This window comes from Canis lupus, chromosome 24 (assembly GCF_011100685.1).
Source record: "Canis lupus familiaris isolate Mischka breed German Shepherd chromosome 24, alternate assembly UU_Cfam_GSD_1.0, whole genome shotgun sequence".
Taxonomy (NCBI): Eukaryota; Metazoa; Chordata; class Mammalia; order Carnivora; family Canidae; genus Canis; species Canis lupus.
In genome coordinates this window covers 48,396,277-48,536,235 of record NC_049245.1, presented here as the reverse complement: position 1 = coordinate 48,536,235, position 139,959 = coordinate 48,396,277, and the positions used below count along the sequence as shown (strand labels likewise).

Here is a 139,959-nt window from a genome sequence, read left to right as displayed (position 1 = left end):
GTGGGGGCCTGGGGCCTTCTCAGCCTTCTTCATCCCGGGTTTCCCGAAGCTCCTCAGGTTCCAGGCTCATCACGAGCGCATCCTCCAAAGAGTTCTCCCCGACCTGAGGAAGCAAATGGCGAGTGGGAGCTCCTGAGGCTCCGTCCCCGGGGCCCGGGGCAGGGGGTGGGGGGCACGGCCCTCCGAGCTGCCCAGAGTTGGGGTCACGTTCCTCCCCCTGGGGCCCGGGGGCGCCCTCGGGGCTGGGCTGGGCCGTGGGGAGCGCGTCCACCCGGCTCCAGGGGCTGCGGCGTGGGGCCTGAGCACCTCCTGTCCTCCCGCCAGGACGAGGAGCAGATGTCCACCGGCATCTATACCCCAAAGTGGTTCCTGCAGTGCTTCCTTGGCCAGGTGAGGCCCCCCCGGGATCCCCGCTCCCGGACCTGCCCCCTGCCCCTGGGGAGGGCCCAGCTCAGCCCCACCCCCCAGACGAGCCAGGCCCGACCCCGGGGCCCTGAGGCTGAGGCTCGCAGCCCAGCCCATCCTGCAGAAGCCCAGAGGGTCCCTGGACGAGGTGCCGGGGCGCGGGCTGTCTCTGCCTCAGCTCCCCCAGGGGAGGCCGGGTCAGCCCGGGGTGTGGACGGGCCCTCGGCCCATCGGGCGGCCAGCCTGGGGTCCTCTTGAGGCGTGGTGTCGTCAAGTGCGGGCAGAGTCTGTGCCCCCAGGGGTGCGGGAGGTGGAACCCGGAGCGGCCAGGAGCCCTGATCTCCCTGGGAGGAGGGCACGCACGGGGCGGGGCTATGGGGCCTCATCGGAGGCAGCCTGGGGGCAGATGGCAGGCCTAGCCTAGCCCCAGCCGAGCCCCCCAGGGGCCCTGCTCAGGCCGCTCCTCCCACCCCGCTGTCCCCTAGACCCCCTTCTCGCTCACCCTGAAGCTGTGGGATGCCTACGTACTCGATGGGGAGAGGGTGCTCACGGCCATGGCCTACACCATCCTCAAGGTGCACAGGAGTAAGTGAGCCCCTGGGAGCCCAGGTGTACGGGCGGGGGGGAGGGGGCAGGGGCAGTGACCCTGTGCTCTGAGCAGCACCCAGACCTGGGGCGGGGGGACGGCGGGGCAGGCAGGTGCAGCGGGGCTCCCTGAGAGGAGCAGCGGGCAGGGGCCAGCCCGGCCAGCGCACTGCCCACGGCACTCCTGGGCATAGCGGGACCCCAGCCACTGGCCCAGGGTCACTGGGGGCCCCAGGGCCGGGCCCTCTGGGTCTGACTCTCGCCCAACGCCCAGAGCGCCTCCTGAAGCTGCCCCTGGAAGGGCTCCGGGAGTTCCTCCAGGACTCTCTGGCCCAGCCCTGGGCCCTGGAGGACGAGGCGGTGCTCAGACACCTTCGGGCCTCCATGACTCAGCTCCGGAGGATGCGGTGCGACCTGCCCCCCCCCAGGTGGGCTCAGGGCCCTGGTCCCTCCCGACTCGGCCTGCTGGGGCCACCCACAGGGGACAGAGCCCCCGGGGCCCCCGTCCTCATCTCTGGGGCTCTCCTCTTCTGCTCCAGCCTCGGGGACCCCAGGCCAGGGCTGGGCGCGCGGGCACCCACTGCAGGGCCCGGGCACCAGTGTGGGGGGCTGAGCACAGGGTCAGGCCGGGGGGCCACGCGGGAGCCATGAGGACCCCCAGGGCCCCCAGCGGGGGACACACAGCCTGCTGGAGACGCTGACCCCGTCGGCCTCTTTCCAGCGGGACCTGAGGAGTTCCCCACGAGGCCCCTGGGCCTGGAGCAAGAGTCCCGGGCCTCTCCTCCCTTCTCTGGCCTCTGAGACACGGCCCAGGGTGGAGGAGCAGGCCTCCCCGGGCCCAGCCACCCAGCCTGAACCACCTGGACCCCCTCCCAGCCAGGCCATCGTCCAACTTCCCCCCCAGCGCTGCAACTCCCTCCCCACCCTCCCAGTGCAACAAGACGGTGCAGGCAGGCGGCCCCCGGACATGGTGGGCTTCAAAACAAAAAACAGGGTCCCCTTCCATTCGGCACCTGCCTGGGCCACCCCAGAGGCCCCGCAACGGACCAGGCCCTGGAGCACCCCCGGGACTCCCATCACGGAGTTCCCCCAGCCCCCTAGGGACGACGCTATCGGGCCCAGGACACCCTTCCTGCCCCGCGGCCACTGCAGCTCGTGCCCCTCGCTGGGCAGTGACGGGCACAGCCAGGGCAGAGCCAGGGCGGAGCTGAGCCCGCTGCCCCGAGGCCCCGCACAGGCCCGGGACCCTCGCCCTCCGCGTCCACGGGGCAGCTCGATGCTCGCGGGCCTTGGGGGCAGAGCGTGGCGGTGAGGGCGGGGGCCTGGAGGCTCTGGCCCGCCGTCACCATGCCCTGCTTCGTCTTGCTGTCCCTCCCGGAGGGCGGCACCCCCCGCACAGGACACCAGCCCCTGACCCGGAGGGACCTGGGCTGGCCTGGCCCCGGGCTCTGTGGGGGCAGGGGCGACTTGAGCCCCCCCAGGCCCAGCACTAATGGGATCCAGCGCCCCGGGGCCCTGGCCAGGCCTGCGTTCTGGCCCCGGGCTGAGCGAGCCCTCTCACAGCTGGATGTGGCCAGTCCTGGGCCCTGGGTGTGCCCCACAGATCCAGGTCGCTGACCTAGGGCAGCCTTGGGGATCCCGGGACACCCCAGGGCAGGGCAGCAGGGGCAGGCCCATGGGCCCCACCCGCACCCACACCAGGAGGCAGGCTCCTCCACGTGCTGGGGCTCCAGCAGTCAGTCCCCCGGCCCCAGGGGGCCCGAGGCCGGGGTCCAGCTGCCTTGCGGGGACCCAGCGCAGGAGCCCATGGGCCGCAGGACAGCCCTGCTGTCCTCAGAACCGCCTCTCAATGCCCCAACCTCAGGACACGTGCCCCCACCCGGAGTCGAGTCCGCACAGGCTCCCAGGTGGGGGACTCCAGCACCCGCACCCCTGTGGGATTCCCGCTTTCCTCTAAGGACAGGAAAGGGAAGGCACGCACCCTTGGCTCTGAGCCCGTTTGCTGTTGCAAGTTCAATAAAGTGTTGTTGTGTGAAAATGCACAGGCGGCTCGTTTCTGTGTCTCCTGGAGCTCTGTGCATGGGGTGCGGAGACACCCCCAGAGAGGAGGAGGGGGCACCGCCCAGGCCCCGACCAGCCCCTGCAGGGGCGCCACCAGGCACACACAGCTGACGTCCCCACGTGCCTTCCAGGGGCGGCCAGACGCCAGGGTCAGGACCCCCAGACTCTACTGCGACTCAGCTTGTGCCCGCGGCCAGGACGGGCCTGGGACAGAGTGACAGCTGGGGAGCCTCAGGTCACCAGGGTATGTGCTAAGCGCCCTGGGAGGTCTGTGCCCCCTCTGTCCAGGGGGCCTGGGCTGCCCGGGCTCCGGGGTGCTTCCTCCCCTCCCTGGGGCACAGAGGGCCCGCGAGGCGGTCAGCATGGCCCCGGAGGGGACATCAGGACAGCAGGCCCTTGCAGCTCACACACCTGGGCCACCCTCACCGGGTGGGCTCAGCGTGCACACCTGGTGCTGCTGGATCTCTCGCACCAGAGTGTGGAGGGCACCCTGCATGCCCTAGAGAGTAGGGGCTGGGTGAGCGTGGGGCTCGGCCTGGGGGCAGGCAGCGCAGGGGACTGAGGGACCCCAGCCCCGTCCCCACCCCGACTCCCACACACAGGCAGCCCCAGGGCTTCCCCCATGGGCAGCTGGCTCCTCAGGAGCTCCCCCGCAGGGTGGCCCTGAGGTCTGGCTCCCCGCTGGAGAGGCATCAGGGAGAAGAGAAGCAGCCGGCGCTCGGTGGGGACCCACTGCCACCCACGGGAATGTGGCCGAGCCGGACCTTCCAGCTCAGGTGACCCTCCGGTGGGACAGCATGGCACGAGGGAGCCCGGGTCGGCCAGGAGAACCCAGCTAGCCGCCCAGCGCCAGCACCAGAAATGATGGTGTTTCAACCGTTTCGGCGTCAGGACGACGCGGCCCGAGGATCAGATCGCGGCACGGCGACAGACACACACACACCCCAAACCCAACAAACGTCAGAATCCCCCGATCATTGTCAGACAGAGGCCGGACGGTTACAGACATGACGCTGGGGTTCCCAGTAGGACACAAGGAGGACGCTCCAGACCACGGCTGCAGAGGCGCTAGAGGCCCGGGGATGTGCCTACGGGTGCCGACGGGGAGCGCGGGGCGGCAGGAAGCACCCTACAGAGGGGGGCCCCTCCTGGGAAAGGACGCCGGGTCCCTGCGAAGGCTCCGGATGCTGACATCTGTCCTCCTCTCCTTCAGCTTCTGGTTTCTCCCCTATTTTGTTCTTCCTGATTCTCCTTCGGCCTCCACCCTGCATCCGAGCCACTGACCACACAGGCTTCTTTATGACGTCGGGTCCCAAAAGGAGGCCGAGCTCTGGCTCCCGGGATCGGGAAGGATCATCGCTGAGGTTTATGCTGATCCCCGAGCTCGTGCCTTCACGGCTCTTCTGTCCTGCAGAACGAGGGGAGGCACGGGCCTTACAGGGAAGGAAACCCACTCCCACTCGGGCAGGACCGTCCCTCGTGGAGGACGTCATCTGGGCCAAGGAGTGCAAGCGGGGCGATAAGAACAGGTCGCAGGTTAGACACAGTCCGCTTTGAGGTTTGTCCTGAAGCGAGCACTCACCTTCGATGTCATGCTTTGTTAGTTCATTTATTTTTATGTCCTCTCTACACCCAACATGGAGTTCAAACTCACAGTCCTGAGACCAAGGTCCCCCAACCAGGTCGGCAGGCACTCCGACCAGGCCGGCAGGCACCCCAGGGCCATGTTTCTCATCTCTTTGCTGGCTCGCCTATCTCTGCACCCAACTGGGACATCGAGTCCATGACGGGGGAGCTTTAGCTACCTCCGAACCTAGAACATTCTTTCTGTATCCCCATCCTAGAACAACCTTCGCCATTGAATAGCAATTTAAATAAATCGGCAGCCAAATGACTCCTGGTCAAGGAAATGGCCAACTTGTCACGTGTGTGGGCCCCGCTCCCTGGGCTCCCGGGGAGGCTCTGCTTTCTTTAACATCGATCAAGGTCCCAATGACTCCACCGCACCTCGACGCGGGGGCTCAGTTTCTGCCCTGACACAGGCAGCACGTCGGCTTCAATTACTACCTATCAATCAATCAAAGGGAGGCTGGCCGCTCGGTGTGGTTCGTAAGAACACGCGACTCTTGTTCTTGGGGCGGAGAGTTCAAGCCCCATGTGAGTGTAGAGATGACAGAAAAATAAAATCTTAAAAAGAAAATCAATCAGTCGGTCTGGGGGAGACACAGCCCGGGATCCCACAGGGGCAGGGAGCCAGCTGACGGGTCTACGCACAGTATTAGAAGCAGCAGAGCACAAAGTCAGAACTTCCAGAAGTCTGCTAGGGAGCCAGCTGACGGGTCTACGCACAGTATTAGAAGCAGCAGAGCACAAAGTCAGAACTTCCAGAAGTCTGCTAGAGTGGGGGACACGCCGGCCTTGACGGTGCTCGGGAGGCGAACTGGGGGGCGGCCCCTGGAGCGACAGGGTGGGCTCAGGGTCCCCGGGGTCCCAAGGACGGGGGCGCCAACGGTCCCCAGGCCCAGGAGCGGGGACCCCGGCCGAGAGCCGCGGGACTAGGGCCAGCTGTCTGCCCTGTGTGGCCACAAACTGCAAACCCCTGTGCAGTCACGGGGCCGCGTCCCTGGGCCGGGCCAGCAAAGGCCAGAAGTGGGAGGAGACCCTCCCGGGCGGGAGGAGCATAGGTCTCCCCCAGGGCAGCCCCTAAAACTTGGAGGTTTGAAACTCAGTCACTTGTCCGAGATCAAAAAACAAACAGAAGCTGGGTCGCAGGCAGGGTGAACGCAGGGTCTGCAGAAGCAGCGGAGGCCCGAGGCCCCTGCAGACGAGGGGGGGGGCAGGATGCTCAGCCCCAGTCCCAGGGGACCCGCCGCCCCCGCCCGCATCCCGCCCTCAGCGCCGAGGCTCTGGGGCAGCACAGCGCCGCTCGCGGGAGGTGCATCGCTCCGCTCCGAGGCAGGTGCATCGCCCCCGACGCAGGTGCGCACCTGACGTCAGCGCCGAGGCCCCGCCCCAAGACCCCGTCCCGACCCCTCGCTGCCGCCAGGTGGACGGACCGGACCGCAGGGGCAGCAGAGCTCCAGCTCCGCGGGGAGAGCAGGGTCGAGCTTCCTCTGTACTTTGTGCTTGCTTTATTTTCATTTCTTTTCTTCGATTCTTTTTTATTAATTGCTTGATTTTAATTTTTACGTATATAACTTATATATTACTTATTTTTGTTTACTTTCATTGTACTTTGAGCTGAAAAAGGACAGCAACAAAGCCTAAAGCCTGCAGCAGAAGGGAAATAATAAAGATGAGAGCAGAAATAGACAATACAGAAACAACAAAACAGTAGAATGGAATAGCGAAACTAAGAGCCGGTTCTTCAAAATACTTAATAAAATGGATCAAGCCCTAGCCAGCCTCATCAACAAGAAAAGAGAAGAGATTTATTAAAAGAGATTTATTCTCTAAATAAAATCACAAATGAGAGAGGAGAGATCACAATCAACACCAGAAAAATAAGACAATTATAAGGGAATAGTATGAAAGATTATACTCTAACAAACTGGGAGACCTGGAAGAAATGGACAAATCCCTAGAAATGTGCAAACGAGCAGAACTGAAATAGGAAGAAATAGAAAATGTGAACAGGCCCATAACTAGCAAAGGAATTGAATCAGCAAGGCACCTGGGTGCCTCGGTGGTTGAGCATCTGCTTTGGCTCCAGTCAGGATCCCAGGGTCCTGGGGGATTGAGTCCCACATCAGGCTCCCCGCATGGAGCCTGATTTTCTCTCTGCCTGTGTCTCTGCCTCTCTCTGTGTGTCTTTCATGAATAAATAAATAAAATCTTTTTTAAAAAAAGGAAAGATGAGACAGGACCCAAATAAAATCACCCAAATAAAATAAGAGAAGAGAAATAACAACAAACACCACAGAAATACCAACGATTATAAGAGAACATTATGAAAAATTATATGCCAACAACTTAGAACCTGGAAGAAATAGATCAGTTCCTAGAAATAGATAACATAGCAGAAATGAAAAAGGAAGAAATAAGAAACTGGAACAGACAGATAACCAGCAAAGAAATTGAATCAGCAATCAAAAATCTCCCAACAAACAAAGTCCAGGACCAGATGGCCTTTCCGGGGCAATTCCACCGGACATCTAAAGAAGAGTTAGGGATCCCTGGGTGGCGCAGCGGTTTAGCACCTGCCTTTGGCCCGGGGCGTGATCCTGGAGACCCAGGATCGAATCCCACGTCGGGCTCCCGGTGCATGGAGCCTGCTTCTCCCTCTGCCTGTGTCTCTGCCTCTCTCTCTCTCTTTCTCTGTGTGTGTGACTATCATAAATAAATAAAAAAATTTAAAAAAATAAAAATAAAAAAAAATAAAGAAGAGTTAATATCCATTCTTCTCAAATTATGCTCAAAGCAATCTACACATTTAATGCGATCCCCATCAACATAGCAATGGTATTTTTCACAGAACTGGAACAAATGATCCTAAAATTTGTATAGAACCACGGAAGATGGGCTGCCCAGGGGCTCAGCGGTTTAGCGCCGCCTTCGGCCCAGGGCGTGATCCTGGAGACCCGGGGTCAAGTCCCATGTTGGGCTCCCCGTGTGGAGCCTGCTTCTCCCTCTGCCTGTGTCTCTGCCTCTCTCTCTCTCTCTCCCTTCTCTGTGTATTCTCATGAATAAATAAATAAAATCTTTAACAAAACAACAACAAACCACGGAAGATTGAAAATAGCCAAAGCAGTGTTGAAAAAAAACCAAAGCTGGGGTTTCAGATTTCAAGTTATATTACAGAGCTCTAGTGATCCAAAGAGTATGGTGCGGGCACAAGAAGGAGAGCCTTAGATCAATAGAACAGAACGGAAAACCGGAACAAGACACACACCTGTAACTCTATGATCAATTAATCTTCAACAGGGATCCCTGGGTGGCGCAGCGGTTTAGCGCCTGCCTTTGGCCCAGGGCGTGATCCTGGAGATGCGGGATCGAATCCCATGTCCGGCTCCCGGTGCATGGAGCCTGCTTCTCCCTCTGCCTGTGTCTCTGCCTCTCTCTCTCTCTCACTGTGTGCCTATCATAAATAAATAAAAATAAAAAAAATTAATCTTCAACAAAGCAGGAAAGAATATCCAACGGCAAAAAGACAGTCTCTTCAACAAACGGTGTTGGGAAAACCAGGCAGCCACGTGCAGGAGAATGAAACAGGACCACTTTCTTACACCATGTATGTAAAAAATAAATTCAAAATGGATTAGGGACCTAAATGTGAGACCTAAAACCATAAAAAGAAGAAAAGATAGGCAGCAATGTCTTTGACATTGGCCACTGGATCTTCTTTCTAGATACGCCTCTGAGGCGAGGGAAACAAAAGCAAAAATAAACTATTGGGACTTCATCAAGTTGAAAAGGTTCCGCACAGTGGAGGAAACAACCTAAAAGCAACTACAGCCTAAAAGCTACGTACGTAGCTAAAAGGCAACGTACAAAATGAGAGGAGATAGTTGTAAACGACGCATCCGATAAAGAGTTAGTGTCCAAAACAGATAAAGCAAATATAAATCTCAGCATCCTAAACACAAATTACCAACTGACAATGGGCAGAAAACATGAATGGACATTGTCTCTAACAGGACATCCCGATGGCCACCAGACACACGGAAAGTCACTCAGCATCACCCATCACCAGGGAAATGCAGACCCAAACCACGATGAGATGTCACCTGACAGCCGTCAGAATGGCTAAAATTCACAACACGAGAAACAACAGGTGTTGGTGAGGCTGGGGAAAAGGGGGAGCCCCTTACACTCCTGGTGGGAATGCGACCAGGTATGGCCACTGTGGAGAATGGTGTGGAGGAGCCTCAAGAAGTTAAAAGTAGAGCGACCCTACGATGCCGGAATTGCGCAGCGAGGTACTTGCCCCGAGGATACAGACATACAGATTCGAAGGGGGACGCACATCCCAGTGTCTGTAGCAGCGTCATCAACAGCAGCCGAACGGCAGACCCGGCCCAGGCGTCCACCGACAGATGAGTGGGCACAGACGATGGGGGAAATACAGTCACTGCGATGTCACTCGGTCATCAGAAGGGATGGAATGAAGCCATTGACAACGACGTGGGAGAACCAGAAAGGACTGACGCTAAATGAACTAAGTCAGTCAGAGAAAGACAAATACCATACGATTGTGTTCACGTGTGGATTTTAAGAAACCAATCAAACTGGCAAAGGGACGGTGTGGGGGGGGAGATGAGAGAAGCAAACCAAGAAACACACTCTTAACCATAGAGAATAAAGTAATAAATACCAGAGGAATGGGGGGGGGTGGATAGGGAAATGGGGGATGGGGATGACGGAGGGCACCTGTGACGAGTACCAGGAGTTGTAACCAGTGGTTAAATCACTATGTCGGACACCCGAAACTATATTATACCGTGTTAACAAATGGGAATTCAAGTTAAACTTTATAATAACAATTGTTAGTATTGAGGAAATGGGTGAGCACAAGAGATAAAAACAGAAGGCAAACTGAAAATCCAAATAAAGAGTATTTAGAGCCACAAATGCCCTCCTTATCCCAGCTCAGGAGATGCCTACCAGGTCTATTCTCACCTCAGCAGAGGCCTGGAGTTAGATTCTCTGGAGAGGCCTCTGAATGCCTCTGATGCCAGGCACATACTGTAACCCAAAACCTAAACAAAACATTTAAAACTAACCCACTGAAGATACTGGGAGTCCCAGTGCCAGGCACATGACCAGATCCAATCTCTACCTGTAAACAGATAATCACCCTAACCCTAACTCTAATCCTAATCCTAATCTTAACCTAAGCCTAACACTAGACCTATCACTAGCCAAAAACCAAACACTAAGCCCAAGTCCCTAATCCATAAAAACTAACCCTAAATCCAACCCTAACCCTAACTATAACCAGTAATCCTAAACTCTAACCTGTAACCCTAACCCTAACCCACTGAGCGAAGCCCCACATTCAGCGTCCCACTGAACACGAACCCTGAGCCTGAGCCTCATTCTCACCTTTGCCCTCTACTCAACTATCCGGGCAGATCTCATTTTTTTTAATTATTATTTTTTTATTTATTCATTAATGAGAGATACAGAAAGAGAGGCAGAGGGAGAAGCAGGCTCCATGAGTCTGACGTGGGACTTGATCCCTGGTCTCCAGGATCAGCCCCTGGGCTAAAGGCAGGTGCTAAACCACTAAGCCACCAGGGCTGCCCCTCCAGGCAGATCTCAAAAGCACCCCCACATAGGATCCTTCCAAGCTCCTGGGCCCTAACCCTACCCCTAGGTTGGCTTCTGACAGGACCACTCCCCAGAGCCTGGCTTCGAACACGGGCGACAGCACACAACTCGACCAGCAACGCAGGAGGGAATCGTGCCATGTGGAGTAAAGGAAAACAGCTCAAAGGAGTAAATCCAAAGGATTCCCCGAGCCAAGACCCTCGTTCAGAGTCCCTCTGACACACGGCTGACGGGGCCTATCAGGTTCCTGCGCCCTAACCCTAACCCTGGATTGGGTTCTGACCCGACCCAGACCCAAAGCCTGGCTCTGAACCCTGGGGGATTTGGGGTACCTAAGGACACCAGAAGACTCAGCTAGCAACACAGCAGGAAATCCTCCGGTTTGGAAGGCCGGCAAGTAGCCTCCACCAGGGAAATCCAAAGATTGACCTGAGCCGAGCCCCCGTTCAGCGGCGCCCTGAGCACCAACCCAAGCCTGAGCCTCACCCTCAACTCAGCCCCCTGGGAAGGTCTCCACCCACCCAACAGATACGACCCCCCACGGTCCCGGGCCCCAATCCTAACCGGAGATATTCTTCTGACAAAACCCAGCCCAAAGCCGGGCTCAGAACCCCAAGGGACCAGGGCCGCCAGAGCAGCGCCAAAGCACGGGAGTAACACAGAAGCAACTGGTAACATCTGGAAACCCAGAAAGGAGCTAGAACCAGAGTAATCTGATAGAAAACCTAAGGCCACACACACCTCCAGGGCCCCTCACAGCACAAACCCTGAGCCTGCGCCTCCCTCTGTCACCCAACTGTAACCCTGAACCCTAATCCTAAAGCCTAACCCTCACCTGAATTAGGATACTGGATCCGAATGGTAAAGACGTTTTAGACAGTGGGCAGGTGGACACAGGTGAGAGCTGTGCTCGGGTTACGATGCGTCATCTGTGCCATCTCCTCCCACAGGGCTGTGTGCTGCATCCTGGGGAGGGCGTCCCGGGTTTGGCTGAGACGCTGCCTGTGAAGGGGCAGCCGAGGTGAGGGGACGACGGCCGGGGCATCTAGGGGCAGGGGTGCAGAGTGTCTGTGCTGCGCGGACAGGTTTCCTGCAGGTCTGAAATCTCCGCAGAGTCGGTGACTCCCGCACCCACGTCAGCACCTCGCCAGGAGCAGAGGACGTCCAGCTCCGTGATGGAGGCCAAGTGCCACCTGGGCCCAGCTCAGCCGCAGCGGGAGGCCGCCTGTCACCCAGAGGCCTGCGCGAGGGTCGTCCCGGAGGCCCCTGTGTCTGCAGTGCAGAGGAGGCAGGGGTCTCGGATTTCCAATTCTCCACAGCCCTCCAGCAAAACCTGGTGACAAGTGTGACAGTGAATGAGGGGAACCCACAGTAGGTGCACTGGGGTGTCTAGGCGGGGAGGCTGGAGGGGAGGCTGGAGGGGAGACTGGGGGAGGACTGGAGGGAGGCTGGGGGGGAGGCTGGAGGGGAGCTGGAGGGGGGGCTGGCGGGGAGGCTGGGGGGAGGACTGGAGGGGAGGCTGGAGGGAGGCTGGAGGGGAGGCTGGAGGGGAGGCTGGAGGGGAGGCTGGAGGGGAGCCTGGAGGGAGGCTGCGGGGGAGGCTGGAAGGGAGCTGGAGGGGGGGCTGGGGGGGAGGCTGGGGGGAGGCTGGAGGGAGGCTGGAGGGGAGTTAGAGGGGAGCCTGGAGGGAGGCTGCGGGGGAGGCTGGAAGGGAGCTGGAGGGGGGGCTGGGGGGAGGCTGGGGGGGGAGGCTGGAGGGGAGGCTGGGGGGAGGACTGGAGGGGAGGCTGGGGGGAGGACTGGAGGGGAGGCTGGAGGGAGGCTGGAGGGGAGGCTGGAAGGGAGCTGGAGAGGGGGCTGGGGGGAGGCTGGGGGGAGGCTGGAGGGGAGGCTGGAGGGGAGGCTGGGGGAGGACTGGAGGGAGGCTGGGGGGGGAGCCCGCCCCATGTCCAGGACAGGCCCCAGCAGGAGGACCCCTCAGGAGAGTCGCCGGCGACAGGCCCCAGCAGGGGAAGCCGGGGTCCCCCGGGAGACCCTGACCCTGCAGCCCGGCCCTGAGGAGCCTCCATGACTCAACCTGCTGCTCCCAGGCCGCTCCTCTGACACAGCCGCCCAGCTGCCTCCCTCCGCAGGGAATAATGAACAGGTGACAGGCCTGCTCCCCGACCCGCACCCCCGGGGACACCCAGGGCGACACGCGGCCACGGGGACCCTCCGAGCTCGGGGACCGGAAGACCCGATGCTGTGAAAATACCGCTCCCCGAGGCCGTCTACGGGGTCAGCGCAGTCCTTCGAACCTCCCACCGGCGTGGTCACGCGCACAGAGCCAACAGCCCCGAAGCAGTGTAGACGCGGGAGGACCCTGCAGGCGGAGGCGGCGGTGGCGGGAGCTCCACGACTGCAGACGGCCTGAGGGGGCGCAGGACCCGGATCCGTGTGGCGCATAACAAGGCTGAGCGCAGCTTCCCACGGGATCCCGAGCCCAGAAAGGGGGACACCCTAGCCCCGGCACGGCCCCGCGCGGGACCCCAGGTCACCGCAAACACGGCCCGGAAACCCCGTGTCGGTGCAGCGCGGCATCCTCCGCGGGTCCTGTGAGCGCGGCGTCTCCTCACCTGCTCCGCGGCGGGTCCTGAGGAGGCTCCTGTCAGCGTGGACGCGCCCCCACCTGCTCCGCGGCGGGTCCTGAGGGGCTCCGGTCAGCGTGGACGCGCACCCACCTCCTCCGCGGCGGGTCCTGAGGGGGCTCCTGTCAGCGTGGACGTGCCCCCACCTGCTCCGCGGCGGGTCCTGAGGAGGCTCCTGTCAGCGTGGACGCGCCCCCACCTGCTCCGCGGCGGGACTGAGGAGGCTCGGGTCAGCGTGGACGCGCCCCCACCTGCTCCGCGGCGGGTCCTGAGGAGGCTCCTGTCAGCGTGGACGCGCCCCCACCTGCTCCGCGGCGGGTCCTGAGGAGGCTCCTGTCAGCGTGGACGCGCCCCCACCTGCTCCGCGGCGGGTACTGAGGAGGCTCGGGTCAGCGTGGACGCGCCCCCACCTGCTCCGCGGCGGGACTGAGGAGGCTCGGGTCAGCGTGGACGCGCACCCACCTCCTCCGCGGCGGGTCCTGAGGGGGCCGAGCTCCCTGATGACAAGGAGATGCCCTTACAGATGGCTAAAATGCTAAAGAACTCAGAATGTCCTCAGCAAGTGAATCCATGAGCACACTGTGGTGCACCTCACACTATGCCAAGGATTATTTGGGGCTAATTAATTTTCAGAAACAGCAGATAACGGAGACTCTGAAAACGGAGTGGAAGCTGTCCTGTAGTGAGCGGCCGTCACACTTATAAAGGAAACCTCCCTGTGTGGGAGCAGCCCCCTCCCGGCCCCAGGGGGACAGGAGGACAATCCCCGGGACTTCTCAGGGGTGCCGCAGGCCTGAGCGGAAACCTGCGCAGCGACCTCACCCCTGCGCGCTGTCCTTGGTCCAACAGCCTCCCCGACAGGCCTTCTCCCCACCCAAAGCCTTTGTCTTTAGCTGAAGACAGTATTTAAAGGGATTGTTCGGGGGGATCCCTGGGTGGCTCAGCGGTTTAGCGCTGCCTTTGGCCCAGGGCGCGATCCTGGAGACCCGGGATCGAGTCCCACATCAGGCTCCCGGTGCATGGAGCCTGCACCTCTGCCTGTGTCTGTGCCTCTCTCTCTCTCTCTCTGTGTGACTATCATAAAGAAATAAAAATTAAAAAAAATAATAAAAGGATTATTCGGGCCATTTCAGGGAGCTGAGCAGTCTTCCTGAGCACCTCCCACGTACAAAGGATGTATACATGTTATAAACATGTTTTTCTCCTGTTCATCTTTTATTGCAGAAGCGGTCTCAGCCAAGACCCTAGAAGAGGAAGGGACAAATTCGTTTGAGTCACCGATGCTTGCAATGCAATGCTGTTCAGCAGCAGAGAGGAACGAGCCTTCACCCCCCTTCGGGGACATGGAGGAGTCGTACAGGTATGTTGCTCAGCAACAGAATCCAGTCTGAAGAGGCTACACACTGTATGGCCCCGTATATAAGACAAAACTACAGAGGTGGTAAATGGATCATGGGGTTAGGGTCTGAGGTATTCCGTATGATACTTTAGTGATGGATGTCTACCACTATGCATTAGCCAAAACTCACAGATTTTTTTATAACCTGAAGCATACATCATAATTATTCAAATTAAATTATTTAGGATGTGGGATTGTCACAGGACAGAATACAGCATGTGACAAATAAGCTAACTGTATTAGAAATGTATGGAAAAACTCACTGTAGGTGGTGGGGCACCAGGTGCTGACCTAAGCAACTTCAGAAATCAACAGAATGTGTAGATTGAGGGCACATAAACAGTGGACTCTATTTTATAAGGTTCTTTCCCAAGATGGTAGCCAAGGATGCTGAAGCAGTTATATCTGTCATAGGAAATCCGGCAATGAATTAATTTTATTTTGAGGCTTTTTTTTAAATTTTTATTTATTTATGATAGTCACACACAGAGAGAGAGAGAGAAGCAGAGATACAGGCAGAGGCAGAAGCAGGCTCCATGCACTGGGAGCCCTATGTGGGATTCGATCCCGGGTCTCCAGGATCGCGCCCTGGGCCAAAGGCAGGCGCCAAACCGCTGTGCCACCCAGGGATCCCCGGCAATGAATTAAATAAGTGGCAGGAGCCCAGTTCAGCACTGTTAGAGCGGTGAGTTAGAGATGAGCAAAGGGAGATTACAATATCCATGTGACAATGGATCAGGTTTTAGAGACCCCAGTATTAAACTCCTCTTTAGGGCAGCCCCAGTGGCACAGCGGTTTAGTGCCGCCTGCAGCCCGGGGTTTGATCCTGGGGACCCTGGATCGAGTCCCATGTCGGGCTCCCTGCATGGAGCCTTCTTCTCCCTCTGCCTGTGCCTCTGTCTCTCTCTCTGTGTGTCTCTATGAGTAAATAAATAAAATCTTTTTAAAAAATTAAAAAAAAAACTCCTCTTTAGCTTAATATGGATACAGGTGGTTCCACAGAAAAACTATCAATGTAACAGTAAAATACCAGTCATGTTAGCAGTAAAATAAGTGTATTTGGGAATAGCAGAAGAATTGCAATCTGGGACAAGTGAGCTATGGTGAATCATAGGAACACTCAAAGAGACAAAGTGGAGGTCAGCTTTTACTAGGTTTTAGGAGGACACTGGGGAGGGCTGTTCTGAAGTTCACTGGAGATGCCAGCATGAGCCCTCTCCTAGCTTTGTCCTCACTGCCTCAAATTGTCCCAAAGCTCCAGGTATATCCTGGGCCCACTCGGGTCCTCATGGAGATGTGGGACTGAGTCTGAGGCCGGGGTATGCGTGCTCTCCCTCGGGTCAGAGCCAGGGTCAGGGCACCCTGCTCCCCGCTAGGCTGCAGCACAGGACACACCCCACTCACAGTGTAGCCCCTCAGGGCAAATCCAAGGAGTCTCTGAAATTTAGTGTTCTGCTTATTTAGGGTCAGAATTTGTAAACTCCAACTGAAATAGAGCCCATCATTCCAGTACCTTGATTGGGAAAATACAGCTTTTTTTAAAAGAGTAAAGGTCAATATAAAAGGCCCAGTGCTATGGTCTGAATGTTTGTTCCCCCAAAATTCACATGTTGGAATCCTAATGCCTGATATGATGTTACAACAGGATGCCTTTGGGAGGTGATTAGGAGATGAGGGTAGAGTCCTCATGAATGGGATTTTCCCCCTATTTAAAGAGACCCTAAGCCATTCCCTACATGTGAAGATACAAGGAAATGTGCCTCTACGAAGAGGGCCCTCACTCAACCACGTCAGCACTCTGATCTCAGACTTCCCGCCTCAGCAGCTATGAGAAATGAATTTATACTGTTAATAAACAGTATTTTTTATTTTGCCACCCAAAATAAAAGTTGTTTTAGCAGTCCAAATGGATTAAAACAATCAGCAAGCAGTCTGATCCTCAACACTACCCCTTACTCTGTCCCCAAATCCTGGCTAACACATGGCCCTGGCACCTGGTCCCTGACCCCCTAAATCCAGCCCTAAACCTAAATTCTCACCAGCACCCTAACCCTCATCCCTTGCTACCATGGAAGATATGTTACCATTTACCCAATTATCTTTCAACATTTTTACAAAATAGGAAAATTGTGGCCAAAAGCTAACCACAAACATCCTTGAGACACGTAGTCTCATGGAGTCCAAGCTACCGCTTTTCCATTTTGCCGTTCAAACTAAGCGTTAGTTAAAAAATAATGTCGTCTGGGTGACACAGCTGGTTGAACATCCGACTCTTGATTTCAGCTCAGGTCATGATCTCATGGTCATGGGACAGAGCCCCGCATCGGGCTCCATGCTCAGCACGGAGTCTTCATGGGATTCTTTCCCTCTTCCCTCCGCCCCTCCCCCCATTTGTACATGCCCTCTCTCTCTCAAATAAATAAATAAATCTTTAAAAAAAATAAGTGTCTTCCCTAAGTATATCAGCATGGTACAGAAGGAGGCAATAACACAGTGATAGAAAACACAAGCTTGTAATAAAGAAAAAGTTTATTTTTAAAGATTTTTGGAAAATATGTAGTCAAGAATTTCAATCCCACACAGGAAACACAAGCCATGCCAAGAAGGCTGAAGTGCCGTAACTATGTTTATTGATACCCTTTCTATTTATCCAATGTATATCTGCTCACTGAAATCTTTGTTTGAAATTTCTGGCATTAATTCCCTGAAAAGGCCCAGACTGGCAAAAGCATTTTTACATACACAGCTGATTTTTACGTTACATACTTTGATATTTATACATTTGATATTTCCTTTGCACGTCTATGGCTTTACTACTTTCAAGACAAAAATCACATACAGAAATACATACTTCTCAAAACATAAAAGTCAACAGTTGTCTAGAATGTGGTTTACAATATAGGGGTTACAGACGACACATCTGTCAGGAAACAGATAGTAGTAGTAGTGCATCATACTGGACTCTGGTGAGGGGCCCTTCAGCCCAGGAAAACCCATTTATAATTCTTCTCTACATGTATAAGATAAACACCAAACTATTTCACATATATTATATCTATATAAACTTTTAACCAAATTCTGGTTTAAACATCACAAAATGACAACATGTAAATACAAACACAAATGTTAGGAAAGGTTTGACATATACAGGGAAAAACATGTCTTATGCATTATGAAGAGTTTTTACAGTCTAGCATAAAAGCAAATGTGGTTTAAAAAAAATAAAATCCATATACAGTTAAAAAACTTAGTCAAGCCACCTCACCTGGTGTAACAGATTTCACAAATATCATGTATTTAACATTATGCTCCAAATGTCCACGTATTGCAGAGATTGCTACATATCAATTAGAATGATGTCAGCAAAGATGTGCACACTAGAAGTGACCGCAAGTAAACATAAACCATGCGCTTCTGAGACAAGGATGCTTGACCTTCGATTAAAAGCCAGGTTAAAAACGACCACGAGGTAACTGTCTTTACAAAGGATTACATTTTCAAATCTAGGGCAGCAGACATGTTTTCCCAGCTACGCATGCACACAGTATCCTGTGGAAAAAAATGATTCACTTACTTAAGAAAGAAGAAAAGGTTTAAAAATTTTTTAAATAAATAAATAAACAACCAGAACTCGGTTCAGCTGGTGAAACCAGAGAGACACTCAAGCTCAGCAACATCCAAGAGGCTAAGGGATAAAACTAGTCATGACTGACCCTACATCAGCACTCGGAGTTTGAGTTTCCTGTTAACGTCTTACACCATTCTTTTCTTTGGGTACAAAAAGTGAGTTTGAAAAGAACCAATGTTTTGGAATGACCAATGTAACTTGAAAACATCCTGCCATCTAACTGACAGGCGGCCTCCTCTTCTAACCCAGAACTTGGTCAACACAGACCGTGCTCCACCCGAAGGGCCTGGAGAAGGTAGGCTTCACAAGTCACCGTTATTCTGACGCAATGGAGCTACTAAAATACACATATTTGTTATTAAGAAAAATTAGAAAACACGTCTTTTTCTCCAGAATTATAAAAGATAAAATCTATTAATCAGTACTCTAATGTGATTACAGAAAAATAGCCAACTGAAGTTTAAAAAAAGCACAGGCTGTCTGTAACATTGTCCCCAATGCAGTTCCTGCATTTTTAATGAATACTTTCCACCTGTTTTGAGGAAGGAGCACATAGATGCCTTAGGTGCCCATTAGCATATTCAAGCTTGGGTCAACCAGTCATCCCTACCTACCCTTGGGGTAAAAGTTTATTACACACAACACCTGTTTCATTGTTGAGTCTATTCTAAGGAATTATCTGCCACTCGTTCTTCTAAAGGTAAGAAAAGGTGTCAGGAAAATATTCCTTGGATTATTTCAGAATTCGAGAGAGACATCTGGCAGTTTGATACTTTTATTCCTCCTCCCCATCACAATTTCCTTCTTTTAAAATTACAATCGACAACTCACATTAAGATTTAATCACATTCATTTAAAATAAAGGAGAGCTTTTCAATAATCTTCCCCGCTCCAGAGAACTAAAAGGGTGAGTGGGGCTCAGCGCCAGTAATTATGAGGTTGGTACTATAAAGTTCTAACTTGGACACAGGTGTGTCACACCCAGGAAAGACTTTACACACTTGCAAACTTGTGCTTTCTTTCACATTTTATGAGCAACACAGGTTACTTTCAACTTCACTGCTTCATGAGTAACGCAGACATGTGTGTCTTGGGTGGGAGACAGTCACCAAAGCGGTCTCTGCGCGCAGAGGTCAGAGTTTCACCAGAGCAAAAAGCAAACACCCTTCTCCAGGAGATTCTCTCCCTTTTGAGAAAACATTCTCCTATGCACCTTGTGTTTGTCAGATTATGTTAGCTGAAATGATACCAATGAGTGGGAATTCTAGAGGAAAACCAAGAACAAACTGAAAACAGAAAGGTGGAGAGGACCGCACCTCCTTCCCCACAGCATGTGCCCACGTGGCCCGGCGAGGGCGAGGGGCACAGCCTTCGGTTCTGCCTCCAATCGGTGCCCGCAGACTTACTTCTCTCGGTAGTACAGCAGGTAGTATTTTAGGGGATCGGGCAGGGGGAGGCTCAGGACCTTCTCGCGCAGGAAGTTCACTGGCGGGGCTGGCTTCGTTTCCGGCGGGGCCTTGTCCTCCTCCCGCTGTTCCTCTTCCAAGTCCTCACAGCTGTTGTCATCAGAGGGGCTGGAGATCCGACTGGCAAATACCTCTTTGTCCAAAAAGACGATGGTCTCCATGCAGCGGCGGCGCACTCTCCTGCGCTTGGCCCTGGGAGTGTTCTTCAGTCCGTTCCCGCCGCTGCTCACGGTCTCCTGACGGATGACCTTTTTAATGGTGGCCCGGATGGCGATGCGAGCCAGGTCCTGGAGGCTTCGCACGGCCAGCGGCGCTGTGGAGCAAAGGAGGAGAGTGTCAACCTCATGTGTGAGCGACCCACACAGGACAGGGCCCTGACTCTGGAGAGCCCACCGGTCACTGCCATTCGCGGGGCTATTTACAGCGCGGGCACAGGGGAGCATCTGGCTAATGTCAATCACAGCTCTAACGTGCATGCACGTGGTCCTTCTCAAAAGGGATTTTCAAACAGACTAACCCCAAACTTAAATGAGGAAAGGAAGAAAGGCCGTTTGTCTCATCAGTCAGAAGCAGAAGAAAACCATGGGTTGCAGCACTTTGCTTCCTGGACAGCCAGGTTCATGACTCTGTTTACTGTACTCGATTCTGGGTTCAAGCTCATCCAATGGGAACACAGAGAACGTAGGCCTCCAGAATTCTTTTATCTATCTTTACATTTTCACAGTACTTTACAAATTGAGTATTTGTTCCTTTTTCTTATTAGAGAAAAGCAAATCCAAAACATTTTTAATAAGTACAAAAACTCCAAAGCCTACTAAGGAAAAATAAAATCTGGTGATTAAAGTCCAGCTCAATTTAATGCAGGTGGTACACACATGACAACAAGAGCTTTGTCTTGAATGCGGAGGGATTAGGAGTTGTGTGTTAAATACAGTATACTCAAAGCCACCATCACTTTTTTTCCCTCCAGTACCTAACTTCTCCCCAAAAAGAAGACCATGTACAATACAGGGAGGACTCGTAGGTTGACTGTAACAGTTAATACATATCAGAGAGGCCTACACAGAATCCTGTGCAATGCTCCCTGTTCCACAGGAGCCCTGGGAAGCACCGGGGCCCCGGGCTCTCAGCACCTTCTCCCTGTGTCCACACCAGGCCTCCTCTCCTGCTCAACCATCTCCTCCTTGTTGTCCAAAACAGGCTCCAGCACTTGCCCCATGACGCAACACCACAACCATGACTCTCCGCTCACTACACCCACCTTTCCTTGCTCACCCCTCAGTCTGTTGAACCGACTCCTTCACGGGTGGCCAGACCTCCGGCCACCAAATGCTGGCCTCTCTGGCTCTCCCCCAGGTGCCGCTGGAAGGGAACGGACTTGGCCCAATTCTCTCCTGCCAGCTCTCCCTCCACCTCAGCTATAATGTTCCCTCAGGGGCTGATTCTATTTCCCCTACTGTGTGCCTATCAATCCTTGCTTTGACATCTAGGCTGTGGTTCTAGTAACAGACACTCGGAAGCGGCCCCCAAGGCTCTGATCTAGTCCCTGGGACCCAAATCTACCTAGGTCTACACCCTTCCTCAGAAAGACCCTATGTGCCTGCTCCAAAATCCCTTCCACCGTAGTTGCCACTGCCTCCACGGACACAACTTTGCTACTTTAGAAAACTCTGGCCCAGGAAGACAAAGTTACAAATAACTGGACTGTTCACCTCAGGAACCATAAACAACATCACGATTATTTATCATTCAGCATTTGCTCTACAGTTCTGGCCTCAAAGCTGGCATCTCGGGGTACTACCCTCTGAGCTGTCATAACTCTCACCCAGACCCAATCAAGCGCTCACACCAAGAGGCTTGTCTTCAACCAAACACCCAAGAAGCCTCATGGATGCACCGACTATGGCCTCACCTCCTGACACTCAGGCCGTGTTCTGCAAGGCCACGCCCTGGCTGATTGCGAGCTATGTTAGCTTCTCCTGGGGAGATTCCCAGGGAACACAACAAATTCACCCTCCAATCAGCCACCAGGGTCATCCAGAAGACAGAAGCACCACACATCTGGCGGCTTTCCACAGCCTCCATGATAAACTCAAGTCTAACCTACATAGTGGGCTAGTTTCTCCTGTACACCCCCACCCGGACCACACCATGGAGCGCGCATGTGCAAAGTCCCCATCAGCCTCTGCTCATGCCTTTTCTCCCTTTCTTCTCTCTTCAGAGACTTCATTTTCACCCAAAATGTCCCATCCTCTGTCAAACGCTCCCTGGCCCCACTCAGCCCCTTTCGGTATTCCACTGCTGCTCATTACCACATTTCACAGACCGCATCTATATAGCATGTGACCTCCACTTAGCAGAGACCAAGGCAGAGCATTACTATCTAATAAATGATTCCTCACAAATTAAAAAAAAAAAATACTGGAAGGAATTTGCCAACATGTATTATCTTTGGGTGGTAAGATCGTGGTGATTTTTTTTCCCTTTTCATGCATTTTACAAATTTTCTAAATGATTAGAATGCAGAATCCATGCTGAACAGCTTTACCTTAAATAAAATCATTTGCAATTCTCATTGCCGCGTAAATTTCTATTTAAATTACAAAACAGTATCTGGATAAATGCTGGCCCTGCTCTTCGCTCTTTCTGGGCCCACATCTGGAAGGAGCTGAAGGCACGGCCTAGCCAGGTAAGGCTCCAGGGTAAGCCTCCTACCACATACTGCAGACCCGCTGAAACATGTACCCCACAAGGCAGCCCCAAGGAGAAAAGGGTTCCCATGACTCTGAGTCCTCTGGCTGAGTGGTGCTGGAACCACACTCTCTCTGTGACACCTCCCCACACAGCAGAATTAACTCCCTCTCATGGGAGTCTTCTGCTTTCAATGGCATGACCAGCAATAATTCCTGCAGATTTAAAAGGCAAAAATAACCTAAAACAGGCTGAAAACCCATTACAGCTCCTTATAATTTTTCATTCTCTTCAAATCTAATGCGATTTTTTAAAAGATCTGAAAGATAAGTAAGGGTCTTTGTACTTACGTAACTGGACAAGTCTTGATTTTCCAGACTCTGAGTGACAAGGCTGGATTAGAGGAGCAAAAGAAACAGCCAGAATCTTTTTGGTTTCCCAAGCAGAAGGACCGGTTCGTGTTATCTTAGTCAACTGCCCCAGAGAGAAAATGAGAATATTCAAAGATCTGGCTACTGTTACTTTATATTTAATCATTCCTACATACAAACTAAAAAAACACAGATACGCTAATTATGAAATAACCTGACAAAAGTGGCCCCACATGTGATGTGACATGAAGTACACATAACGTATTAATATTATTGCAAGTACATTTTGCCTGAATATGCTCAAAGCCTCCAGACCTAATTTGTTTACAAGAAATGCGTATGTTAAAGAAAAGAAGTCAAAGGATAAGAAGAGACAATCAGAGGAGACAACTTCCCTGGGCTCTCTCAAGAGTCAGTGCCAACAGTAAGGGGCTGGCAGGTGTTCTAAAGTCAAAGTCATTAAAGACATTCACATTCAGGATCACCTGCAAGGACCTCAAGGCTATTGTTTCTGGAGGACAGAAACAAAAAAATCTTCTTGCAACAAGGTGACCACATAGCCAACAGCAGCTACTGCTGCAGTTTCACAGTGACTTCCTTGAGGGTGAGTTTCTATGTGACATCACCACAACACAAAGACTGGCAGTGAAGGTCATCAAAACATTTCTTACAAGTCACAGTATTAGGGGTACCAAAGAACCTAGACAGACAACATGGCCCTCTTATATGTTCTGTGTGATGGTGCCAGCTTCTGAAAGGCCCAAGCAGGTCACGGTGTTATTTTTGCTTGGCTTTGACATGTTAAGATTATACATTCTTGTCTAAAAATACCTAAGCCAGCAAATCCTCTAAAAACTATGATTCTATGTCATGAATCTTAGAACTGAAAGCATTAAAGTAGCCACATACTAGATAAACATCAGTAAGTCACTCACATTCTTGTGTACCAGCAAAACTATTTTTTTAATTCATTTTTTTAAGATTTTATTTATTCATTTCAGAAAAAGAAAGTACAAGCGGGCAGGGGGAGGGAGTGGGGTGGTGGGGGGAGAAGGAGAGGGAGAAGCAGACTCCCCACGGAGCAGAGCTCAAGTCCAGGACTCTGAGATCATGACCTGAAGCCGAAGGCAGATGCTTAACCAACTGAGTCATCCAGGCACCCCCCTCCCAAAAACTTCTTTTTAAAAAACATCTTTTTAAAGCTGAAGTTCTAATTATAATAAACATCAAATATTTAAAAACCATCAATAAATAATGTGTGAACCCTAAAGGAAAACTATAAATCCATATTCCATGTTCCAGACAAGGAGATGGATACTGAAAATATGTCTATGATCCTCAAATTAATGTACACATGACACAATTCCAATAAAGTGTCTGACTTATTTTTCTGATACAACAAAGATTTCTAAAATAAGTTAAGTAAAGGGGCACCTGGGTGGCTCAGTCGGTTAAGTGGCCAACTCTTGACTGCGGATCAGGTCATGATCTCAAGGTGGTGGGATCATGCCCCGCATCTGGCTCCATGCTCTGCGCTCAGTGGGGAGTCTGCTCCGGGACTCTTTCTATATGTATCAAATAAATAAATCTTTTAAAAACTAATAATAACAATTTAAATAAAGACATATTTAAAACAATATTCTGAGAAAGAAGAGCAAACAGGGGGACATCTAGCCTTGCCATCTACAACAATGATAGCAAGAAGCTGTTGGCTGTCAGCAAGGGTATGGATGACTCCTGTCCTGTGCTGCTGAGAGCAAAGCCTCTGGAAAGGCAGTAGGCGAAAGTTAAAATACAGAGTCTAATCAAGCACTTTTGCTTCTGGGACTGCACCTGAAAGAGGTCATGGGTGTAGACAAAGATTAAGAATATCCACAAACATGTCTATGCACAGCCTCTTCAAAGCAGCACTACTTATAAACAGCAAAAGAGTAGAAAGAACCCACATACTCATCAAAAAAATCACATTCTCATATACCAACAAAGAACATTTTTAAATAAATAAAATATAGACATAAAAAAGAATTTCTATTTATGCCAAACATCAAATACTTAAAATGAACAATAAATGACATATAAAACTATCAGTTTTTACTTCGTATGTTTGGATGAATACACGGAATGGGAAAAAACGTGCATATCTTCACTTAAGTTTTTGGGGTTTCTTTTTAAGACTTTATTTATTCACGAAAGACACAGGGAGAGAGAGAGGCAGAGACACACAGGCAGAGGGAGAAGCAGGCTCCATGCAGGGAGCCTGACGTGGGACTGGATCCTGGGTCTCCAGGGTCACGCCCTGGGCTGAAGGCCGCACTAAACCGCTGAGACACCCAGGCAGCCCCACTTAAGTAAAGTTTGAAAAAAAAAAAGTGTGTTTGCTTATATATTATTTGAACAAACAGACAGACCAAAAACAAAGTGGTTACCTACAGGTAAAGTGGAGGGTACATACATCTAAAAATTCTGTGAGTATTCATTATTTAGATTTTGAAATTTTGTAAATATCTCACAAAGTTATAAAACCTAAAATGGAAGTCCCTAAACATTGAAAACAAATAAGCTATAAGTCAGGCTGGCAGTGTAACCTCACAGGGAAGCATTATTTCCAGTGACTTTAAACCATACAAATTTGGGACGCCTGGGTAGCTCAGTGGCTGTGCGTCTGCCTTCGGCCCAGGGTGTGATCCCGGGGTCCCGGGATCAAGTCCCACATCAGGCTCCCTGCAGGGAGCCTGCTTCTCTCTCTGCCTATGTCTCTGCCTCTCTCTCTGTGTCTCTCATGAATAAATAAAATAAAATATTTTAAAAATAAATAAATAAAACATATGAATTTGTACATCCCCAGGAGAATATCCGGGCAATCTGAGGGCAGTGAGAGACCCAGCCTTCCAGTATGGGACAAAAGTGATGCTGTTGTAAGACAGAAGAAGTCAGAAAAACCCTCTGGTCCTGCATCTGAGCTCAAGTACCAACATAAACCCATGGTGTGTTTCATGTCCAAAAACCAAACCAACAAAAACATGTGTGTGTGTGCGTGTATATGGGGGTGGACTTCCCAGCTCCAGAGTTCCACTGAAAAAACTAACCCGACTAACCCAGCCTCAGATTCCCACAAAGGCCCCACTTTTGCCCTCTAAAAACACTATTTCCCACTGAACTTAAAATTAACAAGGATCCTCAAAAATGGTTAATTATAATTTTGTGGTACAAAATACACAAAATGAGTGCGGAACATCTTTTCTTACCAGCAAGTAACAAAACTACTGAGGTTATATCAGAGCCCAAGAGCCCTACTGACCAAGATAGGAAATCTTAAGCTTCATTAAGAATCATACAATGATTAAAATATTAATCTATATCCGTGAATTCACACCGCCAGTAGAAATCAAACAAAATCTTCCTATCCACCACCTTTAACTGATGCTAGAGAACCAGATTATTGAGGAAACTGATAAACAGAGCTTAAGAATCAGAATTTATCCAGCCTCTCCTTATAAAGTATACCTAGGGTAACCAAATAATTGATGCGAGTGTTTCTCTTTACATTAAGTATTCCAGGTACTATATAAAGTGGCAGGATACAAAATCATTGTGCAGAAATCCACTGTATTTCTATACACTAATAATGATGCAGCAGAAACAGAAATTAACAATCCCATTTACAATTGCACCAAAAATAATGAAATATCTAGACATAAACTTAAAAAGGAGGTGAAACACCTCTACTTTGAAAATTATAAAATACTGATGAAAGAAAGGGAAGATGACACAAAGACAAGAAATAGATTAAGGACCTAAACATGATACCTGAAACCATAAAAATCCTAGAAGAGAGTACAGGCAGTAATGTCTCTGACAACAGTTGTATCAACATTTTTCTGGATAGGTCCCCTGAGGCAAGGGAAACAGAAGCAAAAATAAACTATTGAGATCACATCAAAATAGAAAGTGTCTACACAGCAAACAACCAACAAAGCTAAAAGACAACCTACTGAGTGGGGGAAGATATTACAAATGACATATCTTATAAAAGATTAGTATCTAAATTATATGAAGAACTTATACAACTCAACACCCAAAAACTAAACAATCCAATTTAAAAATGGGCAGAAGACATGTATACACATTTCTCCAAAGAAGAATCCAGATGGCCCACACTCACGTGAAAAGATGCTCAATATCACTCATCATCAAAGAAAGGCGAATCAAAAGCACAATGAGGGGTGCCTGGGTGGCTCAGTCGGTTGAGCATCCAACTCTTGGTTTCAACTCAGGTCATAGCCTCAGAGTCATGAGATCGAGCCCTCACTCAGCACGGAGTCTGTGTGAGATTCTCTCTTCCTCTCCTCTGCCCCTCCTTCTCATGCTCTCTCTCTCTAAAATAAATAAATCTTAAACAAAACAGAACAAAAAAACCCACAGAGATATCCACCTCACACCTGTCGGAATGACTAAAATCAACAACACAGGAAAGAAATGTTGGTGAGGGTGCAGAGAAAAAAGAACTCTCCTGCACCATTGGTGGGAATGCAAACTCTGGAAAACAGTGTGGAGGTTCCTCAAAAAGTTAAAAATAGAGCTACCCTGCGACCCAGCAATTACACTAGGTATTTACCCAAAGAATATGAAAACACTAATTCAAAGGGATATGTGTACCCTGATGTTTATCACAGCATTATCTACAGTAGCCATGATATGGAAGCAGCCCAAGTGTCCAAGGATCGACAAATGGATAAAGAAGACGTGTGCGTATGTGTCTGTGTGTGTCTGTGTGGGTATACACACAATGAAATATTATTTGGCCATAAAGAAGAATGAAATCTGGCCACTTGCAACAACATGGACGGAGCTAGAGGGTATAAGGTTAAGCAAAATAAGCCAGTCAGAGAAAAACAAATAGCACTAGTTTCACTCACATGTGGAATTTTAAAAACACAACAAATGAACAAAGGAAAAAAAGAGAGACAGAGACAAACCAAAAAAAATATACCTACAGAGAACAAACCCATAGTCACCAGAGAGGAAGTGAGTGGGGGGGGGGGGGATAGGGAAAGAGGTAAAGGGGGTTCAGAGGACACGGATGTTGATGAGCACTGAGTGACATATCCAAGTGTTAAATCAGCGTATTATACATTTAAAATATAATACTGTACGTTAACTATACTGGAATTAAAATTAAAAGAAAAAATAATTTGAAGTACTAAATGAAGAGAAGTGACGGAATCAGAATGTATTATTCTGCATCCCTTAATGAGATAATGGATCAGGACCACAAGAGCACCGACAGCGTCGGGAAAAGAGAAACAACAGACATGATATGCCTCTTATGGAGGTGTAACACCTGGTAAGTAAGTATTCTTGCACCCCTCCTCCCCCCCAAAATTAAGTCAAACTGGAAACTAAGCAAGTCTTTAGATCCAACTAACAATTTATAGTGAAAATAGGGAACAGAAAGAATATGTAAAACATCACCACAGGGCTGTGTAATCTCCAAATCCAGACTATAGGAAACTCTGTAAGACAAATGACCTGATTTCTTCAACAAGTATATTGTAAGGAAAAAGTGAAGAACAAAAAAAGGAGAAGTTATAAACACTTAAGAGATATATAAGCCAAGGGTTCCTGGCTGGCTCAGTCAGTGAGTGAAGTGTGCAACTGTTGCTCTTCAGGTCATGAGTTCAAGCCCCAGGCTGGGTGCAGAGATTACTTAAAAATAAAATCTTTAGGGCAGCTGGGGGGGCTCAGCGGTTTAGCGCCACCTTCAGCCCAGGGCGTGATCCTTGGAGACCCCGGATAGAGTCCCATGTCGGGCTCCCTGCATGGAGCCTGCTTCTCCCTCTGCCTGTGTCTCTGCCTCTCTTTCTCCCTCTGTGCATCTCTTGTGAATAAATAAATAAAATCTTTAAAAAATAAATAATAATAAAATCTTTTAAAAAAAAAAAAAGAGAAGGACCAATGAATGAAATGCAAGACATCTTGCAATCTTAAATGGAGCCCCATTCAAATAAGTTATTCAAACAAATTTTGAGACAATCAGGAAAATCTGAACACTAGCTAGCCAAGAAATGACTGGTAATTTTTTAGGTTAATAATGGTTTTGGGATATCTAAAAAATAGAGCCCTTATCTTTTATAGATACACACTGAAATATTTATGGATAAAAATATTGCTTTCCTTAGTGATATTCACTACTGCCTGCATGTAACAGTAAGTAACAGAACATGACACATGCAGCCTCACGTGCAATTCCAGGAGCCAGAGGACACACTATGGTCAACAAACCCACAGGATACTATATAAGCACTCAAAATGATGACCTGGAATGTCACATGGCTGAAAATTATCTCATGAATTTAGTAAAACATCATAAGTTCTAAACCTTCTTGGAAAAGGGTACAAACTATAAGAATCATATGCTAATATGGCTTAAGGTGGGGATTGTGAACAATTTTATATGTTCTGGATTTTCTACAATGAATGATTACTTTTTATACAAAATAAATTAAATGGTAACATTTTTAAATTGCAGAAAATCACACAAAAATGTACAGTCTCCTAATTTTTATCACTTCCATTTTTCCCTAGTTCTTTGTGATGGAGACATTATTCCTGATGACCAATTCGGGTCTGATTCATCTTCTTATTGATTACAACGTGTGTTTCTCAAGGAAGCACAATAGCAACAACATACAGAAACATGCATGACCAAACAGACTGAGATGAGATCCCTCCTAAGGAAGGGACTTCTGTGTAACACTCACTGTCACAGAATTTAACAATTAGAATAGAGTTACTCTCATGATTTTTATATGTAATTCTAACAATAGAAGAACCATACTAGAACAGCTGTGGGGGAAGGGAGGGAGGTAGGAGAGAGAGGGGGAGAGATAAGGAGCCAGAAGGGGGGTGAGGGGTAGGTTTTACAACACGGGCTCCAGGGTGCCCTGGCCCAAGTGAGGGTATCTGTGTGACCTGTCCCTGCCCATGTCCTCATCTGTGAGGGGGAGGGATGGTCATGAGGAAAGCAAGGAAAAATGTATGTCAACTTCTTGGCACAGACCTTGGCCAACAGTTAAGCGCGTCAGTTATGACAGGGGTCTGACCTTCTCTTCCAGTGGCATGACAAGGATGCCTCCTACTTTGAGAAGACTCTTCATGTACTCTTCATGCTCTTTCTGCACACCAGCCCCACAGTACACACGATCATACTGAGAACAATCTGGAGAAATCTCTAGGCAATTGCCAGTAACAAAGGAAGGTTCACAGAAGTCAAATCTAAAAGCAAAAAAATATTTTCCATAACTGAATAGATCACCTGTAACAAGTCTATACAGTAAATCTATACTAACCACAGGTTATGTTCTCCTTGAACAATCCAATAGTGATATAACTGACAGAGCCAGACTTCCTATTATGAAAGTGAACATCATAAACATGATCCAGGCTTAAATCATCTACCCTCCAATCATCACTGTCTTTGCTCTCTTTTTATAAATCATTACCTTACTTAAGATCTACCAAAAACAAGTAAAATGAGGGGCACCCGGGTGGCTCAGCCAGTTAAGCACCCAACTCTTTCAGCTCAGGTCATGATCTCAGGGTCATGAGACCGAGCCCAGTGTTGTATCGGGCTCCACACTCAGCAGGAAGTTCCCCTGAGATTCTCTCTCTCCCTCTCCCTCTGTCCCACTCCTGCACTTGTGTGCACGTACACTCTCTCTCTAATAAATACATGAATCTTTAAAAAAATAAAATATAAAAACAAGTAAAATCAAAGAAGACTACACTTGGTATTTCTAAAAAATGTTAAACTCCAAAATAAGAATTTTAATGCCTTAAATAAAAATGGCAAGAGGTAGTTATATATACTGTTTAAAGACAAATCCAACAATTCTGTTTTTGAAACTATTAGGTGATAAAATGTTTCCTGTGTTGGAAACATGAAAATTGAGTAAAATGAACATTCTATTTCCTTCTCTTATTATGTTGGTGAAAAATCACCTTCCCCTGGTATCATAGTTAAAAAGAACCTGAAGCCCTCAAAAGCACAAAATATTTAAAAAATAATTAGAACAGCTATGCATATACCCCTGGTTCTCCTGCCAAAGCTGAATCATGCTTGCTAGTATATGAACACTAATAAATTTATTTCTCCTATCTAATAAAAATTTTAAATTGTAATTCACACAGCAATCCAAGGGTAGTATTTGATCTTACTTGTCAAAGCTGTCGCTGGTTCTAATAAAGAAGTCCAGCTTCTGCCTTGCATATTCTATTACATCTGAATGGAGTTCAACCCCGTGGTTCACACCAAAAGGACCTAAAATGTTTCAGAATAAGAAAACTTTTAGAACTAGGGCAAGAATTTTACTCTTTATTTCTATTTTATCAGCTGCAATGCACCAGATTCAGCATGTATAATTACATGAAGAAATTCGCGAGTTTTTGAGGTCTAACCACGTTATCAGACCTAAATCACTCAAGCTAATCTTTAAATATGCAGGGTACACAATGCTCATCACATTGTAAATACTGGTTTCTTTGAAATTACCAACTCCACAGCTTTCCTAAGCCTGGGTCACTCGGCTCTCAAACTGTTAAAGAATTATTTGAAGACATAAAAAAGCCAAGATCTACAACCAATAATTCAAGATCTTACTAATAAATTGAAGAAGAAAAATGTATTTCCAAATGAAACTGTACTCAGGACTATGTTCCACAAAAGGTCACTAAAACAGTCAAATAGGGACACAATTATTTTGATAATCATTAAAAGAAAACTGTAACTGGGGTTCCTGAGTGGCTCAGTCAACTGAATGTCCGACTCTTGATTTCAGCTCAAGTCATGATCTCAAAGTCGCAGGTTCAAGCCGCATGTCAGGCTCAGACTCAGCTTGGAGTCCGCTGCAGATTCTCTCTCCTGCTCTCCCTCTGCCCCCCTCCCACTCATGCACACACTTTCTCTCTCTTAAATAAATAAGGTCTTCAAAAAAATTTAAACAAAAGAAATAAAATATAGCCAAGTTACAATGAAACATTTTTTATATCTAAGGAAATTTATCAATAATCGGCAATAAATTGGTGAGAAAAGTTACAAGCCCATTTAACAATAAAGGTGTTCCCTCCATATAAAACTGCCTCTGGATGAGATCTACTAACACAGCTTAGATGAGTCACTTTGTTGTGGGAATCCATTTATATGAAGGTCAAAAACAGGCAATGCCTATTTGTGATGATGGAGGACAAAGCAGCGCTCTCCTCCCTGGAGGCAGAAGGGCAGCATGAGAGCTTCTGGGATGCTGATTCTACTCCATACTTCGTTCTGGGTGGTGCTTGTATGAAGGTGAATACTTACAGAACAATTCACCAAGCTCCACACCTCACACTTGTTCATTTACTGCAGATTAACTTACACAGCCATTTTTAAATATCTCCATGTAAAAATCAACAGGGCAAGTAAAACTTATTTACTAGACAGATACACTGAAGTCACAGTGCAGCACCTAACCCTACAGTCCAACAGAAATACTAGAAAATAAGCAACCATCTGTGCTTCTGTATCTTTACATTTTGCCACTTGGGCTTACCTGGTCCCCTGACAGCACAGCAGCCACCCCAGGCCAAGGCTTCCCTCTCCACCACCTGGACAACTCATCTGGGGCTCTCTTCCCTCAACATCTGTCAAAGGCACACCTGCTGCTAAAACATTCTCTGATTAAAACACACCCTACCTGAGAAGTCACATTTTCACTATTTACAACATCAAATCCAAATTATCCAACTTCAAGACCCTCTGTCAAGTCCCTGACTTTCATCCCCACTGCTCTCTAGCTAGCAGCACCTTTACTTTCTCAGTCATCATAGTTTCATTAGCCCCTCACCCTTTATCAACACCTATTAAGCAGTTAATTCTAATAATAGAGAACACAGCTCCTATCCCCAAAAAGCGTTAACACCAAATAGAGCAAAACACATAGCCCCCAACGCACCTCAATAAAAAGAGGACTATGAGGGGAGGGAGCACATGGGAAGAGTCAGAACTGACACAGGAGGCCCATGGCACTGAAGCCATACCACAAGCCCCCGTGCCCCCCCACCCTCCAGGGAGGGCACTCCACTCCCTAATCTCATAGCACTCTCAGGTCAGCCGTGTGCGGCACAAAAGGGATAAAGTTCAGGGCCAGGCAGAAAGGCAGGTGGGTTCAAAAAAGAGTCAGACTCCAGGCCTCACATCAGCTCTGGAGTGACGTGCATGAAGCAATGCTGAAGGCGGAATAAACGGGGGAGGGTGGCCCAGAATATGTGGTATCCAGAGACGCCAGTCCAGCGCGTGCAGCCTCCTCCCTGCAAATGCAAGAAGTCTACCCGGGAAAGGAAACTCCAGTCACCTCCTTAAAATACATCACAGCATTACAGAGTATCCACTGCAACCCCCAAAAAGTTTTCCTTCCTTCCTTTAGATCTCTCCCCATCTCAACAGCTAATTACATTCCCAGCAAACAGGGGACTCAGAGAAGAGAAGCCATTTCTTTCTAATTCCTAGGGAATGTCAAGTGCCAACAGGTCACCTCACATTTACTGTAAGAACTGAGCATCTCAGTTCTTTTCAATAGCATTTCTAACCTAGTCTCCCCAAAACAGCATCTCATCCTTAGCTCCCCCAATTTCTCTGCCCCACTGGAGGGAATCACCCTTCCCTAAGTCCACAATGATACATAACCTGAGCTATTCCCAAAGCAGTCTCAATCCAAGACAAATTAAGTTCAAAAAGTATTTAGCTTTAAAAAAACAAAACACAAATAAACCTATATATTTGAGGATAACAATCTATAGCCTAAAGTCATATGATCAGTCTCAAAACTTCACCAAAGTCTTCAAACTTATAAAGAACCAAAAATTTGATTCCATACTCAAAAAAATCAACTGTTACAGTTAAGATTTTCTCTAACAACCATAAAGAAACGAAGTGGTGGCATCCATGGTGACGACTAAAAACAGGACATCTAGCACCTGCACCTGCGGTCTGGATGCCTACCCTCTCTCACAGATGCTGCAGCAGTCCCAGCCCTGCTTCCTCTTGAGAGAAATCTTTTAAAGCACAGGTGAGCCCTGTTACTCCTCTGGCAAAACCGTTCTACCTCTACTCTAAAAGCAGACACCTAAACCCTCAATTGTCTGGTACTGTTGTTTCAATAACAAAAATGCGAATTTCAAAAAAAAAAAAAAAAAAAAGCCAATTCCCATGTGCAGCCTTACAACTTATTTGGGAAAAGAGGCAAAAACTGTGAAATTCTTTCCATCCCTGGAATTTATTTACACTGCCTGGAAGACCTTTAAGTTCCAGGGAACTTTAAACTTAGTTTACAGAAAGAGTGACAAGGCAGGCTGGGTGATTGTATTAAACAAAAAAATCACTGTAAGGCCCCAATTTACATAATTCTTGAGGTGCTCTGTTGTCCAGAAGGAGGGTGTGCTGCACAGGCAGTGGAGGAATCCCTCCTCCTAAACCTGAAGCCCTCCCTTCACCAGCCCACCGATGACTCCATATAAACGATACCAGACCCAGACCACGGCTCAGAAGGCCAAGGGCAATGAGACAAGGTCCCTACAGAGGAAACACTGCCAGCAGACTCGTCTCTCCCATACTCCCCACAGATTTACCTAGAATGAGCCCCACCATCGAGCTGAGGTAGCCCGTGCCACTGCCCAGGTTTAAGAAGGAGAGCCCCGGCTGCAGGTCGAGGGCTTCCATCACTTCTGAGTAGATGCAAGGGGCCGAGAGGTGGATGTTTCCATGCTTCCACGCCAAGTCTTTATAAGCGTTTTCCTTAAATTCTTCAAGATAATAATCTGCGCGGTCGATAGCTCGGAAAGCTTGCTCTACTAGCTCGGTCCGGATGTACTGTGCTTCCTTCAGATTGTCTATCAGCTCATCGTTGTCTTCACCAGCACTCACAGCACCTCCCATCTTCAAGATCACGCTTAGGCAATACTGTAATTAAAAATGTTTTAAAAAGCTATTTACATCGACGGTAAGAGCACAACAGTTAAAGTTCTAGTAACATGCCAATTTCAAATTCTGAATTCTGAAAATATCACAGATGGGATGTATTTTGTCAGCACCCACCTGCCCAAATTCAGAAGGAAAAAGTTAAATATGAAATTCTATTATTTCCATCCAGAAGTAAGCTTGTAATTTATAATATCAAATGAATTCAAATGAACTTGAGGTAGCTAATGCATATTCGACAACTGAAAACATCATTAAAGTATGAATTCAGTATTTTACTACAAGTTGTCAATCTACAAAGTCAGGTATTTAGAATTAAAATTATCTTGAATATAAATCTGCCTCAACAGGGATATATTCATGTACGGCAAAGTCAGTGGATATAAGCATAAAAAGAATATACATATGGTGTAACTTCTCTTTGAATATTTCAAATGCTACAGATGAGTTTTGATAAATAATCTTTAAAAGAAAAATAATATGAAATAAAGATAAACAACAAACAATAAAATTATTCGCTATTTAATTTTCACATTTACCTGGTGTCCTAAATTTTACCTGACAACTCTATGCCCTCACAGACACATAAATACCAGGTCAAGGAATCCATCCAATCTGTTCACTTGGATATACAAATTTCTGGCAAAAACACCACTAACAAAACTCTTACCCAAAAGGACCAATGGTGACATTTTATTTGTAACAAATACGAAATCTGTTTCCAGGCTATAGCTGCTACAAGAATCCTACGCCCACTTTGGAAGTATACGTCATGCAATCTTTCTGCCTCTTTAACAATAAAAGGTACATTGCTTACCTTCTTCCCAACTGCTTTCAAGAAGAAAAAGCAACAATGTGATGCCCTCTGAGCCACATGCTAACATACAATGTGCCTCCAACTAATTCACAGGGACCTCATCTTCATGAACCATAAAAATATCTTCTCCAATTTTATACATACCCCATGTAACTCTTTCCAAAAGAATGATTTTACTTCACACAAAATGGTAATGTTTTACAAAACACTTGATATAAATTGCTGGGAAAACCAGGAAACACCAGGCTTCACAAAGACAGACACATTTTCGGATTCAGAACTTCCATAATAACGTACTATAATTTATTATTACAAAGTCTATCATTGTGTTCCCCCTCACAATCCTCTGGATTTCAAACAGCAGAACAAGAATCATAAATCCTGGGGGAATAGATTCCATATACATACCCCACACACACTACTGGCAACTGTGATGGGAGAGGTTTTCCCAGGAATAAAAACACATGATAATCTTCAGCTTCTCATAACAAATATGTGAAACGTGGGGCTTAGTATAAATGCTCTTCTGCTTCATGGTTGAACAGTTCATTCTCATCAAGATTTTAGAGATGAGTAATATGCTTTCCAAATCACCAGGATGGTCTAATTACTAGATTTTCACCTCATCAAGTTGTTTCAGAGCCCTTGTTAGGTTATGGTCCACAGCCAGTTAACTTAGCCGATGGGACAAAGTGCTAATGAAGTCAACTTTAATCTTCAATAAGCCACTTAGTTCTGAGGCTACAGTCTACATCCCTAGTCTCCGACAGTCACCTTACATTTAGGTGACCATTTAAAAGTGGAGTTGCGTTCGCTGTCTAAAGGTCTATTTACAAAAAGGCCTGGAAATCACACAGCTTCCACGGTGGATCTCATGTGCATAATGCTCTACCATCCCATCTCAATACCATCATTCCATCTTTGGAAAGCGAACACTAACTATAGATTGGATAAATTTTATTTTCTACTAAGTCATCTATCACTTATTTTCAACTCCACCTCACTTTGAAAGTTTATTCATATCCAAAAGCTAGAACTTTAGTAAAAAGAGCTACAATCTCCCAGTCACAGGAGGTCATGGAGGTAAATTGGGACCAAGCAGTTATTTTGCTCATGATCACACACCTGTGCGAAGGGAAAGCCAGAATTCAAACCCAGGACTGTCTAGCCAAAGGCCTCCATTCTTTACCCCACACCAAATGCAGCTTTTAAAAATTCCCAAAGGAAAAACCTTCTGTAACACGTAACATGTTGGTAATCTTTGCCCCACATGACAGACTAATTAACAACATGGTCACCCTCTCTGTTGCCATTGGTAGGATGTGTCACCATCTACGGGGTCTGAGAATATTAACTTTGCCAGGTCATCTATCACTCCCTCACACTGAACACCATCACTACTTGTTACTGACCCACCCAGGTTCAAAGATATCCTTGCCAAAACAAATCTGGATCTAATCTAGTCAAATCCAATTGTCCCAAGTAATGGGAAATAATTTTTGGATGCTGTACTTGATTATACTTTGTAAACCTCAATGTAATTCACCACTCTGGGTAACTGGCCCACAGGACACCTTACTATCGTACTGCTCCTTCCAAAACCAACTGCCAAGCACAGTGTGGGGGGAGGGGCAGCAGCGGGCATGGGAAGGCCTCATGATTGACAACCCAACCAAGGAGGCTATAGCTGGGCCAGTACAGCCTGAATCCGTAATGGGTGTTTGTGACCCCAGCCTACGCTGGGTTTGTCAGACAAACATGGAGTGCCATGTTCCAAGCTGAGTATCACTTAAGGGAAATATGCACAAGGGAATTTCATGTGGAAAATGAGCTGGGGAATAGGATCTTGTAGCGTAAGCCATGAAAGGTTTCTCTTTTCTGTAACACGAGTGCCTGACTCAAGTTTTGATTGGTGAGGAATAAATACTTTGTGTCCTGCCACTCAACGCCATGAAGAGTCAGGCCACCTCCCTTTGGAGCGTCCTTTGTTTGAGATCAGATCTTAGAGGATTTCCATGAGAGACTTTTTGGGACACTTGTCTTTTCTCTACCCATGCTTTAAATCCCCTCTTCTGCTTTTAAGTCCCCAATAAAGAGCAAGCCTGAGAAGCCCTAGGCTCCCACCCTCAACCCCAATACAAGCAGAACCCCAGGCCTGTGCTCCCCTGAGCGCTCTCTTCACAGCCCTCCACCTCACTGGTGGGCCCACATATGCCGTAAAATTTCCAGGTTCTGTGAATAATAAACAATTATTTATTTGTTTGTTTATTTATTAATTTATTTTTAGTTTCCTGATGGTTGTCGCTGAAAGTTGTCTTTCCACCCTAACAATAGGGGCCGGTCCAACCACACCGGTAACGGATGGAGGCCCGGAGAAAACAGAACCCAAGCCACACCTCCTGCCGGCAGAATAATAGAAGAAACAGACTCATCTTGAAAACCAGAACTCTGCAAGGAACACATGTAGAGGGATTTTTTTTCAAATACTTGAAAGGCAGCCACCTATACATACACCATTCCCGGACCTGATAAAAGCTGGGTCGGTGAGACACGGTAGGTGAGAGTAGTTCTACGTAACACAGAAAAGCTTCCTGACACCTAGAACTCAAGGCCTGAACTGTTCTCAGGCCCGGCCTCGAGCACCCCCGCCCCCGGGACGTCCCAGGCCAGGGACAAGCTGAAGTGGGTCCAGGGGCCTCGGCACCGACCCGCCGCGCAGGTGCCATCCTCCACCTGTAAAGCGGAGTCACAAGCACAGCCACAAGGTCTGAGTTTATAGGAACCTTACTTCACTAATTCTTGAATGACAGTGTACTCGACACCCAAGTGGAGTTGGTTACTTCAGCCACTCTTCTGCCAAAAAGAAAAGAAAACCATTACAGGCCTGTGATGAATAAAGGGGAGGCGGAGACCCCTTCGAGGGCCGACCGAGCACGCACAAACTCGGGAGGCACATCCCACGGGGGAAAAACGGGGGCCCAGCCCAGGCGGCCTCCTCCCGGCTCCGCGAGGTCGGCCCGAGGTCAGGGCCGTGGGCGCCCGAGGTCGGCCCGAGGTCAGCCGCGGCCCCGCCTCCCCAGGCATCCCCGAGGCGTGGAAGGCTTTGTTTTGGTTTCGGGTTGGTTTTTCCTTTTTTTTTTCTTTTCCAGAGATTTAATTTTAAGTAATCTCTACACCCAACACGCGGCAGGACTCACAACTGCAAGATCCAGGGCGGGAGGCCGCGCGCTGAGCCCCCGGGCGCCCCCGGACCCGCACCTTCCTGCTCCGTGAGCTAGGGCCTGGCTGCACGTCCGCAGTCAAGCACGGGATCGGGATCGGATCGGGATCGCGTAAGCCCCGGGCACCAGGACACAGACCCCGGGAGGCCCCGCCGCTGCTGGGCAAACCCCGGGGCGCAGGGGACAACCCCGGGGCGGAGCAGAGGACAGCGACACCTCGAGGCGTTGGGGGGTGCGGGAGGGGGAGGAGGAGGAGGGGAAAGGAGGGGAGGGTTGAGGGAGAGGAGGAGGAGGAGAAGGGGAGAAGGTTAGGGGAGGAGGGGAGAGGAGAGGGAGGGGAAGGGGTGAAGAGGGAAGGGGGAGGGGAGCTCAGGGACGGGAGAGGTCGCCGACCCGGGGGGGAAGGCGCGCGGGGAGCCCGGGGAGGAGGGGAGAGGAGGGGCGACGGCTAAGGGCCGCTGGGGGGAGGGGAGGGGGAGGGGGGAGGAGGGGAGAGAAGGGGCGGGGAGGGGACGAGGGCGCCCGCGGAGGGGCTGCGGGCGCGCGGGGCCGGGGGAGGGGAGGACGCACGGGAGGGAGGGGTCCGGGAGACGCCGCCGCCCCCGCAGGCCGGGCCGAGGCCGGCGGCGGCGGCTCTACCTCCGGGCTGGGCCGCGAGACCGGGCCGCCCGGCCGCGACCTGCAGCTCCTCGGCGCCCCTCGCCCGTCCGCCGCCCCGACCGCCGCCGCCGTAAACATCCGCCGCCCCACTGCGCAGCTGCGCGCAACGGCCCGACTGCGCGTGCGTCCCGGCCTGGCGCTTAAAGGGGCAACGGCCGGTGGGCCCCGGCGCGGTCCTCGCGGGCGGTCCGCGGGGCGGGGTGGAGGGCGGCGCTCCGAGCACCGTTGTCCCCGCAGCACCCGGAGCCCAGGCGGGGAAGGGCCGGAAGGGCCGCGTGATGGACACTGAGTCACGGCAGGGGCTGCCCTGGCGGGCGGCGCGGAGGGGACGTTGGAGCAAAAGTGGACGAGGGGAACCCACCTGCGCCGGAGAGGGCCCTGGGCCGCAGAGCGGGACCTCCTGCCGCGGCCGCACCCGCACCCGCACCCCGCGGCCCGAATCCCTCGGGGCCTCAGCAGGGAAGCGCGGGGTTGGATGAGACTCCGCCAAGCTCGCCCGGAATGCCCGCGACCCCGTGCGCCCCCTGCCCCCCCTGCGCCCCTGCCCCCGTGCGCCCCTGCCCCCCCCCCCGTGCACCCCCGCCTCCATGCACCCCTGCGGTGGAGCCGGCCCACAGTCAGCCCCACCATGTGACAGGTGACACACACCTAGCGTCGTGGATTCACAGGGTTGGGTTCCTAGAGGACGACGGAGCTTGGGCAAGGGGCAGCCTCGTACGACTTCCTTGGGTCCCATGAGGCAAAGAGAACTGTTTCTGCACAATCCGAGTGGGAACAATCGGAAAGGAGCATTATTCAGTTATGAAGTTAGTGAGTCGTGGAAGGAAGGGCCTCCAGAAGAGCGCCCTGGGGTGATGTGCTGGGTGACACGAGGAGCGGCTGCAGACCCCACAGACCTAGGGAGCCAGGGTGTGCGTGCACCCAGGTGTGGGCCACACGGTGCAGAGGAGGGGTGCGTCTCAGGGTCGGTCAGGGTGGTCCCCGTGAGGCCGGCTTGAGCTTCCGGCGGCTCGTCGGACACCACGTAAGAGGCGGAGCCCCGAGGGTAGACGTTTGACCGGATCTCAGAGCGGGGAGTCACCTTCAGCAGCCTCGTGCCTTAGATGTTGTCCAGACACGTGGCCTCTGCCCAGGCTGCCCTCCAGGTAACAAGAGTCTGAAATACCTTTGCTGGACATCCTGCATCTAAGATCGTTCTGCATCCCCAGCATGGCCTCCTGGCTCTGTGTTCAGGTCCACTGGCAGGGCTTTGCTAGATGCTGCCTCCCCTCCCCACCCCTGGCCTCCCTGGGCCCTGCCCTCTTCTGCTGCTCTGATGCCACACATCCCTTCCCAAAATGCTTGCGTAGCCTACCCAGTAAACTCTGTGAAATCCCACCCCACTCTTCCTTTCACTGCAGCCGAACCTCACATGTGGTTTTCCACATGAGCTTTTAGCAACAGAACCTTTTCTTTGAACACAGTTTTGTAAGTCACCCCATCTCTACAACAGTTTACAAGCACTGCTGCTGTTGGGGAGAGGGCTTGCCACCAATCTCATGACCTTGACCCTGACCAACCTCATGATCTTGACCCTGACTCAGAGTCCTGCCTACCTGCATACCTTTGGTCATCTGTGACTGTTTCAAATCAGAGCCTTAAAGCCATCCTTGACCCCCTCCCCACTGTCAGGGGTATGTCCTCCGTATACGCCACCCTGTCTTGTCCCTGTATCCCTCACCTTTAGCTAGGAGAATGTCTTAACTGACCTCCTGCCTACCCTCTCACTACCCCTCCCTGGGCTCTGCCAGTGGTCTTCCTAAAAGCACGGTATGATCACATCTGTCTTCTGTTTAGATCTTCCCTTAAGACCCATCTGCTTGGCTCTCCCAGGGTTCCTTCCCCCACCCCCTCCACATCAGTTCCACCATCCATGTTCCACCATCATTATTAATCTTTGTAGAGTGTCACACTAAGTTCTTTACATGGGTTATTTCCATGAAGTAGATACCAACGTGATCTCTGAGAATGAGAAGAGCTGCCTCTGACATTGGGAGCTGGCCTGCCGCTCACCACAAGGCCATGTATTCCGTTGGACATAAGCAATCTTGCAGAGGCACTCCATTGGGTACAGTGAGACAAAGTGTCCTAAATATGCCCAAGCACAGACCAAAATGAGGTCCCTGAGTCACGCACAGAATCTCAAACGTGCTCTCTCCCAGTCAATAGCAGCAACCCCTGCTCCTTCATCAGTTATAGATGCGCCTCCTTCTGCCCTACCCTCTTAGAGGTTATGGCTTATTGAGAGGCCTTAGCTTCCTGGCAGCATCCAATCCACTCAGAGTTTCCCCATCTGTAAAATGGAGGTGTCGGTGCTCTGCCAAAGGCCACCAGACACACCAATAGTTGGATGTGCTTGTAATTTTTGTCCCAGTGTGTGGGATGCACACCATGGGGAGCTGTGGGGTGTTTCTAAACAGGTGTTGGGAAGATTTACTGAAGGGTATGGGCTTGGGTTGAGTGATCTGTGGGCCACTTATGGTTGACCTATCTGGAGGAGGAGTCTCCAGGCACAGGGAATGCCAGGGGGTACCTGGACACTTGTGGCTGGAGCCACAGGCAGGAGGTTATGCTGTTATCGTCAAAGTACAGTATTAAGGCTTCCTTTGGTTTTAAAGGTAGCCCTTTAAAAAAATGTGGGTTTTTTTTATTGTGGTAATATATAGATAACAAAATTTAGCATTTTAACCATTCTTAAGACATAAAATTTACCATTTTCGCCATTTTTAAGTGTACAGTTCAGTGGCATTTAGTACATTTCTCATTGTTGTGCAACCGTCCCCACGATCCAACTCCTGAATTTTTTCATCATCTCCAACTGAAATGTACCAAGAAACTCTGAAACTCTGACCAAGATGGACTGGACTTGCTGTCATGCCTGAGACAACCAAGAAATGGGCTAATATGTGAAGCAACAGTTCTCAGAACCTGGACATTGTGCAACAAAGCTCAGCGACTCCTGAGAGGTGAGAAACCAATGGGCTGAGCCCTTACAGTTGCCCAACTCACTGCTGCAAGTCTTCAGGCTACAGAGTAGGGAGGGGCATCCCAAGGAGAGCCTGGAGGGCTCCCTGAGTTGAGGAGATAAAATGGAGAATGCAGGGAGACCAAGGTGGCTAGAGGTCCCAGCGCAGAGTCCAGGTGGGGAGAAAGATACGTAGAGCAGCTCCCCTGCAGTGTTCAGTAGAGAACTAAGCAGCACATGTGTGTGCGGAAACTACCGAAGGCCAGGGAAAGAACCGTGTCTGTTAGAGCTAACACTGCCCATGGTTGCACGAGGCAGAAAGTGGCGTGGGTTACCAGCAGCCACACTGGAAAAGCTCTAGGTTCAGGGAACAGCGGGAGGAGTACGCAGGAGGGTCTTGCCTCAGGAGTGAGTGAGTTACAGCCCACCCCAGACTGATCACTGCTCAGACCCTACCTAACCTATCAGAGAAAGATCTAAAAGGATCAGATTGTTTCCTGGCCACTGTGTCCCGGAGCAAAGCTCAAGCCTTGCAAGCATACAAAATATCCGACACTCAACAAGGTAGAGTTCACAATGTCGGGCATCCAATCCAGAATTGTCAGGAATATCAAGAAGGAGGTGTAGCAAGGAGTTAAGTGCAGAAATAGAGCTTATGTAAAGATAACCAAATATAACTTCTAGAAATAAAAATTACGATGTCGGAGTTGAAAAATACAGTGGATGCTCTTAGCAGCAGATTGGATGCTGCTAAAGACAGGGTTGAGGACACAGCAGTAGGAACTACCCCAAATAAAACACGAAGAGAAAATAAAATAAATTAACAGCATCCAAGGCAACCGTGGGACAGCCTCACGTGGCCTTACACACAAGTACACAAGTAGTGACTGTCCCAGAAAGAAGGGACACAGGCTAGGACAGAAGAAAATAGTGGAGAAAATGCTGGAACCTTTCCCAATTTAATGAAAACCCTAAACTTCACTGAGCCCCAAGTGCAGGAACATGAAGAAAAGTGCCAAGGTGCAATACAATCAAATTGCTCAAGACCAATGATAAAGAGAAAGAATCTAAAACACTCAGACAACAAAGACATGTTACAAACAAAGGACTCAGGAGCGGAATGACGGCAGGCCACGGGACGGCGCATTGACCACCAGGCGTCGCCCCTGCATAGCTGTTGGGTGGAGAGGCTCCGGACTCGGTCCTCCAGAAACTGGAGAAATAGTTCTTCCTCGTGGTGGGCCATCAAGGACTAGGCATTCTGTAGCCAGCAATGAAATGAGCCAGTTTTCAGACTGGCCTCGAGCTTCTCTGCTACTCCTGCTATGCAGGTGAGTGCAGTTTGATGTTATCAGAAAGAATCGGTGAACTCCAGTGTATTCATATATGTAAAATGATTGAGAAGGGAGGCGAAAACATAATTTCTCGTGTTAAAACAAACCACTTTAATGAGAAGCTAGTAATGCATGGGCACAGGGAAAAGGTCTGTGATGGTTTATTTTATGTGTCCAATGTGCAAGGCTATGGTGCCCAGATGTTTGGTCAAACACCAGTCTAGATGTTACTCTGAGGGTATTTTTTAGATGTGATTGACATTTAAATCAGCAAACATTGAGTAAAGCAAATTACCCTCCGTAATGGGGTCGGTTTTATCCAAGCACTTGAGGCCCTAAGAGCAAAGACTGACATTCCCCAGGGAAAGAGGAATCCTGCCTCCAGACGGCCTTTGGACACCAGACTGCAACATCAGCTCTTCCTGGGTTCCCCGCCTCCACCTGCTCTGCAGATTTCAGATTTAGCCACCACAATTGAGAGAGCCAATTCCATAAACTAAATCCCCTCTCCACTCCACTTCCTCTGTGTGTGTGTGTGTGTGTGTGTGTGCGCGCAGACTGGCGTCCAGAGACCTGCCTTCCATCTGGGATGGAAGCACCCTGAGGAGCTGCCGTGCACATTCCTTTTTTCTTAGAGATGCAGAGACAGGGGAGGGGCAGAGGGAGAGGGAGAGAGAGCATCTTAAGCAGGCTGGATGCGGGGCTCCATCTCACAACCCTGAGATCATGACCTGAGCCAAGACCAAGAGTCAGATGCTTACTCAACTGGGAGCCCCCACCCCAACATTTATTAAGCTGTGAGTCCTAGGGTTCAAGGGTCCCCTCCCCTTTGCCAGACCCTCAGACTCTCCTCATTAGCTCTTGAGGGGAGAGCATGAGTGGACAGCAGCTTTGGAGAAGGGAAGCCAGTCTGGGAAGACCAGACTCCGGACCAGTTGCTAGCAGAGTTGGTGGCAGCAGACATATTCACTCCTCCAGTGCCACATGAGTGGCACCTAGACTCTTGGGGGTGCAAATAGGGGCCGTGGGTGGTGCCTACAAACCCAGGCCTTACCTGGTGGCTGTGGCCACACATCAGAGGGCTTGGCAACCCACCAGGGACCGATCTTGGGGTCAGGAGTGGTGGCTGGTATAAATGGGGAGATGCAGTGGAGGGGAGGTGAATTCAAGGGTCTCCTCAGAGTGTCAGCAAATGGTGCATGACCTGGGACCTGGGCTAACCCTCTTCCACTTCCTCGTCCCTCCTTCAGTAGCACATGCTGTGGACCCCTTTACAGAGAAGGACACCAAAGCATAGAGGCTGAAAGTGACCTGCCCAAGGTCCCCAGGTGTGAGATGGCTCCTGACTCAGAGCTGCTGCCCATGCTACTGTGTCAGAACGCAGGAGCCCCCAGGAAGGGGACCTGCCCAACACCCCTAACTCGTATCCTAACTCGTAGCCACCTCGTGTAGACACTCTTCCTGTGCTCCCCTACAGAGCACACTCCCTGTACTTGGCTGATTCTCCCCACTTGGTCTCCTAGGCCCTGCACTTGGCTGCTGAGGGAGGTAGCTAGAGACCCGCTGATGGGACACCTGTCTGGAGCTGCCCACAAGTGCTGGGCATCTCCCTTAGGCCACACCACTTCTGACCCTCAAACTTGGCCAGAACAGCACAGGGGCTCTCTGTGGCCTGGCATTTAAAGGGTGTAAGTGCTTGAACAACGTCTAAAGGTCACCAGTACTGACCCGTCGGCCCTCCCTCCGTAGCACCGGCCACACGAGGGCGCCTTGACACTGCTGCAAGCCGCCCCGTGGCACCTCCCCCGTGGTTGACAGGGAGTGAGTGGTGTCTGGGGCAGGGTTCTGTGGGCGTGGAGTGAGCCTAGAGGCCGGAAGCAAACCACCGTCATCACAGCCACTCCCCACGGATGCCTCGGAGGCAGCCCTCCAGGGACCCTGAGCTGCCGGCGAATCGGGGCATCTGGGGGTTCAGCGGTTTCAGAACAACCTGATGCCCACAGTGGTAGTGCGCGTCTCGCTTCTTCGTACTGCCAAGGGAACTGCAGTACAGGGAGGCCACCTCTCAGGGCTAGTCGGGGCAGCCAGTGGTCCCTAGCCTGTGGCCATTATGAGTGTCGTGTTCACAGGACACTTTGGGAAGTCTCCCCCTGCTCAAGAACGTGGAAGGGCTGTGGGTCCAGAAAGATCCTCCTGCCCACCACACGGGCACACATAATTTTCCAGACAATGTCAAGGGGCCCCAAACTCCAGAAAGGTCCCACAGATTCAGCACTACAGGAAGGAAATGTGCCCGAGGGTGTCTCCCAGTGATCCCAGACTGAGCTTGGCAGAAACCAGAGGCCTGGGCTTGTCACACCCTCTGGGAACAGCAGGAGGGTAGGGAGGCCCTCCAGGGGGGTACAAGTGTGTGATGGCCAGGGAGCCATCAGGAACGTTCGGGAGGCCGCAGTCCCAGTACGAGAGCCTCCTAGTCCTTCCTACGGACTAAAATGTGTGCGTGGGAAGAAACCTGCCTTCCGGAGTCTGGGGCGGGGCGGCGGCCAAGCCCCACTGGTGCCCACAGAGGCCAGCTCAGTGACAGCGCCTGAGCCAGGGAGCCCAGCACAGCCGAGGGGGTGAGGAGAGGGCCCTGCAGGGACGTGGTCACAGGCTGTGCCGCCTGGGGTCTCAGATCCTCTGCTCAGGGCCCGGGCAGCAGGGGGGCGGGGGGGCAGAGCAGGGGGGCAGCAGGTGGGACTTAGAGCGCTTCTGCGGGGTCTTCACAGCACAGCAGGTGGGCCTGGGCGGACTCCTTGCCGGCTTTAGTCCTAAACAGCACCAGGTTTCCCCTTTGCTGTTTTGACAACTTCTACAGAGAGACCCACGACAGAATGAAACACGAGGAAAACATTTTTGACAGTGTGTGAAAGACAGGGGCAGACACGTGTCCAATTTGGCAGAAGGTACCCTGTGAGCAGAGATGGGGGGTCCAGTGAGGGGGTGTTGGCTGGCAGGATGCTGGGGAGGAGCTGTACTTGCCTCAGCATCCACTCCCCAGATCCCATGCGGGAAGCAGTGTTGCTCTGTGGGCTTCCCTGCTCCCCTGCCCCTCAGCCCCGCATCCTGGAAGTGGCAGGCTCGGGGATGGCCCCACAGGGCTGAGACTGTACCGGTCCCTCTAATTCTGTGGGGCTCCGGGTGTGCCCCTATGACCTATACTGGCTCAAGGAGCTGCTGGGGCTGTGGCCAACCCTCAGGAGCCAGGACCAGCGGGCAGACCTCTCAGTTGGTGGGAGGAGCTCCTTGGAGTTCAGGAGTCACGGTGTCCACTGTCCCCTACGGAAGGCAGGGCATGGCTGGGGCCATGATACATGCATCCCTGCACAGCTAGACATGAAACCCAAATAACTGCCTGTCTTTCCTCAAGCCATACACCGTCCTCATTAGGACAGTTGCCATGGGTGGCCCCGTCTGGGTGGCAAACGTGACCAGATTGGTGTTCATGGGAACATTCACACCCATGTGACAGCACGAGCACTGTGGCCCCTCTTGGTAGCTTGCGTGTAGCCATGATCTCTTCGGCTGGGTGAGGGTTGGTATCTTGCTGAGCCCAGGGAGGGTTAGGCTGGGAGCAGCCAGTGGGCTATTATGGCCAACTGGGTACATGTCCTATGGCCTGTGGAATATCCAGGTGGAGTCCCGGAAAGTTCTAGAACTGGGAAAAGCAGGCCTGGGAAACAGTGTGGGAGTCCTCTGCACATGGCAGACATGTGCTGTAGGGAAGTTGATTTAGGGAAGGAGAGAGGCCAGGATGTGGACTGGTGCAGCCTGAGGAGCACACAGGGGACAGCACCCACAGGAGCAGGCGCAGGGTGGGGCAGAAACCAGGAAGGGGCTACAGGAGAGGCCAGGTGGCCACAGCCGGATGAGAAGGGGGCCCAGGGCAGCAGGGGAGGAGGGAGCCATAGAAATTGCCAGAAGAGAAGAAGCCAGGCTTTAGAGGTCTGATACTGTAGACACTGAGAGGAAAGAAAGGCAAAGGCGGCGGGCAGCAGGGGTGGGGAGGTGATCTGGGGTGCAGTGAGGGCCCATAGGCCCCTCTCCCAAGGGTCAGCTGCCCTCCAAACACACCAAATGCCCCCAGGAGTCCTGGACCCTGTCTCACTCAGATAGGGTTTGGAAACAAGGATCAGAATTTCTGAGAACTGGGATGCCAGTGGCTCAGCGGTTGGGCATCTGCTTTTGGCTCAGGGTGTGATCCCAGTCCTGGGATCGAGTCCCCCATCAGGCTCCCTGCAGGGGAGCCTGCTTCTCCCTCTGCCTGTGTCTCTCCCTCTCTGGTGTCTCTCATGAATAAATAAATACAATCTTTAAAAAAATAAAAATAAAAAAGAATTTCTAAGAACTTTCCTTTGTCATGTCAGATGGAAGCTCCAGGTTGACCTTAGGGTCAGATTCCCAGGAAGGTCCAAAGGTTGACAGTTCAGGTTGAATGTCCAAAACCTAAGTCTCACCCTGGGAGAGCTAGAGCTCCACCTGACCCTAAAGTGTGAACATAGTGAGGTGCCACTGCAAGGCCAAAACACCAAGCCTGAGAGCTTAAGTCATAAGGAAGGAGGAAGAGGAGGAGGGAGGGAGGGGGAGTTCATTGCCCTGTAGAACTAGGAAGTGCAAGGGTGGACAACCTTTAGGTATGGCTGGATCCAGGAGTTCTGAAGAGATGAAAAGATGAGCGTTCTCTCACCTTCTTCCTTCCACCTCCAACCTTAATCTCTCCAATTCTCAGCTCTGCCTCCTTCCGGAATGTCTAAGCTCTCTCATACTGGAGATGGCTTCCTCCTTGTGGCCAGAAGAGATGGCCTGTGGCAACCCCCATCCCACCCTCAGCCCCACCCCCACCCCCTCCCCTGCCAACAGGAAGACTTCTCTCTGAGCCCAAGAGAAAGTTGTGCATTGCACATGCCCATCATGTGGGCAGGGACAGGGCACTGGGACTTAGACCCCCTAGAACCACACTTCGGGGGAAAGATGTTGGTTCCACATGGGGTATCAAGAAGAGGCCCAGGTAGAAGGGTCCACCCACCCACCACTCCCCCAGAAGGTGACGGGTTGGGGCTCCCAGGGACAGAGACCGTCGCCACAGCACACACGCTCCCGTGCACAGTCAGAGTGGACTTTTATTAGGAAATCACCCTGCAAACACACCGAGAAGTGCTGTGCTGTGGGTTCCACGCGTTTCCTGAGGAAGGGGATCACAGTATCGGAGCTGTCAGAGGAACAGGGAGCCTGTGAGTGGGGACTGCTCGGTGCCGCCTGTGGCTAGCACTCCTTCACAGCAGCGTGACTCAGCCATCAAGAACCAGCACACAGACGCAACACGAGAAACACGCCAGAGCACACACATCTGCGCTACACTTAAATAAATAATAAATACAGAATTCCATTTGCTGTTGTCCGTGCCTGAAACAAAAGGAACCAAAGGGGTAAAGAAAACCAAAAAGTCTTTCTTTCCATTGGACCAAGGGAAAAATATCCCTAAATTATCAAAAGTCCTCAGTTACAAAATACTTTTTTAAAAATTCCATTATTAAAAGAATAAATAACAAAATATATAAAAAATAACTTGGTTGCATCAAAATTATAAGAAGACTTCTACATATAGAAGTCACAGCAAGATTTTTTTTTTTTTTTTTGTGGCCTATCTCATAGTCCAATAGTTAATTTTGCTTTGATTTCATTGATTTACCTCTCATGGTGTCCTGGTGTGGGGTCTAGCTGAAATAGTACAAAATTAATAAATAAAAATGTTAAATAAATAGCAAATGTTAACATAAGAGGTTGTGAATATAAATACTTACATCTTGACAAAATTAAATAATTTACAGAATAATTAAACTAACTACTCTTTTATCTCTTTCAGGAAGTGCAATTTCTCTACGTTTAAATACTAACTTGGAATTGTAGTCACAATCGATTTGGACTCTATTTACATGTTAGGAACATTGTGTTTAACACTTTCTATTAAAATTTCTTTTTTCGTATCTTGAATGGATCTAAAAAGAAGTGAATCTTGGTGGTCTCCGAATTAGGAATTTATCCCCTGACCTTGCTGACACCATCGCCACCTCAGTCAAGCTCGGCCGTGACCCGGGTAATGTGGCAGTAACGGGTCATGGGCAGGGGTGGACGCAGAGAGCCAGAGACCCTGGCCCTGACCCAGACCTGGATCTGACGGCCGCAGCCCCGAAGAGGGGGCGTGACCCCAAGCTGTACAAGTCTCTGCAGGCTTGGGGTGCCAGCTACCCCTAGATGTGTGAGGTGCACTAATGTGGAACTTCCAGGGGCAGCCCAGGTTAGAGTCCTCAAGTTGGCCGTGGGCTTCAGGTCTATTTCTAACCCTCTGGAACGGTGCTTTGCTCCATCCTTAAGACAAAACTGAATTAAATGAAAACAGAAAACACACTTGCCACATTGACCTCACTGAGCAGACGCGCACCCTGGGGCAGGTGCTCCAGGCTGACACTGTCACACGCACCACCCGCCCCGTGCCCACGGCTACCCTCCCAGCCTCGACAGACAAAGGAATACTGTGGTTGCAAACTCCAAAACTTCCCTGAGAACCTTGTCCATGAGCTTCCACTGGAGACTTTGAGCTGCTCTTCAGATTTCTTTCAAAAAACAAAAATAAATCACTTTGTAATACTTCCTGCCTTGCCCTGCGCTCGTGTGGGGAGGTCGAGGCCTCCAGCCTGGCAAGCACAATGGGAAAGACACTGATTTCCAGGCACCCCTTTGGATAAGCCCACCTGAGGCTGCCCTGGGCTGCCAACCAGAAGTCACTGTGAGTCGGGAATCTCCGCTGCGGGGGCAGGGCGAGGGAGGTAAACACTGGAGTCACGTTGGGGTGCCCCAGATGTCCCGGTTGGTGGGGTGGCTTCGGGGGTGACGAGGTCTAGACCTGGATGCCCCTCACAGCCCGTTTGATGCTCTCCAGGAGGTCCTTGTTCTCGGGGTTCTGGTAGCACTCCTGGTTGGAGTACATGTCGGTGAGGGTGCTCACGTAGGCATCGAAGTTCTGCTCACATATTGGCTCCTGGAGAACAGAAGCAGGTGAGCAAGGCCCATCCGTGCAATGGGTCCCATGATTTTCAGAAGCCACAGAAATCTACGGATGAACATTAAGCCCATCTCTTCCTGTGCCACCTGACACAAGCCCACACCCACCAGGGGCAACGCTGGCATCGCTGGGCCAAAAAACCATGAGTGCCGTGCTGTGGACTCCTAAGCTGTTCAGGGGAGCCAGAACCACCACGGCCAACAGCCTGCCAGGCATAGCACCCTCCCCAGAGTCCTAGGGGTCAGCCACCAGCTCTGGGGCTTGCCCGCAGGGCCCCATACTGCTTACCATGTGCGGAAGGCGGATGTTGGCGAGACTTTGGATGAGGGCTTGGCTGAGGCCCGACAGCTCCAGAAACAGGGCTTCATTCTGCTCCTCGATGAGCTTGTTCTCCTCCTCGATATTCTTCAGGCTTTTCTCCATGGAGGAGATCTGCACCAGACCGAGATGGGAAATGCCTCCTCCTCCCATGGACCACATCCCTCATATCCTCCTGGGACACACCCGGCATGCTAACTGTGCCACATCTCATGTTTCTCTGGGATTTCTGTGGCTTCTGTCAGGCAGGGACCCTGGCCCCTGGATGGAGGAGGGTATGCAGTGACAGGGCCAGGGGCTGTGTGGGGCCATGACTGTCCCTGCCGGGTCAGGAAGGCACCCAGACTGAAAGCGCCCGGGGCTCCAATCCTTGCCCACTGCTAGCTGTGTACTTAAGTTTGCCACATTTTATCGTCCTTGTCTGTAGTAGGAACACTGCATCCACTTTGTGGGGTGTCTGGCCACCTTTGGGTTTTCCCTGCACCAGCAAGACCAACAAAGTGCCCTAATAAAATTGTGGAAGGCAAAGCAGAGCCAGCAACTGCCTCTCCCTCTGTAGCTCGTAGCTGAGCGGAGCCGGCCGGTGACTCCCCCAGCACATCCCGACAGCGACAGCGACAGCGACAGCGACAGCAGGGCTGACGGTCACAGGCAGTGCTGCCTGCCCTGAGCGGCTCGGGGCAGCAGGCAGGTGAGTCTCAGGGTCAGAGCAACACTACGCAGAGGTTTGCAGCCAGCATGGGGCAGGTGGGAAGCCTGCCCTGGGGCTTGGTGTGGAGAAGACATGCTTGGGAGGCCCTGCCCCAATCTGACCGCATCTCAGGGGAGGCTGGAGGCAGAGGCAAGTCACACAATGTGCGTGGCACGCTGAACCATGCCCTAGGTGCAGAAAGGTGAGGAGGCGGTGGATGGGAAAGAGTGCTTTCCTCCAACCACGTGGCTGGGAAGCATTGCACTTCTTCACTTGGTAAGAAGTCTTTGGCTTAAAACAGTTTGAGTGGGAGTTAGGGGCTTGCGTACTCTTGCGGAGCCTTTCTGCAGAGCACAGGACCCAAAACTCCCTCTAGAGGAGGGTCTGAGACAGTCCAAGAGGATGCTAGTAAATAAAAAGGTGGAAATCAGGAAAAAAAAAAAATCAGAGGTGTTGCCCCAAGGTTACTTTGGGAAGGGAGAGACAGGGTGGCAGTCACACAGTGATGTGTCTCGGCACCCTGAGGTGCCCAACACTCCTCTGCTTCCACTGCCCGTGAACCTGGGGAAGCTGCTGCGAGGCAGAATGAAAATCCTTCCTGATCCCTACGGGCTGATGCTATTTTTATACCGGCTTCCAGAGCACGGGAGGTCAGCATAAAATCTTCTTGGCCAATGGAGGAAGGAACAGCATAACAAGGCACGTGGGGCTCCCACATGTCACTCTGCAGCCTCTGGGAAGGGGCCTCACCACCTTCCCATCTGTGCTTTCCGCCCTCAGATCCTGCAGGCCTGGTCACCTCCTTTACCCTCTCTGTCCCTCCAGCCCTAAGGGACGCAGCTATGTGTGGTCATTCCTTCTGTGCCCCCAGCTCTGCTCTGGCCCCTAGCTCAGGACAGCGCTTCTTTTCAAAATAAGACCTTCACTGTATTTCTTTTTTTCTGATGACAAATGTTCATTTTGGGGGAAATCAGAGAGATACGACACAAACACTTAAAGTAATTCGTAACCCTATCCCATGGCGAGTGGCTCTTTCTGGGTCACTTTTTCATAGAAATGCATTTATCAGGGACGCCTGGGTGGCTCAGCGGTTGAGCATCTACCTTCAGCCCAGGCCGTGACCCCGGGGTCCCGGGATTGAGTCCCACATTGGGCTCCCCGCAGGGAGCCTGCTTCTCCTTCTCTCTCTGTCTCTCTCTCTCTCTCTCTGTCTCTCATAAATAAATAAATAAAATCTTACAAAAAAAAAAAAAAAGAAATGCATTCATCCTGCAACAATGTCATGGAGTTGCTTCCTATTACCAGCCCCGTTCTAACCAGTGAGGACCTCAAGGTACAGACTGCTCACAGGTTTGCCCGGCCACCAGGCTGCTCTACAGCAGCACTGAGGTTGAATCAGGCTCCGGCCAGGCCCTCAGAACCTGCCCTGTGGGGCTGCTCCTACTGACAGGGCTAGCAGGAAAGCCTGCCAGGGCCCCGGCGTGAGCCCCTCAGGACCCCCACTGCCAGAAGTACTACCCAAGCTGGCAGGTGTGACCTGTTCCGAGCGTCCCCGAGAGCTGCAGCCATCAGCTCAGCCTGACAGCCCCTTGACAAGGAGCTCAGCTCTCCCGCCTCCCAGAAGAGGAGGCTGAGGACGAGGACCCCCGAGGCTGGGGGGGCGGGGCAGGTGAACACCACCACCCACCTGGGACTGCAGCTGCACCATGGCGGCCTCCATCTCAGAGTTGGACTCGTTCAGGTCGCGAATCTCCTGGTTCAGCTGCTTGATCTCCTCATCGTTCTCCAACACTGCTCCAGAGAGAAACCTTGGTTGTGGCTCTTGGCTTTACGCCTAGGCCTGCATGCAGGGGTGCAGGGGAGGCCTGTTTTCTAAATGCAACTAGGGACCCTTTCCAAGCAGAGGCAACTAGCCTCGCATGGTGGGCAGCTCATATCCCACATGTCATGCTGGAAAAGTGAGCCTCAGACACTAGGAGCCATGTGTCTATGTTTGCCTCCTGCCCCCGGGTGATGGGTACAAAGGTATAAATCTCTCTGTCAGGGATTAATCACTAAGGTAAAGATGGAATCTTTCCAGGTGATGCTGCATTTCCTCAGCTTCCCTCTTCCTTGAAACTGAGTTCACAGCCCCACCAACCCCCGAGAATGGCTTCTGATGCTGCCAGCAGGGCTCTCTGACGCCAACACGCACCAATACCCAGGTTAGAGCCAGCGTGGCACGTGAGGGCCAGGAGCCAGACTCCAGGCAACCAGGAGTTTGGAGCTGAGGCTGGGAGACCTGTGGGCTCAGGTCAGGGGTCTGTCTCCACCAGGACTCACTCCAGGAGGGGCTCAGCCTCCCTCACCCCTGCTACCAGGACAGCTCACTCTCCCAGGTCACAGAGATCACTTGGAGGAACTGCAGGAGGGACACCTTACCATCACTTGTCTTGAACTTGGTGCTGAGAACCTCATCCCCTGAGACTTTTCCCTTCTTTCCAGCAAAGGTTGCTCTGGGACAGCCAGATAAGCTGGAAGCAAAGGTCATGCACAAAAAACCAGCTCAAGGTCACACACACAGGGCCAATCCACGATGATACATCGCAGCAAAAGCCAATCCTTGCTGGCCTGCGGCCTGGTAGGATCCTGGTTTGGGACTTTCTCATGCATCTCCTTTTGCCCTCCCACTCGATGGCTCTGGCCCCCAAGCCGTCCACCCCCTTACTCAGCAGCCAGGCCCTTCCAGCTCAGGACACTGCCCTAAAGGCTCGTTCTCAGGCCTTCCTCACTGCTCTCCCCACAGCATCTGCCCCTTTGGCCATGCCAGGTACCTCCCTCACGTGTTTGCTTATAGTCTGTGCCCCAGCCACCAGGCCCAGACCAACTCTCATTCTCTGCTCTGTCTCCTGAGCCTGGTATGTGGCGGCCTTTCAGTAAAAGCTTGTGGAATCACTAGCTCATCAATCTTGTAGGTGGAGACGAGGGCAGAACAAAAGAAAGACAAGGAACGTTTCTGAAGGGCTGTGTTGTGACTCCCTGCACCTCAGGAGGAGAACGGGGGGCCCACGGGCCCCCCGGCCCTGGGCCAAGTATCGGGGGCAAGCAAGCGCCCTGGCGGGAGGGGCAGGGCACGAGGTACGACAAAGCTTTCCGTGAGAAGCCTGCAGCCTGTGTCAAGAACACACTCAGGGCTCCGCTGGCTCTTGCTGCAGGGACTACACTGTGGAGGGGGCCTCACGACAGCAGCCACGTGCAGGGCCACATGTCGCAAACACCGGGACCTGGGACCCACCGTTGTCTGTGGCTTGCCTGGACCGGGCCCCCTCTCCCCCGGAGAACTAGCGGCTGCCGCAGAGCCCTCGCGGCCCTTCCTGACCAGCGCGGCCCCTACCTCCTGTGGGTGAGGAAGCTGCCGTTGGCGTGGCCGGAGCCGTCACAGCCCGGGGTGGGACAGGTGGGCCCCTCATTCTTCAGCGATTTCCAGGAAAAGGGTGAGCCGTTAAGCGAGCCCTCTTTCTGCCTCCGAGCGGCCAGTGGGCAGCCAGATGCGCTTCTGTGTGAGGCGTATTTGCCGCTGATGTGACCGAGCCCCACGCAGCCTGGAACAGGGCACCTGGCGCAGAGGTCAGAGGTGAGCACGGGCACTGAAGCCTGCAGACACCCGCAGCCCCGACGCGGACGTGCCCGCTGTCACAGAGATTCCTGATGCCCCAGGGCAGACCTGCAGCCTTCCCAACCACGAGGGGGGCAGCAGGGATCACGGCGCCTCCCGCCTCAGCCTTGCACCTCCTGCGCCGCAGGAAGGTCAGCAGCTGCCGTCTGTCCCCTCCCCTCGGGAGCCGCTATGTCCCTGGGAGACAGAGCCGGACCTTGCTGCCGCATCACTTCTCCATCACCCCACGACGAGGAGTGAAACCACCCAGGGGCTACTCCCTGGGAGACTGCTCCAAGCACAGTCTCTGGGGGCCCTGGGGTCACAGAAGGTCACAAGGGCACCCGGAGCCAGGCAGTGTGAGGCAGCTGGGACCACTGCTGCTCCCCAGCAGGTGAGGAGACAGGGCCTCCCCGCCCAGAGAGGCCCCCACACCAGCCGCACATCCAGGGTGGCCAATGCAGACTCTTCCCATCCTCCTTGGCCTGGACCCCTCTTATACCCATCCCCTCTCTTCTTCATCCCTCCATGTGGGCCTCAGACTTGTAGGACGGCCACTGAGCCGGCCCAAGGTCATCCTGGCAATCAGTCTGGAGTGGAGACAGGGCGGCAGGTCCTGCAAGGAGCTCGGGGAGGTTCCACTCTCTGTCTGCCCCTCACACCTGGGCACCTCTCAGCTGTGGGTGCCCAGGGAACGCCGGGGCCGGGTACTTGGAAGCACCTCTGAGCACCCAGCATCACAAGATCAAAAGACCAAATGAGAGGCAGCTCTTCGTGGTTAAAACACACAGTTAAATCTGAATTCATTTTACTCGTGTTCTTTGCAAAACCCTAACTCTTCTTCTCATTAGGATTGATTCCTGGGAATTTATTCATACTGGGTATTTCAGACATGTGGACAGTAACACTGCTTCTCTTTCCTTCCATATCCCTCCAGGGTCCGAATCGTCAGAGCTGTCAGGTGACCTCACGTTAAGGTGTGTGTGGGGCGCCAGATCAGGCCGCTTCCGTACAGCCCAGGTAAGCGGGTGGTGGGGCCGGTGACCCCAAGGGCAGAGGCGCGTCTCTTCTGTCGGACTCCGGGGTGGTGGGGACAGCAGTGGGGGTGGGGCACCCTGCACAGGCGATGGGCCTTGAGCAGCTCCTGACCCTCACGCTGGAACATCCATGGATTTTATGGCCAGTTATTCAGTTTTGGCCGAAGGGATTTACCACAATGTGCTGACGTGACTTAATCTCAAACGGCGCGGACACAAGATGTCCTAAAAGGGATCTCTTCTGCCACCAGCCCTCCACATCCCAGCTAGCACGTGCTCACGAAATCCCGTCACGCAACAGGACCTGGTGCACAGATTAAAGCTTCTGCTGCGGTCTGCACTTGTTTCAAGATGACAGGCAATTATCAATACAGTGAAAGTTTATGGGGGCGGAGGAGGCCCTATAAAACGGAGGCACTGAATGCCCCCCGCCTCTCCGCCTGCCCGCCGGCTTGCCGTGGAGCCAGTAGGAACTTCATCCATCCTGTAAATGCTGACCTGCTTCTAAGTCATATTCTCCACTTGGCTGCAAAATCTTATTTTTTAAAAAGCAAAGTTGACAGCACACTAGGAGGAGGAAAACCGTTCTTCCCAGTTAACTTAAAAAGTGCTGATCTTGATTTTAATCATTTGCAAATGCAGCACAATTCACTTATCGTATCCCTGCAGCAGGATCCTTGCTAAATCCATAGCAGCTTGCATTTATACAATCACAGGCAAATTCCTGGCTTCTCAGAAGGATAAATACTCTTCATCTGTCCTCGCATTTATTGGGCTGCATCCATGACACCAACATCCATATATTTTGGGTTTTGATTTAGCACTCATTATAGTTTTATTGTAAAAATTTAATAAATGAGCCACAGCCTTTTTACACCAAACAGCTGGTGGAGCTGGCCCCTTGAAGGATGTGATGCTGGCCCATCAGGCCTCTCTTCTGTGACCAAGCAGATGTTTGCATGCAGCTGGGGTGAGCTCCAAGGAGCTATAGACCCTTGGTCCAGATTGATCCCCTCTGCTGGGTGAGCATCCAGCTATTCTTGACCCACGGCAACCAATCAGAGCAGACCTGCCTTCTGGGGACCTGGCCCTGACCACGCCAGCCTCAAGGCCTGCACCACGACGCAGCCAGAACTGTTCCTTCCAGTCCTCAACTGGCAAGGGGACCTGCTGCTTTGTCCACTGTCAGCTCTGAAAGTCCTGGGAAAGTTGAATGGTGGTTCACTCTGTTTCCCCCTGTGGCCCAGCCTCGCCCCTACGGGCAAGCGGGGGACTCAGGGCACTCCCAGTAGCAAGTGGGGCATTCACAGGGTCAGCATTCACACACAATCCCCCTGATGACACACTAGGCACCCCCGAGAGATGGTTGGGAGTGGGTCTCAAGGACTTAGATCCCGTAAGGCCCCCTCCCCACAGCAGTGTCGAGGTCCCAGTTCAGGGCAACGCTCTGGAGCTCCCTCTTTCCATATCAGCTCCCTGCAGACATATGTGAGTGTGCAGACACACACAATTCAGACTGGCCATCTTTCTAACCATCCTGTGCTCCTCGACTCTGGCACCTGACCTTCCCCGTCAGACCACAGCTGTGCAGGTTTCCCGTGGGGCTGCTCCAGGCCCGAGCCCACACCAGGTGGCCCCCCAGGAGCATGGGCAGCAGGGCTCTTGGCCTCTCCTGGCCCCATCAAACACCACCAGACCTGAGAAGCCCAGACAGAAGCCAGTGCCCAGGCGTGACCTCAATACAACACACACGGCTCACAGCTTCATAGGTGTCCACGTGCACAGCAGGAGAACCTCTGTAAAAATGGGCATTGCCATGGACCAGCTGTATTAACGAAATAGGAGTCTAGGAGCTTTTTAAAAATTATAACATACAGGAAAATCCCAATTCTGCAAACCCCCAAGGGAGTCAGCAAGACATCAACTTACTTCATCAGCTCAGGATCTTCTTTATCATCCTTTGTGGGTGTCACCCTGGCTCCACTTTTCTTGGCACGAGGGCAGCCTGACAAGCTAGTTTTGAAAAAGAAGAAAAGCCACGGCTGTCCCAGAATGACCACTTCTTACCCACTTCTGCCCCAGCCCTCCCTCCAGCTGTGTGATCAGCAGCGCCCAGGGCGTCCCAAGGAGCTTCTGTCGTCGAGCAGAGTGGGGGCAGAGGGGCCTCGGGGGCAGGTGTTGCCATGAGCCCCTGGTTCTGGCTGCAGAAGGCGACCTGATCGGGCATCGGGGACACCAATCAGATTATAGACATGAAAGAGGCTCTAGCTGCCCCAACATCAATGTCTGACTTGGAGCACTGCAGCTTCATCTGCGCAAGAGGCCCGCCCTCCCCCGCCCGGCCGGGCACCTCGGGGTGCCGCAGGCTCACCTTCTGTGGGAGGCGTAGTTCCCCGTTATATGGCCAGAGCCGTCACAGCCGGGCGTGGGGCACCTGTGGAAGACAGTGGAGCTGGAACCAGAGCCAGTGAAGACACTTGACCACAGGAGCCCCTCTGTGCCCAGCCCCCATGCGGGCCCACCGGCCCCCCTAGCACTGATCTCTCAAAGGCGTGCACGTCTGGTCAGCCTGCTTCCATGACACTGGGCCTTCAGAACTCTGCCACCCGGTCTCCCTACAGGGTCCAAGAAGCCAAGACAAGAGCACATCTCCAGTGCAGGAATGATGGGCTCCCATTTTTGGCCTTCTACAAGGTTCTAGACTGGACTAGAAGGTTCCAGAACACATATGGGCCTTTAAACAGCATTCAGAAAGGCAAGCCTAACACCTAAGACGGGTTCATTTTCCCTGACATGACCAGGAGGAAGAGCGCTGTTTCCTGGGAGGGGTCCGTCATCTGAGGGAATGAACAGACGATTACTGAGCGCCTGGGACACACCATCCACAGCGCTGGGCACCTAGAGGTGCAATTCGCACAACCAGAGGCTCCTCAGGGGTGGTGGGCCCTGGCCAAGGGTTATGATGGGAGACACAAAACCCAGAAGCCCGCTTGATGCGTCCAAAATGTTTGACAAACATCATGTAGAAGGTAAAAACTACACTTTGATATACAAGTATGGGTTTTCTTAAATTACTCTTCCTGAACGTCCGTGGTGGAAGAGAGAGTGAGTTCCTGCTGGTGTCAGAGTGGGGAGGTGTGCGTGAATGTGCAGGTGGGTCCCTGTGCAACCCGGCAGGACCTTGGGGCTCACATCTGGAATCTCACAGAATATTTATCTGCCATTTCTGGTTTCATCCTCTCACAGAGAAGAAACCGTGGAAGCTGAGGCTGTTTCTCAATAGAAAAGTGGCCCCGGGAAGGTCAAGGGGACTCACATCAGCTACAACAGGACACAATCAACAGAGTTCTCTGTGCCCAAGGCCCTTCCTCAGCATCCTCGTCCCCTGGCAAATGCAGCCTCTGGCGTTTGGAGCAAGGCTGAGGAAGCTGGCGCAGCCAAAGGACTCCCCACATCTTTCGGGCCGCCCCCCAGAGCTCAGCAGGCCAACACTGCCTGTTTCTCATCCAAGGAAGCATAAAGCTGGCCTGGCAACCTGGAGGCGTCAACGCCCATCCCTCCAGCTCCTTCTCCAGTCCCGTGGTCTTTCTCGACCACCTTCTTGATCCCCATCCTGTGAGCCACACATGGGGATGCCTCCTGGGTCTGCCGGCAGGCCCACCGGGCAATTCACCCTCCCGTTGGATTTGGGGGTAACTCATACCCTACGAGGTTATGACGGCTCCTGCTCTGGGAATGTGTGGTCACATTTCAACCCACATACATTCAGGGCAAGGAGGTTTTTGCATTTTACCTCCACCCGGTAGAAACCACACACCGCCTCCATCTACATGGGCTTCACCCTTTCAAACAAACCCAACCAGGGCAAGGCTCCTGCCAGGACACTTCGTGTCTCTGCATCATCCAAGGCCCCAGGGGCAAGCCTGCTGCAGACACCGGGTCCCGCAGGCAGGAGGGGCATGCCTGCCCCCCAGCTCCAAGTGCCCTGCAGGCACTCTCACGGCCCATCCCCGCAGCAGCCCCTTCATGCTCTCTTGGGAGGCCAAGTGCAAAGAGTAAGGGTAGTGCTTCTCCTTCCAGGGTTTGCAGCTGCTCGGGGTGGCTGCCTGTGGCTCCACTCCTTCTCAGCTTTGGGCAAATGTGCCAGAACCCAGGCCCACCACTGTAGGTGGTGGTCAGGGCAGTATGGCACCACAGTGGCCTCGGGCCTCGATGCCCACGAGCGCAAGTTGGAGTCTGGTGCAACCCCAGTGGCACCTGTGAATAAGGCTGGCAGGGAGTGCATGCACACGGGGATGGTCCTGCCAGGCCCCAGCACAAGTGGGACTGGCATCCCCACGGGGCCCGCTGAGGCACAGCTTCTCCAGGCAGGTGGGGCCACCTGCACTCCTTGCCAAGGCCCAATCAATGGCTTTTCCTAAAAGTCGTATCCCATAGAGGATGATGTTCATGTGGCTGGAGAAGCAGGTGTTCATGCTGGGCGCTGGCACTGGCCACCACTCTCGTGCCCCTGAGCACCCACAGGTCAGTGGCAGGAACCCTCCCACCATCTGCTTCTGAGTGCATTGTCTGGGCAAGAGGGGGAATCTTGTGTCTGAGGGACACACGACAGCTTGAGGGCACGCACCAGGTCTCACCTCCAAGCCCCATCCCGCCATCCCTGTCCCGTGGTGGGGAGGCATCTCCAACCCTGTCGAGCCCCCATCACAGCCTTGCAGGGTGTGTGGCTGCACCTCAACTCCCCACACACAGAGTGGGCTGAGCGGCCCAAGGCAGCTGCGTCACCAGCCCAACCACACTGGACACTTGGCAGGGAAGAGCAGATGTCCTTGGGATTCAATTAAAACACAGAAAGCACATCATCTGAGACTGTCACTGCAGCCAGGTGTTGGTAGGGAGGCCACCGGAAGAGTCTCATTTGCAAAGCAGTGATGTAGGTGCCTTTTCCTCTCTGGGGACAGGTCACCTATTGCTGCCACAGGTGGGTTGGGAGCAGCCTGTACGAGAGGCCCACTGGACAGGAGGAGAGAAAGGAGAGCGAAGCATCCACACACCAGGAACCTGGTGGAGCCCGGCCCGCATCCAGCACAAGCCCACGCTGTGCCCGAGAGAACCAGGAGCTGACTCCCACAAAAAGACCTCTGGGGCCAGAGGGGAGCCTGGGAGCAGCCGGGGCACCTTCCCAGGTCTGGCTGAAGCTGATGAGTGACTGGTTTTCACACAGGAAGGCTTTCTGTTGCTATTTCTAAACAAGCTTGGGTTAAAGTTCCTCACAGGTTCTTAGTCCTAGACGAGCACTAACCCTCCCGACAGCCGCGTTTCCAGGCCCAGGCCAGGCCCACGGCGTCGTTCCAACAGGGCCCGAGCACCTGCTCTGCAGGAAGAAAGGCCCACTGCACGCATCTGGTCACTCACGCAGCTCCAAAATCATTCAGTCCCTCAAACTGGAAAACCATGAAAACTAAGCATAGTGAAAACGCAAGTGGAACTGGAAAAGGAAATAGGGAAAAGGAACATGGGAAAGACATTAAGAGAAGAGAGGAAGGAGAGGGAGAGGAGGTGCGGGGAGGGGTCCTGAGCCTGCAGGACGGATGGTCCCAACTAGATTTCTGCAGCTGGACACAGCGAGGGGATGAGTCAACGTGCGCATCGCCGTGGTCAGCTGAGCCACAGAAAATGCCAAGTCTTAGAAAGACATTTCTGGCGGTGAAGCCGCCCAGACGGAAGGCCCCCTTGGTGACAACAGGCAATGACATGCCTCTGGCTGCCGGGACCAAAGCAGCCTCCCCAGAGTGACAAGGAGGACGCTGGCAGGATGGGGGGACTCCAGGCATCTAGAGCTTTCTTCTCTCTTTCTAAATCAGCTCAGGCCCCTTGGGAGCCTTTGGCAGCAACAGCTGCTCCTCTTAGAGGCTCCAGGACCTCGGCTCCCGTCTGGCCCCAGAACGGAATGAGCCTAGATTCGGGGCGTCCAATATGGAGGCCCAAGGTTCGAGATGAACACCCCCAGAGGGGGAGTGACCTGAGATGACAAGAGGAAGACCTCCTTCCCGAGCCCAGGGCAGCACTGCACGGCGGCGATGTCACAGCTCAACTGAAGGCGCAAAACCCAAAGGCAATGGCAGTCCCCAGATCTCGCCCCGAGAGGACACTGATACCCTGGGAAACTGCTGGGCGCTCGCGTCACATTTGAGCAGGGCTGTTGAGCAGGGTAATTGGTGCCCACAGAGCCTGGGCTGCCGTGTGTTAGGGACAGGGAGGAGCAGCAGAAAGAGGGGTGCTCAGCAAAGAGAGGGATGAGCATGGGCAGGCAGCTCCGGGGGGACCCGCAGGGACCAGACAGACGCAGCAGCGGAGGGCACAGGAGGAGGGAAGGGCAGAGAGTTTCCTCATTCACCGCCAGCACCCAGGTGCCCTAGCCAGAGCCCCACAGCCCGAAGCCCCCGAGCCGCAGCAAGACGTAGAAGCCAAGGCCAGCGCGGGCCGCTCGCACATCTCCAGGGCAGAGGTGCCAGCAGGCCCAGACCCTGTGCCGGGTCCTCGGGAGAGAGAGAGATGGGCCGGGCCATCGGGAGCCAGAGGCGGCAGGCCCTGCCCCCGGATGCCCCCCTGGAGGCCCCCCGGCCCTCGGTCCCCAGAGGCTGGCAGCAAGGGACAGGCAGACAGCGGCACTCAGAGCAGAGAGAGGCGGCAGCAGCCCCAGGCAAGCAAGTCGGCCCCCGTGGCCTGTCTCTCGGCCCCATCCTGCTGGCAGGGGCTGCCCGGGGCCGGAGCCCTGAGAAGGCCGATGGGGCTGGAGCTTCCCGGCAGGAGAGCAGAGCAAGGGGTGCCCAAGAGATGGTAGGCCAGGAGGGCAGACATACTTGAGGTCAGCAGAATGGGCAGCCATGAGGTTTCTGAGGCTCTTGTCAGCAAGAGGGCAACCAGAGAGGCTGAAAGAGAAGAGATGGGACATTGGGGTGAGCCAGAGGGGGAGCAGAGGAGGACAGGGAAGACCCACCACACAGCACCCAGGCCAGCTGGACCCGAGCAGGGACAAACCTGCGGTGAGAGGCATAGTTCCCGGTGATGTGGCCGCTGCCGTCACAGCCGGGGGTGGGGCAGCTGAACGGAGGAAAAAGAGCGTCAGAACACAGAGCGGGGCGCACCTGCCAGGCCTGCCCCCCCGGAGGGCGCCGACTCTGGCTCCGGCTCTCCCGGAGCCGAGGGCCACCCGCCCCCACGCCTCAGAGCGCAGAGCAGCCCTCGCCACTCGACTGTGAGCTTCTCCCACGCAACTGGACTCAAGGAGGAGAAAGGAGTCAGAGTACGGCTCAGCTTGAAGCCGCGATGGCCCTGGAGCGCACGCGCCTGCACGCACTCGGGGCGTACCCGTGAGCACGGCGGCACGACCCGACCTGAGGACGCGGCCGGGACACGGCCCAGGCAGAGCCAGCAAGGGGACGGAGCTAGCCTGGTCCACGGCAAGGAGGCAGGAACCCCGGGGGCCGACCGAGCGGGGGCGAGGCCCGGGCCCCGGCGGCACCGCTGCAGGGACAGCCCCCACCGTCCCGGGCGCCGTGCTCTCAGTGGGGGTGGCCTCCATCCCGGGGACCAGTCGCGGCCACCAGCGGCTTGCCCACCCTGCCGCCCGGTGGGCCAGGGTCGAGGGCATGGAGTCCCAGCAGAGCACCCGTCAGGCCTGGGCTCTGAAAGCCACGGCGGAGCTGAGGCTAGGAGAGGCCGGCTGCCCTCCGCGCCCGCCCCGCCCGTGGGCCTGGGCAGGGGCTTCCCTCGCTCCCTGAGCAGCGGGAGCTTGGGTCAGATTCCGGGCGCAAACCCTGTCAGCCGTCGCCTGGCTCAAGGGGGTTGTGGTACAGGACGTCCGACGTCTGCCCGGCAAGCGGTGCGGCCGGGAGAAGGGGCAGAGCCAGGCTGGGGGGACAGGGCCCAGGACGGAGCAGGCCCGGCCCCCAGGCTCAGAGCGGGCAGACTCCAGGGTTCTCCTGGCCCGGCGGGGACTTACGTGAGCAGCTCCTTCTTTATGTCCTTGGAGAGGAACTTCATCTTAAAGTTGGTCAGGGTAACTTCCCCGGGGTACTTCCGCTCCTCAAAACTCTCTTCCGACACTTCCTGGTCATCTGCTTCAGAAGAAGCAAAAGAATGGGCTGCTGGCTCTGACTGCAAAAAACCAGCAGGGAGACGTTTTAACCGGCTGGCGGGGGGCCGGGTGCCCGACCCGGGGCTGAGGGAGAGGGACCCTTGAGAGCAGGGTTCACAGAGGTGGTTTCTGGAGTGTCCTGCCTCCAGGACAACGGAGGAGAACAGCACCCCCGCGGGGCTAGCGTGCTCCCCGACCTCGGCCCAGGTGGAGGAGGCCAGGCCGCTGCCTCCCGTGGCCCCGGGCGTGCAGGTCACCTCCACCGACGCCCCGGGGCCACCTCCTACACACAGGAAGCCACACGAAGTGCAGCCCCTCCAGTGCCCGCTGTTCGTGGAGCAGCTACGGCAGGGAGAGCACAACGCGAGCGGGGACACGCGCCGACCAGGCACGCAGTTCCTAAGCTGCGGTTCTAGGTCGGGAGAGGATCGGCAGCCCCCAGACAGCAGGGCCCCGGGGACGGTCCCCTCCGTGGAGGGGAGCCCAGTTCCCCCGAAGGCCCAGCAGCTCAGCACCCGCAGGTGGGTCTGGAGCAGAGGCAGCTGAGCCACATGCCAGTCCAACCCCTGCCGTGGGCGTGGGCGTGTCCAGCCCCTCGGGGCCCAGACGGTGCGCTTTCCAGCTTAAGGTCATCGCAGCCCCTTTCAGGCTCTCTGGGAAGGCAAAGCACAGAGCCCAGCGGGGTGAGGGCTCTCAGGACCCACAGGAATCCTGTCAACGCCACGGGCGTCGCTCCGGCTGCCGCTGACGCTACTACTGGCCAAGGCGCAGGGGACGTAGCTCGTTCCCCTGAGCAACATGGGCTTCAGCGGGGTCTTCAGGTCAGATGGCAGCTTCCCAGAGAGGGAACGCATCCCAGAGGCCCCGGACACCGTCCTGGCAGCCGCCAGAGCTGGGGCGGGAGGTGAGGCTGAGGGCAGGGGCTCAGCCTCACACGGGATGGATCACGCAGAGCTGGAGAGTCTGAGTCAGGAGTCCAGGGCCGTGGTCGAGGGACCAGGCAGGCCTGAGGCAGGAGCATGTCTGAGTTGACCCACCCGTGCCCAGAGGGGGCTGGAGGAGCGGAAGGGTCTGGGAGTGAGCTGAGGCTCCAGGATGTGGAGCGACTGTGGGGTGGGGCTGGGGGCAGCCTTTGGTGGGCAAGGACCTCAGGGCCTCTGAGACTGATGACATGAGTTCTGGGGTGCTCAGAGGGTGTGTGAAGGGAGAGGGAGATGGACAAGGCAGCCGGGGATGCCAGCCTGAGCCAGGGGTCATGGAAAGGGCCAGGGAGGGGCCGCAGACAGCGGGAAGGGGGCTCTGACCCAGGGCAGGACCGGAACACAGTAAGAGCAGACTGTCCCGGTGGCCCCCACATAGGAGGGCCCGACCTGGCCTGACCCTGGGCTCCCACTGACCGGCGGAAAGACCACCCACACAGCCCCAGGGGCATGTCCCAGGCCAGCCCCCTCCCCTCAGGGCTGAACCTGACAGGTGCCCCTCTTCTGGGGTCTGACACCAAGTCTCCGCCATATAAATGAGCCAAGTGACCCCAGCGTGGGGCCCAGTCTGCTCCTCCATGAAGCAGAGACACCTGTGAGTGGTGTAGAGGGAGCCTGGGGGACAGAGGAAGGATTGAGCTGCAGGAGCAGTGGCTCCCAGACAGGAATCCTCCCCGGGGCCTGCCCCCTGCCTTCAAGAGTTGGTGGGGGTGCTGGCGGGGATGACGGGGAGAAAGGGGGGACCTGCAGGCCTGCCCCCAGTGTGGCCCTGGGTGCCCACTCCAGGGTGGCTACCTGGAGTCTGTGCCATTCCCACAGCTGCGCTTTGCTACTCAGGACTCACACCTCTTTGGGGAAGAGCCTTCCATCAGTTCCACTCTCAAGAGAGGGACACGATTAGGAAGGGATGTCCCCCGTCCCTAGACTGCGACTCCAGCACGGATGCCTGGCTTGTTGCGCGTCACCAGGCGGCGCTGGTCTTGGGACCCAGGCCACTGCCCAGCACGGCGGCTCCCGAGCCCTGGAGATTCCCCCTGCCTCTGTCCAAGGAGCCAGGTGGCCAGGGTGTCCTGCGGATGGTGAGGAGGGCCTGCTGCCAGAACTCAGGGTGTCCCTATCTGCACAGCAGGTTGGGGGGAGGCCACAAAACCAAGGAATTGGGAGCCATTCCCAAGTATCTCCCCTGGGATGTGAAAGAAGCCCTCCTCCTCTCCAGGCTTTCCAAGGGCCCACGGTGGTGCCGAGCGTGCACCCGTCGAGGTGAGGAGACCACCTCTCTCCCGGTTGGGACAAGACCACAGCATGGCCCAGAGGTGGGAGATCCTCCAAGAGGGCAGGCCGGGTCCTAGCTTCCTAGCGGCGGCGAGGCCCCGTGTGGCTAGGGACAGGACCCCGGAAGTTCTTCCTGGAGACGCGAGTACTTTCTACAGCAGCCCCCGGCCCCACACCCACCTCCTCGGGTTCCTCTTCACGTTGGCGACTGGGCTTGGTATAGTCCAGAGGTCGATCCCACTCATCCTGGCGGGAAGCCTGGCTGGACTGGGGCGAGGTCATGGAGCTGCTGGGGGCGCTGGTGCTGCTCTGGCGCTGGGAGGCCTCGGGCGACTTGACGCCAGGGCTGCTGCTGCTGCTGCTGCTGCTGGGGAAAGCGCTTTCTCGTTTGCGGTGTTTATGCATGCTCAAGTCCAGGGTTCCGTTTTCATCCACCTCTATGTCCGCAGCCTGCAATTGTGAGGGTGAAATCCATGCGAGTGATTTCACCCCTTCACGTGTGCCTTCCGGTACTAAATCAGCATTACAGAAGGCCCGAAACGGTCTCCCTTGGAAGGAAGCAGAGCCAAACAAGAAGAGGAGAGCTCTGAGAAGCAAGGATCTGGACTTGCCACTTCCCGAAATTCATGAGGAGGAACCTCCACCCTCTCGCGGGTCTTGCCAACCTCACAAAAGCAGACCCTTGAGAGGCAGTGACCGTGATCACACGGGACATGTGCTCGACCCACAGACTCAGGGGAACACAAGGACACGTGTGTGTGTGACCCTCAGACTCAGGGGAACATACGGGAACGTGTGTATGTGACCCTCAGACTTAGGGGAACTTACGGGAACGTGTGTGCGTGACCCTCAGACTCAGGGGAAATTACGGGAACGTGTGTATGTGACCCTCAGACTTAGGGGAACTTACGGGAACGTGTGAGCGTGACCCTCTAACAGGGACACAAGGTCACATGTGTGCACGACCCTCTGGCTCCAGGGAACAGGAGGGAAGGTGCCTGTGCACAGGCACTTGGTGCTCCACAGCACACAGCTCTCGGAGCGGAGATGATCACTATCAAGTGGACCCGGGTGTCCCTAAGCACTTTCCTGTGGGGGCATGTGGGCCTGACTGGGAATCTCCCCAGCCCGTCTCCGCCTCGGAGGGGTTCCTTGCAGGGACACACCAACCTTGCTGGGCAGGTCCTGTGGCTTCGTGCTGAGGTTCTCAGGCATTTCCCAGCAGCGCGTGGAGAGGTTCAGGATGGCTGTGGCGGCCATGTGCGCGGCCTCGGCATCGTGCGCGTAGTCAAAGCCTGCAGAAGAGGATGAAGTGCACGGGCTGTGCCTGGGGGAAGAGGCCTTTGGGAAAGGTTTGGCTGCAAAAAGGGAACAACACCAGGCGGATATGCAACTTGAATGGGAGGTGGCCAACAGACCCAGTGGCGAACCCTGGGATGGCTGGGAGTACGCGGGCACAGCCACGGGGGCGGGCGTGGGGGGCCGTCCACCGCGTCCCAGGTGCCCACGGCACACGCCTACCCACCCTCTAGGAGGGCATTCGGGGGGCCATTTCCGGCTCTTCTAAAATTTGGGCAGAGAGAGCAAAACCCTGCAAAGACGTGCCAGTGTCTCTGACGTACCAATAAATGCAAACTGGCTACAGGGACGTCCGGGCGGCTCAGCGGTTTAGCGTCGCCTTCAGCCCAGGGCGTGATCCTGGAGTCCCGGGATCGAGTCCCGCAGCGGGCTCCCTGCATGGAGCCTGCTTCTCCCTCTGCCTGTGTCTATGTCTCTGCCTCTCTCTCTGTGTCTCTCATGAATAAATAAAAAAAATATTAAAAAAAAAAACTGGCTACGGGGCACGCTTACTGGGAGTAAAGAATTCTGTAAACAGGAATGGACAGAATGTCATTCAAGCAGGAAAATTTTTGCCACAACATCTTGGTGTCGCCATAATCCCACTTCAGTGTGGTGCTGTTATTATTCACACAAACATGACCAAGAGGGCATAAAATGCTATCTTTTCTGGTACTTCTATTGTGGTCATGAAGTAACTCTCAGGGATGACATTCCTGATATCACGGTCCCGCCAGGAAATCCAGATCTACAAAGGCTCCTTCTGAGTGCTACGTGGTGCCCGTGCGTAAGGACACCCAAGCGAGCGGGACAGATGTCCACGCCGTAGCTGGCAGCTGCATCACCCGGCGTTCCTATTATTAACAGACAGGAACTCCCCACTGCCGTTTCAGGGCCAAACACCCACTGGGAGATGCCCGTTCCAACCTCATGTGCACAGTGGGGTGCTTTTCCATTTCATATGTGTTCCCAGGCTAACGGGCTTGCAACCCACAGATGGGTACATTAGTGACCAAAAAAGACAGGAAGGGTTATTCTCAAAATTTGTAGGAATGCATTTTGTTAGTACAAGCACCCAGAAAACTTGTGGTTACTATCGCAACACTCTGTAGCCAGCAATGCGGTCCCCTTGCCGGAGGGCAAATAGCTCCTGTCGGGGCACCCAGGCTGAGCATCGTGGCTGCCCAAGCCTCCGCAGGGCAGACCACATCGAGGGAGGTATTCCTAAGCCTTTGGACATGCACACCGTAAAGGACTTAGGTTTTGTTTCACAGACACATCAGACTTGATGGGGAGCATGACGGCAGTGACACGGGCAAGACACAAACTCCGGGAAAGCCACCACAGTAGACACTGGCACGGCCAGGTGCCCCCAGGGGAGAGATAACCTGCACACTGTTGGCGAGGGGGTCCCTCCTCCCCGTCTCTCAGACCCTATACCTTTCAGGAGTGAAGCTCCCCAACTTACATTTAAAGGCTTTAGGTGAGGTTTCGCTGGTCTGAATCTTTGGGGCAAGCATGCGTTTGCCAAAAACCTGAGCATCAAAACTTGCGTAGTCAAAGGTGACCTTGGAGAACTTCTCCAGCTCCTTGGCCAGGTTGGCCCTGGGTGTGGCAGGGGCCACACTAGGCCGGTAGCTTCCATACGGAGGAACCTCAAGCTGCTTCACGAAGCACATAGGCCTGAGGTAGAGGACACAGGTGCAGAACCATGAGGACAGGGCCCGGGGACCCACGGCCCATCCCACAGCCTGGGCAGAAACCCCTCGGAGCCCCACACGCACAGAGACCCTCCCCCAGGACCCACCACTGAAGGGTAGCTGGGGCCTGATCCACAGGAGGAAGAGCTGCTGCAGGGAGGGAGCAACGGGAGCGCTGAGGACAAGATGGCCTGTGTCCTTGCAGACAGCACTAGCCAGAGGACGGAGGGCCTGAGACTCTGCCCCAGAGCTTAGGAGAGCAGGTCCCAACACCTCCGCTACTAGTAGAATGAGCCCTTGGCGGGCAACCCTGCAGGAGCGTCTCTGGGACAGGCACTCAGCCGCCCCAGACAGCACTCTCCTGATGGAATGACACAACTCCCCAGGGGGGAGGGAGGTGGGGCATCCAGAGAGGACACGGGTGTGCTTCTGAGAACCAGGTTCCGGGAGGACCCGACTCAGCTCTTCCCTGGCCAGGGGTTCAGCCCTCTGCTCTTCTCGGCTTGAGGTCAATTGAGAGGAGCCCTGGAGGGGCCGAAACGGTTGAAGGCACTACAGGCATTCAGTTCGCTGTCGCGGAAGCCCTTAGAAGAGCTCCATGTTTTAAATGCACAAGAGGGTAGCGGAAGGACAGCAGCCCAGGCAGCACAGGAGCCAGGGCAGGAAGACCAGCCAGGTGGGGAATGGCCGCCGCACAAGGTGTGCTGGTCAGCTCAGAGAGAAGGGGAAAAGAGAGGCTGGGAGGCCCCTCTGCACCCCAGCTCTGCTTGCTCTTGACTCTGAGCCCAGCAATGACTGAAATCTAAAAAGAATGGGTCCCTGGAATTAAGAAGGGGTCGGCAGTGAGGTCTCCAAGGTGCTGAGTGCTATAAGATCTCGCGTGTGGCCCCAAAACAGGAGCCCGGTGACAGAAAGACCCTGCAACCATGAGGAGATCAGCTCTGAGCCTGGATCTTGGAGAAGCAGATCCCCCCAAACATGGGCACATGCTCCTTCCCCAAGGAGGCCTGGAGGGCCTAGCAGCATTGGAAGACGTTTCTGGAGAGTGCTTGGTTCCCAGGGGAGAAAAGGACCCTAAGCTTAACATGGGAACCATGTTCGGTTGGCTTCCTCGGCCAGGGCTCCGTCCCGCAGCACAGACTTAGTGCCTGTGACGCCAGCAGAAGTGCACAAAGGCTCTCCCCACACCCCAGCGTGTGACGCCCGGAAACATGAGCTCGCTGGGCCTCACCCTGCCTGCGGGTTTGACATTTTACCAGTGACTTCTATCCAGGCAAGAAGAAAACTAGAGGAGCAGTTAACTGGCAGGAAGCTGGGAGAACAGTTATAGGGCAGGAAGAGCAACCTCCAGCCATCCTAAGAGCCAGCAGGTGGGGAGAAGCCAAGTGGACGTGAGGCTGAAGACACCCGTTGGACGGGAGTGCAGAGGGGTGAGGTCCCAGCCCCAGGCCTGCCCAGAGACCCCTCGTGTGGCACCGCAGAGCAGGGCCGGGTGAGCGGGCAAGTTCCTCTGGTTGGGCCTCGGCGGGCACACTCCAGGGAAGGGGCGCGGGCTTGGGTGAGCCCTGAAAGGAGGTGGGCCTCTCTCCAGCCCAGGACCCACGCCACTGCCCAGCACTAGGCCTCTGCAGGGAGCAAGGGTCCCGGGCTCCCGCATTCCCCCGCGGGAGGCAGACGTGGAACTGCGGACGGGGAAGATGGTATGAACCCTAGTCCCTCAGAGAAACAGGAAGCAGAGGGTCCACTGAGCAGGGACGATGGGTGGGAATCACCCCACTGGTCAAGACGAAAACTCTGAAGCCGGGCTGGCCCCAGGCGAGTTCTGAGGTCTGGCCTCAGTTGTGGCACCCGCTTCACAGGTCATACGGGTGGTGGCAGTGCCAAGCAGATGTGTGCTGGACGGCCGTTCAGAAGCGCTTCTGCTGCTGACACACGGCTACACACGACGCGTGCACCGGCACCTAAGCACACGCGTGCCTCCTGCTGCCTCGGGACCGCTGGGGCCACAAGCAGGCAACGCTCTGAGGGGCACCACACATACCCACTCTTCTCCCCTGGTTTAGGGCCCCTTCTTGGGGTGAGGTGTAGGCAAGGACGGCTGGGAAGGAGCCGCTGCTGGTGCTTTTGGGCAGCAGCAGCCCTCAGCACCTCTCAGACAAATCTCTGAGCAATCCCAAAGGGTGGGGCCAGATGCCTTTGGGGAGGACAAGGCAGGGGCAGCCTGTGGGTGTCTGCAGCCCGGCCAGAGCGCTGGTGACAGCAGCACACATCAGACTCTGTCCTGCATGCCCAAAAACGACCTCCCGGCTCTGCCCCTGGGAGGCCCCCACTCAGGACACGAGCACACGCATGCACAAACACTCACACACCCGCGTGCACACGCAGCCCCAGAGGCATTTGGGGAGGCGGGCCCCTTTGGTTCTCTGGCTCCTTTCGCTCACCTGAGGATCCGATCTGAATTGGAGCTATTCTTGGAAGGATCTCCCGTTTGCGGCTGTTGCTTCTCATGAGATTTGGCTAATTTTTCAGCAGCAGCAATGGGACACCCAGACAAACTAGAGAGAAGGCAAAGAGGACAGCTAAGCAGTGCCCCCAGACAATAATTGCAGTCCAGGCCGGGAACCCCGCAGACCCCGGCTCTCTCGCTCGCCTCCAGCCCGAGAGTAGCAGCGGCCCCATCCGTTTCTGTCTGGGGAAACTCTAAGCAATGACACAAAGCCGAAGTGTATCCTCAGTGCCCTCCCGGCCCTGGGCAAAGGCACGTCCGCTGGGCAGGTCTGGGCCACGGCCCGCCCCTCCCGGCCGACCAGGCTACACTCGGGACCTGTCTCTAGCTCATGCTCCGTCAGCCGACTTGGGGAAGCCCGGGGTCCCACAGGCCACACAACCTGGGTGCTGACGCTGGGCATGTGGCCTCTACCAGGGCACGCGGAGGCCCAGGCCCTGCCCAGGAAGCACCCCCCCTAAGACATCCCAGGAGCACCTCCGTCTGTCAGGATTAAGCTGCCTGGCTGCCGGGGAGGTGACCAGTCACAGGGTCAGGAGTCTCGGGAGTTTGGCCTCTTCTCAATGAAGTGACCTCAGCAGCCCTAGCAGCCTTGGCGAGGCCACATTCCTTCACTGCCACACTCCCCGAGGTGCTTGGGGCAAGCGTGGAAATACAGTCGCCTCTTGCTGCGGAAGACGGCAGGCCGCTAAACGGTGGGTGCACCCTGACAGTGTCGCTTCTACCTGGACCATGGCCCCCCGCAGGACCGCCCAGACCTTGGTCCTGGCCAGCAGAGGCCCAGCGTGGGCAAGAGCCAGCGCAGACGCTTCCCAACACCAGCAGGATGCTCAGCCTCCCCCCGGCGTTCCCGTGGGCAGTAGGCCTCTCTGAAGGGCACATACCCATCCTTCGGGCCACCCCCTGGTCTCTCGGGACCCCCACCACAGTGACCACATCTGGGCACCGTCCTGACCCCCACCAGGAGGCCTTGACCTGGCACCAGGCCCCGCCCACCACAGCCCCCGCCACCCCGGCTCCGCCCAAGGGTACCTTCTGTGCGTGTTGCGGTTGCTGTTCACGTGGCCTTGGCCCGTACAGCCCGGAGTAGGGCACTTCAGCACGTTCTCGTGCATGGCCAAGACTGGAAGAGAACCAGCGGGACGGTGACGGTGAGCACAGCCGCAGGCCTCAGCCCCGCCAAGTCACGTCCCCCCACCGCAGCCCTGCCTCCCGGGCAGAAGCCAACTTAGCTTAAACCCCTCGGCTTGCCCCGGGATTCGCCCTTTGAAGTTGGTGCTGCAATTACTGCCTCCAGCCCAGAAGTGAGGACAGGTCTCCTCGCGGCCTTGAGGGCTCCGATGGCTGGTCTCCCCAGCCTGCCGACCCCGACCTCCCCCTCTGTGAGCCTGCGTGTGTGGCAGGCCTCCTGGGTCCCGGCGTGGGCTGCTGTCTCAGGGTGCGTAACTGGACACACACCATGTCCCCCACCTGGTAGGCCTCAAGCTTGGGCATCTGGACTGTGCCAGTGCAAGGAGACAGGACCCTGAGTGACCACGTGTCCGCGTGAACATCCGCCGAGCCCAGGGACAGCTGCGCTGTGCACAGCTACTCACTCTCGGGGGGGATCCTGTCCTTGTGGGGGCACCCAGACAGGCTGCGGTGGTGAGGGTACAGCCCCGTAACGTGGCCGGTGCCGTCACAGCCTGGCGTTGGACACTTGATCTCACGCTTCTCGGCTCTTGAGGGATCTAAATACACAAGATGCATCGCTTAGAGAGGAGCCAAGGGCCGCACGGCGGGGGCCGAGGGGGGAGATCGGGACAGCTGTGATCCTCCGCTCCAGGCGTCCGGAGAGGAGATGGCCAGACCGCCCAAGAGCCCGAGGGGGCCTGGGGGCTGGATAGTTCTGGGCAGCGGTCCTCATGGAAGCCGAGGCTGTCCAAAGTGTCCCCCTGGCAGGATGTGCAGCATTTTAAAGAAGACGCCCTGGGGGGCAGCCGGCACCCGCGCACCCCACTCCCGCGGAGATTGTGTGAGTCTCACTGGCTCCGTCGGGGGGGACCGTGCCTCCGAGAGCCCCCATGCCTTGAGGTCCAGCCTCTGCATAGAGAGGTGAGAGATGTGACACGTTCCTTGCCGGGACGTGTCCTTTGGATTTGACAAAACAAGGACAAAAACGGATGCTAACTTGCCCGAAGCCGCACGACTATGAAAAGCACGGGCAGGAATGTAAACTCAAATGTCAGCTGCTGATCTCATGTAGCTTCTGTGGGCCAGGAGGGCCACTGAGTGTGGGTGACGATCCCCAAAGCATGGCCGATGTCCCACAGAAAGTCCTAGATGGGGTCATGGCCTCTGGGAGAGTGTGGAGGCCCCGGCCACACTCTGCACTCCCACCCCAGGTAAGCCCCTAGGGACTCCAAGGGCAGGACGCTGGCTCCGCCTCTCCAAGTTCAAAGGGGTAGGAAGCTGGACTTTGGCCATCGTGAGCCCCCCCTTCCTGAGCGCCCGCCGCCCGCCGCACACGGGCTCTCCCCGGGGCTCACACCGGCTCAGCGCCCCAGTGTCAGCCCAGCCTCTCCCACTGCCTCACCCCGAGGCTCTGTCCCCTGGGTCCATGCCCTCGACTCTGTCCCTGGAGGCAGGATACCCTGCATCTGGGCCCCCCAATGTCCATTTCCACGGGTCTGAGTCCTCCAGCCGTGCGCTCAACAGCCTCCCACCACCGTCTGCCCTGATCTGGGAGCCCCAGAGTGACACCCCACAGAGGCCCCAACACCTGTCCATAGATTTGTGTCACCTTTGCCTGGTCTGCTTGCGTCCACGTCCCCTCAAGACCTTGCTGGTCTGAATCTGAGCTCTCAGGCCGCTGTCCCCCACGTGTGTGCCCTTAGTCGCTATCCTCCGGGTTGAAACAATGTCCTCATCTGTGTCCCCTCGGCTGTGTCCCTCGGTATCTGCCCCAAGCCTGACTCATGTGAGTATTCACAGAAAATCTGTGCCCTGCGTCCCTACCTACCTACCACCTGGGCTTCCCCAGAGCTCACCGGGGCTCCCCATGCCCCAGGTGCGTCTCTCCACGACCAAGGCAGGCTCCCAGGCTGTGGCCGAGCTGCTGGAGCCTGCTCACCGTAGCCTCAGGGCCTCCTCCTCCCACCCGGAGCTCTGTGCCTCTCTCTAGACCACCCTATGGGGACAGCGTCAGTCCTTCTCCTCGGTATCAACAACCAGCCTGTGATTATGTGTCTGTCCTTTTCTGCACCTGTTGGCCCCCCCCCCAGCCTGTGAGGGCCTCTGGCCCGCCTCTCCCGCAGCCTGCATCTCCATACCTGGGGGGCGGGGGGCACTACCCGATGCGGGGAGGAGGGGCAGGTGCGCAGGGAGGATGCGGGGAGGAGGGCCCGTGCGCAGGGCCAGGCCACCAGCCCTACCTTTGCTGCAATAGTTCTTCCGTGAGGCATCCAGGGGCCTGGCCGCCTTCCCTGGTTCTCCAGGGCCCAGCTGGCCCTGCTCGGTGGGTGGGCAGCCCGGCTCACAGACGGCTTGCACCTGCTCGGCCTTCAGGGCGATGGCCTGCTCTAGGAGACCCAGGTTCCCCCGCGTCATCATGTCATACATCTCCGACTCGTCCGTGACCGCAGACTTCTGGGAGTGTGAGTCTTCGTCCTTGCCGTCGTCAGAACGCACCTCTACTATGACGGAGTACTCGGGCTTGGGGCTGGGAGACGCTGGGTGCCGGAGTTCAGGGGCCTTCTGGGTGGGGGCATGGGGGGCATCCTCCTGGCAGATGACGTCAGGAGCAGGGACCTCCTCCTCCTCCTCCTCTTCCTCCTCCTCTTCCTCCTCCTCCTCTTCATCCTCCTCCTCCTCCTCTTCCTCCTCCTCCTCCTCCTCTTCCTCCTCTTCCTCCTCCTCCTCCTCCTCCTCCTCCTCTTCTTCTTCCTCCTCATTACCCAGGGTGACTTTCATCTTGCTGGACTCCTCCCTGGCCACACCCTCCACAGACTGGGGACCCGGCTCCTGGGAGCACTCCCTGCTGACTTCCACGACGTCCTCTGTGTCGTCTGGACGGATGAACACGTCCTTCTCCCCCTCGTCACTGGTGGCCTCTTCCTCAGCCTCTTCCTGAAGCAGGTGCACCACAGCGGGGCCGGGCTTGGCCACCTGGCCCAGGTCCTCCCCAACGAGGGTCTCTACGGCGATCTGGCCCAAGTTTAGGAGAGAAGTGGCAATGATCTCCTGGTAGCTGCTGTAGCTGCCCTTGGCGGGGCCCGCGGAGCTGCCGATGGGCTTGGATGCAAAGTGGGACTTGACAGGGCTCCTTCCTGCACAAAATCAAAAACATGTGGGAGCGGCGCAGGGGGGCCACACCCCGCACAGCCTGAGGACACGCAAGCCCCGGAAGTGGACCGTGGCCGGTGGTGCCCGTGCCCTGCCTGGACATGGGCGCACCGTGAGCTCATTTTAGGAGAGAGCAGGACTAGTCGCTTCTGGTTTTGTAGCTGGGAAATACTCTGCTATTTTTTGTCAGCATCTTACCCTTATGTCTACATTCTCAAATCACAAAATGGAACTTAAAGAATACGACAGATTTTTAAGACTGTTTCGCAAATACAAAGGGGGTTTAAAAACACGAATTTGTGTTTTTAAAAGACACACATGTAGAGCTCTTAACTGCCATGACTACGGCGTTGCGGGTGCTGAGGACCCACAGGCCCTGTGGGATGGGGGACAAGGACGGCCAGGGGGTGGGAGCCAGCCCTGCCGGCCGCCCATTCCAGGAGAGGGCCAGCCAGGGCCGCACCCCGAACCCCAAACTGCCTCCTCTGGAGGAAAGCAGGCAAGCTGGTCCTTTCTACCTAGAGCCCGAGGGACCGCGCAGCCCTTCGAGCACCACCTCCCCAGGAGGGAGCCCAGTGTCAGGACTCTCCCTGAGGATTGGCTCCACCATAGAAGGCACCCCTGGCTTGGACACGGCACATGGGGTCGGGCCTCGGTCTCAGCACCACCCCCAGGGCTCCACGATCTGCCAGGCTTGGGGACATGCACGCTTCCCTCTGCCAACGTCTGGGTGCCCCACAGGGAAGCCGGGGTCCCAGGCACCCTGCAGCCCCATCCTGCCCCAGCTCCCCCAGGGCCTGCTGAGGCCCGGCCCCGCGCACATGCATAGCCCTCGGCCGTCTGTCTGTCTGTCCGGCGTCTCTGTGCGCACAGTGAGGGGCCCCAGGCCCTCAGGCGCCCCGCTCCGGCCCCTCTCCAGGAAGCACCGCCGAGCATCAGGACAAGCCCTCGCTTGTTCTCGGGAAGGGCTTCCTCGCGGCCCTTTCACTGACTGGGGCGGCCCTCCCGCTCACAGGCTGCAATTCTCCAGGGCCGCACTAAGCACCCTTTATTTCGGGGGAGAAAGAGCCACAAAGCACCTTCAGCTGGCTCAGGACGATGAATCTCCTCCTGTCCTGACATTTCAGCCTCGTCCTCCTCCAGAGTTCCTTCCGATTCATCTGAAACAGAGGCGTCCTTCACCTCGGCATCCTCGCTGCCGTCGGTGTCCACGCTGTAGCCCTCGTCCAGAGCCAGCTTCAGGGGGTGGGACTTCCGCTTGGACACCAGGTGCTCGGCCTGGGCACCCTCCAGCTTCCTCTTCTTGGCCAGAGGGCAGCTCTGCAAACTGGGAGGAAGGGGGCCAGAGCCACCCTGTCAACACCCCCTGGGGGCCTCCGCCCACTCTTCACCCTCTGCAGCCAGTACCCGGTTCTGAAAGTTTGCCTGTACACCCACCACCATCCCTGCACTAGATGCCCCAAGCTCACATGGGGCAGGTCGAGGTGGTGACAATTTTACATGAATTGTCCATATTAAAAACTTGCGATGTGCTTTAAATTGCATTTCCTTCCTCTCTCGTAAGACCCAACCTCAGTGGCCCTGTCCACGTGCTCCCCCGTCGGGAAGAGGATGGGACTGGCCCTGGGTCAGCCGCAGCCTGCGGCCTCCGCCAAGCAGGTCATCAGTGTGCCCCGGCCCTCCCTCCTGCACCTCCAGGCCCTGCACACCCTCACACACCTGCACTCAAGCTGGCCGCCCCCCGCCCAGGATGACAGCAGTGACAGCCAGGTGGCAGCTCATCTGGGTCACCTCAACGTGTGGCAGGTCTGCTCTAAGCTCTCCCCACGGACTCATCCAGCCTTCAAGCCCCCAATAGAGAGACCGCGGCATGACACGCCAGGGCCATGTTAGCTTCAGCAGCCACAGGCAGAGATGGAAGGTTCTAGAGCTACAGTAGGGCCCGGAGAAGGAGAGGGTCTCCAACACCCCGCAGCCCAGCCTCCCTCCCAGGAACCTCCTTACCTGCGGTGCCTGGAGTACTTGCCCCGAATGTGTCCTGAGCCGGTGCACCCTGGGGTGGGGCAGCTGGGGGGGGAGACAAGCAGCAGGGGTCACTCGGGAGAAGGACCCGCCCACCCCAGACCCTCACCCTGGGGAGCAGGAGATTGTCTCCAAACAGTGCATCTCAGAATGGCTGCTTGCAGTTTGCTAAAAATTAATGAAATAACTCACCCCATTTAAATAAACGAATGGCTCATTACAATTTTATGAGTGTGTTTAATTAAAGATCTGTATGTATGAGATCAAGACTTCCAACATCAGCGGCTCCTAGACGGCTTCTTTTTTCTGTGGATAAGTCTTTCCCACTGCAGGCAAACTGCCACCAGGCTTCCAAGCTGCTGGGAAACAGGACCCTCTGTGGAGCCCCCAGAACCAGCTCCTGAGGCTGGCCCAAGGGCAAAGCAGAAACCTGGGCTTCTCACGGCCGTCGCTGTGCTCTGAGGCTCTCGGGCCCTGCCAGGCGCATCCAGGCAGGAGCGGCTCCGAGTACACATGCAGGCCTGGCCCAAGCTGTAGGCCCCCGCTGCAACCCTCCTGCAGAACCTGCACCCTGGTGCACGGAGGTGAGGCCGGGAGGGCCGAGGACCCAGGGGCTACCCCTAAAAAGGGTGGAGGTGCTGCTGGGCCTCACACAGCCTGGGAGCCAGCAAGTGCCCAGGGGATGAAGGTGAGGCCCCGGGGAATTCCTCACCCTCCACCATCACCCGTCTCCCCATCGAACCAAACCACAGAAAACTCTAGAAACTTCTGATCTTGGGCACAGGGCATGCCACCCAACCCACTTCTCCTAGAGTCAGCTCCATGTGAGGCAAGGGTCTTGGGGGCCGCTGAGCACGTTCACAGACCACAGACCCTAGAAGCGGACACCACCTCATTTCCAGAGCGGCAAACTGACACCCAGAGAGATGGAGAACACATGGGCGGTCGCCCAGAGGCCATGCTTGAGCTCCTCCTCGGAAGAGCCATGCCCAGTGCCCAAGATGGGAAGACCTTGGTTTTCACAGGCTTGGTGTCGCGGAGCCTGAGCTCCCCACTTCAGCTGGGGTGTTCCCAGATCCTGTGAGGGAAGAACAGGGTAGGCCCCAGAAAGGGCATGGCCCCCGACCTCTGTCTAGACACGCCGGATGGTCTCTAAGTTGATTGATCATGGGCCTGACTGCAATGCACTGAGGGGCTCATCTGGCCCCGCAGGTCACACCCACGGACGCGTCAGGGAGAAGCAGGGTAGTCTGTGGACGCAGAGCCCCACCCACCCCGAGCTCAACGGCGGCTTGCGGGGCTTGCGGGGGAGCGGCGGCCTCCGTGGAGCCCTCCCAGCTGGGCCACCGAGGCCGATCTCAGGGTTGGTGTCCACGTGTTTAAGAGGAAGAGAGGAAAGGACGAGGAGGGAGAGAGGACGGAGGAGCGGGAGGGAAGACGTGCCCATTTTATTGTGGGTTTCCTTTCCAGACAGACAGGACTTACCGCTGCCCCCGGCCTGTCTATTCTGAAATCTCTGCCCCACGCTTGCTTTCTCTCTCTCAAGAGCTAGCTTTGAGACTTTTCACAAAAGGTCCTTGTTACTGGGGATTTGAAGCCGAGGTCCCAATTAGCCGATTAATCACTGAGTTAATCAGGCAATTATGTGACAGCTGCTGTGGAGTCCTGTAGGCCACTGGCACTGCCCCGGAACACGTCACCAGCCCCAAGCCACACCTCCACCCACCAGTTCAGAAGAGCTCTGGCCTCCAGCCCAGAGGGCAGCAGGACAGGCTGGGAGCCCACGGGCGAGGAGCAGGTGAGGGCCCCTCTGGGAGAAGCCGGAACCTCCGCACCCCTGCTCTGCACACAGCAGTGGGGGGACGTCCGACGGAGGGCCCGTGAGACCTGGCCAAGGCCTGGCGGCCACACGACCAACAGCCCTTGCCTCACGGCCCAGTGTCCCCTACAAGCCCCCCCAGTGCGGCAGCCCTGGTGCCCCCGGGGGCTCGGGGCCAGAACCAGCACCAGCTCCGGGCCCGGGAGCCTCTCCCCGCTCGGATGAGGCACATTCGGCCAAACCCCTCCCTGGACTCCCCAGGGGCTCCCGGAGTGTGGCAGGGACAGGCCAACAGGAGGGCGGCTTGCCGAGGGCCTGCTCGCACTCAGCGTCGCCGGGAGCCGGGGACCACTCAGGTCCAGGCACAAACAGCGGGCGTGAAGGGAAGTCCAGGCCGAGGCCAGGAGGGGCCAAATCCCCAGCGGAAGCCCCGTGCCCAGCAAACCCTAACCTCCCCCCCCACCTGGTCCTGTCCCCGAGGCAGGAGCCAGCCACTGAGCCACCGGTGCGGAGGGGACGCTCCGCTGAGGCCACGTGGCTGGGAGGGAGCCCGATGCAGGCGCCCTGCACGGGCAACACTGTTCAAACTTAGGGGCAGCCCGACGATGCAGGAAGGGGTCGGGCAGCCGACATCCGGGGCAGGGGTCGGGTGCCCCGCCTTCCCGCCAGCCCGCTCGTCCGACAGAGCCGCTGCAAGGCTGCACGACGGCAGGTGGCATGGAGTAAGGGACAAATGGCGGTGCCCACCCGCTCTTCCTCATGCGAAGGAAACAGTGCCAGGTCCCTTCGCTTTCTGGCGGGCGCTTCGAGAGAAATCCAGGGCCCGAGAGGCAAAGTGGTCTGCAGAGGGGAGAGGGAAGGGAGCCCGGCCTGCTCCTGGTCGGCCTGCTGCTCAGCTCAGCCCGAGGCCGTGCCACTGCCCCGAGGGCGCACAGCCTCCTGGAGGCCGCCCGAGGCGGGGGCCACACCTGACTCCGGGACCCCGAGGCATCGGCCCCCATCCACGGAGCGGGTCCCCCCAGGAAGGCTGCACCCTAGCTCGGCCCTCCCTGCCGGCGACTCACGCCAGGACGTTGCTGTACCAGGTCACAGCACGTGTCCCCTGTGCTGGCACCCAGGCCATCAGCCCCCCGGGACCGGGGTCTCGGCTGCTCATCTGACCGCAGCCCAGCGCTGGGGTGGGGAAGGAGCCCGGCCCGGGGCACCTGCTGCAGCTGACACGCACAGGGAGGAAGGGCGAGAGCTGCCAGCGCGCCGCAGCCCACGTCCCCGCTGTCGCTCACGGTCAGCAAGCGGCTGTGGCCACGGGAGTGACCATCCGGGCAGAGCGTAGACTTCTCCGCTTTACGCCAAGCTGCCGTTCCCCAAAACACGAGGAAGGCTGAAGACATAGTTGCTAAAACATTAGACATCGATGCGTCTGTCCCTAGTTTCCCCTTAAAAACCGTAACAGTCTATTCCCAAGTACGCAGATTGAGACCACGCGGCGGACAGAGGCGCGCACGCAATCCCCGCAGCCCAGACCCCGCAGACTGCTCCAAACCAGTTCTGTCTGCAGAGGCATTTTGGCTTCTGCTGTTTCAAAATTACAAGAGAGAAGCTCGCTCTTCGGATCTGTCTCTGCAAGCTCCTGGGTGGCTTCACCTGTCGCCCAGCCCCTCCCTCCACTGTCCTGAAGATGCCTCCCTGCTGAACACGTGGCCCAGGGGAAGAAGCACCTCCTCCTGGAAGCCCCTGGCCCTTTGAGCACCTACTGGTCCACCGGTCAGAGGGCGCCCGCTGGCGTCAGCGGCCACCTCCCCTCCAGGGAGCCTGTTGGGGGGCCTTCCACTGGCCTGGTTTGGCTGCCCTGCACCCTGTGATTTAGGCTGGGCTCTGAGCAGTACAGTGTGTGACCCAGCTCCTTGGTCAAACGTGAACCCTCTGAGACTCAGTTTCCCCACTTCACACACGGGGTAATAACAGCACCAGGCAGCGCCTCCTGAGAGCGAAACCATGCTGTGCAGCCACTGGCAAGCCCTTCTACAAGACTGGGAATCTGGCCTCCTCTGTGCCCCATCCCTTTGTCCCCAATGTACAGCCTCAAAGGTTAGAGGGACACGGGGACACTTTGGGGTCCTCTCATTTTCCTGATTGGCAAAAGCCACCCATCAATAACTCCAGTGCTGGCCCCAGACCTGTCCAGTTTAGTGAGAATCTTTCCTCCAGAGAATTAGGAAGCCCTGAAGCCCTGGACGTGCACAGCGATGTGAGAAGGGCTGCCCAGGCCTGGGGCAGACGGAGCAGGGAGGGAACTGCACTGACCTCAGAAACTTGAATGATCTGTTAGATCCCAGCTGGGGGTCTGGAAGCTCACAGAAGGCCCCCGGGGAGTCGTCGTCACCCTTGCTGCCGGGGGCCAGGGGCTGGGGGGCAGAGGGCTCAATGCTGTGCTCAGCCCCAGAGCTGCTATGGGAACGACGGTGGGCTTGGAGCCCTTCTGTCCCCCAAGGACAAGCCCCCAGCAGGTTACCGCAGCTGCAGCCAAGCCTGGCTTCCTCTCGTGGGGAGTTGGTGAAAATCAAAGGGTGCCCCTGAGGCCCACCTGACTCGCCAGGTCCCTCAACGAGCACCACTTCCCTTTGTCCTTTCAAGCTGGAGCCAGACACATTGGCATAGCCCTTCGACCCACAGGTGGGGGACCGGGGGGCGGTTTTCTTTGCCGGCTACTGGGCGTCATCAGCACTAAGCACCAAGCCTGGCACCAGAAGGGCCCAGGCCCACAGAGTATGAAGTGCAAAGGTCGTGTGGGTGGTGCTGGGACCCTGACACACAGACACTGGGCCGTCCCCCGGCTGCAACCCCAGGGGCCAATCCCAGGACAAAAGCCGGCAGGTGACGGCAAGTGCACCTCTGGGGACAAGAGCCCGGCCCCTCCTGCCTTGACCCGGCAAACCCCGCAGTGGGCTGTCCTCCCTTCCTCCCCAGGATGCTCGTGTCCTGGTGAGGCAGGCAAGTTGTGACCCAGAATCTAGAGCTCAGCCACTGAAGATCCCCAACACACAAACCTCTGTCTGCGTCTGGAGTCAGTGGGAGACGTGGGACCTGGGCAGCCTGTTCCCTCGTCTCTGGCCACATGGGGCCTCCAACCAGCAGACTCAAAACTCTGTGGGAGCCCACTCCACGGCACCGCGTGGCTGGCCGGGGACCGTGCACACAGTCAGGTCCTGGTGGTGACCAGGCGCGAGAACGCCTGTGGCCCTGATCGAGGCTGGCTGCGCGGTGCGGCCGGGGCAGAGACGGGAGAGGGCAGAGGCCAGGTGAACACCGCCGGGCTCGAGGCAAGAGCTCGGGAGAGCGGGAACGCCCCGTGTGGGACGCTGGGGGTGCTCAGGGTCACAGGCATGCGCAACGCCGGGTGCTAGCAGAAAGCCTTTCTTACCTGAGGTCGGCACCTGTGGGCTCTGGGGGCACTGAGTGAGAGAAAGAGAAACAGGGAAACACATGTGGGAGTCCGAACAGAAAAGCCACGTTGCCCTCACGGCACAAATGGAATAAAAAGTGGAGGCAATCCCAGTGCAAACTGAACCCCGCCTCCTAGAATGTCCTGCAGGGTTCCCCAGAGGCCCCCGTGAGAGGCTGGTGGTTCTGCAGAGTGGGCCCCATGCCCACTAATATGAGCTGTCCGGGCTTCGGGGCCAGGACAGTATCTGCTTCTCTAACTGCAGCTGGAAGTCAGCTTCTAACAGGAAACTCAGCCCAGCAGATAAGGCTGGACGGAGAGAACAGATGGGCCACTCAGCTGGGCCCTAGTGACGGGGCACAATGCCCTGGGGTCCGACTGGGCAGCTCAGCTGAGAAGCTCAGGGCTTGCGGTCCCGCATGTGTTCATGGGGTCCAGGGGGTGAGGCTGGCCAAGCGGTCAGGGGGCCTTGGCTCCCTGGCCTCCCACCCCACTGCGACCGGCGTGCTGGGAGGGCAGGAGGCTGGGGGCAGAGGGCTCGCAGCATTCCGACTCCAAATAGAAAGATCTCCCGACTGAGCTTTGCCTTCCCCACTCGGTGGAGCCGTCTGTCTCCTGTTGCCACCCCAGGCAGGCTTGTCGGGACCCCAAAGCAGACGCCTCAGGCACCTGAGGCTGAAGAGGCCCGAGGCCACCAGACACCACGGACCCCAAGTGCCCAGCGCACGGGGAGGAGCGTCCCAGCCTGCTCATCAGCGGTTCTGTTCTCCTGAGCAAAGTAGCGTGGACTGCTTTAAGGCCTGGGACCCCGGGCCAGAGCCAACGGAGGGGGCACTCACCTCGGACGGCCTTGGAGCGCGTGCGAGCCCGCTTATCCTCATTGTCCAAGCTCATCTGCAAGCAAAAACAACTGCGATGTTCACGGAGACCCAGCACAGAGCCACCCCTCCAGGGCTGCGCCGGACCTCCAGCCACTGTCTGGCTCCAGCTCTGCTGGGGACAGTGAGTCTGCGACAGAGACGCAGGGAGTGGGCTCCCGGAGGGGAAGGCCTGAGGCCCAGAGCAGAGACCCCCAGCCCCGTGTGTTCCCGCCGCCTGCTCCCAGCCCTCCCACCTGGCGAGGAACCCAGGCAGGAGCCCCGTCCCGCCCCCTCCATCCTCAGGGGTGGTAGGGTTTCTGGCACGTGGTCTCCTGGCGTGGCTGAGGAGCACCACCCACTGCTCACGTGGGGGTGCCAGCTGCTCAGGCCTCACGGCAGGTCACCCACGGGGCCCCAGAGCCGGCTTCCCATTCAAGTAAGTGCCTCACACGCCAGGATCATCCTCTTAGAAACAGATGGAGGGGAACGGACTGGGCCGCCACAGAGCGCCCAGAGAGCAAGCGCCTCCGATTTCTACATGCGCCGTCCCGGAGAGAGCCCGGGGAGCATGCGTCCCTCGCAGTTAGGGACCTCCAGAGCCCTACCACCCCGAGAAATAGAGAGTAGGTCAGGGACGGGCCTCAAGTGTGCTGGTAGCCACATTATAAACGCAAAAGGAGGGTTGCCCGGGTGGCTCAGCAGTTAAGCGTCTGCCTTCAGCCCAGGGCGTGATCCTGGAGACCCAGGGTCGAGTCCCACGTCAGGCTCCCTGCATGGAGCCTGCTTCTCCCTCTGCCTGTGTCTCTGCCTCTCTCTTTCTGTGTCTCTCATGAATAAATAAATAAGATCTTTAAAAAAAATTTAAAAATAAGCGCAAAAGGAAACGTGAAATGGATTTTAATACTACGGCCTTGCTTAGCCCGATCTACTCGACACACTGTGACTTCGACAGTAATCGATATAAGAAATTGTGGACGGGACTCTGTTCCGGGCTAACTCTTCAAAAGCCTGCATGGGTCGTGGACTCTCAGCACATCTGGGTTTGGCTGGCCACATGCCGGGTGCCCGCGGCCGCATGCCATACCACGAGCTTCTAGAGGCGGGAAGCAGGGTCAAGTGAAAGCCCCCTGAGGGCAAGAATGCAGGCCAAGGGGCCTTCTGGACGGGACGCACAGGCCACCCCCCAGGGATGTCGCTTCTCAAAGGAAAGGATGAGAGGGGCCTCTTGAGGGACAGAGCACCTCACACCGTGCAGACACCTCTCGTCCCCTGATCACCCCACCTGAGCCCATCAGGGAACCCCCACGTTCCCTGCCTTTGACCAACTTCCATGGGGAACACTGTCCATACAGTCCTGTAGGGAGTCAAGGGAGGGCCCTCAGGAGGGTGATGCCTGGGCACAAGGGTCGCAGACAGCCCGGGGTGGGGGTGTCCCCGGGGCCTGCAGGCTGCCGCATAGAACCGTGGGCGTGTGTCAAATCTGGGCAGGTAGGTGATGAAGAGGTACAAGGTAGGAGGGACCCCGAGCCGTTCCTTGTCTCCAAGGCCGGGTGAGGTCTGACCCATGCGTCCCATGAGCCCTAGGAGGCCTCAGGAGAGCCAGGGCCCACGAGGCTCGCCACCCATCCTATGGTCGGGAAGGGGAGGGAGCTACTCTGGCCGTCCCAGGCTGTAGCCCAAAGCCACACAGTAGGAAAGAAGGAGCAGAGAAAGGAAGGAAGGGCCACAGCAAGGGCCACGGCCCGCAAGAGACAAGGGTCTGCGGTCTGAGCTGACACCCCGACCCGCAGAGGAAAGGAAGGGCACCCCCCATTAGTAAGACAGAATTTGCAGAGTGAACCTCCCACACGGGCCGCGCTAACCTACAGTGATTTATGTGATTTGTTAAGGAAGAAAAATCAAAACCTGGGGTAATTTATGCAACCTGTCGACCCCGGGCTGCAGAGCCACAGTGTCACGAGCTGTGCGTTTATTACAGCCTTCCAATAGCACGGAAGACAATTACTATAATCTCTATTTTTAAAGCAGAGGTTCCCCGTGGACCAATGACTCACATTTAAAGTGAAGAGAGGAGCAGGTGTCAAAGGGACTTCATTACATTTATGAGCCTTCAAATGTCATCTGCACTGAGCCCAAGCGCAGGGCCTTCCGACGTAGGCCGCACAATGGAGCTAATGCGTCTGATTGCCGGGCGCCTGCTTTCAGCTGAAATGCAATCTACAGCTTTTTTTTTTTTTTTTTTTTTTGTCAGTTTTCCCAAGGAAATTGGCAATCATTCTGCTAGGTTAAAGCGTGCCTTGGCAATTTGGATTTCCTGCAGATAAATTATTCAAAGAGCAGAGAATAGAGAGAGTTGCAGGGATGCGTAATGGGCGCTGCTTGCAAACTACGAGCTCCCATTGATGAAGCTAACAGCTGTGACATTCAGTTTGCCGAGCACCTTTCCATTTGCAATTTATCTGCATCAAATGGTCAATAAGTGAGAAGTTCTCTTCAGTGCATGTAGCTTTGATTTTAAAAGAGAAAAAAGAAAGAAAGAAAGAAAACTCCAGCCACAGGAGGAAAAACGAGTTAGCTCTTTAATATGAGAATGAAGCCGGGAGAGCTGTGACGTGGCACAGCAACGACCAAGCAGGGGACTTTGATTCCCTGATTCCTGAGCTGTTTGAAAGGAGCGGTGGCGGCCGCCTGGGAAGCCTCTGGGCAGAGCTGTGATGAAGCCAGCTCCTCCGGGCACCTACGTTGCTTCCTTCCCCGAGACCCGAAGGTTCTCCAGGGGCGGGTTCTCTGCCGGCCTCACTGCTTGTCATGGATGGAGAGCCGGCGCCCATACAGCACCTGGACTCGGGCTGCTTGGCTTCCTGGCAGCCCCCAAGGGCCTTCTGTCCCTCACTCCACAAAGACAGGCCACTCGCGGGCGCAGAGACAATGAGACACTTTCCAATGTTTCATTGATTTATTTTTAAGAACCCTTCACTTGTTCCAAGCACAGGCCAATCAAGTCTCTATTTCTGTCCGGCCCAGGGATTACTGAATGGCCTCTCACCCGAGGGCGAAAAGGCCCCTTTCGCGCCGGGCAGACCCCGTCCCCACCCGCCATGGGGCGCGGTGATCTCTCTCAAGAGCAGCGTCGCGCTCTGTTTCTGTGGGCCAACGTCTTTCTGCCACCAGGAGCCTGTCTTACAGCTTCCCTCCACTCCTTAAACCATCACTCCGCTCTAATTAATATTTCAACAGTTCTGTTTTCAAGAGGAAACGGTGCAGAAGAGAATTTATAAATGCAGAGACATCCTGTTTTGCCACATCCATTAACCAGAGAGAATTGTCTCTTCATCCTTCCCTTTAACTTGCTTTGTTTGTGCCATATAATGGGTCGCACTCAAGAAGGTGTTACTATTTTGTTCTGTTTTGTACTTTTTTTTTTTTTGTAAAGTCAAGATTAATCACGTAAGCTCTTTTTAAATACAAATGGTTCTTACCGCGTCAGGCTGCAGAGACCAGCCCCGTTTCAGACCCATCTGCACAGCACCCTTGCCAAAACGGAGTCTCCTAAGTTGGACATTCACAAACTTGGGACCAACAAAGCAAATGCAGTCATTATGCTGCCTCGAAACCCATAGATTTGTCCGGACTCTTGGGCTGTGATTGTCGGAACCCAGACACAGAGCCGGCAGGAAGGCAGAGAGCGTAGGCCCTCAGTGTCCATTGAATGTCCAGTCACAGATTTTTCACGAGGTGAGCAACGAGGCCCAGCAGACTTTGTGCCAAGCTTCGCCTTTACCCTCAGAGGCCAGGTCTGCCCCCTGCACCCCCCGCCCTCCCCAAGTTCAGGGGCATCCTTCGCGGTCTCTGGAGGGGTCCTCCTCCCCCCCTTCTCTCTCTTACTCACATTCTCCCTCTCCCTCCCCACTCTCTCCTTTCTTCTTGGCTCTTCCCAGGGCTTCCAGCCCAAGAGCTTCCCTCCTCTCCATGCTGTGCCACATCCCTGCTCTTTTACAAGGACGGCTAAGGGTGGGACAAAGAACAGAACTCATGCTGAGGCTGTCCTGCCTCCCCAGTCCCTGCAGGTGTCCTGGCAGGAGGAGTGAGAGCCAGCCTCAGCCCCAGGTGGTAGGGTCCTCACTCCAGGAAAGAGCTCAGGGTGGAGGGGGCTGCTCAGACTTGGGAGCCTGGGTGGGAGGGATGAGGCTCAGTGAAGCAGTGATGACCCGAGGGTCTTAGGGAGGGTGGCCTTGGGGTAAGAGATGCTCCAGTCCTGGGAAGCAGGAAACACACCTGGGTGGCCTCTCAAAAGTCAGGCCTGTGCCTCCTTTTCCCACCCTCTCTGTTCTGTGCCTGCTCATTCCCCTCATGGTCCTCATCTTGCTCTGAAATAAGCTCACTCACTCGTGTTTTCAAGGTCATTTCCTCTCCTACAGAGAGTGAGGTGCCATGGCTTCATTCCCTGCTCGGCACATATTATGTAAGGGCCGACAGGCAGACAAATAGACAAATGGCCAAGAGTTGGGAATGTCTCTGAGATCCTAGAACCGGGGAATATGGGCAGGAGCAGTCGGAGCCTGAAGGCAGGCGGGGGTTCCAGACCCCCTGAGGCCATGGGGGCACTCATCCCCACCTGGGGCGGGAGGAGGAGACAGGTTACGGTTCCATTTTATGTAGAATGTGTTCCAACAGCTAGCAAAGCTGGAAAATTAGAATGGACTTAGCACAATTTTTTAAATCCACAAGATTATATGGATTATAGTGTCCCCGTGGGAGGGTTTCAGTGTTTTCCCTCCTGGAAGAACTAGACAAAGAGCAGGGGGCATCTACTGACCCTCAGGAGACCACAGACAAAGCTGCCTAGAAGGAAGGGGTGACATGGAAAGGGTGAGGAGGGCAGAGAAACATAACAGGAGGTGGCCGGGACCTGGCAGTCACCCACCCTATTGGCTGCAACTGCATCTGCCAGTGTCCCCTTTCTCTAGGGGAGGGAAGAGTGGGGAGGGGTAGCAATCTGGGCTTGTTTCATTCTCTTGCTTGTGTACAGCCAACTCGCACATCACCACCATGAAGCCCTTCCAGCAGATCCATGTTCCCGCCCCTGGGACGAAGCTTCACTGAAGGATTTAGGAACAGCATTGAAGTGAGTTCCGTGCTCCTTCCCACCAAGCACTCCAATGGAATCCTTCAGAGCCCCCCATCCCCAGACCCATAGGCTGCTGCCTGCCTGCACAACCCTCCTGGCTTCCCATTCTTCTGAGCACGTACCTGCATGCCGGATCAAGGGTCAGACTGCAGAGCAGCTTCTTCTTCAAAGATGTACAAGTCCTACTACCTCAGGAGCCCTCTGCACACATTCAGCTTTCCACTCTCCGACCTGTGAGGCTAAACCATATGCCCACAGCCCTGACCTCCTCCCTCACCATGGCCCTCCCAGCACCCCTGGTTCCTTGAAATGATAGTTCTGTCCCCCCTTTGGGGGCTTCCCACTGTGTCTCTGAAACTCTCCTGACATTCCACCCATTCATTGTTCGACCTACTGGCAGCTGAATGCGACAGGCTTTTCCTTGCTTTGTAAAAAGGACACCCCATGGAGCATTACTTAACACATGTCTTAGGAGGGATCCTCCTAACATCTCTGAGCAGAGGACTGTGGCTCACTCCAACCCCCAAATTAAAAATTATAGTTATATGGAGACAAACAAACAAACAAAAGAACCCAGCATCTTAACTAGAGAGAACTGGTGGTTGCCAGAGGGGAAGAGGTGGCAGGATGGGTGAGACAGGTGATGGGCACCAAATCATGCATAGCACTGTTGGATCATTTATTGTACATCTGAAACTAATATAACGCTGTATGTTAATGGTACTGGAAATTTAAAATTAATTAATTAATAATTAATTAGTTAATTTAAATTATGGCTATAGGGGTACCTGGGTGCTGCAGTCTGTTAAGCATCCGACTCCTGGTTTCAGCTCAGGTCATGATCTCGGTGTCCTGGGATGGAGCCCTGAGTTGGGCCTGACGCTCAGCAGGGAGCCTGCTTGAGGATTCCTTTGCTCCCTCTCCCTCCGACCCACCCCCTGCTCACGTACACCCTCTCCCTCTCTCTCCCTCTCTCTTTCCTTCAAATAAATAAATTATAGCTGTACAGTAGACACCCTAGTGAAGCAGCTACGTATGGGTCCGCCTGTTTAAAACTCCAACATAAGTAGAATTTCCATCTACCTCAGGGTAGAAATCTAGCCACATCCAGTGAGTCAAAAGATCAGGCTCAGTGGTACCCCCTCCCTTTCAGGAAGGACGGCTAAACCTCTATGCAATCAACCTTCTCCTGGATTCATATCCAGAATCCTCCATTGGGTATTATGTGATTGAGGCCCAAAAGTTTCATTCTTTTTTTTTTTTTTTAGCTTTTATTTATTTATTTGAGAGAAAGAGAGAACACAAGCAGGTGTAGAGGCAGAGGAGAAGGGAGAAGCAGGCTCCTCTCTGAGCAGGGAGCCAGACGCAGGACTAGATCCCAAGGCCCTGGGATCATGACCTGAGTCAAAGGCAGACGCTCCACCGACTGAACCACCCAGGCGCCCCTCCAATGTTTCATTCTTAAGGTCACGTAGTGGTTTAAGGACCTACAGTCAATGCCTACCTACTCCTATTCTCCTTAAGTTGAAAAAATAAAAATAAAAAGCTCAGTGTCCAGTACTTTCCCCAAACACACCACCCCGGACCCTAGCTCTAACAGCCCCTTCGGCCCCTCGCTGAGCTGTCCACACGCCCGGTGCTGAACCCAGAGGTGCACGGCAGGGGGGGCCCCTCCCGCTCCCCTCCACACCGGGCTCTGCTCCCACCGCCCTCCAGGCACTGAGGTCCACCTCACCCACCCTGCATGGGAAGTCCATCCACCCTTGCTGGGTGATGCGCTGCTCTCCCGTGGCCACCACTGCCCCCTGCTTCAGCCTCCCCTAGCCTGCTCAGTCAGCACTTACCACCTGGGCCTGGCCCTGCAGTCCTTCTGGAAATCCATCCTGTCAAAGGCACATCCTCTCTCTTGTCTGGCATCTTAGCTCCTCTGCTCAGAACAGTAACTCGGGCCCTATTTGCCCAAACTAGAGGAAAGACTAATGGAGCGGTTGTGAAAGAGCCAATGTTGCCAAGAAAGCCTGAGCATAGGCCACCAGGCTGCTCACAGTGGTTCTTGCACCCTCTGAGCTTGTCAACCCGAGCCATAGGGAGACAGAGGCCTTCTGTGTGTCCTTACACACCTCCAACAGCTATCGATTCATGTCCAGAGCCCCTGACCTCAGACCAAATAACTCTTTCAGTCACAAAATCTGCTTGAATGCTCAACACTGAGCATCAAGAGATGAGTGAGGCATTTGCCCAGGTGCAAATTTAGGGTAGGAAACAAAAACTTAGTGATCAAGATAATAGTTTAATGCAACATTTTAAAACATCGAAATTAATGTCAAGAATCCTTGATGAATAAAATGTAAATTTAAATATAGGATCAAAAAAATTTTAAATAAATAAATAAATAATACAGGATCGGTACTACTGACTTTCCCTTTGCCTCCAGCTCCAACATGACAGAGCACCGACAAGCCTACAGGAATCTAAGTGGGAGTGGAGGTGCTTAACAGGATGCTAAGAGACCCATTAAAGACTATATTCTAGTCACCAGGTTCAAAAGGAAAGATGTTAGGTTTTGAGAGTAAAGTACAAGTACCATGAAGTGAACTTGTTGCCTAAAATTTTCTAGCCCTTCCCGTCTGCACCCTGGGCCATGCCGTGCATCATGGCTTGGATCCTTGATGGAGATCATCACCCTGTGAAGAAACTGAGAGACCTGGAGCCTGAGGTCTGGGAAGGAATGCCCACAGGCCTGTTGTCCCTTCCACTTCCATCGCTGAGGGTCATCAGACCCTGGGAAGCCGGCTTCACCCAGAGTGCATCATGGAAAGTTCTAGAGTTGGTGTGGCTGTAAGCACATGGTATGCCCTGGGTTTGGGAGCATCTATGCTTAGGCAGGGAGCATGAGTCAACCCAATCAGTGAGTTCCAGGCAGACATGAGCAGGGCATGTGCCATCTGCCCCCACTTGGGAAGATGGAAAGAAACAAGGTCAACGGATGCCGTGAGCTCCCGCAGCAAAGTCTACCAAGCATTCGGCCTGCCTGGGGAGCAGCTACAGGGACAGCCCCGTGTGACCAGACCCAGAGCCCCCACCTGGCCCAGGCAACACCCTGCTGTCATATTTAGTTTCACTCTATTCAGAGTCATTTTTCTTCCTTAAGGTTCACAGTGACCAGATCACTGATGGTCCTAGCCCCTATGTAACCCTCTGTCTACCCTAGACTCGTGGTGACCAGACAAAAGTCACCTCCGTGCCCCATGCTTGGAAGTGAGAAGGAGCCCTGCCCAGACCCAGGGCGGGGGGCAGGTGGCAGGGAAGGGGCTGCCCTCCAAGCGCCTCACCTTGCCGCGTCGGCCCAGGAGGAGCCTCGAGGTCCTGCAGTTGCTGGCTTTGTCTCCTTGTGTCCACCTCTGACTCAGCAGCTCACCCCGGAACTCATTTTCTGGGGGTCAGAGAAAGAAAACCTAATGAAGGCAGCTCAAGGGGGGAAACGGAGAAACTTGGACGGCTCTTTTCCACAGTGTTGATGCAATCCCTCCTTTCTGGAATCCACCAGAACGATGGGCAAAGTCGAGGCCCTGTGGCTGTCCCAGGGATGAGGGATAGGAGCTTTCTCAGGAAAACAGCCTGTGACTGGGGTGCTCCCAGCACCCTGCACCCATGCACCATCTTCACCTGCCTCCAGGTGGGTGCGGTTTCCACTACCACCAGCTCCTACCAGGGGGCTAGTGCAAGTCCAGTAGGCCGGGGGGTGGGACCCTTTGCGTCCCCTCGGCCCTGGGTCCCGCCATCATTCCTCTCCCCGTTGCTGCCTCTCTCCAGGGCAATGTCGCCAGTAAATATTTAATTCCTCACATAAATTCACATGTCTAAGCACAGGCTGAAGGCATCAGCTGGACATGACAAAGAAATGCCTATTCCCTGCGTGGCACTCCCTGTTTCCATGACAACGAGCTTTCTACAACTGCAGCGTTTCAAAGGAAGGTCATTAAGTAACCAACAATAAAAACAGGAAATGAGTATTCCTGCATTCTGCTCTCCGCTTCCCTTTAGAAGTGAGCTTCGATTCAGCTGAAGGCAGGTCAGCACAGGGCTGTCATACCCATTATCTTTCTTCCCCTCATGCTCCTGACATGTACTCCAAACGCTATTTTTCTAAAATTCCAGCACTCCTGCCCCAGGCGGCCCATGGCTCCGGCCAGAGCATCCTCTTGTCTGAAAATGTCTCCATCCCATTAAAGCGCCTCCTGTGACCTCAAGGAGCACAACACAGGGAAGCAGAGTGGTTGTCAAGGAGATGGCCTAATGCAAGGTCTTCAAAGGAATGAGTAAAACCACTGGGACTTGACACCTACTGTGTACACCTACTGTGCGCCTCCCTCTCACTGAGCTAAGGGTCACCTTCAGGGGACCCTGTGAGGACCAGCCTCCGCCAGGGAAGTGTGAGCCCTGTGTCTCTTCCTGGAGCCAGGAAGGTGCCCAGCAGTCACATGGGGCCAGGCCACCCAGCGGGTATTCACATTCCCCAACCTCCACTGCGAATGTGAGGGATCGCCCTGAACTAACAAGGAGAATGCTGCAAATGGCACGAGGCTGGACGAGGAAGCAGCCCAGGGGGATGGAAGGGAGGAAATTCAGGAGGTGCGTCAGCAAGGATCACCTGTCACACACTTGACGGGGGATGGGAGATCCCCTTGCAACTCTGGTGACAGTAGAAGCTGGGAGGCCCCAGGCCACAAAGTACATGGGGGGCACTTTCTACACACAGCTCCCGGGAGAGGAGACCTTGCACATCCCACACGCAGCGCGGATCCGCAAGGCCCAGGCCGCGTCTGTCACGGCAATGAACGTGAACACACGAGGGAACTGGAGTACGTCCCCCTGACAGCTGGAGGGGAGCACGGAGCCCCTCGGATCTGGCAGGAGCGGGACTGTCCCGTCCTCACACCCAGCAGGGTGCACAGGCCCTTCCTGCTCTCCTCCCTGCGCTTCCCAGGGAAGCCAAGCGCTGTGAGCCGCCTCTGTGAAGGGGCCTCTGGTTTTCTGTGTGATACTCTCACCTGCCTGGGGGGTCTGGAAGGAGAGCCCGTGGGATGCCCGTAGCCCTGCATCAGCTCCTGCAAAGCACTGGAGCCTTCGGAACCTCTGCTCCAGCACCACCAACTCTAAAGAGCTGCTCCTGCCTCCTCTGGGCAAAGATGCTGAACAGCACCGTAGTGATGCGTTTGTTGCCATGCCCCGGGGACGGGAGCCAAGGTAAACAAAGCACCCCCCCCCCAGGTCAGAACCTCATTTATGATGACCCAGCTCTACCTTGATGCAACTCTTTCCTTTTCCTGGGAAATTTTTGGCAGCAAAGTACAGTCACTACTAGAAACCCAGCAAAGTGTGGCCATGCTTCTTTTTGCTGGGAAAGCACCTTGGGGTCCTCTTTGTCTCCCCCTCTGGGGAGTGCACGTGGCCAGGCTCCGCCACAGGCAAGACCCCTCCTGTCTGAATGAACTGAGCACAGAGGCAGCTCATGGACACTGCAGAGTCCCCAGGCCTGAGGAAGGCCCTGTGCAGAGATGCCATCAAGATGCCCCTTCTAGAAGTCGTGCTGCCAGCCAACACCCGGAGGGGGGCAGGGATGCAGGGGGGAATGTAGGTCTCGCTCTGGGTCCCACACCTGACCTGCAAGTCATCTTCTTCATCCACACATAAAGTGGGAAAAAAAGAACCTTTTGGGGATTTAGAGCATGTGTGGCAAGTGGCCTCTGTGCCTAGTGCATAGCGAATGCACGAGAATATCACCTCCTTTATCATCAGGACTTGCAAGTGAGGAGGATGTTTTCCTCAAGACAGGCTGCCTTCTTTGGGTTCTTAGTCTCCAATGAGTTCTTCTGAAACCCTGCTCATAGACACAAACAGCAAACAAGCCATGATCTCTCTTTGGGACCAGGCACTGTGCACCCTGCCTGTTCCATACTGCCCAGGGTCTGTCCCCACAGAAGCCCCAAACTCACTTTTACAGGACGCCAGTGGACAGATAAGGTCAGAAAGGCAACCAAGGGTTGTTAGCAGATACATACGGGTCCTCGGCGAGGAGAATCTCCTGAGAGATCAATTAGCATCTCCCTCCACTGGGGTCAGAGCCATGACCCAGGCTAGAGCCAGATCTGTCCTAATGCCAACACCCACCCCAACCCAGAACCCTGCAGACCTGCAGCCAGCCCAGCCAGGCCCCTGAGAAGGCAGCATAAAGCCCTAGGACCGGAGCACTTTCTCCTTCCCATGCCCGGGGGGACCCCGAGGTGCCCCATCTGGGAACCCTTGGACCACAGGTGACATCCATTTCTCCTTCCAGACACTGGTGTTCATGCCCAGGTCCAACGCCACAGGCTTCTGGAGAGCCCCACACAGAGTGATACGTCCTCCTAGCAGGTTGCTAGACCACTGTCCCTCCAGCCCTGCCTCAGCACTGACAGTCCAACACCTTCCTCAGTTCGAAACCTCCCTCCCCCTCCCAACAATAAGATGACAAGAAGCCTGAGCAAGGGGTCAGGTGGTGATTGCAAAAGGTCAAAATGTTCTCAGAGTCTTCACTAGGTTTTGTGTCTCTGGTGACCATGGGCTGCCTTTGGAGCCAGAGGCAGTTACCACCTGCCCCTCGCCCAGCATGCAAAGGAGAAATGGTCTTCACGCAGAGAGAGCCCAAAGTGGGCTGCCCCGCACCGACACACACCTGTCAGAGGTTCTCATCAGTTGGTAGGAAATGTCAGCCCATCAGCCCCAGCCCTCCTCTGTCCCTGTTCTGTCCCCAATAAGGGAGGGAGATCTTGCATCCCAGCTGAGCTGACTTCTCCATCTGGGCTTGGTATCTCCCTCTTCCCACTACTGATTAAAAGGCACCTAGAGTATCAACCATATTCTTCTAGAATATTTGATCACTCCTTCTACACTGAACCTTCCTGGGGCTTTTCAACTCTTCAACAAGCTTGAGGACTCCGTGTTTAAAGAACACAACCCATCTGGACTCCACACCTGCTACTATTCCATCTCCACCCCCTGCATATCCAAGCTTCTTAAGGAACTCAGATTTATTTGACTTTATTCCTTACGCCCCACTCCAATTGTCTCCACTAGAGCCCTCCACCAAAACAGGGGGTGGAAGATCACCACTAACGTCTATGTCACATCGTCATTGTGCACCACTGCACACTCACTCCCTCCTTGTCTGGTGGATGCTCCCTACGTCCCCCTGCACCCGAGCCTCTCCTCCGACACCATGCAGGCTCTTTCTGCTCCACTCCTTCTCCCATCTGCCATCCCACGGCCTCCTCTTCCACGGAGGAGCTCCATCTCTGCTCATAACACCAGCTTCTCACAGGACTCAAGCTTTTCCTTCCCCAGGCTCAGCCATCAGTCAGTTCCTCAAGCATCAACAATGGGGACTGCCTTGGGTCCCAAATCCTGCCATTGCTATTTGCTGCATCTTACCAGAATCTGACCACTTCTGTCCTCTCCAGCTGTTGTTTTGTTTTCAGAGATTGACACACTGACTCTAAAATCCATTTGGCAATTAAAGGAACTTAGAATAACCAAAACAATGAAGTTGGACCCCTCACACCATGCACAAAAATTAACACACAATGAGTCCCAAATCTAAACATAAAAGCTAAAACTCATATGTAACATTGGAGTAAATCTTCCTGACTTTGGGTTAGGCAGTGGTTTCTTAGGTGCAATGCCAAAAGCATAAGCAATAAAAGAACAAATGGATAAATTGGATTTCATCAAAGTTTAAAACTTTTGCATGACAAACAACGTCATTGATAAAGTGAAAATATAACCCATAGACTGGGAGAAAGTATTTGCAAATCATATATCTAATAAGAGACTTCATTCCAAATACATAAAGAACTCTTAAAACTTCATAATAAGACAAATAACCCACTTTAAAAATGGATAAAATATTTGAATATACATTTCTCCAAACACAACATATAAATGGCCAATATGCACATGAAAAGATGCTCCTCAACATGTAGTCATTAGGGAAATGCTAATCAAAACCACAATGAGATACTACTTCACGCCCACTGAAATGGCTGTAATTAAAGAAAAAAAGAAAACAGACAATAACAAGTGCTGAAGAGAATATGGAGAAACTGAAACCCTTCTACATTGCCAGTGGGAGCATAAAGCAGCACAACTACTTTGGAAAACAGTCTGGCAAAATATTAAACAGAGTTACCATGTAACCCAGCATATGACTCCGAGGTACGGAGCCAAGAGAAATGAAAATGTACGTTCACACCGAGTCTGTACACAGCTCTTTGCTGTAGCTTTATTCATATTTTTCCCAAAAGTGGAAAAAGCCCACACGTGCCCATCACCTGCTGAAGAGATGACACAAAATGCCACTGACTAGCATTTGGCAACAAAAAGGGTCCAAGTTCTCGTACGTTGTACAGTGTAGCAAACCTCAAGTCAGACACAAGGACCACGTATTGTACAATTTCATATTTACGGAGTGGAATTTGCAGAATTCCCAGAAACGGGAAATCCACAGAGGCCAAGAGCAGGTTAGGAGATCCCGGGACGGCTGGGCAGGGGAGGGGTGCAGGCGGAGAGAGGCTGTGAAGGCCGCAGGGTTTCGTTCTGGGCTAACGACAACGTCCTGGAACCAGCTGCGGTGACGGGTGCGCAGCTGCCCATATGCTACGCCCCCTGAACTGTGCACCTGTAAACGTGGGTTACACGGCATGCAAATTGTATCTCAATAACGCTTACACGAAGGAGCCTCACTGGGCGTCTCGCAGGCCCAGGGCTCACCGCCGGCCTACAACGACCAAGTCTACGGAGGGGAGACCCCCGCACAGGTCAGGTGCCCTCTGCAGCGCCCTGCTCAGCCCCAGGCGGTGAGCCCGGAGGATGTCAAGGGAGAGCCAGCACTGGGTCCTGGAGGAAACTGAGGCTCAAGAGGGTGAGGGCTGCCTCGCACAGTGCGGGCCGTGCACACAGGACTCCGTGTGTTCTGGGTTAGCTTGAGGAGGACCATCAAGTGGGTGCTCAGCTCAGAAAATAATTTCCTGACAGGAGCTGCCCTACAAGAGTTGAATTGCCTCCCCCTGTGACGCGTGAGCCACTGGCCTGGAGCCGTGGCCGGTCAGTGACTCTTACTCTTGTCTTTGACTCTCCCAGCCTGGGCTCTGTGAGCCTGTGTCCTGGCCGGTGATGCACGAGATGCACCCCACAGCAGCTCTGCCAACACCACGGGCACCTCAGTGCAGCCAGGAGGCATTGTGAGCCAGGGAGCAGATACAGCAGGATGCAGGGGCAGCTGTATGGCTCCGTCGCTCTCCCCCCTGCCCCGACCGCGACTAACCAACTGCAGCTTCCTGTGTGTCACCGGGGCCACCGAGCGAGTGGCCAGCTCCAGCCACCCCTGCCTGGGGCCGGGTATCCTCAGCGCAGAGGGCGGGTATCCTCAGCCTCCCTGCGTCCTTGTGCACAGGGAAGCTTTGGCAGTGCCTGGTCCTGCTCCCACCCATCCCACATCACCTCAAAGCCGTGAACTGAGTCTCTCCATTAGAAAGCTGGGCCCTGGCATTGAGTACAAACACATTTTGCCATTTAAAAGGAAAAACAGGGTAGCCCGGGTGGCTCAGCAGTTTAGCGCCGCCTTCAACCCAGGGCCTGATCCTGGAGACCAAGGATCGAGTCCCATATCAGGCTCCCAGCATGGAGCCTGCTTCTCCCTCTGCCTGTGTCTCTGCCTCTCTCTCTCTTTCTGTGTCTCTCATGAATAAATAAATAAATCTTTAAAAAAATAAAAATAAATAAAAGGAAAAACATTTCTTTTCTGTTTTTTTATCTCAATCTTCATCCATCCCCTCAGCTCCCACGCCTTCTCCCTGTCACTCAGACTTAAAGCAAAGCCCAGAAAGTCAAGAACAAAACAGTTGGAATAAAAATGTAGAAATAGGGGATCCCTGGGTGGCTCAGCGGTTTGGCGCCTGCCTTTGGCCAGGGCACGATCCTGGAGACCCAGGATCGAGTCCCACATCGGGCTCCCAGCATGGAGACTGCTTCTCCCTCTGCCTGTGTCTCTGCCTCTCTCTGTGTGTGTCTATAATAAATAAATAAATAAATCTTTTTAAAAAGTGTAGAAATAATTTAAGGTGCACACACTAACCACCTGTCACAGTAGGTACCTGGGGGGATCACAGCCCAGAATTTCACCCTCTAGACCCAGAGAATCTCTGAACCCAGAGCCCAGGTCCAGACTGTGCCTCCAGAGACAAGAAGTCGAGGTCCTCGGGGGCATGAAGACCCACGTCACATGGCTCCCAGGGCCTGCAGAAGGCAGTCTAGCACCTCACCAAATTCCCAGTAAGATCCCCATCCCAGATTCCTGTTCCCAGGGCCTTCCCTGCATCTAGAACCTCGGGGCGGATATGCACCTCGGAGCCTGTGCCAGATGAACAAGTCCACGTGTGAGGAAGCTCTCTCCTCCACGGGGTGGACAACAGGGCAGGAGCTGGGCCGGAACCCAGGGCAGCCAGACGGAGCAGACACGGCCTAGCCCACCAGAGGTGGGAGCTGAAGACTCATGTGGGAGTTTTTTGGGGAGGCTCTGCACCGCTGTGTCTGTCTTTCCCAATTTGGAAATAAAATGTAAAATCCGCATGAAGAATCCAGCACAAGGTCTGGAAGGTAGAGTGGAAGGTGTGTGCTGGAAAGGTTAGCAAGGAGATGGGAGTAAGGAAGGAGCCAGGTGAGACCGAACACCCACCTCCAGAGTTCTAGAAAAGGAGAACCAAAAAATGGGAGGGAAAAGTATGAATTAATTAATAAAAAAATGATTTCCCAGAACTAAAGGAAATTATATTTCTAGATTAAAAGACCCATTACGTACCTAACAAAACAAAGACCTGCTCCAACCAAGCTGAGCACAATAAAATTCTAAAATACCAGGAGTACCAAGAGGATCCTCCGGGCTTCCACTGGGGAAAGGTCACAAGCAAAAGATATCATCGGGATGGCATCGGGTTTCTCGACAGCGAAGCAAGAACTTCAAAACTATAAGGTTGAAAATCGGCCTGTGTGCTGTCTGGGCCCAGGCACCGTCTCAAGCAAGGGAAGCGGCAGAATGAAAACACCCCCAGAGCCACGCAGCCCCCGGAGCGGGCCGTGCCACCCCCTGGACCGAGTAGCTGGGGCAGTGGGGTGGGATGATTACCTACAAGAAAGACAAAAACTGGTATGAGAAATGATCTGCACACACCGCTTGGCCCAGTGGTGAAACAAGTGAATAAAGACCCCGTGCGACATGAGGAAGCTGCTCCGAGGGACGGCGGCAGAAGAGCCCGGTCCCATGGCTCTCATCACGCCAGGCTGGCCCTGGAGCCCGCGCACGGAGCCCCAGTCCTGGGCACGCGGGGCCAAGCAGGGGCGAAGGCCTGAAGTGCCCTGCGGGGCTGTGCCAGGAGCAGGGGGTGAGGGGGGCGCTCGGGCCTGGGGCAGCACCCGGCGGGGGCGTGGGGGGCTCCAGCCACCCACTGTGCCTCTGGGGGGTGATGGAAACCAAGCCTCCCGCTGCGGGGAAGGGGCGCACACGGAGAAAGGCAGAGGCCTAGCACGCGCGCCCTGGGGGACGGGTATTGCAGGTACCTGTGCCACCTGTGGCTGCCTATATCCAGAGGAAATGGAGAAATAAATACAGACCAGGTGCAAGTGGGCATGCGTGTGACTGCGTGTGTGCGGACGCACGGGTCCGCTGGGAGGCGGGTGCACGCGAGGCTCCAGCCAGGAGCCCGGGTGAGCAAGGATGCATGCAAGATGCACTGGGGATGCGTCAGGGCGTAAACCCCTACTGGATGGCCTCACGGGCCCGCAGGGGCAAGCATCGAGATAACCATTATAAATCATGAGTTAACACGGGTATCGATAAAAATAAGTGAATTGGCAGTTTGATGAGGAATGAGGTGTTTCCCTGGCTTCCAAGCACCTTCCCCAATATTCGTTAATTGCCAAGGGAAAGAGAGTGTGGTTGCACAACAGATGGCGCACAACATCGTCTGAGCCGTGACCCAAGTATCAGCGCCAGGACACGCAGGCAGGTGAGCCTTGCTCCTGCGCGTCTGCACCGAGGCCAAGTCCCGCCACGGGAAACAGCCAACAGACCCAAACTGAGGGATGTTCTTTAAAAAGCCGATGAGCTTCTTCCAAAGCGTGAATGGCGGAATGAAGACCAAACACACAGCGTGACGCGGAGCCCATCCTCTGGGACGGCTGGAGGAGTCTGGGGACCGCATGTCCGCTCAGGTGACAAAGATTCTGCAGAAGCTCCTCTTTGTTGGAAACGCCCGGACCAGGGTTCTGGGCAGTGGGCGTGGACTTGGCCAACGTAGTCTCGAGTGCCAAAATATATTTTTAAAGTAATGGGGTGTGGGGTGTGATTTCAGGGAACAGGTGGTCAGTGGAGGCCTCTGTGAGGAGGGGCTGGAGCCAGGACCCAGGGCGGGGGGGGGGGGGGGGGGGCGCTCAGGTCCCTCCAGCAACGGCCGGCGCTGCTCCTCGAACCCTGCAGTGGCTGAAATGTCCTGGGCCAAGGCCCCGGCCTGCCTGGCTTCCGCCTGCAGAGCCTGGGGACAGTGGGGCAGGACGGGCCCTCAGGAGACTCCGACAGCCCTGAAAATCCAAAAGGAAGTGGCACCTGTGCCCATAACACGTCGGGGAGGGGCTGCAGGAAAGGTGGGGCACCCTCGAGACCCCTCAGCCCCCGGAAGCTCCCAGACCTGAGCACCTCTCCTCAGCCCCCACCTCTCAGGGGCGAGACACGTGCCCCGGGGGCCCCTCTGGCTGGCGGTTTGCGTCCTGGGTCTGGGGAGTCTCCCTGCACCATCAGCATCCCACCCACCCGGCCACCTTCTGCAGGGAACGTCACCAGGGCCCAGGGGAAATGGGAGCAAGTTTTCCTCTTTTTCTTTCTTTTTTTTTTTTTTTTTTTTTTGTTTAGCTGGAATTCAAAGAGAACTAAAATGGAGACTTGCTGAGTGGAGCAAAGCAGACCTGCTTTTGCTGAGTTTAGGTGAAAATGAGAGAAGGGAGAGGTGGGGGCAGGGGGGTTGGCAATTCTATAGCTTTGCACATTTCTCTCATTATTTTGCTTCTAAATCAGCCTCGCTGGTACTTTCTCTATTCTATAAAAGCCAAATCCAAGCCATGTCCCTTAATCTCTCCAACAGCAGCTCACTGCTGAGAAAATAATACAGATGTAACTTCCAGCTTCATACACTTTCTTTTCCATTTATATGCAAATAGTGACCTTTCACCCAGGCTGTCTCAAAGAAGTGTTTCCTTAAAAATGCAAATAGCATGTTGCAGGCAGTAACTGTGGCTGAGTCTTTCTTATATTATTATTATTATTTCTTTTAACCTTACCAACACTGTAAAAACAACAGCTAAACTGCTCGGCGGTAATAATGACTTTCCAAGCCAAATCACAGGACGGCTCTCCGGGCGGCCTGTCAGTGAGCCTGCCAGGAGGCAAGGATCTCAGCCCCGGGGGGGCCGGGTGTCCCGGGAGAGGCACAATAGGTGGCACCCAGGCGGGAGCCAGGAACGAGGCACCGGGTTGCGGCACGCGGGTGCTCACAGGATCCTATCACGAAGCTTCCGCCCCAAGTGGGGTTCAACAGGGACCTCAGCCCCCGCCTCCGTCCGGGCTGGCGAGACGGACAACAAACCCAGGCCCCAGAGGCTGGGCTCACAGGCTCTGTCCCCAGAGGAGCCAAGGGCTTCCAGGGGCCTGCAGGTGCCCCCCCAGGAGGACAGGCCACCAGGAACGACTGAGCAAAGCAGAGATAGCAGGAGGCTAGGAGAAGCACAGAGGGCACCCGGGGAAATGGGTGGAGCTCCCGTGTCCGCCCTGAACCACCCACTGACCACGCGGGCTGCGGGCCAGGGGAGGCGCCGGGGCAGGGGCCCACTTTACCACCCGCACCACTCACGGCTCCCAGGCGCCTGCGGTCCCCACCGCAGGACCCCAGCACCCATCGCCGCGTCCACACCTGCTGCTCTCCGAGGCCCAGAGCTCAGGAAAGGAGGGTGTGGGTCTGACCCGATGGCCTGCCTCTGAGCCAGAAGCGCAGACACCTTCAGACCAGCTGCACCCGGACGGCCTGCCTCACTCCTGGGCGCAAGGAGCACGCAGAGAAAAACGAGGGTGGTGGGAGGGACCGGACGGCTCCGGCCTCAGTCAGCAGGCTGGGAACCAGGGGGCCAGTCTCCGGGCCCCTCCTTGTAGGCTCTGGGGTCTCCCCAGGTCGGGAGGGGCCTTCTCTGGAATCCTATCGTCCCTGAGTCTCGAAACTCCCTTCTGAGTCAGAACTGTCCTGCCCATGGGCACCTGGCGTGAAGCATCTGCCTGGGGCTCAGGTCATGGTCTCGGGGTCCTGGGGTCAGGTCCCCATCGGGCTCCCCGCGGGGAGTCTGCTCTGTGTCTGCTCCTCCCCTCACTCATGCACAGGCTCTCTCTCTCTCTCTTTCTCTCTCCTTGCTCGCTCCAAGAAATAAAATCTTTAAAAGAAAACAAGAGGGGGGCAGCCCAGGTGGCTCAGGGGTTTAGCACCGCCTTCAGCGCAGGGCCTGATCCTGGAGACCCGGGATCGAGTCCCACGTCGGGCTCCCGGTGCATGGAGCCTGCTTCTCCCTCTGCCTGTGTCTCTGCCTCTCTCTCTCTCTCTCTCTCTCTCTCTGTCTATCATAAATAAATAAATAAATCTTTAAAAGAAAAGAAAAGAAAGCAAGAACTGTCCAGCCCGGGGAGAGGAGAAGGGACCACTTCCATCTCCTCTGCAGCCACGCTTACCCGGCTCTTGAGGGTGACCCCCTGGAATGGGCTCTCTTGCACAAACAGAATGGAACTAATCTGCTTAAAGGGCCCTCCAGGGTCTGTCCACACGCCCAGGAGGGAGCAGGCGCTCAGGCCTCCACCCTGGGAACCAGGCAGGAGAGCAGGCGAAGGACGCCCTGCGGGGCCCAGGCAGCTCTGGGGCTCCGGCCCTGGGGGCGGGGACGGTTCTGACATCCCACCCGGTCCCCCTGCAGGAAATGGAAGCATCCCTGTTTAGGGGGAGATGGGCGAGCCCCAGGCGGCTGACGGGAGGCAGCTGTTCCCTGGTGAGTTTAATTGTAGCCCCAGCTCCAGGGCTCAGAGTCGCCCCCAATTTTCGGGTGTGGGGGGAGCCCGCTGTCATCCTCGCAGCGCTGCCCAGCAACAGCCACCACCCCCCGCCCCGGCCTTAGCTTAGAAATACTGGGGTGCTGCGCGTGCTGATTTCCCAGCCCGGGTGTACGGCGCTCGGTGCACGGAGCCCGGCGCTCAACAGGCCCTGGAGGAAACAAATGCCTCCTGCAGGCACCAGTGTGGCCTGCAAGTGACTCGGGCAAGAGGAGACCATCGCAGGGAGGGCACAGAGCACTTGGGGGTGGGAAGCGCCAGCCCCCGGGCCAACACGCAGCTCATCCGAGTGTGCTCCAGGACGCACCCCGCATCCCCAGGGTCGTTTGGGGTGCTCCAGAGCCCGGAGGCGCAGCCTGCAAGCCAAGCGCGGGAGCCCAGACGCGGGCCGTGACGGGAGGGCCACACAGCAGCAGGTCCCGAACCCGGAGCCAAACCTGTGATTAGCGGCCAGGCGGGCAAAGCCGGGGCCCCTCCCGAGGCTTGCAAAGCTTGTCCAGGTGCAGTTCCAGTAACAAATCCACCTTTCTTCTCCCTTTGGGCTGAGTTGACTTCGGTACCTCGGGGCCTCCAGCGGCCTCAGAACCGCTGGACGAGAGAACACGTCAGGCGGACGGCCCTTCATGGATGGTGGAAATAGCCGGCGGGTGTGTGCTGTGGGGAGGAGAACCCTCCCCGTTAACCTGCTTCGGTGCACGAGAGGCCCAAGCAGCCCCAGAGGCTGGAGTTGGGGCCTGGGCTTCACATCCATAAACTAGATCACACGGAAACTTAAGCCATCTCGCCAGAACAAAGTCAGACCATTAAAGAAGAACCAGCAAGAGGCACTCTTTAGTTTGGATACCAGCCTGACTGTGCACAGCTCCACGTGCAAAACAATGAGTAACACGCCAATTAACTGTTCAGTTAGCAGTTCCCGTGACTGAGCGGGTGGCTTTGAACCACCCAGCCTGGGAGATCCTAGGGCGGTCCCTGCCCCAGGAAGCCCAGGGCCACGAGGACCCGCGTCCCCAAGCTCCTGTTTACGTCCCAGGCGACGCTCTGGGTTGACGGAAGGCCCGTGGAGAACGGGCGGCCTCACCTGGGCTCACGCGGGTCGACGGCCGAAGGCACGGCACGGTCAGAACGCAGCAAGCCCCGCGGGTGCAGAGACGGAAGCGTCCGGACATCAGGGGTGCACCCCGGCAGGCCGCAGAGCTGCGGGTCTCGGGCACCGCGACCCAGGGCCTGACACCCAGGCGTCAGCTGCTGCCAGTCCGGGACTGGGCGCCCCGCCAACGCCCGTAGGACCCTCCCAAGAGGCACCAGAGGCGTCCGGGGCCCTCCCGAGATCCGCTCCCTCCCAGGCAGGCGCAGAGCGGCCCCCGCGCTCCAGGGGACCCTCTCCCTGGTGCTAACCCCCTAATGTGTAGTTTTTAGGCAACAAAATGGGAAAAAGGGAGAGGCCGCAGATGGCTTCTGGCGGCGCCCTCAGACCGATGTCGAACATGATCAAGGTGTGAAGCCAGGCGTGAGGGCGAGGTGGGAGCCCGGCAGGCTAATCTGTCAGCAACTCCGACCATATGGCACGTCCGCGTTTCCTCCCACCATCCAGATCACACGCACACTTTCGCACCTTGCCCACCACCCTGAGGGACCCGGGAAGACCGGGCAGCCAGCCCTTGGAGGGCCTGCGCCGTGCACACCCGCCGCGCTGGCCCTGCTCCCGGCCACGACCCCCGGGTCACCAACTCCAAGCGACCCCAGCGGCAAACCGCCCCCTTCCCATTCCCAGGGCTCCTCTGAAGGCGACCGGAGGGCCTGGGACACCCGTCACTGCTTGGCGACCTCTCCAAGCCCTGGGCCAACGACCGAGGATTGGAACTGAGTTCTTTTCATTCCGTTTGATTGAAATAACACTGCATTTTTTTTAAGTGCGAATTTTGAAAGGAAAGAGGGATGAAACAATGGGTGAAGCCCCTACTCTTGCAAGGAAAGCGCCTTTGCTCCCGACTGCGTGAGCCAGTGACGGGAAAGGCGTGAAACTTGATAAAAAGGACACCAATTGCAAGGATCAGTCTCTTCTCTGTGAAGTGAGCTCGATGGAAGTCTGAGACTTAAAAAGCATTTCAAGTCAGGTGGAAAACATCCCTCTCGTTCTGTTTGGAGTGTTTTCTTCAGGGACATTCGGGAGAATCCAGCCGTTCATAAAAGACCTGGGGCTGAGGTGCGGCGGGGAGAGGACGGGCCCTGGGGTCTCCGGGAGGCACAAGCCCTCCGGGGGGCAGGACCCGGGGCTCTGCTCAGCCCTCCTGGGAAGCAGCACTTTTCCGGCTGACTAATCTCCCAAAGCTGGTTTTCCTGTAAACTCAACATCACAGAATTCCCGTTAAAATTACATCCAAATCCTGGTTTATTCATGAGTGAGTTTGCAAGGAAAGAGCAGAGAGGGAGGGTCTAGAAGCTGGGGGGTGGAGGGAGGGGCCCGAGCCAGGCCCCCATCTAAAGCCAACCGCAGCGGGATCTGGGATGAGCCTTCCAGGCCAACGCAGGCACGGGGCTTGTCTTTCCAATATGCCGGAGTAACGTGCAAGTCTGACTGGCTGCCCAGTGCCCTGCCTGCCCCGGATCAGGTGACAACGACATCCCCGCCTGCCTAGCAGACACACCTCGGCCCTGCCTCCCAGTGCGCTCCAGGCCCGGGCTGGCCAAGGTGTCCGGGCGGCTCCCAGGCCTTGCTCACTCTTCACCCAGCAGACATGCCTCTTTCAGGGAGTCCATCCAGGAGGAGCTCAGCGCCCCCAGCCCCCTCCCCCCACCAGCCATCAGGGGGCACGTTGTCAGTCTGAGGAACCTTGTCCTGCTGTCATTGCCCAGGCGGGTGGTTGGCCCAGCTCCATTCCCCAACCAGAGTTAGCACAGGTCCTCCCTGCCTCCCCCCCTGCTCACACAGAGCCACCCATGTCCTCCAGGACCCCTTCGGTGACCCCAGGCCAGAGGACATGGGACCCAGAGAGGAGGGGCCTGGGCTCTAGGCAGCACCAGCGGGAGTGTCCCCCACGGCCAGGGCCAGGCAACAGGCCAACCTCCAGCGAGAACCTGCCCTGCTGTTGCTCAGCTGCCCGTCCCTGCTCCCGGGCAGGTCTGATGCCCAGCAAGTGCTCTCAGCCAGAGGGCAGAGCAACTTTGCAGCCCCGAGGGCTCTGCCCGCAGCTTCTCCTTGGAGCACTCCGGCCGACGTGTGACAGCTGCCCTTACCAGAGTCTTCCAAGAGCGCCCAGAGAATCGGCTCTGAACACTGGGGCTGCCCAACCTGCGGACGGTGCCTGGGGGTCACGCAGGCCCCCTGGGCTGCATGTTGGACGAGCAGCTCCCCTGAGGTGGTGAGCTCCCAGGCCCAAGGACGCCAGAGCCCAGGTGCTTCCAGGATGGAAAGGCCTCCGTGTCAGACTCTTCACAGTCCCTGCTGAGCCCCCCCCCCCGGGGTCCGTAAGCGCCTGTGCGGTGGGGGAGTACCCAGGGGCGGGGGGCGGGGGCACTTACAGAGGCCTCAGTCTCCAGCTCCAGGGCACACAAGGGGTCAGGACGGAGCCGCCTGCCTCTAAACCCCGACCGGCCCCCTCCGCAGGGCGAACGACTCTGGGGAGACAGGCTGAGTCCTGCCTGTTGGTGACACCCTCCCCGCTGGCACCACAAACTCCAATCTCCGCTCTCCCACTCTTTTGTTTACCATTAATTAAAGGGCCATATGGAAGGAGGTGATAATCACAGCCAGGACCAATGGGAAGGGAGCCCCGGTGGCCGGGAGCCTGGGCCTCTCCCCAGCGCCCGCCCAGCCCCAGGCGAGGACACCCCTCTCCCCGGGCTGGGGTGAGGCCAGGACAGGCCCTGCCGGCATCATCGAAGGGGCAGGGTCCAGCCTCTCGCCAAGACCGAGGCTCACCTCGCCCAGGTTTGTCCCAACACTCCTCCTGCCTTTTGTTCGCTCAGCCACGAGCCGCAGAGATGTCCCCGGGTTTCTGTAATGTCTGGTTGTGGTTGTTTAGACCACTGGGGCGAAATTCCTCACTTCCCTCTCCCAAAAGGATAATAATAATCATCATCACTGTCATTAGCACCGTGAGAGTGACACAGTGTGACACGGCCAGACACACCTCTCTGATGTTTTGTTTCAGAAATTACATACCCAGCCGGACCGGGAATGATGTCCGCTGACGCAAAGCTGGCCCTGAGACCAGAGCAGCCCTCAGCGACTCAGAGACAGTAAGTCGGACCCTCGCGGCGAGGACCCACCAGCACAACGCGAGGGCCACCGCAGGCTTATTTATTTCCTGATTCACAAAGAAGGAAGTGAATCCACAGGACGGAACAAAGTCCCCGGCCCCAGAACGCATCGCCCCGCAGGCAGCGGCATTGTGTTGTGCAAGGCTCATGCCATGTTCCCGGCCGGCCTGATTTTTAGTTTCAAATACACAAACGCAGTTACACTAATATTATAAACCCCCACGCTTGTGACCCCATCACAGCAGGAAAAGCAGCTGAGAGCGGCAGCCGGCGTCTAGTTCTGCGCGCCTATCCCACAGACACATGCACCCTAAATGCTGCTCCTTAAGTTTAGAAATACGTGCCACGCAAAGACAAAATGCTCACATGACCATCTCTCCTCCGTGTCTTGGACGGGGGGCTCACGCGCGGCACCGACTCTGAGATCCCCGCTCCAGGGCGGTCTTCCACTTAAGGAGGCGGTGTCCTCCCCCCCACATCGCTGCGGGGTCCCGCGGCCGCAGCGGTGTCCGTGTTCCTCTTCCAGAAATGCACATAAAGTTTCGTGCCCGGGTACAGGGTCCCCCCAATGTCTTTTCCGTCAGACGCACTACCTGTCTACTGGGCTCTCAGAGAGGCCGGGCGCGTGAACAAGCCGGGGAGGGACAGAAAAAGAGAAGGAAAACAGCCACGGGCAGACCCGGCAGGAGGAGGCAGCCTCGGTCCAACAGAGCAGCTTTAAAAAGCCATCCCCCGACCTGCTTTTCCTGCAAAGAAAGCCTTCATCTTAGAAATGCGCTCTGCTCGCGCGCCCTCTCCCTGCCTCGGTCCAAGGGGAAGCACTTGGAGATCTGCCTTTGTCAGCGAGAGAGCAGAACACGGACTTACCTTTCCCCACAGCTATTGTCTGTCCTCCTTCAAAATGACATCACGGAAAGCAATCATGAAATTTACATGGGGGGTGCAGGGTGGACGGGGGAGGGGAGGCAGCTGCCTCCCTCACCGCGGTCACATGTGGGGAAGCCTGTGTGCGGGTTTCAATTAAATATCTTCTCCCTTTAGTGTGCGACTCCTAAGCCAGCTAAAGGCGACGTCTCATTTACTTAATGACCGCTCTCATTAGCAGCGGTGGCACGGGCTGGCGGAGAGGCTCCTTTGTAAATACGCTACCCATGAACCCTTGGGGCTCCAATATATCTGTTTACTCTCCGAGGTGAAATAAATTTACAGTATAGCATCAGAAAGATGGATCTGCTGACTTGGGAAGTGAGAGGTGCCCAGGCCGGCAGAGACCCTCTCTCCTGCCCCAAGCATCAGCCAACAGAGGGTGCCTGCGTTTGCCCACACTGAATCATAATTAATATGCCGCATGATTGGGTTTTTTTAATGCAAAACACACAAAAGGGCAGAGAGCGTCACAACCGCCATACTCACCCCCCTGTGCTGTCTCCACCAGTGGTTCAGTCCAATAATTCCTAATAGCAGCAACCGGAATGACAGATGCCCCGGGTTAGCACGGCTGCAGCGAAAGTACTTTACAATATTTATTGGTGGTTAGGAATATGACCTACCATCATAAAGAACGGACTGCGGAATTTATTACTCAGATGAACCAGGGGGGTTGCATAGTGGTTCATCTGCATGTTCAAGGATCAGTGACTTAAAAGGATTATGCATGTATTTTTTTTAAAAGTTCATGAAAGGTGTCTATGGCCACAGACCCAAAAATAAAGTCATATGCACAAAGAATAGATCAGGAAAAAAAGGTATCCGCCTTTCATCACACGTTTTTCTTTTGGTTTAGGCTTTAAAATAATGAAATCCTCGCAGAGAGATCGTGGGCACAAGTACTCTCTGCCCTAAAACCACTAAGTTTCCCCGGCCAGAGGGAAAGACACACGGCTCAAGTTTTCTGTTGTCTTTTTGAGTCTTTGTAAACTGCCTGCAAGGAGCTACCCAATGAAAATCGAGAGGAGGAAAAGGCATCACACACACACACACACACACACACACACAATGGAACTGCCCACCTACTCTTCAAGCCACCGAATTGTTTTCCACTTTCTTGTTTTCCACTTTCCGGGATAAACGTAGGAACCTCCTCCGTGCGCGGACCCAGGAGCCGGGCTATTCTTGCTCACTGTCCCAACTGCCTTTTCCTCCTCGTAAGTCGGGCGAGGGAGTGCCCATCGTCATCGTCCTCAGGTTGTCAGACACTGTACAGTGAGACAGGACGCGGGCCGGGATTTAGGCGCCCGCGGAGAGTGGCTAGGCCGGCCCCACCAAGTTCAGGGCAGAGATTTCAACTCAGTAAACATCATTGCCCGCTACTTTCCGCAAGGGCACAACACCCCCAAGGTAATCAGCACGAACCGGCTCAGGCCACGGAACGCACGAATAAGGCTTAAAACATTTAGCTTCCTCTAAGAAAGCATGTTTTGAAAATCAGCTGAAACTCTTACACGAGCGATCATCTTTACCAATGTGGGCTGCATCCCACATTGCATGCAACCCCCCGAGCTGGGCCCTAAAAGCAAGTGTGTTCGGTCCTTACACACACACACACACACGTTCTTCGCAACAAACAAAATGCACGATGTGCACGGGGCACTCCGTTAGAGCGGGTAAAAGGAAATAAACGCAAGCATTTGCTGGTCAAACCGAGGATGAAATATTAATTAGTCAAATGAGAACAGTTTGAGGCTCCTACAATGACTGCCTAGCATTGTTTTTATTCTTTTGTGAGCTCATATGCATTAGCATAGAAGGACATATTCAGTGGAGAGCTCTCCTGAAAAGCCATTTTCTCTCCTCTGGACACGCGGTGAGCGCTGGGATAGTTTACATCCCAAACCTTTGGCATTCAGAAATTCTATTAAACTCTTATCGGCAGGCTGCAGGCTGAGGCAGCCCTGCACGCCATTGTTCCACCAGGAAGATAGAATCAAAGGGAGGGCCGGTGCTGAATCAGCCGTATCCCCCAACAATACCCAGTGTTTCATCAAAGTATCTAGTTCAGATACGTGACAGTCAAAGTTAGGAAACAACAACCAACAGAAGCGACAACAGGGAGACAGAGAGCAGTATGTGCCACAAAGAGCCCTGGTGCTGCATAGCTCGTCTTCCAGGTAACATAAATCGTATTTGTGCAAACCTCTGCCTTTCAGCATCCACACCTCCCCCACTGAGCAAGCACAGCTTCCTGAGGTGTGTGGCTCCGTGGTCGCGAAGGGGCCCTTCGGGCTCCACCCGAGGCTGCTCGGGCAAGCATTTCTGAATGTGCCCAGAAATGTCAAATCGGTGCCCGTTCTGAGAACCTGGGGAGAAGCCCCGGGAGCCCCCACGGGGAGGTTACAGTTGAATGAGCCGTTTCAGAAGATGGGTTTTGATGAGTAAAGGTTCACAATCTTTAGCCGACTCCATCTAGAGAACAAAGAGGGGTTGCAGGCCAGGAGCAGAGGCAGCTCCGTGGGCAGCTTGCGGGGCTCGGCTTCCCGCTCCAGTGGGGCGAGGGTGCGGCCGCGCCTGCCGGGCCTGATCAGCACTTCGGACAGCGCTCCCTCCCTCCCTCCCGGCGCCGGCCCTTTGTCCCCGCGCGGCGGCTGCTCCGGCCCGAGGCCATCCCCAGCCCCGCTCCCGCCCCGCTGGCCCCTGACGGCGGCGAGGTGTCCCCCGAAACTTCCTCGGGCAGCGTGGAAAGCCGTCAGGATCTTTGTCGTCCTAAAATATTTCCTTTTCCGTAACTAAGAATGCGGTACGTTGTTCCTTTACGCTTTATTTCACAAAAATCGGTAGGCAAGTTGCCCGTGGCTTTTACGTGTGGGAGACGCACAGCGGAACCCCTCGGCCGAGCGGACGCGAGGGTCCCCCGAACCCCACACGGGGAGGTGAGAGGCGGATTTGCAAAACCAAACTTGCGGCTGCAGCGCTAGCTAAGGAAGCGCTTTGTGGGAATCGGGGGGAAGCAGGCTTAATGACCGCTTCGCGCGGGTAAGATCATTTCAAATAAAATGTAATTACTTGTGCAAATCTGCGCACAGACATTCCAAGTGTCAGTTCATTTGCTTCATAAAAACTCTTTCAAGTAATTTTGGTCTAAACTTTCTGCATCTGTAATTGGCACCTTCTCCGGTGACCAGCTGGGGGTGAGAGTTTTCTTGTTTCCTTCTGAAAGCTTCCCTGCAGATGGGCGCCCGCCTTAAAGCTGCAGACGACAATTAGGGCCGTTGTGTGCGGAGCCGAGATGGTCAGCATTAATATTGTATAGGAACAGCTGAGGGCGAGGGGGCCGCTGCCCCAGGCAGGCTCTGGCAGATGGAGCAAACAAAACCGAGAGCCCCTCTCACCAACACCCTGGGCTGACTCTGTGCGCCTGTCTCACACTTGCTAGGTTGTGAGCCTCACACACACACACACACACACACACACACACACACACTGGGCCATATTGTGAGATGGTTTTATGCTGGGACATCAGACATACCAACCCTCTGACACGGTGTGAACACACGTACTCAGACACGCACATTTGGGAGGACTTTGTGGGGCTCACACACTGACTCTTGCCCTAACACCGTGTTAATGTTTCAGACACACGCACACGCACAGGCACACGCAACTCTGCACGTGCTGGGAACCCAAACAGCAGCCGTGCCAGCCAAAGCCTCTTCACCAGAGCGAGTCGCAGGTGCACGTCGGTCACCGCACACACATGCCGTCTTTCCATCCCACCTCTCCCAGGCCTCGCGGCGGCCCTGCATCTGGGCACCCCCACCCACTGTCCTCACCTTCAACCTTGGAAGGCAAGCCCACGAGCGAGCGAGCCAGCGGGCGAACGGGGCGCCTTGACAGCTCTGCAAGCCACACAGTCAGCTGGAGGGAGAGGCATCGGGCCAAAGAGCCTGGCCTCGCTCAGGAGGCAGCATGTGTCTATCACCTCCTCGGCTGCCCAGAAAAGAACACTGGGTGCTGACGGACACACAGCTAATTAGTCCCTTTGGTGTCCGGGCAGCAATGTGCGAGCAGGCCCAGGGAGGGGTGTGCAGGGCTGGGGAGAGGTACGCACCCAGGAAGGTCCCGCAGAGCGTCATCCTGGCTGGGCGGGCACACCTTCACTCCGAAGCCTGGACACACAGTCACATCATGCGGTAAAAAGTTGCCACACAAAGTTCTGTGTCTCGGGGCTCTGGGGAGGCTCCTTCTCGTCAGCCAATCGGGGCCCGGGAGCAGATAAGCACAAATTGATGCCCTGCCAATGAGGCTCCCTTCCCCACACAATGGGCCCGAGACCCCAGACAATGAGCCCCGCCTGCAGGTGGGGAAAAGCAAAGACAGAGCCTCTCCTCACGAGGGGACAAATGAGGGCGGGGAGGGGCTCTTCCCCAAGACGCTTCCTCCTCCCCTCTCCCACTTTGCCCCTCCCCCTGTATTCTTTCTCCCTCCTCCCCGCTCCCCTTCCTCCTCCCACTTTCCCTGCCTCTTCCAGGCACTCCAGGCAAAGTCAGGCCAGAAACCTGGGGGGAGACCAGTCTGCATGGGGTGGGGTGGGCTCAGGTCTGGGGAGCCTTACCCCAGGCCCCTGTGCCTCCGAACCACGGCCTGCCACCTGCCTCCCAGGTGGGGAGGCTTGGGGGAGGGTTGCAGGAAGGTGAGGGACAGGTGGACGGTTAGGAGGATGGAACCTGCTGGGGATGTTTCCAAGGGAAGAATGTGGGTCTGGACCTCCAGCTGCTCCTCCGGCCAGGAGTGGGGAGGGCAAGGGTCGGGGTGGAAGGTGGAGGGTGGAGGGTGGAGGAGGCCTTTAGGGATGACCGGACCTCCCAGCTTCGAGTCTGGCCATCCCCTCCCCTGGACTTCCCCAATGCTGGGAGGAAGCCCCCACTCACCCTGGGGCAACTCAGATGTCGCCTCCTTAGGAGGCATCCATCACATCCCCAGCTCTACCCCTCACAGGTGGGGGCCTGGGTGTGCTGTATGGCAGCTGAGGCCACAGCAAGAGCCTGTGATCACAGATTCAAGGCCGGCCTGGGAGCTAGGCCCGGGTGGGGCTGTCCAGGCTCTGAAGGGCCCCAGGCATGGACCCCTGCAAGGGGAGAGGGGCAGATGAAGCCCCGTGTCACCAGAGCATTCCTCTAGAGCAGAAGGCCTCACGGCTGGCCTCTTGAGAGATGGAGTAGAGAAAAGGAACTCCCAGTCTCCCGTCACAGACCCCGGCTGTGGTGGTGAAGACCAGCTGTCTGCTCAGGCCAGCGGGGTGCGGGGCACTCAGGGCCTGCCCTGCAAGCTGAGGAATAGGCTGTGGGACAGATGCCCTCCCCCCACGGCCCTGTGACCCTGCGTGACCTCCGGGGATCCCTCCAGTGAGGCCAATGAGGACAAGTGCACAGGCAGGTGGTCCAAGGGGAAGAGGGCCCAGGTCGGGCCACGAGGGTCTGTGCGAGGGCTGGGAGGGCTGTAGCCTGGGCCATGGGGGGACGGTGCTTCCCTACCGAGCGGTGGAGTTGCCGGAGTGGGCAGCGGGGACGGGCAGCTCTGTTGTCCCCGGGACGTGGGCTCCATCCAAGGCTCAGGACCAAGACCAGGCTAGAAGCACACGGTGAGGCATCTGGGCACAGGTGGTGCTGAGAGCCGATGAAGGTGTGGGGAGGTGGGCAGAGCCGAGGCCGCGGGGCCGGCGGCAGGCAGCACGGGGGCTGCTGAGGCAGAGTGGGCCGTGCCCCCCAGGCCTGTCCCGGCCCCTCACCTGCACTGACGGCTGTGACCTCGGGTGGGCAACTCCGTTTCCTCGTCTGTCAAAGGGACGGGGGGGGGGGGGGACTTCCCCAGGGTCCTCAGAGGGGCCCACACACTGGCTGCTGGTCACTGCCGACTAATGACCCCTGCACAGCCTGTGGCCTTGCAACCTCGGAGACCCCCCGGAAGCCTGGAAGCTCCCTCCTGGCACCACGGAGACCATCAGGACCCCAATTTCGGGAAAACACGCTCTTTGGGTGTAGTTCATTGAGACTGGCTGTTTAAGGTCACAACGAGGGGAGTGTGGGAACGCGGGTGCTGATCCCTTTACTGAGATCCAACAGCCTTGTAACCCATCCCATGAGAAGACCACTTGGACAATGTTCAGAGTCAGGTGAGAAAGCTTGTATTCCCCGAAGGCCGGAGGGGCCGTGGGGGGTCACTGAGCTTCCTCCACTGCCCCACCCCGCCGGCCCTGTGCCCAGGGACCAGCCCAGGAGCGCACGTGACCTCCAGGGCCCCTGTGAGAGCTGCGACAGCTGTCACCCCAGGCTCTCCCAGGCTCTGTGCCGCCATGGAGCCTCCCTCCCTTGGGCCAGAACCAGGACAGCACTGAGCACAGCACTCCGACCCGAGGAAGCCCTGCCACGCAGGTGCCAGCTCTAGACGCCTGGAGAACCAAGTCCCACGCTCCACCGCTGAGCCAGGGTTAGGACTAGGGGTTAGAGTTAGGGTTGGGGAACCACTGGGACCGTGAGGGGTCACGATGCAAGCTGTGGCCAGGCCGCCCCGGGTAGGGGGGGCCAGGAAGCAGACAGCAGAGTCCAACAGCTCCCCCTCCCCTGGCCATCCTGGGGCAGAGGAGGGGAGGAAAGGGAGCTTGGAGCACACGTGTCCAGACTTGAGGTCCCGGACCAGGACCAGAAGCCTCCCTGAGGACAGAGAAGACGAGAAGAAGACAGGTGGGGGTTGAGGGTGGAGGTGGGGCAGGGCTGAGACCCGGGTGCAGGCGATGGGACACGGGGACAGATACCCACGAGCAAAACAGGAGACGGTGTGGGGATGAAGGAGGGACAAAGGCGGAGAACTGAGGCAGAGGTCAGCCGGCGAGAGCGGTAGAGGAAAGGGGCTGGAGGGGCTCCGAAGGAGACAGGCCACCCGGGCTCCGGAGGAAGTGGGCGCAGGGCCCCCCGAGTTTGTCCTCTCAGTGTCCGTGCGCCCTGGGGGGCCATGCCCCATCTGCCTGTGCGTGCGTGCATGTGCGTGCGTGCATGTGGTGTGCGTGTGTTCTCGAGCGTGTGCACACACGTGGGAGGGTAGAGGGCTCGGCTCCTTGCCCTGCCCCGGGCTCTGTTTAAATGGCTCTGGAATTCTGCTCTCAGAACAGATGGCCTCAGAGATCAAGCTGCCCAGAGCCCGGTGGAGAGGGAGCCGCGGGCGTTGCCATGGCAGGCTGGGTCGTGGCGTCTGCTCATTAGTGGCCACGAGAGCACAGCCTGCCATGTCCCTTCCTGGGGAGGGGAGCGCCCCAGCAGAGTCCCAGGAGGGAAACACCTTTGCAGCAGGGACGGGTTTTTGAGCCAGTGGGTCCTGGCTGGCCACAGGCTGGGGGTCGAGAACAGCAGCCTGGCCCCTCGGGAGAAGCACCCCCTCCAAGACCCCGTCCTGAGAGGCCCAAGCTAGAGCCCAGGCCAGGCTGACCCGGGGCGGGGGGGCGACACTGAGGCTAAGGGCCAACACCACCCTCTGGACGTGACAGCAACAGCTTCCTGGGTGGGTGAAGGAGCAAAGAGGCAAAACTGTCAGTGTCCAGTCTCACCCCCAGGCCTGGGCGGAGGCCAGAGGGCACCAGGGCCTCCCACCCCAAATGGGGCCCCAGAGCCCAGAACGGACACAGGGCAGCTAGGGCCCTCGGCAGAGCCAGTGGCGGGGGAACTGGTCCTGTCATCCCGACAAACACCAACCCACCAAGGAGCCAGGCTACCGGCTACTTGACCCTCAGCTCCAGCCCCTGGGAGGAGGAGCCAGGGCCACCCCTTCTCTGCTGGGTCCAGGCACCTGCCCGCAGGGGGCCCTACAAGCCAACGCTGCTCCTCCTGACTTGCGAAGGTGGGGCTGGCGTCTGGCCCCCTGCACCTCGAGAGGCCTTGGGGGCACCTTCCTCGAGTTGGAGCTCCCTGGGAAATGGTTCTTCAGGGAACCTCTGGTGAGGAAGCATCCCGGCGCTGGAGTGAGCAGGGAGCACCTGCTGGGGACGTGAGCAAGGCCGCAAGGGCCCAGGGGCAGCACAGATGCCTGAAGGACACCCACCCACAGCCAGGGGGGCGCCGGCCTCGGGGCTCAGGCCTGCTCAGCCCAGCGCCGCCCACCGGAACCCGGCCACCCCTGCCAGCGCCGCCCAGGGCCCCGAGGCCTCACCTCTTCCTGGGCCGCAACCAGTTCAACCTCTAGATACCCCAGCCTTGGCAGGTAAGAGCAGCTTGGAAAGGTCCAAACCCTGTGCAGCCCTCCCACCCGCACGCACACCCTGAACCTCCTGGATGAGACTACAATGAGCCGATCAATAGCCAATAGCCCGGACTCCTCGGAGCCCCAACCCTGCCATCCGTGACCACATGCACGCGCGGGTGGGGGGGTGGATGGATGATGGATGGATGAGTGGAGTGACGGATGAGTGAGGCATGGAGGATGGATGGACGTGTGGGTGAGTAGAGAGGTGGATGGACTGATGGGTAGGTGGGTGAGTGGGGAGCTCCTGGGGGTGGGAGGACGGATGGGGGATGGGGCAGGGAGGGAGGATGGGGGCGGAGTGGGAAGATGGGGGATATGGGGATGGGGACGGATGGGGGATGGGGGCAGATGGGGGGCTGGGGGGGCGGGGGCAGATGGGGGTGGGTGAGTTTGTGAATAGGGGAAAGGAGACGGATGCATCAGGTTTCCTAGTGCAGATCAGAGCAGGTGGGAGAGGCTACACCCCGAGCTGGACACAGGCTCACTATGGCCACCAGGAGCATTCGCCGCCATGGCCCTGAAGCCCAGACCCCTGGGTCCCCCCAGCTACTTGACACACAGCCCTGAGCACATCCAGGCAAGGCAACCCCATGTGCAACCAGAGGCCTGAATAACAACATGGACCCAGCCCAACTGCCAGCATCCGCGTGTGTAGGACGGAGGGACAGGCCAAGAGCATGAGGCCGCCCTCGGCCCTGGGAGCCCAGGCTGGGGAAGGGGTGTGCGAGACGCCCCAGGACAGGGCCCTGAGCTTGCAGAAAGCGGGTACCGTGAGACCCGCAACCTCCCCAACCTTCACCAAGTTGGTAAGCAGAACGTCCTGAGGCCCCGGGAGTGAGACACCTGGACCCACGGAGCTCCAGGCTGTTAGGACGCCAAGACCCGCCAACGCAGCTCAGAACTGGGATGTGGGCCCAGCACTCACTTTTTAAAATTCAACCCTTTCACAGCTGGACTATTCACTAGGTAATTGCTGGATTGATATAAAAAACACTCCAGAGCACAGGGACATGGAGGCTCGTTGGCGGACCTGCCGAGCCCGCCCCATCCGGAGGGAGCCCCGTGCACCTTCATGGGGCACCTTCGTGCAGGTGCGCGGGGCGCCTCAGGCCTCGGCCCCGGGCCCTGAAGGCAGCTCCCACGCCCCCATCGGCTCAACTGTAGATGAGGAACCGAGCTCAGGCAGGGCCAGGCCAAGGCCAAGCAAGGCTCCGGGGAGCTGGTGGCAGAACAAGGGCTCCCCAGAGGCCCCGAGCATAAGAGCCCGCCTCCCCCACCGGCCCGGGAGCGAGGCCACAGCCACGAGAAGGAGGCAGGGAAATAAAACCCACTTTGCTAGTGGCCTTTGTCCCACCACCTGTGCTCCCTTGCTGCTGAGCCCCCCCAGCCCTTCAGCTGCACCAGACAGGGGCACCTGTATGCAAATCCCGCGGGGGCACAGGGGGAGGGAGGGTTGAGCAGCGGAGTCGAGCAGGGTGCTGGAGAGGAGGGCAGCCCTGGGGAACCCGGTGACCTTGCGCTGAAGTCCACGTACTTCGGGTGGCCATAGGCCCCCACCCCAGGAGGGATAAGCAGGATCGTGGGAGGAGGGACCACGAGCCCCCACCCTGAGCCGCGGAGCCCTGTGGCTGAGGAACAGGACACGCAGAGCGTGGGCTCGCGGTGGACTCTGCGCGCGGGTCGCTGCGTGAACGTGAAGCTGCAGCCCGTCCCTTCAGGCGGCTGCGGGATCTCCCTGGAAACACTGCAGGCTGGAGCTCGCGGGGAACAGGCATGAGATGAGGACAGTGGCAGGAGAAGAGCAGCGACCAGGTGAGCCCGCAGCAGGCCCCGCTCGTCGAAGGGAATCGTGCCTGCACCACCTGTGGTATGGGCTCAGGAAAGTTAAAGGACTTCTTCGGGGTCCCAGAGGAGGCCTGGGGGAGGAGGCCTGGGGGTGGGACCCCCCCCCATCCATCAGCCACGACGGACCTGGAAGCTCGAAGCGACATGGGTGCTCCTCAAACATGCACGAAGCACACACTGTGCACACACGGGGCCAGGGAGGTGGGGGCCGGATAGACCCACGGAGCCCTGGGGTCAGATCCGAGGCTGCCAGGACGACTGGACGTCCACGCACCCCCCATGCCGTGCCCTGCTCCTCCCCTGCTGGTCCTGGACCGGCCCAGCCTGACTCCTATGCCGACACTTGCTTCTAAGGCCAGAAGAGTCTGGACCCCACATGAGGCAGCCCCTCGCGCCCGCCCCCCACCACCGCCGACTCCCTCGGGCAACTACGGGGTCGTCTTCAGTGTCCGCAGGAAGAGCTGACTTGTCCCCGAGCCGGGCCAGAGGCAGATGCCATGGGACACCCGCAGGAGGGGACCTGTCCGTGACTGGTGCTCTTAGGTGGGCACCTTCACCCCGGACAGAGGCGCTGCGCCCTCCTCGTGGCCTGACCCCAGGCCGGCCGGGCCGTGTCTCTGGGCCGTGTCCCCACGCAGGGCCCGGTCCAGTCTCAGGGCCCCGCCCGCCCCAGCCCCACAGCCCCGCGGGACCACCCCCGACTGTGGAGCAAACCCATACGGTCTGTGCATGCGGCTCTTGCCCACTGAGACTTGGGCTGCGCAGGAGGGTGGCTGGTGCTCCTGGAACCTCACCCACCGCAGCCCCCACCCCTGCAGCGGGGCTCACCCCTCCCCCACTCTCGGGGCACGATGTGTTTCCCGGATGAATGAACATAAAGACAAGAGTAAGAGGTTCAGGGCTCACCTGGTCTGGGAAGAGCTGCTTCCAGTTGCCCTGGGCCGTCCGGGTCTCTGCGCCCTTTGCAGGGCCTGAGAGCAGTAAAGAAGCCGCAACCCCAAATAGGAAACTCTAGCCCCAAACCATTGGCTCCTCACCGCCTGTTCCCAGCCTCCCTGGACGGGTCACCCACACGTCAGGCTAGTCCATGCCCAGAGTGGCAGGAAAACCCCAAAGACCCTACAATCAGAAACGGGAGCACGGCTCTGGGGGTGAGTCCCAGCCGCTCCCAGCCCCTGGGCCACGTCGTCGGCTGCGTCGGGCAGGCCGGGGCAGGGGTGGGCAGCTGCGGGCTGCTGCCCCAACGGGCTGGGTGGGGGACACCAGCTTCCGGCTCAGCCTGGGGAGGGGGCTTCCCTTGCAGCCTGGTTCCCGCCCGACAGCACGGTGGCCTCAAGCTGGCCACCCTCCAGGGGCAAGATGACCGAGTTCCCTGTAGTGAATCAGGTGCCTCGGGGCTGGCTGGGCCGACTGTCCCCGAACCAGGGTCCAGGGGCAAAGTCCTCAACTCATGGGGACCTCGGCCAGACGTTCTCCTAAACGCCCCTCAGAATGTGTGGGGTCCACAGTGGGTGGGCCCTCGAGGGCCTGGCTTCAAGGAGGAGAGCGTGGGGGGGCTCCCGGGGGGCTGAACACAGTGCCCACTCCGGGAAGTGACGCCTGCCGGCCCAGGAACCCCCACCCCCAAACAGAGCCCTCCTGCTTCAGGAGCCCAGCGCCCCACTCCTGGGTCCCAGAGCACAAACACCGGGTGGCACCGCTGCATGGCCCAGCACCAGCCCTTGCCCGTGCGAGCACACTCAACCCCTCCCGCAACCTGTGCCCGAAATGCCAGCGTCCCCAGGCCACAGACACGGAAAGTAAGGCCCAGGGAGGAGGCTCACACTCAAACCCGGGCCTCCGAGGAGTGCGCCCTCGTCCCCGGCTCTGCGGCCTCGCGGTGAGAACCCACAGACGGAAGCAGCGGCGCTGGCAGCGGAAGCAGAGCTGCACAGAGGGGCTGCCGGGGTGTCACACGTGTGCACGCTGCATGTGCACACCTTGCACACCTTTGTGTGCACAGTTACATGTGTGTACACACGTGTGCTTGCCCATCTGTTGCACGAGTCTAAGAATCCGTATCTGTGCACGTATGTTGTATCTGTACACGTGTGCGTGCGTGTGTGCACACCTGTGAATCTATGCGTGCACACATATGTGCAATCTGTGCGTGCTCCCATGTAGCTGCGTCCTCACTCACGTCTGCGCACCAGCACCTTGGAGGGGCCAGGGGGCCGTGTGCCCACCGGGCCGTGGTCCAGCCTCCCCGCCCTCACCGCAGTCCTCCTCCCGTCGTGTTGCCCTCCCTGGGGGCCAGGGCCCTCCGCCAGCCGCCGGCAAGCTCACGTCCAGGGGCGCTCACATCCAGGGGCGCTCACGTCCAGGGGCGCTCACCTCCAGGGGCGCACGCCTGGCGAGCCGACTGCCTCCCTGCCCAGAGGCGGGCCTGCGCCGCGCCACCCTGGGGCTCCTGCCCTCCCCCGCCACCCCTGCACCTTGTCCCAGCTGTGGTGCGTGTGGGTGCCCCGCTCAGGCCTCTGCCGTGGGCGCCAGGCACGGGGTGAGGGGTGAGGGCCGGCCAGCCCCGGTGCCCTCAAGCTGCCTGGCGGCCGCGCTGCCTCCTGCAGGTGACATCCCCTGTCGGCCTCCCCGGCCTCTGGTTTTCGCATGTATCCCGCACTGTGGGGCCGTCGTACAGTAGGTGCTTCAGGAAGTGGAGGTTTGTCGTGCGAACAGTGAGCTCCCGGGCAAGTCCCGGCCCTTGGGTGTCCCCTGAGAGCCTTGCGCCCTCCTCCAGTCTGATCCTGTGTCTGCAGGAGCCTCGGCTGGAGCGGGGCTGGGGGGGACAAGAAGCAGCCCCTCTGTCCCCAGGGCCCCCAAGCCCAGTGACTGGTACACGGGGCCAGCAGGGAAGCGTCTGTCATGGAAGAGTCCCCCTGGGTTGGCGCCGATGCCCTCTCGGGTGGGGGACAGCTCGACATTTCCTGTTTTAAACTGAGTGACGTGAGTTCACGGTTCTCAGTGGCTCTGCGGCTGCTCTCACCATTTCTCCCGGGATTTCCCTGGACTGTGGGGTCTGCACGTCTGGAGCCCCCCGCCCCGTGTGCCTCGGCATCCCTTCTTGGGGGGCCTCCCCAGGTACACTCGCCTGCTCGGGGGCAGCCGCGGGCCGGGGCATGGATACGTGCATGTGCTGGGGCCCAGGGCAGCAGGGCCCAGGGAAGCCGCCAGCAGGCACTCCAGGGACAACCAGAGCAAGACAGCTTCACCGGTGGAGGGGGGCCGGTTCCCGTCACCTCCTGCCACCAAGGGGCCAACACCCCCAGAGCCCTCTCCTGACCTGCTCGCTCGCCCCCAGACGTGGGAGGGCACGGGGGTATCCCTGCTGAGTTGGCGTGCCCCCTCCCAGGCCGGGGCCCAGGCAGGGCCTGCCCTCTCACACACACATCCCAGCCCCCCTGCACCCACCTGACAGCAGCCACCACGCAGGCCCTGGCCCCACCCCGTCAGACCTCCACCTGCCTCCCTGCTCAGCCACCCTCAGGTGCGCCCCTCCCACCTTCCCGGGTTTTCCACACCCACTCCTTCCCTGGACCTCCCTGCTAAGCCCTCCCTGGGAGGCTTCCACATTAGGTCGGGCGTCCGCGGGGCTCCCCTGGGCCCCGGCCCTCCTCCCGGCAGCCCCATCAGACGGAACGGCTCAGTGATTGCACCATCATTTGTCCAGCGTCCAACTCCTCGAGGGAGGCCGAGGGACGATGTGCGTCTGCCTCACCCAGCGCCCAGCTCCGGGCCTGCTCACGTGGGTGAAAGGAGGGCCGTGCGGGGCCCACACACGTCTCAGGGAGGCTGCGCTGGGGAGGGGGGTCTCCCAGAGGGGGCTCAGAGAACAGGCCTTCTTTGAGAGGCTGGGGGAGTGGGGAGGGGCAGGGCCGGAAGGCGGGTCCCAGTACAAAGGGTTCTGTCTGCAAAGTCAGGCCTGCACCTGGCCTGCCCCCCCCAAGCATCCTCCTGGAAGAGGGGCCCAGGCCTCGGACCAGGAGCTCTCAGCCCAGGGGAGCCACCTCCCGCGCTCTGGGGCTGGCTCAGAGGGCCCTGGCCGGCACAGGGTAGCAGGCCTGGGCACCCGCTCTCCTGCTGTGCAGAGCGCAGGGGCCAGAGCCCCATGCAGCAGCTTCCTTCTGAGGCCAAGGGGTGCAGGGGTCCCAGGCCGGGATCCCCTGGAGGCCACAGCGGAGGCAGAGGCTGGCACACCTCCCCTCCCCAGAGAACTGCTGCACACCCCTTCCTCCTCTGAAACCACAGACGTGGGAGCAGCTGTCGAGCAGGAAAAGTCACAAACACCCAGCGCCCTCAGCGCCAGGAGGGCAAGGGTTTAATCCTCTTCTCCCTGCAAGAGAGGTCGCGGAGGTCAGTGAGTGGGAGGGAGGGAGGGGAGGTGCGCAGGGGAGGGGCTGGCCTGGTCAGGGCTGTGAATTTGCACCCAGCACCCTGGCTCAGGGGTCAAGCCTCTCCCTTTGCCTTCCCTGAAAGCAACCCCATGGATCTTCATGTCCTTGTCCCAGTCCTGGTCTCCGCGCCCGTGTCTCTGGGGGTCTCCTGCCCTCCCCTCTGCAGACCCTCTAGAGAAGGTGAGGCCTGAGCCATACTCTAGGAGAAGCGGGGCAGCTGCCAGGCTCGAGACAAAGGGGGATGGGGCAGGAGGGGGCCAGGAGTCCATGCCTGCAGCAGCCTGGCTGCTAATTCTCTCTAATTGCTTTAAAGTTGTACTAATTGAACTGATTGAAAACAGAGTCTGGGGGTGAGGGGTCTGAAGGAAGGAAAGTGTGTCGCCCAAGATGTCGGGAGCCCATCCCCCAGCCCAAGCTGACGCCTCTCAGCTGCCCAGGGCCTCAGCCAGGGCAGCTCTTTGTCTCCTGACCACAGGCCTCCCCTGAGCCCCCTGCCAGCCCTGGAGTCGTGGGCCGAGGGGGGGGAGGGGCCAGACAGAGCCAGGGAGTCTCCGAACAGGACGGGCCGGGCCGCGCTCCCTCCACGCACACAGCCCACGGCATCATGCAGCTGCTGCACGCAGCCCAGCACACCGGCCGCCGGGTGTACCCGACGAATCCCCCGGACAGGCCTGGGCCCGGGACCAGGGGCCCTGCAGCCCACCCGCCTCACGTTGACGTGGCTGTGACACATTTGCTCTGCACCTGAGCGGGAGACCCGAAAGCAGGCCCGGCCCATTCCCCCCCCAGACTCCAGGGAAGGAGCCGGGACACATCTGGGGAGGTGAGTGGCCCCTCACAGGCCCAAGATGCAAAAGCGGGTTTTTGTTTCTCTGATAAGCGCGCCATCGCCCTCGGTGTCCGGTCACTCCGCGGGCACAGAGTCCACCCCTTCCTTCTAGGCCTTCTCCTCCAACATGCGCTCTCGCTGTCGCATTGGGGGGGCTCCTCACGCCCCCACCGCCCCCAGAAAGGGACTCAGTCCCCCCCCAGGGTGTGCCACTCCACTTATGGCCACCAGGTGCCACTGTGGACCGCGTGTCCTGCACAGCCCTGTGCCTGGCTCTGCTGGCGCCGTGGAGCGAGCTCCCGTGGAGTTGGGCCCTGGAGGAGTCTCCGACCAGCTTTAGTCTAGACGTGCACACCTGTGGGAGGGGCTCTAATAGCTTTTCAGCTCAGGAGAGAGGGGGCTGCTGGGACCGGTCTTTCCTCCAAGAGGCTCCAGGCAAATCCGTCGTCCTCCCAAGCTGGGCCAGGCACCTGGTGGCCCCCGCAGGGAGGGGAAGCAGTCAGAAGAAACCTCCGGAAGATTCTGACCACAAAAAGTGCTCAGCCAATCTCTCTGTACTGCGGGGGACCAGACACGACTCCAGAAACACCTCCTGGAAGACCAACCAGTCACGCAGAAAGTTCGGAAACAGAGCCCTAGGCCTGCTGTCAGGGGGGGCAGGGGTCACGGTGCCCAGGTCCGGGTGAGGGGTCTGTTCCCCCAGAGGAGCCACCGGCCTGAGCCCTGGGTGGCCAGGCTGCCAAGGGGCCGAGGGGCTGCGGGCAGGAGGGCGTGAGGGCAGCGGTGGCGCAGGGGGAGAAGGGGATTCCCACCACGTCCTGTCACTGGGAGCGGTCGAGCCTGAGGGATTGTGCACAAACAGGAGCACACGTGAGGCGGCCCCAACCCCCTGCGAGGCCCCCAGAGCATGGGAAGCCCTGGGCGTACGAGCCAGCTGGGGCTTGCGGACAGGACGCGCACAAGGACAGCAGTGACCTCAGGGAGCCCGCGGTTCAGTCCTTGGCGACTCCCAGGGCCGCTGAGAGATGCCGGGGAGGGGGGGCTGCGTGGGTGGGTGCGGCCCGCCCTGGGGGACTGAGGAGCCGAGGGGAGGAGCGGTCAGGGCAGAGAGCAGGGCTGTTCCCGGGGGCCTGGCCAGCCTCGCTGCGTCTTGTGGGGCAGGGGCAGCAGGACGCGCAGGGCCTGGCAGGCTGCAGGGGGGCGGTGGCCTGGCCGAGATGTGGGAGGGCGGGGCCGGGGGACAGCTGCAGGGGCCGTGGTGACAAACAGCAGGACTTGGGAGGTGGGAGTCTCGGGAGCGTCGGGGAAGGTAGATGGATAATGAGCTGATTGGCAAATGAGTAAACAGCAATTGCTTGATGAAAAATGTTTATGGTGCAATTAGCAGCTGTGCCATAAATAAAAGTTTAACTGTGTTTATTATAAACTTGTTGAGCCACGGAAACAGCTCCCTGATTGAGCCTTTGATGCTCTGTGCGCCGCCCGTGTGCCGCAGGAGGGGGCGAGCTCTCCTGACCCCTCCTCGGGCCACAGTCCTCTGCGGGCGAGGCAGGGCCATCCCTCCCGCCGGGCCCCCAGGCCAGGGGGCAAGTGCCCGCCTCGCCCCTGCCCTCCCAGCCCTCGGCGGCTCCCTGGCCCCGGACCCTCCCCGGTCTTCAGCTCCTCCCGCCACAGAACTGTCTGGAATGTCCAAGTCCTCCCTCGGCCCAGCGCCCCCACCCCCCCTGGGGGTGAACGCCCTGGGCGCCGTCTTTTTGTCGCCTCTCCCCTTACGTTTTGGGGGCAAGAAAATGTTCAAACACAAAGACAATGAGAAACACTCGGGGGTCAGCACCCCTCCGGGAGGGGCCCCTGGGATTCGCGTCGCCGGCCGCCTGTGTCACAGGGTTACCCCAACGCACATCCAGGCGCCGTGCACAGCAGTCGGCAGGTCACGTTGATGCGATGCAGACAAGCACGACGTTCGCTGGCGCTTCTACTGCTCAGCCTTCGTTTTGAGGTGCTTCGGTCTATCCGGCTGATTTCCTCGCGTGGCATGATCACGGGCGAAGAAACCCCAGGTGCTGAGGGGCCCGAGGCCTGCGTCGCCAGGACAGGTACGTCGTCAGTGGCCCTGTCTCCGTGCCGCTCAGGGCCTCGATGACCCGACGCTGGGGTGCCCTGGGGGCTCAGACAGGTGGCGTCGCGTCTCCTCACCTGTCCCTGGAGGATCTGAGCTGGTGCTCGGCCGACCTCTCGTGCCTTCTGCGTGACTGGTGAGCCGCGTGTCCTGTCCTATGATCTGGCGCTGGGAGGCAGCCTCGTGGCCGGGCAGCGGGTACCACACACCCAAGTGCCCAATTTGGAAGCCAGTGACCCGGAACCACAGGAGGGTCCCCAAGGGCGGCAGAGGCTTCTCCTGGGTCTTGCCCCCGAGGTCTCCTGGGCCTGGAATGCTCTCCAGGCCTCACCCCCTCCGCTCCTGGCAGATCCCGTGTCTGCTGCGCTCCAGGACGGTGGTGCGATGCTGGCGCCCCGATGCTCATTGCTAGCTCAGCCCCACTGGGAGCAGGATGGCGGGGCTCCTCCGGGGAGAGAGGGAGGCTGCACGCGGGGCTCCTCCCCACCGTCCCGTCAGTCAGGCGCCGATCGTCCTGCTGGCCTGTGTCTGGACATCTCCGGTCTCCGGAGTCGCCCTTGCAGCTCGGCCTGTGACAACATCCTCACTTTCCCTCGGTTATGACCCTCTGCGCTCCGACCCCTGAACCTGCACCATCGCTGCCCTCACCTGCTGCTGCGGTTCCCTGGCCCACGGCGGAGGGTCCACCCCCCCCCGAGGAGCCAGCGCGCCCCCCGCAGCCGTGCTCCCCGACACCTCGTTGCCTCTCACTTGAGACCAGTGTTGGGTGCTCCTTAGAATCCTTTTCATCACAGAAGGAAAAGGGTGATGTTTCCAACCTGGAAACTAAGAAGGAAAAGCACCTTTTGGTGTCATGGGTGTGATTGCACGTGGCTGTGCACACACCCCACACAAGGCTGCTGGACGAGCTCTTGTTTGTGTCTCTGTCCCACTAGGGCAGCCGTGCCTGCCAGACGGTGGATGGTGGATGGTGGCCGGGGCGCGGTGGCCAGTGGCCGGGGGGTGGTGGACAGTGGAGGCGGACGGTGGCAGCAGGGCCGGGCGCTGACGGAAGACCTCAGAGGAGCAGCCCCTCCAGGCCGCAGGAAGGGACAGGTGCAGAGTGGGTTTCCTACGACAGAAGGTGATGTTTGAGGCCCGCGGGCAGGACTTGGCCGCCTGAGGAGGAAGGAACAGTGACCCTGGGGCCCTCCGCCCACCCAGCCACACCCACACCTGCCCGCTGGCCCCTGCCAGCCTTCCCGGGCGTGGCCCTCCGCACCTGCTCCTCCCACATCAGCGCCTCCAGACTCCCTCCTCGCTGCTCATTTCCTTCCTGGGCCACTGACACGTCTCCCAGCCCTGTCTGTCCCCCAGACTGTGGGCTCTGACCACGGAGACGTCACCGGCTTGCAGGTAAATACATTCACCTTTGGTCCGCAATGGCCACCTGGCCACAGCTGCACCTGCCTTCCGTACGTGGCGTCTTCTGTACGGCCTGAGGTGGGGACAGGCAGGGGTTAGGGACGGCCAAGGCCATGCCAGCTCACGCCTCGCCCAACCAAGGCTCCGAGGAGGGCCCTCCGCACCCAGCCAGAGGGCCGCCAAGCGCGGTCACCCAGTGAGCCTGAGAATGATGGTAAGAAGGTGACCTGTCCCTTTAATTTCTTCCCCAGCAAAGCCTCCAGACTACAAAAACAACATTTTAATTTAAATTCCGATTCCACATTCATTCACGGAGCAACTCTGAGCAGGGATTTCATTAAAGGCTTTAATAGATTTTATAGGACTTGTCACATCCGGAAAGGTGATGGAGCAAATGCATTTTCTCTGCCTCCAGAATTTCAACAACGGCTCAGAAAACAAATTTACCATGAAAATGCAGAGCAGTCCAGCCTTGTACAGACAAGGAGAAGTGACCTCACTGCAGGTGAGCAGAGCCCCGACGGGCCTCCCGCTCTGCCGCCCACACCGGGGCCACTGCCACCAAGGAAACCCAAGGACAGGCTGGCCCAAGTGTCGGGCCTCGGACGGCCCACGCACCGCTCCCTGCGGGCCCCGCCGCCTCACCCGGAGCTGGAAGGTGTGCTGGGCGGGCTGCCCTCCCCGCCGGTGGCCCTTTTGGTTTGGGGCACGGCCTGACCTTGGACCTGGCGCCGTCCCCTTTCCTGCAGGTGCAGCCGCTCAGACGCCGGAGCAGCTGCCTGTCAGCGCCGCCACACCAGGGGTCGGCACGCAGGTAGGGTGGCCGACGCACGGTCTTAGAACGGAGTCCTGGAAGCCCCCGCATCGGGCAAACCCAGGGGCCAGGCACGGGGTCGGGCGGGCAGCGGATGAGCCCTTCAGCCCTTCCACCCGACTTGCTGGGGCCCCGTGGCTTCCCCAAAACCGACTGCTGCGCGTGGAGCCCATCGGCCCTGCATCCTCCCCACCGCCCAGGGCCGCTGGCATCTCTGTGGGCCCTGGACCCCCCTGCCAGGCGCCCCAGGAGGCACGTCCCGCCAGGTCTCCCCGCCTCCCCTTGACCTAGCCATGGACGGGGGGCACCCTGCACACGCCCTGCTCACTGCTGTCCCCGGGGACCCCACAGCCCACCTCTCCCCCGGGTGGCCTGTGGACCCCAACCCCACTGGCCTCTCCCAGGTGGGCACGGACAGGACGCCACAGGTACCCCACCTGCTGGGCACTGAGTTTCTAACGGTCAAGGCAAGTGGGGGCGCCCAGGGGCTCGGTCGGGTGAGCATCTGACTCTTGGTCCTCGGCTCAGGCCGTGATCTCAGGGCGTGGGGTCGAGCCCTGCATCCGACTCTGCGCTTGTATGGAATAGGCTTGAGAGTCTCTCCCTCCCCCTCCACTCCTCCCCCCCCCCCCCGGCACTCTTTCTCTCTCTCTCTGAAATAAAGTCTTTCTAAAAAAAAAATCAAGTGTTTAGGAAACTATCAGAGCAAAGCACCAAAAATAATTCTTTTAAGAATTTGGCTTTTTTTAGAAGACTGTGTGTGTGTATTTACCGGGAGGAGGGAGGGGGGCACAGAAGGAGAGAGAGTCGCAGCAGACTGTGGGGAGCTCCATCCCGCGACCCCAAGGTCATGACCTGAGATGAAACCCTGGCTCAGATGCTTACCTGACTGGAGCCACCCAGGTGCCCCGGGCTCTTTTTTTCTCCTGAAAGTGTACAAAAAGTCATCCTGAGGACAATTATTAATGTTTTGGACTTTGTTACACCAATTTATACTTTAATATTCTTTTAACATTGAATTTTATGTCAAGAAACAACTTTCTGGCAAGGGCTTGACCCTGCTGAGTGGATGGGTGGACTAGCATGCACATGGTGCCCCTGCGGGCCCGTGGGCCATCCTCGGGGGGACACTGGGTCCTGCACACACCGCGGCCTCCCTCACACTGTCCCCCTCCACAGACCCGGCTCGAGCACAGCCCGGAATCACCGTCCCACGGCCCCAGGGACCGCCACGGGCTGGAAAGGGAGACCAGCACGTGTCCAATCACCCCACACAGACCCTTCCCCGTGACCCCCAGAGCCTCCCAACCCTCACCCCGGGCACCGTGGAGGCCCTGCCCATGTGCCCTGGGGGTCCTCAACCGGCCCCTCCCCAGGTCAGGTGCTGGACAGCCCAGCATGCAGCCTGCCCCTCCTCGCGGGCCCAGCGCCCGCTGCACCCGCCACACCCGCCCCCTCGCTGCTGCCAGAGGACTCGCAGGACCCTGGACCGGGCTATTGAGCCTCAGCCACGGGCCTCAGCCCCATAGGGCCCGAGGACGGACCCCACTCTACCCCACTCTACTCTACAGAGGGCCCGCCCGGAGTCCCCACACTCAGCTCTCCTGTTGCCCAGCTGGAGCGCGACAGGTGTCACCTGCCTGGGCCCTCACTGACCCGGATCTCTAACTTGGATCTCACACCAAATTAAATCCTAAATGGACCAAAGTTGCAGACGTTTAAATACAACCCTGGAGGTACTAGAACACAGCACAGGAAGAATATTGTGAGCTCACAAAGCCCAAATCATACAAAATTAATCACTTCACGTACTTCTGCAGGGCCAAACTGCCTTAAGCAAAGATGAAAGTCAAATGACAAAGGAAGAAAACTATTTGCAAGTATTTGGGGCTAAAGCCTCACTATGCAAAAAGGCTGTACAAATCAATAAGACAAAGTCCAAGAACCCCAGGTCAAGGATTAAATAATTTATAGGGGGACGTCCCAGGGGCTCAGCGGTGGAGCGCCTGCCTTGGGCTCAGGGCATGACCCCGGGGTCCCGGGATCGAGTCCCGCGTTGGGCTCCCTGCGAGGAGCCTGCTTCTCCCTCTGCCTGTGTCTCTGTCTCTCTCTCTGCATCTCTCATGAATAAAGAAATTAAATCTTTCTAAAATTGCTTATTTATTTATTTATAGAACAAGGAGAAATTATAATTTTTAAACACATAAAAAGTTGTTCAACTTGACTCAGGAGGAGAAATGCAACCACGCACCCTCCTCCTCAACCCCTAGGTCGGCTGCGGGGGTCCCAGGCCAGCTCGGGGGGCAGCTTGACAACAGATCTTTCAAAGTGGGAACTGCACCCGGGTGCCCAGCGCATCCAGGAGCCACCGTGAGACGTCAAGGTCAGAAAGAGCCTGGATGTGCGGCCACGATGGTCGCAGCACGTGGGCCCCAGGACAGAGGCCCCTCCCTTGTGCCTTTTTCTTTTTGAGTCATCTACATGTACGACCTGTCGGCCCCTCCAAAAAGGAAAAAAAAAGTGTTAAAATATTTATGTTTATGTCTTTTGATTCCCCATCCTGTAACTGATCCTGAGGCTCTGAGCTGGGGCGTGGGGGCAGGCACCCCCGTGTCGGGAGGGCTGGCGCTGCAGGGGCCCCCCAGGATGCCAGCCTCCCCGAGGGCCTGACAGGAGCTCCCAGCGCCCCACAGATGGGTCCCTCCCCGGGAGCTCCTGGCAGCTCCAGGTGGGCAAACATGAGAAGGCTCTGCTACCTGGCAGGTGACAGACACAGGCTGGGGGGCCAGGACCCTGCTAACCCCGGGGTGCGGTTCTGCGTGTCCGGGGCTCTGGGAGGGCCCACGAGGGCATGCTGGACCCGAATGCATCCGTGTGTCTGTCGTGCTTCAGGTGAAAATAAAGAAACAGGGCGCCTGGGGGGCTCAGGTGGGAGAGCCTCTGCCTTCAGCTCAGGTCATCATCTCGGGGTCCTGGGATCAAGCCCCGGGTCGGGCTCCCTGCTCCGCACGCACCCTGCTTCTCCCTCCCTGCTGCTCCCCCTGCTTGCACTCTGTCTCTCCATCTCTCTCTCACTGTCTGTCTCAAATAAATCAGTAAAATCTTTTTGGAAAGAAGGAAGGAAGGAAGGAAGGAAGGAAGGAAGGAAGGAAGGAAGGAAGGAAGGAAGGAAGGAAGGAAGGAAGGAAGGAAGGAAGGAAGGAAGAAGGGAGGGATGAAGGGAGGAAGGAAGGAAGCTAGACCTCCTCGGCAGTGGGACGGGGCGCTGAGGTCACTACAGTCTCCAGATGCTGTTGAACCAAGTGTTGGGGTTCCCCACCAAGACCAACGACCCAGGAAGAACTGTGGGCTGACACCCCTGGGGGCTCTGTGGGGAAACACAGAGCTCAGGATGGGGGGCCAAGGGCAGGATGTGAGAGGATGTGACCCCCACCGGGCACCCCCACCTCAGGGCTGGGCTGGCCAGCCCCAGCCCCAGCCCCAATGCTCCAGCCCCAGCACCCAGTACCCAGCCCCAGCATCCAGCACCCAGACCCAGCACCCAGCCCCTGTCCCCCACCCCAAACCCAGGACCCAGTCCCCAGCCCCTAGTCCCAGCCCCAGCACCCAGCGTCCAGCCCCAGCACCCAGCATGCAGCCCCCAGTCCCCAGCACCCAGCTACCCAGTCCCCACCCAGACGCCTCCAAACATCGATGTGCACAGACGCCCCCCGGGGCCCCTCTGAAGCTTGCTCCTGAGCCTAGAGCCGACACCTCAGGGAACCTGTACCCCAGCCAGCACGTCCACACCGCGGAGGACCCTGCACCTCCTACTGTGCGCAGTGGGGTGTGTCCACCCGGAGAGTCCACTCAGCCGGTGCCTCAGCCACACCGTCCAGGCCGTGGGTCCCAGGGGCACCTCCAGTTGTGATCCACCTGCCCTGGGGCTGTTGTGCCCAAGATAGCGAATCTGAGAAACCACCGAGGAGCCGACACCGATGCAAACACATGAGGATTTATTTACAAGCTGGAGCTTGGGTCCAAGTGCACCCAACACGGCGGAGCAGGGACTTGGACCCCGAGGTGGGCTTCAGCTGAGTTTTAAGGGCTCCTCTAGGGGACCTCCAGGAGGTGGGGAGGAATTTCTCAAGTTCTGTTCTCATTCTACTATGGGGCTTTCTAGGGCCTTAGGCTGCAAGCTGTTTTCTTCCTGTAACTGAAGTAAAGTTCAGCTCTTACCCAGGGGCCTGGGATGGCTGGACTTGTGCTAACGCTGAACGTGAGGTGGAAAGGCCTCAATTTTCTCAGCCTCCACATTTCCCCCTCTCAGAGGAACCTAAGGAAGGACCCAATCGTGGGTCCAGGTTGCTCTCAGAGTGAGCCGAGGGAATGATTAAACCAGGTTTCGAACCAACCTTGTTGCTGTTCTTGCTCCGGTTTATGTCCCAGGGAAGAAGCAACATCCTACGTTTAAGGCAGCACGAACCCCCCCCACCCTGTGTTGTAAGAAGACTAAGTCTAATCCCCTTCTATTTTGAAGGACAACCCCAGACTAGGGAGTCTTGGAGGTGGGAAATAAGTGAGAATGGCGCAGTCTTAGCTTTAGGGGATTGTCCTTGACTGGTTGGCTTTTCCATTCTGGAACAAAGTCCTTGAGAACGGCGTGTGGGTCAGCGGGCCGGACGTGGGTGTAGTGGACCCAGGGAGTAATCCTGTCGACCTTGAGAGTGGTGGGAGTGGTCAAGATGACGATGTAGGGTCCCTGCCAGCGAGGTTGAAGTGTCTGGTGTTAGTATCTCCGCACGTACACCCAGTCACCTGGCCGATATCGATGGGGGTCTGGGGATGGCCCAGTCTCGTAGAGGGCCCTCGGCTTAGGCCATACCTGCTCATGGGTTCGTTGTAACATTTGGAGGGAGAAAAGGAGTTGGTGATCATCAAACTCAGCAAGCACCTCAGGTTTTTTGTTGTTTTTTTTTTTAAGATTTTATGTTATTTATTCATCAGAGACACAGAGAGAGAGAGAGGCAGAGACACAGGCAGAGGGAGAAGCAGGCTCCATGCAGGGAGCCCGACACAAGACTCAATCCTAGAACTCCAGGATCACGCCCTGGGCCCAAGGCAGACACTCAACCCCTGAGCCACCCAGGCGTCCACACACCTCCCCATTATTGGGGATAATAGGTGGAGGAAGACTGACCATGATCTCGTAGGGAGTCAGTCCCATCTTATATGGGGAGTTCCTCACCCTATATAGGGCAAAGAGGAGGAGAGTCACCCAGTCCCCGCCAGTCTCCAGGGCTGATTTAGTTGAGGTCTCCTTTAATGTTCTGTCCATCCTCTCTACCTGTCCTGAGCTCTGGGGCCTCTATGCACAATGTCATTTCCAATCTGCCCCAAGTACTAGGGCCACTCCCCGTGTTACCTTAGAGACGAATCCTGGGCCGTTGTCTGATCCGATCTTAGCAGGAAAACCATACCTTGGTGAGATGTCTTCCAGCAGTTTCTTGGTTGTGGTCTGTGCCGTTTCATGTTTGGTGGGAGATGCCTCTGTCCATCCTGAAAAAGTATCTATAAACACTAGTAAATACCTGCATCCGTATTTTCCAGGTTTCACCTCAGTGAAGTCCACTTCCTAGTAGGCTCCTGGGCGGTCCCCCCGGAGCCGGGTTAGATCCATGGGCGGTGGCATTAGATAACCGGCATGCGTGGCAGCTCCCCACAATCTGCTCCATCTTTGCTCGAGAGTCTTTAATAGTGATCTTTGCATGTCGTATGAGGTCTTCCATTTTCCTTGTTCCCATATGAGTCCCCCTGGTGCATTCTGGACAGGCCTCGCCGTCCTAGTTCCTCTGGCAGGATGATGCTGGAGTCTGCGGCCCTCCCCCAGCCACGCAAGCACTGGGTCACAGGCAAGCGTTTGATCCAGTGTAAGTCAGCATCACTATAGTTGAGGGTGTCAGACAGGGTCAGTGCCCCCAGATCGAGTAGCTGGTTGCTAAGACCTGGGTCACCGTAAGGGCCTGCCTCCTTTGCTTCTAAATCGGCTAGCCGGTTTCCCCTGGCTACTGGGGTGTCTGCTCTCTGGTGCCCTGGACAGTGGATGATGGCTAGGGCCTTGGGCAGCCAGAGGGCCCGCAGGAGTTCAAGAATCTGTTTTCTTCTTAACAGTCTTTCCCTCTGCTCTCAGAAGCCCCCTCTCCCTGTAAAGGGCTCCGTGGATGTGAGCAGTGGCGAGGCCTTCCCTGCTGTCGGTGTGGAGGTTTATTCGTTCACCTTCCCCCATGGTCAGCGCCTTTGCCAGTGCGGTCGGTTCTGCCCATGGAGCCGAAGCTCCAGCTGCCAGTGGCTCCGCCCAGACGGTCTCCATTTCCATGGTTACGGCTGCCCCCGTGTACCTGACTCCTTCTCGACAAAACTGCTGCCGCCCCTGTACCAGGTGGCATCCGCGTCCCACAGTGGCTGGTCCTGGAGATCAGCTCTGATTCCGTGCACCTGTGCCAAAATTTCTTGACAGTCACGCAGAGGGGGTCCCAGTCTGGGTTAGGGAGTAGCGTTGCCGGATTCAGGGTTGTTGGTGGCTTAAATAAAATTCTGGTGGGGTTCAGCAGCAGGCTCTGATAATAGGTCAGGCAGGCATTGCTGATCCAGCGGTCCGGGGGCTATTTGAGTTCCCCTTTAATAGCGTGTGGGGTGGTAACATGCAGTTCCTGCCCCATGGCCAGCTTGTCTGCGTCCTTGGCCATCGTGGCCACCGCAGCAATAATTTTTAAGCATGGGGGCCATCCAGCGGCCACCATGTCCAGCTTTTTGGAGAGATCAGCTATGGGTCTCTTCCGGGGACCTAAGTACTGGGCAAGGACCCCTTTTGTCACCCCGTCTTTCTCGTCCACATACAAGTAGAAGGGCTTGGCTAGATCGGGCAACCCGAGAGCCGGGCAGACAGCAAGGTCATTAAAGTCTCTGTTAATGGCCCCTGTCCATTCAAAATTTTGCTGGTGCCTGGTGGCCTCATAGAGGGGTCTGGCTATCTCGGCAAAACCCGGAATCCGTAAGCGACAGAACCCTGCTGACCCCCGGAATTCGCGTACCTGGCGGATGGTTTGCAGCTGTGGGATCCTTGAGACGGTTTCCTTCTGTGCATCCGTCAACATCTGTGTCCATCCTTTAATTCGTACCCAAGGTAGCTCACCTCTGCTCTGCAGGTCTGGGCGTTTTTAGCGGAGGCCCGGTACCCTAGGGCCGCCATGGTCTGGAGCAAGGCCCTGGTGCCTCGCAGGCATGTGGCCTGGTCCTCCGCCGCCAACAGGGGATCATCTACATATTGCAATAAGGTTAAATGAGGGTGCTTGGAGCGGGACTCACCCAAGTCTTCGTGTAAGGCCTCATCGAAGACGGTCGGTGAATTTTTGAATCCTTGTGGTGGTCGAGTCCAGGTGAGCGGCCGTTGCTGCCTTTCTCGGGGTCCGTCCGCTCAAAGGCAAAGAGGTCTTGGCTCTTGGGTGCTAAAGGCAGGCTGAAAAGGGCGTCTTTTAAATCTAATACCGTATACCAGGTTTTGTCTGGAGGCAGGGTGGAGATGAGGGTGTATGGGTTTGGGACCGTAGGGTGCATATCCTCTACTCGCCGGCTGACTTCCCTCAAGTCCTGGACGGGCCTGTGATCCTTAGAGTGCGGTTTCCGCACCAGCGGCAAGGGAGTGAGTGGTCCATGCGGATCGGCAGGGCCTCAATATGCCCGAGGCCAGTGGTCGCCCTATGTGGGGTGTGATTCCCATACGCGCTACAAGAGGCATGGGGGATTGGGGGATTGGGGGACCCTGACAGGGTCTGCCCCCGGCCTTAGTTCTATGTATATGGCCGGTCGGTGCCGGCCCAGCCCAATTCCCCCGGTTTCTGCCCGTGCCTGGGGAAATTCCCGCAGCCAACGGTCAATGTCAGTCACTGGGGCTGAGGGCGTTTGGTGGAGACGATATTTGTCTTTTAAACTCAGGACAAGCACCTGACTCGGGTGCTGCTCCTTGTTTAGGATTTTTTCCCCTTCGGGGTGGAAGCAAATTTGTGCCCCCATCTTGGTGAGCAAATCCCGACCTAACAACGGGTAGGGACACCCAGGGATGACCATGAAGGAGTGGGATACCCGGCCCGTGCCGAGATCCCCAGTTCTCCGGGTAGTCCACGAGTACTGTTAGGGGCCCTCGGCCCCTTGTACCGTGAAGTCTTGTTTGCCAATTTCCCTTGGGATTGTAATAAAACCGACTGTTGTGCCCCAGTGTCCACTAGGAATTTAACAGGTTGCTCCTCCACTCTGAGAGTTACCCTGGGCTCGGGGAGGGGTGCCGAACCCCGATTCCCCTGGTCGCCCAGGTCCTCCATCTCCAAGATCTTGGCAGGGGCCTTAGGTCTTTTGTTAGGGCAGCTTTTCACCCAGTGGCCCTCTTCTTTGCAATAAGCACATTGGTTTTTGTTCAGCTTAAGGCGCTCCCGATGGGGACCAGGGCCATCCTCCTTACCTGTCCCTGAAGCCAGCTTCTTGAGGTGCCTCCGTCTTTCCTGTGGGTCGTCCATGGTTGTGGCCAGCAGGATCTTGGCCAGGTTTCGGGTCTGCCGGTCACTTAGTTTGGTTTGCTGCTCTTCCGGGCTTTATTATTATTATAGACTCATTCTGCTACTATCACTAAGCCCTGCAAGCTCTTCTCTCCCAGTCTCTCTACTCTTTGCAATTTCCTTTTAATGTCCGGAGCGGCCTGATTAACATAAGCCATGATAATTGCGGCCTTTGTTTCTGGGGCTTCTGGGTTCCTAGGGGTGCACTGCCTAAAAGCCTCCATGACTCTAAGAAGGCTGCTGGACTCTCGTCCTTACCCTCTCACATCATAGACCTCGGCCAGATTGGTCGGCTTGCGTGCGGCAGCCTGGAGACCTGCCCCTAGAGTCTGGCGGTGGACCCGAGTCTCCTTACCTTCAGCCGAGTTGTAGTCCCAGGTGGGGTGGCATAAGGGGAAGGATGAGGTCTAGGTTTGGAGTCAGCTGTCTGTCCCCTCCCAGGACAGACTTCCGGGCTTCCACCTGAATTCATTCTCTCTCCCCGGTGGTGAAGAGAACCTGCAAGAGCTGTTGGCAGTCCTCCCAAGTAGGCTGGTGGGTAAAGAGAACAGGATCTAAAAGCCCAATTAGATCTCTCAGATTATCAGAGAACTTTGCATTTTGGGTTTTCCAATGATATAAATCACTGGTGGAGAAAGGCCAATATAACATTAGCTGTTTGCCAGTCTCGTCCTGCGGGGGAGCCCCATGGCCCGGAGGGGAAGGGCGGTGGAGTCGGCCAGCCCCGCATTCGGAGGTGGGGCCGCCTGGTGGGTCTGACCGTGTGTCCCTGCCGCCGGCCCTCACATAGGGACTCCCTCATGGGGGGGGCCCTTCTGCAGCCCCCAGTGCCTCCAATGGGGGGGGTGGAAGGGGGAGGTTTGCCCAGTAGGGTGCAGGAGAATCAGGTCCTCTGGGGAGGAATCCTGCAAGACCGGATAAAGGGGCACTTGGGGCATAGAGTCGGTCTCCTTCTCAGCTTCCTGCAAGGCTAGAATCTCGGTGGGTCCTGCTTTGGGGGGTAGAAATGGTTTTAGCCAAGGAGGGGGATTCTCGATCATGTCCTGCCAGATCAGGATGCAGGGAACCTGGTCAGAGTGGCCGAGCGGTTTGTCCCTGGAGATCATGACCTTAACCTGTAAGATAGTAGGTAGGTGGAAAGTTCTTTCTCGGGGCCATCCCACGCCAAAGGTTGGCCATTCTGACATGCAATAAATTTGGAATCTCTCTCTCCGTATGTCTGTGCTCAGAATACGAGCTCTTTCCCTAACATCCGAGAAGTGGGAGAGCATAAGAGATGGGGGGTGGTTTCTGTCTCCCCCATTATGTCCCCAATCCACACCAAGACAGTAAAGACAATTAACAAGGACACAACAACACAGACAA

At 56.1% G+C, this 139,959-nt stretch overlaps 3 protein-coding genes and 1 pseudogene across 11 annotated transcripts; 1 reads left to right on the top strand and 3 right to left on the bottom strand.

Moving 5' to 3' along the window:
• The first annotated feature begins 821 nt into the window (after nucleotides 1–821).
• Nucleotides 822–1,794, top strand: LOC119877457 (USP6 N-terminal-like protein). Its single transcript, XM_038571387.1, has 2 exons — nucleotides 822–990; nucleotides 1,265–1,794. The coding sequence occupies exons 1-2, from the start codon at nucleotides 960–962 to the stop codon at nucleotides 1,639–1,641; spliced, it is 408 nt and encodes a 135-aa protein (XP_038427315.1). The 5' UTR covers nucleotides 822–959; the 3' UTR covers nucleotides 1,642–1,794.
• Nucleotides 1,795–16,860: 15,066 nt separating this feature from the next.
• On the bottom strand, nucleotides 16,861–39,304 carry PCMTD2 (protein-L-isoaspartate (D-aspartate) O-methyltransferase domain containing 2). 6 transcript variants are annotated; one of them, XM_038572964.1, is made up of 8 exons: nucleotides 39,193–39,304; nucleotides 38,121–38,185; nucleotides 34,167–34,497; nucleotides 30,723–30,825; nucleotides 29,609–29,780; nucleotides 22,485–22,608; nucleotides 19,384–19,756; nucleotides 16,861–17,898 (listed from the first exon to the last, which is right to left on the bottom strand). In XM_038572964.1, the coding sequence occupies exons 3-8, from the start codon at nucleotides 34,471–34,473 to the stop codon at nucleotides 17,853–17,855; spliced, it is 1,125 nt and encodes a 374-aa protein (XP_038428892.1). In that variant the 5' UTR covers nucleotides 34,474–34,497; nucleotides 38,121–38,185; nucleotides 39,193–39,304; the 3' UTR covers nucleotides 16,861–17,852. The 6 variants fall into 6 exon arrangements, with proteins under 6 accessions (XP_038428892.1, XP_038428895.1, XP_038428893.1 ...); XM_038572967.1 differs by having other exon boundaries at nucleotides 39,124–39,282; XM_038572965.1 differs by lacking the exon at nucleotides 39,193–39,304 and adding an exon at nucleotides 38,530–38,794.
• Nucleotides 39,305–48,692: 9,388 nt separating this feature from the next.
• On the bottom strand, nucleotides 48,693–110,530 carry MYT1 (myelin transcription factor 1). Of its 4 annotated transcripts, none has more exons than XM_038572959.1 (23): nucleotides 110,214–110,530; nucleotides 93,193–93,293; nucleotides 84,712–84,766; nucleotides 83,852–83,882; nucleotides 78,594–78,656; nucleotides 77,669–77,916; nucleotides 75,680–76,573; nucleotides 73,862–73,996; nucleotides 73,299–73,389; nucleotides 72,202–72,315; nucleotides 69,529–69,743; nucleotides 67,893–68,017; nucleotides 66,903–67,172; nucleotides 64,336–64,490; nucleotides 63,372–63,434; nucleotides 63,194–63,262; nucleotides 58,702–58,764; nucleotides 58,260–58,343; nucleotides 55,033–55,254; nucleotides 54,081–54,172; nucleotides 53,347–53,450; nucleotides 50,939–51,082; nucleotides 48,693–50,626 (listed from the first exon to the last, which is right to left on the bottom strand). In XM_038572959.1, the coding sequence occupies exons 3-23, from the start codon at nucleotides 84,764–84,766 to the stop codon at nucleotides 50,486–50,488; spliced, it is 3,378 nt and encodes a 1,125-aa protein (XP_038428887.1). In that variant the 5' UTR covers nucleotides 93,193–93,293; nucleotides 110,214–110,530; the 3' UTR covers nucleotides 48,693–50,485. The 4 variants fall into 4 exon arrangements, with proteins under 4 accessions (XP_038428887.1, XP_038428888.1, XP_038428889.1 ...); XM_038572960.1 differs by lacking the exon at nucleotides 110,214–110,530 and adding an exon at nucleotides 109,713–110,175; XM_038572961.1 differs by lacking the exon at nucleotides 110,214–110,530 and adding an exon at nucleotides 108,606–108,744.
• Nucleotides 110,531–135,330: 24,800 nt separating this feature from the next.
• Nucleotides 135,331–139,959, bottom strand: part of LOC106557668 — an 8,446-nt pseudogene continuing 3,817 nt past the window's right edge.

Coding starts and splice junctions, on each gene's coding strand:
- PCMTD2 (XM_038572964.1), bottom strand. CDS start 34,473: ATGGGAGGTGCTGTGAGTGCTGGTGAAGACAACGATGAGCTGATAGAC. Junction 29,781..30,722: donor ACCAGCGACAGCTTTGACAA/GTAAGATCAAAT, acceptor TTTTGCTTTTAG/ATTTGACTTCTGTGAACCTT. Junction 19,757..22,484: donor ATCAAGACTTGTCCAGTTAC/GTAAGTACAAAG, acceptor TTTGCTCCACAG/CGCCGCTGGCCGTGCGAAGC.
- LOC119877457 (XM_038571387.1), top strand. CDS start 960: ATGGCCTACACCATCCTCAAGGTGCACAGGA. Junction 991..1,264: donor CATCCTCAAGGTGCACAGGA/GTAAGTGAGCCC, acceptor CCCAACGCCCAG/AGCGCCTCCTGAAGCTGCCC.
- MYT1 (XM_038572959.1), bottom strand. CDS start 84,766: ATGAGCTTGGACAATGAGGATAAGCGGGCTCGCACGCGCTCCAAGGCC. Junction 54,173..55,032: donor AGCTTCCTCACCCACAGGAG/GTAGGGGCCGCG, acceptor CTTTGCTTCCAG/CTTATCTGGCTGTCCCAGAG. Junction 50,627..50,938: donor ACATCCGCCTTCCGCACATG/GTAAGCAGTATG, acceptor TCTGTTCTCCAG/GAGCCAATATGTGAGCAGAA.